This window comes from Eretmochelys imbricata, chromosome 8, assembly GCF_965152235.1.
Source record: "Eretmochelys imbricata isolate rEreImb1 chromosome 8, rEreImb1.hap1, whole genome shotgun sequence".
NCBI lineage: Eukaryota > Metazoa > Chordata > Testudines > Cheloniidae > Eretmochelys > Eretmochelys imbricata.
The window spans coordinates 76669844-76814022 of NC_135579.1; the positions used below are offsets into that span (position 1 = coordinate 76669844).

A 144179-nucleotide genomic window follows, 5' to 3' on the forward strand; every position below is an offset into this window, starting at 1 on the left:
TCTCTAATATTGCCTTCCTTTTGGAATGCAAGCTTGTAGAAAACTCTCTGGAGATAGCCACGTTGCGGCTACAGTGAAGATTAGGATTTTCCAGTGATGTGCTCAATATGATTGTATTACCATTTGAGGATGTAACTAGACGCTGCTGTAATTTAGATACCTGGAGCTGGATCTTCAGGGAAATTGGTCTCAGTTGTTAGTTTTGGAGATTCCCACCTCTTTGTGCTTCATTCCCTTCTCTTTTCTGGGCAATGCCTTCCCTCCTCCACCCTTTGCAAAAAGTCTGTTAAAACTCTCCAAGATAGACAAAGAAAAACATACCCATGGAAGAGCAAAATAAGATGGTCATCCAAGTTACACAGAAGATTTGCAAAATTCATCTTTGCAAAAGTCTGGGGTATCCAATTGTCAAGAGCAGAAATCCCAATGCGTCTATATAGCCAATCATTATAAACAACAGAAAACTAAATGCTATGAAATGTGGTCTTGGCTGGCTCAGAGGATTGGTTAGTAGTAGGACTTGGAGTTTTTGGACCAGATCTTCAGGTTTGGTCAAACTATATTTGATACAAAATTTCAGGGGGAACAGGGAAAAAGTGACTTAAAGCCATCTTTGAGAAGCTCTGATCCTGGGGAAGCTGGGGACTAGTTTGGCTTCCAGCATTAATTAAAGAAACTTCAAGGCTGTTCTATCCTAAACTTGCTGTAACACTGCCTCAGGGACCATTCCACAAGCCCATGATCATCCTTGGCACACTCGTACGTCAGAGGGCTGAACGGGAGTGGCATAGAGCCAGCATATTTATTATTATTAATTAGTAGTATTTATTACTGTAGCACCTGGAGTCACAATCATGGACCAGAACTCCATTGTACCAGGTGCTGTACAAACAAAGAATAAATATCTCTACATCAACTTGAGATTTCCCTACATAAGGGGAATCACTAGCTACCCATTTAAGGCAGTTTTCTAGACTCTGTGGCTTAAGGGTAGTAAAAAATGGCTAGATGAGGGATCAAGCCCTTTCACATCTAAGTCAGTAATGCAGATCGTATCACCAGCTATCACATACTCTTACCATCTAGAAGCTGTTCAATGGACTGCTGGATGTGAAATAAATCGATGGTGTCAGAGCAGTTCCCAACAGGCTGGGGTCACATCACAAAACCTTCGTCACGGATGGCACTAGCTGGTACCCTTCTTGGCATCTGCAGCAAAGAGGAGTCCATAGGTAGAGGGAATAAACTGTTCTAGGTATGGTCTCTCTGCAGTTCAGAGGTGAGGCCCAATGATGGCACAGCATAAATAGGCTCCCACCATGCCGCACTTGATTTATGAATAAAAGGGACAATGTTAAATTCATATGTTGTAAACACATTTCTTAGTCTATGTTACTAATTGCACCTTTGGCTTTTTAGAACAGAATAATTTAAAACCCAGATTACAATCAACACTGGGCTTTTTTATTTGCTCTTTGAGTTTCTTGGACAATAAGACTCAGTGAAGTCAGTTTCATTTAGAAAGATGCTGTGCTTGACCAGGAAAGACTGTAGGCAAATGTTTATTTGTTTCACAAACAACAGTCTCCAGTGAAATAAAAAGACAATGGAGACATTTCTATTGATTTTAGGCTTTGTAAAATTTGTTTTTACAGAAGCTATGTGGTAGATTGTACAACTCTTACTCACAATGGTGAACACCTACTCGGGCAAATAATTCCATTGAAGCCAATTTGATGGCTTCCTATTCCCCAGAAAAGTAGACGATAATTAAATCATGGGAATTTTGCCACTTTACCTCAAATTCTAGAACTATGAGATTCCTGAAGCTTCTGATGTAGTCATCTTAGATGTGTGGCAAACTAATTTAGAAAGAAAACTGACATTTTTCCTAGAATCAATATTCACAGAGAGAATTGGAATGATCTCACTGAAGTCAATGGAAATTTAGACTTAGACTGTAGTAGGAGCAGGATCAGACCAAATATTTCCTCCTTGTACAGCTCCAAACCAGCAGCAAAGGAGGAAAAGTGTTTTCCCAAGTGATTTATTTGAGCAACCCCAAGATAGCATGTTGTTTCTCACGGAGGAGATAATTGGAATTCAGAAGTATATAAAGGGCCCCTCTAAATGCTTTCTCTTCTTTTGTCTAACAAAAGGTCTCAGAGGCTGGAGTTAACCTGATGTAACGAAGAAATCTTTGCAAGAAAAAACAAAATCACAGTGGGGAAAAATAAAGAGACTTCAGAGAGAGTATTTCAAGTGCTGTCAAACTTTTAGCAGGTTAAAATAGGAACTGCTCTGCACAATGGTTCAAGTGTGCAAATTTCTAAAGAGGCATCTGGAAAAAGACTGGAACCATTTCTTAGGGACTGTAAAGCCACAGGAGCTAGTCTTGGAAACAGGGGAAAAAAAGAAAAGAAAAAAAAGATTAAAAGGGGAAGGGCTGAAATACTTCACCACTGTATCTCAGCTATTGATCAAGTTCTAAGAAACAGCCCAGGTTTCTTAAAAGACTCAGACAATGGTGCTCATTTAACTATATGCCTCATAGGCTAGAGTTGCAACACACTGTGTCAGAGAGAACAGTTAGCACTTTGAATGCCCATGTATTGCAGGACATTTACATTCCTTTGCTTTTCATGATATGTTAGGACTGGTTTCAAGTTCATTGAAAGGTTGGCATCCATGTAAAAAGCCTTAAAAAGAGAAAAAAAAATTTTTATTAGAAACAGTAACTTCTTATAATGAGTATTTATCCACCATATTTTGTGGGTACACTTTGTGTAGTTGGGTAACACAAGAATAGCTTCCCAGACAATAGGGTGCATGTACTTCACCGCCCTCCTCAGTAATCAAGCCAGCTTCCCTGGGTGGCAGTGATGCAGAGAGCACCGTAGTACTCAGGGTTCAAGGCATTTTTACCAGCATGTCCCATACACCTGCTCAGAGCAGCTCTAGACAGCGTGATGGCAAAAAAAGTCTAAGCCGACTACACTCGTGCTTCCAGCATCATGCTATGGTAGGAAATTTCCACAGCAATGACAGTGTAGGCATCTTAGAGACTAACCAATTTATTTGAGCATAAACTTTCGTGAGCTACAGCTCACTTCATCGGATGCATCCGATGAAGTGAGCTGTAGCTCACGAAAACGTATGCTCAAATAAGTTGGTTAGTCTCTAAGGTGCCACAACTACTCCTTTTCTTTTTGCGAATACAGACTAACACGGCTGCTACTCTGAAACCAGTGTAGGCATCATATGGTATCTAATTCTCCAGCTCTTGCACTGAGCACCATTACTCTCACAAGGAATTCCATTAACTGCTCACATGAGTAAGTGCTACTCAATGTGAGTAAAAGTTAGAGAATTGGGCCACAAGTTAGCACCACCTGCAGGGCCATCTAGACCTGCTCCAGGTTCTCCAATGCATCTGAGCCTGATCCTTCTCTATATATTCAGACTCTAAGTTGCAACAGGGACTTGAGTCTCATACAGTGCTAATCACACTGTCAACATGATAGCAGCAATTTAGGGTCTTAGAATGACTACTCTACAAGCTGAGAAAACTACAACAATTTCTGAATCTCTTAATTCTCTTAATGCTGAATTCTGCAAAAGGTAAAATAGCAGGTTGTTTTATCCTTACACAAGCTTTCAACTATATTGATTCTCCTGCGTGGACTGTCCAATACATTCACAATTGTTCCGTGCTTTACACCTCCTGCTATTGTATCCCACTGAATGAATCAGTAATTAGTAGCCCTTTAGAATGACAGTGAATGTTAAAAACATTCAATTAAACAAATTATTCGTAGGTAAACAAACAGCTAAAGCAAGCCAACAGGAATAGGAAGATAAAGAAAGCCACCACAACACTGAGGCCTTGCTTGTGGCATGGCTACACTGGAAACTTCAAAGCACTCTCCCGGGGGCGCTCCCACGGCAGCTCTTTGAAGTGTGAATGTGGTCGCACGTGAGTGCACAGCTCCCAGCGCTCAGAACCTGTTTACACTAACGCTTTATAGCGCTCTGACTTGCTGCGCTCAGGGGGGTGATTTTTCACACCCCTGAGCCAGCAAGTTAGAGCGCTATAAAATGGAAGTGTAGCCACGCCCTTATTAGAAGGGTGCATTGCATTGGTATAGTCCTGGCTACATGAGAAAATGGTACCAATTTAACTAAATTGGTTTAGGGTATGTCTACACTTTAAACACTGCAGCGGCGCCGCTATAGCGCTTCAGTATAGACACGACCTATGCCGACAGGAAGGCTTCTCCCATCGCTATAGTAAATCCACCTCCCTGAGCTAGGTTGATGGAAGAATCTTCCTTTGACTTAACGCTCTCTACACTGGGGGTTAGGTCAGTATAGCCACACCTTTGAGGGGTGTGGATATTTTACATCTCTGACAGACTAGCTATACTGGTGTAAATTCCTTGTGTAGGCCAGACCTCAGAAACTGATCTAATTATATCAGTGCAATTCCCTTTCATGGGCACTTATGTCTGGTCCACACTAGAAAATTGGGTCGATTTAATTGTGTCACTCAGGGGTGTGAAAAATCCATACCCCTGAGCAGCATTATTAAGCCAACCTAAGGATATGTCTACACTATGAAATTATGTCGATTTTATAGAAGTCAATTTTTAGAAATCGATTTTATACAGTTGATTGCATGTCCCCACTAAGCGCATTAAGTCGGCAGTGTGTCCCCTCAATACTGTGGCTAGCATCGACTTATGGAGCGGCACACTGTGAGTAACTATCCCACAGTTCCCACAGTCTCTTCTGCCCATTGGAATTCTGGTTTAAGCTCCCAGTGCCTGATGGGGCAAAAACATTGTCGCAGGTGGTTTTGGGTACATGTCGTCAGTCTCCCTTCCCTCCCTCCATGAAAGCAACTGCAGGCAATCATTTTCACCTTTTTTCCTTGGTTACCCGTGCAGATGCCATAGCACAGCAAGCATGGAGCCCATTCAGCTCACCGCTGCTGTTGCAAGCATTGTAAACACCTTGCGCATTATACTGCAGTATGTGCAGAACCTGGCTAAGAGACGCCAGCACGAGGACGATTGTGATGAGGACATGGACACAGACATTCCTGAAAGCACGGGCTGTGGCAATTGGGACATCATGGTGGCAGCAGGGCTGGTTGATACAGTGGAATGCCGATTCTGGGCCCGGCAAACAAGCACAGACTGGTGGGACCACATAGTGCTGCAAGTATGGGATGATACACAGTGGCTGCAAAACTTTCACATGCATAAGGCCACTTTCCTTGGACTTTGTTGCTTTCCCCTGCCCTGGAGCACTGGAATACCAAGATGAGAGCTGCCCTGGCAGTTGAGAAGCAAGTGGCAATAGCCCTGTGGAAACTTGCACCGCCTGACTGCTACCAGTCAGTCGGGGATCAATTTGGAGTGGGCAAGTCTACTGTGAGGACTGCTGTGATCCAAGTAGCCAGTACAATCACTGATGTTCTGCTATCAAGAGTAGTGACACTGGGAAAAGTGCAGGTCATACTGGATGGCTTTGCTGCAATGGGGTTCCCTAACTGTAGTGGGGCAATAGACAGAACACATATCCCTATCTTGGCACCGGACCACCTTGCCAACCAGAATATAATCCGCAAGGGGTACTTCTCAATGGTGCTGCAAGCATTGGTGGATCACAAGGGACGTTCACCGACATCAACGTGGGATGGCCGGGAAAGGTGCATGACGCTCGCATCTTTAGGAACTCAGGGCTGTTTGAGCAGTTGCAAGAAGGGACTTACTTCCCCAACGGTAATTTTCTGGTCTGGGATGTTGAAATGCCAATAGTTATCCTTGGGGACCCAGCCTACCCCTTTTTCCCATGACTCATGAAGCCATACACAGGCAGCCTGGACAGTAGTAAGGAACAGTTCAACTATAGGCTGAGCAAGTGCAGAATGGTGGCAGAATGTGCCTTTGGACATTTAAAAGCTCACTGGCGCTGTCTGCTGACTAGGTTAGGCCTCAGCGCAACCAACATTTCCATTGTTATTACTGCTTGCTGTGTGCTCCATAATATCTGTGAGAGTAAGGAGGAAGACATTTATGGGAGGGTGGGAGGTTGAGGCAAATCCCCTGGAGGCCGATTTTGAGCAGCCAGACACCAGGGCAATTAGAAGAGCACAGGTAAGCATGCTGCGCATCCGAGGGACTTTGAAAACCAGTTTCATGACTGGCCAGGCTACGGTGTGACAGCTGTGTGTGTTTCTCCTTGATGCAAACCTGCCCCCTTTGTTGATTTTAATGCCCTGTAATCCAACCACCCTCCCCCCTTCGATCACAGCTGGCAAAGGAAATAAAGTAACTATTGTTTTGAAACCATGCATTCTTTCTTTATTAATTAAAAAAAAAAGTGAGACAACTGACAAGGTAGTCCGGGTGGGGTGGGGTGCGAGAGGAGGGAAGGATAAGGCCACATTGCTTATTGTAGCCACATTACAAATTAAAACTGTTTGAATGACAGCCTTCTGTTGCTTGGGCCATCCTCTGGCTAGGAGTGGCTAGATGCCCGGAGCCTCCCACCCCGCGTTCTTGGGTGTCTGGGTGAGGAGGATATGGAACTTGGGGAGGAGGGCAGGCGGTTATACAATGGATTCAGCGGGGGATCTGTGGTCTTGTTGGCTTTCCTGCAGCTACAACAGATGCTTCATCATGTCCGTTTGCTCCCCCATTAGCCTCAGCATTGCCTCCTTCCTCTGCTCTTTGCGCTCACTTAATGCTTTCCTGGCCTCTGCCACTGAATGTCTCCTTGCATTAAGCTATCAGTGTGGGAGGACTGCATGAGGTCGGAAAACATGTCATCGTGAGTGCGTTTTTTTTGCCTTCTAATCTGCGATAACCTCAGGGATGGAGATGATAGGGGGAGCAAAGAAACATTTGCACTTGGGGGGAGATAAAAAGGGAGAGTAAAATTTAAGATGATACATTTCTGAGAACAAAAGGGAGACTCTTTCAATCAAGTGAATCAAGCAATTCACAGCAGACAGCACATGTGCTTTAGGTACAAGGTCGCATTTTGCCTTTTATATTGAGCGCCTGCCAGTATGGTGACACATCACACACAGCTGGGCAACAGAATTCAGTTTCCAGGCAGGCACGGTAAGCCTTTTGGTATGTGGGGGTGGCTTCTTCCTCTTTCATAACATGTGGGAATGGTTTCAAACTGCAGCGCCATCCTTTCCCACAGCACGCAATGCCAGTTGGGTTTCACATTTAAAAGGAGGGGCTGTGTTTTTTGGGTGGATGTGCAGCACACACCTCCCCCCACCCCACTGCATGGCTATTCTCTGGGATGATCCCTTCACCCCTCCCCCCGCTGCGTGGCTATTCTTTGGGATGATCCCTTTTAGCCAAGCACAAACAACCCAGCATGAACGGGGTCCTTTTACTATTCCTGTACAAAAATTCCCCTATTTCAACCAGGTGACCATGAATGATATCACTCTCCTGAGGCTAACACAGAAAGATGAAGACCAAATGTTGCTTGAATGCAAACAAAACCCAGGACCATTCGCTGCCATGCTTTGTGCTGCAGTGATTCCAGACTACTTGCTACTGGCTTGGTGTGGTAAAGTGTCCTACCGCGGAGGATGAAATAAGGCAGCCCTCCCCAGAAACCTTCTGCAAAGGCTTTCAGAGTACCTCCAGGAGAGCTTCATGGAGATGTCCCTGGAGGATTCCCACTCCATCCCCAGACACGTTAACAGACTTTTCCAGTAGCTGTAGTGGCCGTGAATGCATCCCAAGTCTTCAGGGCAAATCAAACATTAAACACTATGGCTTTTAAACCCTGTACTGTAGTTACAAATGTGCACTCACCAGAGGTGCCTTCTCCATCTTCAGGGTCGGGGATCCCACCTTGGGAGGGTATTGGCTCCAGGGCGATGAAAAGGTCATGACTGCTGGGGAGAGCGGATTCACCCCTTGCCTGCTGTGCATTCTCCTCCTCCTCTTCCTCATCCACAAAATCCTCCTCCCTGTTGCATGAGATTCCCCCCTTGCAGGTGTCCACAGACAGTGGTGGGGTAGTGATAGGGTCCGCCCCTAGAATGGCATGCAGATGATCACAGAAGCAGCATGTATGGGGCTCTGACCCAGAGCAATTGTTTGCCTCCTTTGTCTTTTGGTAGGCTTGCCTGAGCTCCTTACCTTTCATGTGGCACTGCTGTGTATCCCTGTGTGACTCTCTCCACCATGCCCTGTGTGATTTTGGCATACATATTAGCATTTCTTCATTTTGATCAGAGTTCGACCCGCACAGATTCTTCTCCCCTACAGCAATCAGATCCAGTGTCTCCCTTTCAGTCCATGCTGGAGTTCGTTTGCAATTCTGGGGGGACTGCATGGTCACCTGTGCTGCTGAGTTCACCACGCTGACCAAAGAGGAAATTAAATTCAAAATTTCCCAGGGCTTTTACTGTGTACCTGGCTAGTGCATTGGAGTTGAAAGTGCTGTCCAGAGCACTCACATTGGAGCACCCTGGGACAGCTCCTGGAAGCCAATACCGTTGAATTGTGTCTGCACTACCCCAAATTCGACCCAGCAAGGTCAATTTTAGCGCTACTCCCCTTGCTGGGGAAGAGTACAGAAGTTGATTTTAAGAGCCCTTTAGGTAGACGGAACAGGGTTGGTTGTGTAGACGCATTCATTTTAAAATTGACCCAACACGGCTAAGCTCGACCTAACCCCGTGGTGCAGACCAGGGCTCAGTCTCCACATAGGGCTGGTCTACACTGCAAAGTTGTTGACAAAACTTTTGTCTTTCACAGGCACTTAAAAAAGCCCCCCTCCGCCCCGCAAAAGACAAAAGTTTTGCCGACGCAAGTGGCAGTGTGAACGTAGCTTTGTCGACAGGAGCACTCTCCTGCTGACAAAGCTAATGCCGCTCGCAGGGCTGGAAGTATTTTGTTGGCAAAAGTGCCGAGAAAGTACCGAAAAAAAGCGTTTACACACACTGACTTTTGTTTTCACACTTGCTATCTGGTCACCAGGTCAACATTTAGAGGTGTAAGTCACTACACAAAGTGAAAGGCAGTGGGGAGTCAGACCCCCCCCCCCGGCTTTTACTCATGCCTTACTCTGGAAAACTCCAATCAACCTTAAAGAAAGTTTGCCAGAGTGACGACTGAGCAGAAACAGGGGGAGCACTTGACAGTTCAGCCTTTGGGCTTGTGTGGAGCTGCAGCACAAGTCAAGAATGTGTTTGTGATAAATCAGTTGAACATTAATTGGCCAGCAGAGTAGTGTGATGAATCTGCTGCTCTCGCCTCTCTCCTGCCCTAGAGATTCACAGATCAGGAGGGGGAAGGCTCCAGGCAGCTGGAGAGGAGAGTTGGCAAGGAGTGAGTCAGGAAGGCAAAAGATACATTAGTAGCAGAGTCACTTTTTTCTGAGCAAACATCCTGCTTAAAATAAAGCCCCAATAGCAGGTAACATCCTTTTGTCATTCCCTTTTCAGTCACTCTGTAATCATAAAAGAAATTTTGGATTCTGCTAACTGGGGGATGAGGTCGACAAAGATATGGGCTTCTGCAGGGGCACATGGCTCAAGTCCCAAGGACTTTCAGCCATTTTTCACAATGGTTTCAACACAGGAAGCTGGGTTTTAAGAGGGATGTACTTATCCTGGTATTAAAATGTTGTGCATCACCTTGTGTGTAGCCTGCCAATCAAAGGGTAACAACCATTATGAAACAGAGCTTCCCAAGCTTGGACTTTTTGGCTCCAATGTGGGAAATTGGCACAAGAAATTGCAAGCCCATTAGCAAGAATTTTTAATGAATCTGTAAACTCAGGGGTTGTACCGTATGATTGGAGGATTGCTAACATAGTTCCTATTTTTAAGAAAGGGAAAAAAAGTGATCCAAGTAATTATAGGCCTGTTAGTTTGACATCTGTAGTATGCAAGGTCTTGGAAAAAATTTTGAAGGAGAAGGTAGTTAAGGACATTGAAGTCAATGGTAATTGGGACAAAATACAACATGGTTTTACAAAAGGTAGATCGTGCCAAACCAACCTGATCTCCTTCTTTGAGAAAGTAACAGATTTTTTAGATAAAGGAAACGCAGTGGATCTAATTTACTTAGATTTTAGTAAGGCGTTTGATACGGTGCCACATGGGGAATTATTAGTTAAATTGGACAAGATGGGCATCAATAGGAATATTGAAAGGTGGATAGGGAATTGGTTAAAGGGGAGACTACAACGGGTCCTACTGAAAGGTGAACTGTCAAGTTGGAGGGAGGTTACCAGTGGAGTTCCTCAGGGATCGGTTTTGGGACCAATCTTATTTAATCTTTTTATTACTGACCTGGGCACAAAAAGTGGGAGTGTGCTAATAAAGTTTGCAGATGATACAAAGCTGGGAGGTATTGCTAATTTAGAGAAGGACAGGGATACCCTACAGGAGGATCTGGATGACCTTGTAAACTGGAGTAATAGGAATAGGATGAAATTTAATAGTGAGAAGTGTAAGGTCATGCATTTAGGGATTAATAACAAGAATTTTAGTTATAAGCTAGGGACGCATCAACTAGAAGTAACGGAGGAGGAAAAGGACCTTGGAGTATTGGTTGATCATAGGATGACTATGAGCTGCCAATGTGATATGGCTGTGAAAAAAGCTAATGTCGTCTTGGGATGCATCAGGAGAGGTATTTCCAGTAGGGATAAGGAGGTTTTAGTACCGTTATATAAGGCACTGGTGAGACCTCACCTGGAGTACTGTGTGCAGTTCTGGTCTCCCATGTTTAAGAAGGATGAATTCAAACTGGAACAGGTACAGAGAAGGGCTACTAGGATGATCCGAGGAATGGAAAACTTGTCTTATGAAAGGAGACTCAGGGAGCTTGGCTTGTTTAGCCTAACTAAAAGAAGGCTGAGGGGAGATATGATTGCTCTCTATAAATATATCAGAGGGATAAATACCAGAGAGGGAGAGGAATTATTTAAACTCAGTACCAATGTGGACACAAGAACAAATGGATATAAACTGGCCACTAGGAAATTTAGATTAGAAATTAGACGAAGGTTTCTAACCATCAGAGGAGTGAAGTTTTGGAATAGCCTTCCGAGGGAAGTAGTGGGGGCAAAAGATCTATCTTGCTTTAAGATTAAACTCGATAAGTTTATGGAGGAGATGGTATGATGGGATAACATGGTTTTGGTAATTAAATATTCATGGTAAATAGGCCCAATGGCCTGTGATGGGTTTTAGATGGGGTAAGATCCAAGTTACCTGGGAAAGAATTTTCTGTAGTATCTGGCTGATGAATCTTGCCCATATGCTCAGGGTTTAGCTGATCGCCATATTTGGGGTCGGGAAGGAATTTTCCTCCAGGGCAGATTGGAAGAGGCCCTGGAGGTTTTTCGCCTTCCTCTGTAGCATGGGGCACGGGTCACTTGCTGGAGGATTCTCTGCTCCTTGAGGTCTTTAAACTACAATTTGAGGACTTCAATAGCACAGATATAGGTGTGAGGTTTTTTTGTAGGAGTGGTGGGTGAAATTCTGTGGCTTGCGTTGTGCAGGAGGTCAGACTAGATGATCATAATGGTCCCTTCTGACCTAAATATCTATGAAATTTCCCCTTGACTTAAGTTGCCTAAGCACGTGGCAAGGGTGGTAACAATACGTGCACTTATTTGTACGATCTCATTGTGTCAATCATTTTAACTGGACCTATTGGGGTGACCATTTAAAAGCACAGATATCTTTACTGAATATGGTGCTCAGATGGGATTCTGGTAGGGAGCCATATAAATGCCTAGGTAGACAGATACTTTCAGATCTCCAACTGAGAGAAAGAAAGATAAGACTGAAGTAGAAAGTTGTTTCCATAGAATCCAATATGCCTGGGATTGAGGTCAGGCTCAGGCCTCTCGAAATGGGGTTTTATAATTTACATGCAACTTTATGTTCTTCATGAAACTTCAAAACTTGCCAACAGCACGACCATCCTTTAGGTAGGAAACAGTAAAGTGGCAACTGTATAATCCCTTTCCTATTGTATATTTTCTGTGCCTTATGGTGATTTCTTCTTTGCAAATATACTAGAGTGGCAACAAGTATAAATGAAATTATCTTTACATTATATGTATGGGTGCAGCTTCTCAGGACAGCTCTCAGATACAGTACACTCAGGGCATTAGACAAATATGTCAACCACTACGAGGGGCGATCTAGTAGTGATTGAAATAAGAGCTAAAACACAGTGAAACTCTTCCCCATTCTAAGATCTGCTGGGGAAACTACCCTAAGGGCGATCCTGGGTGTTCTTATCATTTCAAGTTGCACCATACAGATGTTCACTGAACAGACATTGCATTAAAGTGGCGGGAAGAGATGCTTGTAGAAACGTCTACAATTTTTAAGACCTTAAGAGCAGAGACAAGATAGGTTAGGTAATATCTTTTATTGAACCAACTTCTGTTGGTGAGAGAGACAAGCTTTCGAGCTTACACAGAGCTCTTCTTCGAGTCTGGGAAACTTAGAATGTCACAGCTAAATATAAGATGGAACAGATAGTTTAGCAGGAGCAGATAACACACAAACACACAGAATTGGTTGTTGACAGATGACTCACCTGTGCACATTTATTTGCAATACAAATTCAGGTAGAAAAAAATCTCAACTAAAGCTTTTTTGTTTGTGTGTACAACTTGTTGCATCGATTTCAAGTTAAGCAGAACCAGACTTGATCTGTGCTTGAATGAGACCTGCTGCAGAACATTGTGGAGGTGATTTAGCTGGTGGCATTCTTCCCAATCAGTCATTACTAAACCAATCACCCAGCATTACCCAAGGTATCAAGGGGCAATGTGACGTTGGAGACAGCCACTTTACATAAGACAGAAAACTGGGGTCCTGACCCTTTGTAGTTATTAAAGATCTTCAGCCCTAAGGGGAATGGATGCAGCCTGGCTGAATTCCAGTTTGCTTAATTATATTCTCACTGCCTAAGATTCCACCTGTGGTTATAAACAGATATTGGCTCTTCAACTCCTGTCCTAATGAACTGTGTAGTGATGGTGTACTGCACATGGTCAATTGCCAAATTACATCCCAGAGTTGGTTGCATTTCATTAACAAGAAGGCAAGGGGGTATTCCTTTAGATGTGTTGTATATCCACCCTTTTCCCTGGAATATATACATGGCTGTAAATTGTCTTTTTGCAAATCTATTTGTGAGTTTAGTTCTAAAGCCCCACCTATGCTACAAAGACAGCCATTACAGGGAATGTCGTTAAACCATAGGGATCCCTCAACATGGTTAAAGGGAGGCTGACTAGCTATGCAAATGCCAGTTTGCAATTCCAGCCTGCTCATATGTCACATTAATGTACATACTCAGTTTCAGCAGAATTCAGAAATGTTTTGTTCCCTTAGTTTAAGAACTCAAGAGAGATCTGTATAACTACATTTATCCAGTATCAACTGGTCACTGTTCTGTAGCATTAAAATACCTAATGGGTTGCAAAGAATTTCCTAAGCTGAATGTTAACTGTGCCATTTACATTGGCTACCATTGTGGACTAAAAAAAAAACAAACTAGGAAAAATTTGAGTTCATGCCCCCCTTAATCTTTCAATTCTGGTAATCTTAAGGATTACTCGTAACAAAAGTTTGCACAACATTTTTAATTAGACAACGTCTATTTAAATAAAAGGACCTAGACTGACTTTTTGTTGGGCAAGTGCCAGTTTTGCAGTTTAAACCTGCCTGTAGGCTGTAGTAATCTGTGCACCCAGTTTGAGCAAGATCTGTAAACATGCCGCTCCCTTGAAGTACTCAAAACAGAACTGTGTAACTGCTTTCATGCAGTATCAACTGGGAAATCTTCTGTCCTTCTATTGCACCAAGATTCTAATTGCTTGGAATGGGATGGCCCAAGCCAAATGTTAGGAAGACAGCAATCTATTATGAGCTATGACTATGCTACTTTATTATCTAAATCAAATAGTTTCTTTACTTGCGCACAAGAATAGGACTTGGCATCGCCTACACTGCAAATACAACTATGTCAATGGACTCTGTTGTCTATCTGCAGCTAGCAAGAAAACTCTTGCATTTCTATTTATACAGGTACTTATATGGCCTCACTGCCATAGTATCGGAACATGTCACATTCATTAATAGATTTTACCTTTACGGCAGACTGGTGTGTTAGGGAAGTACTATCTCCATTTTATAGATGGGGAACTCAGGCAGAGGAAAACATACATGATTTTCTCAAGGTCAGACAAAGTCTGTGCCTAAACTAGGAAATGAACCCAGATCTCCTAAGTGCTACATCCAATGCTTTATCCACTAAGCCATCCTTCTTACCTGGTTCTAGACTTCCCCATAATGATCCACATATGAATGCCCCTCACCCCCAGGTTAATTATTGTATTTCTTTGTACTTAGGCAACCTGATATAGTTGGTTCAGAACAGCAACCCATAAGTTCAGCAACATAGGGGTGCTATGGGATGCCCCATAGCTCTACATTTTGCACTGGATTACCAGGTCAAATTCAAGATTTCAGTCCTCCTCTTCAAAACCCTCCATGGGATTGTCCCAAGTGACCTGAGGGACTGTTGCATTCTGCACAATCCTGGCTTCCTGCAACAGCTACATTCCACCAGACCCATGGAATAGCTATCCTCAAATATTAAACTCTGGCACATGAGTGCTATTTTCCTGGTGATTGAGGATTGAAATCTGGAACTCACTCCTACAAGAGATTCGGATGACTACTAACCCCAGAATTTTCAGAAGTAAATACAAATGCCATTGCTTTGACCCACTATTCTGGCAGTAATACCGCATTAAAAATAAAACTCAGAAAATGAGAAAACTAACAAAAACACACATAAAACCCCCCAAAACCCCAACACCAAGTAAACAAAGCCCAGTTGCTCTCTGTATACGTATGCTATATAATTTTGGCAGGTGCTCAGCTACCAGTGATGGAGGCCCTACTGAAACCTATCCAGACAGTGACTGACCATTGCTAGGTGTAGCCCAGGCTAGGGCTCTTAAGGTTCCCTGAGATTTTTGTGACCAACTGAACAAAAAAACCACTCGACATTGTTGCATGGATCAGAGCCTCCCCTCTCAACACAGGAGCAGATCACATGAGACTGGAAAACCAGCTGGTTGTAATTAATACAGCAGCCAAACACCATTTTCATGATTACTACGATTTTAAATTTTGAAATGCTCAATTTTTGACATTAATAAATGAAAAGAGGAAAAGGTTAATTAGATTAAATCTTGTGATGTATTTCTGGCAGGGTATTCCACTTGGAAAATAAAATTGTTTTAACATGAACATATTATAGTGACTTAGTGAACACAATGGGTAATATTTCCCTCTTCAAACAAAGATACACATGACTGATGATGAAGATAATTCAAGAAGTGGAATATGATCTGATTTCCTTGTCTGACACAAAGTCATATACATTTAACAAAATACTGGATATCCTTTCTAGACCAGGGCCAGAACCTTCAGACATGGGGAGTACTGGATCACCAGGGGGCACCATACCCAAGGGCAGGTTGAAACATTAGTGAAATAAGTGGGGCCACCTTTCGTAGAATATGACCTGCTTTGTGCTGATTACCTTGTGATGATAACTTGATCATCAAGATGTTTCCTGATTTTTCATGGTGCTGGGAGGGGTACATTACAGTTCCCCACTTCCTCTTATTTCCTTCCTTCCCCAACAGCAAATGTCTATCTGGCCTTCTCCTGAGTCCCCTTGCAAAGACCTTGTCATGGTTCCCGCTCCGCTCTGAACTCTAGGGTACAGATGTGGGGACCCCCATGAAAGACCTCCTAAGCTTATTTCTATCAGCTTAGGTTAAAACTCCCCCAAGGCACAAATTATTTGCCCTTGGACGGTACGCTGCCACCACCAAGTGATTTAACAAAGAATCAGGACCACTTGGAGTTCCTATTCCCCCAAAATATCACCCCAAGCCCTTACACCCCCCTTCCTGAGGAGGCTTGAGAATAATATCCTAACCAATTGTTTACAAAGTGATCACAGACCCAAACCCCTGGGTCTCAGGACAATAGAGAAATCAGTCAGGTTCTTAAAAGAAGGATTTTATTTTTAAAAAAGATAAAAATCACCTTTGTAAAATCAGGATGGAAAATAACTTTACAGGGTAACAAAAGATTCAAAAACACAACAGAACTTCCTCTAGGCTTAGTTTCAAAGTTACAAAAAACAGGAATAAACCTCCCTCCAGCAAAGTAAAAATTCACAAGCAGAACAAAAGATAATCGAACACGCCTTGCCTGGCTTTTATGTACAATTTTTGTAATATGAGAGACTTTTAGGATGGTTTATAGGAGAAGGAGTTTTCTGACCCGATGCTTCTCTGCTTCCCAAGAGAACACACAAAACAAAGCCTTCTCCACCCCCAAGATTGGAAAGTATCTTCTTTCCCCATTGGTCCTTTTGGTCATGTGCCAACCAGGTTATTTGAGCTTCTTAACCCTTTACAGGTAAGGAGGAATTCTAAGCTACCCTACGCTGTATGGTGATGACAGACCTACACTAGCTCTGGATATTGTCCCTTTTCCCCCTGAAGAGCCCACCGCTCCAAAGGAGTGGCAGAGCAATTTGGGCAGGGGGAAACTTAGGTGGAGTAGTGGTTTGGAAGTATACATCCTGAACCTCTGGCTTTACTGCAAGGGAGACAGTCAACTAGTTTGTAAAGAGCATGACCTCTGCTTGAACTGACCTCTCTCTAGGCAACCTGTTACATTTGTAGTGGGATGTTTGCATGTCCAGCAAAGAAGTTGGAAACAGAGTAAAAATTCCAGACAAGTTACATTTATAGATCTTTAAAGAATTTTGTAAATCCTTTAGGTGATGAGCACTGTCTTAATTTTATAGCATTAAGATGCTCATTTTAGAAGACCTGGTGAATTGACTGCCAAACTCTATAAAAGGCAAACATATCCTAGAGAATCTCCCTCTGGAATGCACAGGATTTGACGAAGAAAATAATTCCTCTAGCCAAATGAAAGGGGCTCCCAGTGACAAAAATTTGTATATGGCAATGGGAAAGTTATCATCAAAAAGTATTCCTGTATACGCTAGTTTTCCCCCCACCTAATCCTTAGAGGACTACACAGCCTCATTTACAATTGTACAGCAAGAGGCCATGTTCAAGTCTACCCTACCCTAGTAAAGAACTCTCCACACCTGTTTATTTTTAGAAACACCAAAACATTCTCTAGGGTTGGAATTCCTGAAACTGGGGATTTGACTGCGTAATAGAACAGACAGGGAGAGGGTTTGTAATATTTTCTCCTAAAAAAAAAAAAAAAAAGTATGTGCCTTTTGAAGTCTTATTTTGGAAGAGGGATGGCTTCAAGGCTTTAAACAGGACATAGTCAGATTAGAAAAGGGAAAATAATGGGGAAAACTAACCACTTCATGTATGATGAGGAAGACTACCTTTTCCTCCCCTTCTGAAAAGGTTCTCCTTGAATTAAGAACTGCTGCTATGCTAAGTAAAGGTCAGGATTGAAATCACCTCCTCACTAAAGAAAAAATTTGAGTGTTTCAGAGGAAGCTGAGTGACAAGGCTCAGTTGGCTGAAAGAATTAGCCCTCAAGGTCAAGGCAATGGTCTAGTTCTATAGAACCAAGTTATGGGGGTTTTTAACTGTAAGCTGGAGCAGTGGGAATATGGACTACTTGCAACTGGCAGTGGTGAACTTCCAGAAGGTGATTGATGGCCACGTGCTTTGCTATGCTGAGGGAAGCTCTCATGTAGGAGGTCTGCTGCTCCAGGGTGAGCTCTGCTCAGGTTTTTAGGAAAGTGGCATTTTCCTCCTTAAGTTCTGCTGCCACTACTGGTCATCCCAAGCCTGTAGCACTGTCCTGTCCCATCGGTCCATGCCTGTTGGTCAAGCCCAGAAAAAGCAGCAGTCCACTGAACGAAGCATTCCATGTAAAGGTCTAGGAGAAGTGTCTGCTCAATGTGAGCCTCATCCCTTGGTGCCTTACTGCCTGGTTGTGAGGTCATTGCACAACTGTACACAGACCTGTAGTGGCCTGTTTATAGTCATTACCATGATTGCAGAGCTCACCAGTGCTTCATGCTGCCTCACAGAGCTTTAAAGAAGGCATTGGCTTGCAAAGCCCAATGTATGATGGGGTGAAAGGAGAGGAATCATGGCAAATACATAGTTTGAACCAAGCCTCAGAATTCTAATGCCTTTCCGTAGGTATCCCCATGACGATCAGGGTACAGATACCCCCAGGGATATGACCCCAAAGAATAAATAATTGAATCAACTGGCTGTATATAATGTTATTATGTATAAAAATATGTTGAGTAAGGTCTTTTATGGAAGCTTGTAATGTTCTGAGCTTGATGGTCATCACAAGATATGTATAGACATAGTGGTTATGAATTTATGTATATAGAGAACTGGGTTCTTAAAGCTTTACCTCCATCTCACAGCAGGGCAGTGGTCAGCCAAGCAAGAAAGGGCTGCTTCCTGACCCAATGAGATTAGCCCCAAATACTTAGCATTGTTCAACCCAGAAAAAGACAAATGATGGGCCGCAAAGTTAATGGGAGAACACAGACACCCCGGCTAGAATTTCCCCACCCACATAACCATGGTCACCATGCCAGGAGGAAAAAAAGGAAAAAAGTCTTTTTGAAAAGGAGGCTTGAAACTGAGCTCTTGATCCAGAACTGGAGGAACAGTCTTGAAGGTTGGGAGGAGATAGTGGCTGCCTGTCAATGCTGGATCCCCTGTATGGAGGTGGTCATGCTGGGAAATTGTTCAATGGCACTAGGTAACTTGTGTTAGAAAAGGAAATGTATATAATATAGAAGTGCAAAGCTTGAAGTTGTGTCTTTATGTTTATTTTCTCTGTAACTGGTGTTTGCTTTTCCTTATTATTTCATCTTTGAATCAGTGATTTTTCTATTAAATAAACTTCTTTATTTTTACCCCAAGGCAGTCTCTGGTGTACTAACTGTGTGGAGTGTGTGTGCCCAAATAAGCTGGTGTTGGGGGTCAGGTTTCATACCTTTGGAGTGATGAACCAGAGGGGGAAGTCTGAGTGTCTGGTAGACAAGAACTCAGGGTGGACGGATTTGGGAACTCTTAGGTTTGGAAGGGCCATCAGGTGACAAGGGCCATCAGGTGACACCAGCCTGCAAGTGACAACGAGGCTGGTACAGGCCAGGTTGAGACCTTTATGCTTGGGGGTGGGCTACTGGTGCCAGGGTTCTGAGCCATAGCAGCACAGCATTATGGCACCCGAAGTTCCAAGATGGGCACTGACAGAGCACCTTACTGGCCTGAGCGATCCTCAAAATGTCACAGTCCCATAATGCAAACCCTCCCAGAAAGCACTGAGCACAGAAGCAGAGCAATGCACCATGGGATGCCTGACCAGAATGCTGAATGCTTGTTTCAAAACATTGCTGTGCTCTATGGTAGAACTGATATAAGGCAAAACCTACCTTAATCACGAGGTAATAATGTCATGCGTCTGAACTGCTCATGCAACACTTGTTGCAGATCACTTAACACAGATACACAAAACCGGAAGCAAGTTTCAAATGCAGACATGCCCTTATTTACAGTGACATGAATCGGGAGTAGCTCTACAGAAGTCAGTGGAGTTCCACCACAGCAGCACTGGTGCATGAGGAGAATCAGGCCCTTGGATTTTAGTAAGGCTGTAGCACAGTTCAGTACCCAACCGCTCTCCAGTAGAGAACTGTTTTAGCCATTACAGGAGTCTAACTTGTAATCAGATCTCCCAGCACAGTAATTATTTCCATGTAGATGGCACTTAAGTGGACAAGCTTTGCAGCAGGTGATTTTGCAGATTAACAGTTTACACTTCTGCATTTACTTCTGTAGTGATTCAGGCAATGCTAAGTCAATTGAAAAACAATACACTCTGCTGGCTGCTTTTTCTCAATTTATTTCATGCCTCATCTGGCAAGTGTTTATAGATTCCTGTGCTAACATTTTCAATGCTTAAATGACCCCAAAATTGGATTTGTTTGGAGGAAGGATTATCTTGCGGTTAAAAGCACAGACTGTCAGGCCTCCTGTGTGCACCTGGGCAAGTCATAGCCTCTTTGTGTCTCACATTCCACAATCGAGAAATAGGGCTGATTCCCACCTCCTTTGCGCAGGTGTTGTAAGACAAAACATTCATTAGTACTTCTAGAGCATGGTGAGATTTCTGGATGGAAGGCTCTGCAGAGGAGTAAAGCAGCAGTAGTAAAACCACTGTATCTTTATCTAAAGACCTTCCACCATCACCTTGCAAAACAATTCAAAATGATGAAGTTCAGTACCTGTCCTAGGGCCAATCCAACAGTTTAGTTGTAGAGATCTACATTTGACCATCTATCACCACTCCAGTTAGCAGTATCTGGGAGCATAGTGGGGCAACACAAATCAGTTCTGAAATGGGGAAAGGCCTTCACTGCTTAGCAGAAATTGCACTGTGTGCAAAGGACGAGGGCTCTAGTACTGGTGGATTATGATGGGAATCCCATCCAAAAAATCAGGCCTTGTTGGTGAGGGATGTGGAGAGCTTTGGTCCCACAAGCAAATCACATACCCCTTTGTAAAACAATTGGAAGTTTTGCAGCAGTTCACAACATCAAATGCAGACATATGTCCTCAGTTAGTGAGGCAGCAGCTACAAAGATTAGTTTCCTTAAAAATGTATGAGAATTAACACTACATTACACACCAATGTGCATTGCAAGTGCTTTTAGGATAATACTGTAGTAGAAACCACTTACTTTTGTGCATTATTGGGGGGGAGGGGGAAATAAAGTCCAGACATTAAAGAATAACTTATATAGTAAGAAAAAGGTCATCAATTTAATCCATCATTTACTTTAAGCAGGCAAGCAATTTGTAAACATTCAAAAGCGGCAGCATCCAAGTTACAAACAATTTAAAAGAAAAAGAATTGAGATTAAGGGTTTTTTCTTTCAAAAAAATTGGAAATGATCATTTAAAATGCTACAAACACTGAACACTCAGTTACATCACCTATCATCCTGCTAATAGTTCTTTCTTATAAAGATTCCAGTATTTCTAAAATTCATGATCTTGTAATAACTTGTACATTAGCATTTGCTGCTTGGAAGTCAGTTGCTTGAGGATTACACCTGTTTTTAAATTCCATTAGCAAAGGTGATGCTTGTGTCTTGATTCAATACTTCTTTAACTTCTGAAGGCAAAGTGTCAAAGAGGTGATCTTCCACAACAAGCCCGCTTTTCCTGAGAAGCCGACATTGTCCTAGCATAGCTGGTAGCCGATCTAAGCAGTTTCCCTTCAGTTCCAGGTGAGTTAGCTGCACGAGCTGACCAATTTTATCTGGGATCGAGGTAATACAGTTTTGCCCCAGACTCAAAGTCCTTAATTTCACACATTTAAACAACTGTTTTGGCAAAATATCCACTTTGTTTCCTGTGATATGCAAATGCTGCAGATTTTGAAGCAATCCAATTTCCATTGGAATTGCTGCAATTGAGTTGTAGCTTACATCTAAGCATCTGAGTTTCTGTAAACTGAACACTGCAACTGGCAAGGATTCGAGTTTGTTATTGGAGAGATAAAGTGACTCCAAGTTCTTTACATGGGTAATGGAGGAAGGAATGTTGACTATTTTATTGTGCCACAACTTTAAGCAAGTAAGTCTTTTTAAGTGCTGGAAGCTGATGACTTCTTCAATTGTGCGTATGCTATTTGATTTTAAATCCAGATCCTGTAAATTAGACAGACTGAAAATGGCATGTGGAATTCTCTCCAGTTCACAGTTCTGTAGTTCTAACTCAGCTACATTCATCATTTTCTTAAGGCTATTCAGTACCACAAGCTTGGTGCCATCATTGTGAATTACTAGTTTTGTTAGATGCGGTGCCACATCTGTGATATTGGTGGGGACTTTGGTCAAATTGCTCTTCACATGGAGAATTTTAAGGTGTCTTAACTCTCTGAGAGATTCAAGCCCTATCATCTTATTGTTTTCAGAATTCAAGTTGCCTATCAAGTATAACTCACGGAGATTTTTGAGCAAATACACCCAAGCAGGAATTTCTGCAACATCTGTGAATTTCACGTGAAGGCATCTCAAGTTGTCACGGAGGAAGCTGAAAGCAGTCTGCTCAACCTTTGCAGGGCAGTGACAGAGATGAAGCTCTTGAAGGTTGGTCATCTGGGAGATTTTAGCTGGGATTTTTGCTTCAGGAATCAGCTCAAGTTTCAGCACATCCAGGTCTGTCAGATCAAACACTGCATCAGGGACCCCTGATAGCATGAAGAGATGCAGCTCTTGCTTATCCTGTGCATTGCGGGAGACATGCTGCCGAAGTTTTTCAAATGTCCACTCGTGGTTTAAACTAATTTCACGCAGCTTGTTTTCACTTACCTCTGACAAGAAGACACCAAATCTCTTGGAGTACAACTGGTCATACTGATCTACCATGTGCAAAAGAAATGCAAAATCGTTTTTGACATCAGGAATATCACTGAAGCTGCTCTCTTCTCTGACCTTCTCAAAGGAATATTCTTTTAAGGGTATTCTAAACAACCAGAAGAGTGTGTACAGACAGACAAAACCATACACACAAATGAGAGAAATGTAGCTGATAAGCAGCTTTTTCAACATGTAAGCCATATTGTGTGTACACTCAAATTCCTTATAGCCAGTCAAATGCTCCACTTTTGGCTTGCAGTTGTGCTCAAAACTAATCTCGTTTACAAAGTTAGCTGTGTAGCAAAGAATAAATATGAACTTGACTGTCTTGATGACTGTCTGGACAACATAGAGTTTATAAATCAAGTCACTGTCCTCCACATGGGCCCGGAATTTTCGAACTTTTTCAAACAGGGCTTTGGCTTGTTCTCCATCTTTTTTATCTAAAATAGTCATGCTGGGAACCTCAATAACTGGCTTTTCAGCTGAAAACTTGAAGCCAGTCTTGGTTATCATGGGCGTACTAGCACTTGGACTTCCTTCATCACTGCTAGTGGAAACGTGCTTTGGCAGGGATTGGGCACCCGTTAGTCTCTGTTTGTTCTCCTCAGAGTCCTCACATGCTGTTTCAGATAATGCTTTTGTAGTCCAAGGGGATTCAAAACACTTTCCTAATATAGACACAAAATGTTCAATTTTTGAGCATGTTTTGGGATATTTAAACCAAAAATTGCTACTGACCATTAAAATAATAGTATGTATGAGAGCAAGATAGGGAAAATACTTTGAATACCAAGGAAGAGCCAAATGATAGCACATCTGGTTAATAAATATATATTGCTGATAATCCAAATTGGTTTTTCGGCCTGAAGAATCCTGTTTCTCATTCTTCGGCTCCTGATTTGATACAGTAGATTGCAACTGAGAATAGGTCGTTCTGCTTAGTGGTATGTCTGGTGTTATGGTAGGTGCACTTTCAAAGGAAACTGTTCTCATTGCCATTCCTTTATCTTGATCAGTGGTTGTTTCAAATCCTGGTGTAACATCAGCATTCCCTGATATGCTGGGTTGTGCTTTTGAATTTACAGCAGACTGCAATACTGGCAAGCAGACCACCTGATCTTTGGTCAGCTGCATGGTTCCAGCAAAGATGGCAACCATTAGCATAACAACAGCAAGATAATCCATAAATACATCCCACCATGGTTTCAGGATGCGATAAGTTGGCTGAATGTCATTAAGTGATGCAACTTCTGCAAGGGTAAACATTCCTGAAACAAAACAAAACATACGTTACTATCATTTGTTGTTGACAGACTGGTATAATTTTTTTTCTGTTGAACAGCATAACATCACAAGATATGTAGAATCTGAAAAAGTTTTCCACTGCTCTTTGTATTTTGTTGAATTGTACGCTATTGTCCACCACCCCATAAAATGGAAGCAAGCCAGGCAGGATCCTTTCAAGGGTGTACGGTGTCTCTAGAATAATAAAAACAACAACAAAATCTCTCTCTTTACTTACTGTCAAATTATACTTAGAGAGAGCCACCACTTAATATTACAAGAGCGAAAGGTTTGCACTGTATGATATAACTATCTGGACTGTTAAGAGCTGTCATTGATATATTTTAAAAACGTGACTAGCAAATAGAATATACCTTGTGAAAATCAGTTTCTGTAAAAGTGATTGGACTGTGTACTTTGAATATGCACTATATTAGTGTTAATTAAAAATATTTTAAATAATAAAAAATAGAAAACGTTTTGCAAAACATTCTGCACTCTCTTATAACAATATGACAAAACCTCTCATTTCCAATTCATTCAAATAAGCTAAAAAAAAAAAAAATCAATAAATTTCATTCCTTTGCTATCCGATCCTTTTCCTTAGGTACCACCACTCATGTCTTAGCAATGTTAATGTTTCAACTATTATATAAAAATACTACACTAAAAGAGCTGCTTTCAATATTTTTATTTATTTTATAGCAAGATATTCAAACTATTTAAAATAGTCTGGAAAATGGATATTTCTCAGTTAATGAAAATTAAAAAAAAGACAATTATCTGGAAATCAGTTTAGATAGCAAACTAGTTGCAAGACTTATTTTTCCAATTAAATTTTATCCATTGCTACCTGGAACTGTAAATCTGATTTGGATTCCCACCCAGTCCTTGTTGTAGCATAGTTTACTGCCCATCAAATAGGCTGTTTCCTTTTATTATTATGCAGTCTGGAGGGTTGAACTTATCTGTGCAAAGAATAAACTTCCCTTGCAACCAGGATGTGGTTTAACTGTTTTATTCATGACTAAAATTTGTAATTTCTACTGTAATTGTGTAGTGCATGTGTCACATGCATCACATAGACCCACACAAGCGGCGGGGTGGGGGGGGGGGGAAGAGGAGAGGAAGGGAAATCTGTATCACATAGTCAGTTTAACATCGTAGGAGTAGCTAATGGTGAGAATGGCCAGTCAGGATACTAGGAGAATCCAAAGCAGACAGGCCTAGGATGGACCAGCTGGGTTAATTATTTTAACAGTGTGGCAGTTCAGATCTATGCAGAAGTACACCTCAGTTTGCTGTTTGTTACTTAGGGGGTACAGTCACAAGTGTACATGCACAGCATGTGATCACTTGGTTATTTCTAATCCATATTTCTTCATACTTGTCAAGTAAGCTTGGACGGAGTTTATAGCAGGACTGTATTTTAAGACACTGAATATTTGCAAGCCAAATAGTGTAATTAATAGTTGCCTCTTGCTCACATCAGTGTGCAGAACTCAAACTGGCCACATTCCATTTGGCCAACTTCTTACAAAAAGAGTTCACCTTTAGGCTGAGAATGAGCAGGTGACATTTCAGCCAAAGCCAAATTTTAGTCAGAAAGTTATAGGCACCTGAAAATAGGGGCCCAGAATGGAAGAGTCAGAGGCATCATGCTGCTACAACTACCTACACTGTAGCCAGAACACGAAAGCCAGGGCCCACATCATCACCTCCTGTGGGGAAACTCTCAGGAAGCAGCTTTGTGGGAGGCAGTCTTCCATGAGGATCTGTACGAGGGGATGAGGACAGCATGTTCCTTTCTCCTTCCCTCTTTCTGTCAAAACAAGGTGTGGGGGCCACCCACAAACCTGGTGGATCTAGTCATCTGCTTAGCGACCCAGTACCTCCAGACTGATGCTGGCCTTCACTGACACCATCCACTCAACGTGGCTCCACTGGAGCCATTTTACCAAGGATTCCTGCACCCATGAATGCTTTGGGGGAATCCCAAAGCAAACAGCCTCCACAGTAAAGAGAATACATCCCCAGGCTGGAAAGGCCCACTACTGCTCCAGCTGAAGTCAATGACAAAACTCCTACTGACTTCAATGGGACCAGAACCAGGCACTGTATGTTAGTCATTTGTAATTTATATAGATAGGTAAACATATAATGATCCTCCCCATCCCTCACGGCTGAGGTCACAGGTGGCACAATGGCCATCCCACCCAGCACGGGAAAGGAAAAGAATATTAATAATGTTTTTTCCTGTACAGATCTTTCAAAGGGGCTTTGAAATGAGGCTTCTGATGGTCTCAGATACTTTCTGCAAGGTCTGGTCTACACTAGAATTTTTATAAAATTTCTCCACCATGAACGGTAGCAGTGGTGAGACAGCTAGCAAAGACAGGCCACCAACAGCTACTGGTGCTTTGCCCATTGTCAGCTAGACCTACACTGAGCGTGGTCAGCCAATGCAGAAGGCAGAGAACTAGCTGCCAGTCTATTCTACCATTCCCACCATTGTACTACTGCTACTGGGGTAGTACAATAGCAGCATTTTTCTCAAAACCTTCCTTTTGTGACACAGGCTAACTATGCTGAAAATGGTTTCATTCAGTCTATACTAGCAGAAGCCATTTTCAGGTTAGGGGAACCTATTCCTAAAACCACTGCCACCAAGGGCTTAATTTCACAGTGTAGAAAGGATGCCACGAGAACATTTGTATAACACGGAAAACTGGCCACCATCAGCAAGTTAAGAGTCATCCAGGGAGCTGGGGGAGAAATGAGTAAAACAGAGACAGAGCACAAGAGTTCAAGTTGTTTGTTTTTTTTTTAAATAATTATAGACTTTGTCCTATGCACAAAATTATTTCAAAAATTTCAGTCAACTTGATAGTTGCTGTAATCCTCTTACTGTAGGCTGCAGCCAGTGTGATGTAACAAGAGCTTTACACAAGAACAGCATTCAGCTCTCTGAACAGCTCTCTTTTCTTTCAAGTTACTGAAACCCACAGAAGAACTGCTAAAAGTGGCAATACTTCAACAACAAAACTTCAAAAACAGACTCCAAGGAGAGACTGCTGAATTGGAATTAATTTGCAAACTGGATACAATTAACTTAGGCTTGAATAGAGACTGGGAGTGGATGGGTCATTACACAAAGTAAAACTATTTCCCCATGTTTATCCCACCCCCCACTGTTCCTCAGACGTTCTTGTCAACTGCTGGAAATGGCCCACCTTGATTATCACTACAAAAGGTCCTCCTCCCCCGGCTCTCATGCTGGTAATAGCTCACCTTAAGTGACGACTCTGGTTACAGTGTGTATGGTAACACCCATTGTTTCATGTTCTCTATGTACATAAATCTCCCCACTGTATTTTCCACTGAATGCATCCGATGAAGTGAGCTGTAGCTCACGGAATCTTATGCTCAAATAAATTTGTTGGTCTCTAAGGTGCCACAAGTACTCCTTTTCTTCTTGCGAATACACACTAACACGGCTGCTAATCTGAAAGAAGAGCTGCTGTTTCAACAGAGATTAGCAGTTATGAAACATGGAAAATGATGTTATTTTACAATCTAAAATTCAGAATGTCATAAAAAGAGAGGCAGACAGTTTCTACCAGTATCGTTGCGTCTATGAACTGAAAACCAGCTCTCCTTTCCCCACCTCTAAAATATACACCTGAAAGGCACCCTGAGTTAAAAACAAAAACAAAATAAAAAACCCACACAGTTCATAAGTCACATTCTGACAAGCCGCAAGTGAAGTTGATATATTCCACAACAAGTCTTCACTCTCCTCTTTCAGTTTCACTGAACCAAAACCATAAAAGTTGAACTCATACTTCAATGCTAATTTTTTACATTCCATCTATTGCAGATTTGGAGGATTTGAAACTTAAATTGAAGTCAGGACAGTAAGTTTGCCAAATACAACCCACTGTTTTTATGATTATTTTACTAAAAAGGCCAGCTTTAAGTACTTGCACAGTTTTAACATGTTTTTGTTCTATAGTTTGTGAATACCCTTTCATAAGCTGGAAAGCAATTTCTTTCACAACCATTTTTCATCTTCATTTTGGGGATAGGGATTAGGTTTGATGTTAATCTAAAGTAGGAATATCAGACTCATTCTGCATTGGGGGACAAACTATAGTATAAATTTGGATCTGAGGCCTGGAGTTAGAAAACCAGGGGCATAAACAACACTTTGGCTATAGTAGGCTTCCTGTTGAAGTCAATGGGTGTTCTGTGCAAAGATCCAGGGCAGCCTATTCTGTAGGTTGGCATCTTAGAACATTGGAGAACACATACCATTTCATTGGAAAGCCAAGAACCAGATTTCTTGTGGTTAAATAAACCATCTACTTCTAGCCCTTGTGGTTCATCAGACACTGAATGGTAAACAGGCCTCCAGTCTCCCAGTCGAAGCACTGCTTTTTTGACACCATAGTCCAGGACTGAACTAGAAAGTCCTGGTTCCCGAAGATGTTTTTCAGTGATTTTCAATCCCTAGCACAGAGTTTAGAGGGCAGACACTTACTTTAAGCGTGTGTGGTTAAGTTCAGTTTTGATGTAAAACTAGTCATTTCAATTATTGCTATTACAACATGACAGCTTAATGCTACATACATAACTGGAATATACAAGAAAGCTATCTACAGGAAATCTTTGTATTTTGATGAATAACCTCCTCTCCTTACCTAAACCTTCCAACAAAATACTCATTGACTTGGCCAATCTAAATAGTCAAGATGATAGAATTTTATCTTAGCCCTGGCCTACACTATGAGTTTAGGTCAAATTAGCAGCATTAGATCGATTTAACCCTGCACCCGTCCACACAATGAAGCCATTTACTTCGACTTAAAGGGCTCTTAAAGTCGATTTCTGTACTCCTCCCCCGATGAGGGGAGTAGCGCTGAAATTGACCTTGCCAGGCCAAATTTGGGGTAGTGTGGTTGCAATTTGACGGTATTGGCCTCTGGGAGCTAACCCAGAGTGCTCCATTGTGACCGCTCTGGCCATGCTCTCAACTCAGATGCACTGGCCAAGTAGACAGGAAAAGGCCCGCAAACTTTTGAATCTCATTTCCTGTTTGGCCAGTGTGGCAAGCTGCAGGTGAGTGCAGATCTCATCAGCAGAGGTGACCATCATGGAGTCCCAGAATTGCAAAAGAGCTCCAGCATGGACCAAACAGGAGGTACGGGATCTGATCGCTGTATGGGGAGATGCATATGTGCTATCAGAACTCCGTTCCAAAAGATGAAATGCCCAAACATTTGAAAAAAAATCTCCAAGGGCATGAAGGACAGAGGCTATAACAGGGACCCACAGCAGTGCTGCGTGAAACTTAAGGAGCTCAGGAAAGCCTACCAAAAAACCAGAGAGGCAAATGGCCGCTCGGGGTCAGAGCCCCAGACGTTGCCACTTCTATGATGAGCTGCATGCCATTCTAAGGGGTGCAGCCACCACTACCCCACCCCTGTGCTTTGACTCCATCAATGGACTGTGCATTTTGGGGATGAGGAAGATGAGGAGGAGGTTGAAGATAGCGCACAGCAAGTAAGCGGAGAAACCGTTTTCCCTGAGAGCCAGGAACTGTTTCTCAGCCTGGATCTGGAGCCAGTACCCCCCGAACCCACCCAAGGCGGGCTCCCAGACCCGCCAGGTGGAGAAGGGACCTCTGGTGAGTGTACCTTTGTAAATATAATACAAAAGCAGGCATGTTTAAAAGCAAGCATGTTTAATGATTGATTTGCGGCCAGTACAGCTACTGGAAAAGTCTGTTAACACGTCTGGGGATGGAGCGGAAATCCTCCAGGGACATCTCCATAAAGCTCTCCTGGATGTACTCCCAAAGCCTTTGCAAAAGGTTTCTGGAGAGGGCAGCCTTATTTCGTCCTCCATGGTAGGACACTTTACCATGCCAGGCCAGTAGCACGTAGTCTGGTATCATTGCATGACAAAGCATGGTAGCGCATGGTCCCAGTGTTTGCTGGCATTCAAGCAACATCCGTTCTTTATCTCTCTGTGTTATCCTCAGGACAGTGATATCATTCATGGTCACCTGGTTGAAATAGGGTAATTTTATTAAGGGGACATTCAGAGGTGGCCGTTCCTGCTGGGCTGTTTGCCTGTGACTGAACAGAAATCTTCCCCGCTGTTAGCCACGCAGTGGGGGAAGGGGTGAAGCGATCATCCCAGAGAATTGGGTGGTGAGGTTTAGTTGGGTTTGTGCTGCATGTTAACCTGAAAACCACAGCCCCTCCTTTTAAATTGCCAACCCATTTTAAATGGCCAACCCAATGGCTGTTTGGTATGGGAAATGAGGGCGCTGCTGTTTGAAACCATTCCCACATGTTATGAAGGTTAAAGACGCCAAAAGATTGTGGCTTATCATGGCTGCCTGCAAGCCGAATTCTTTTGCCCGCCCGCCCTGCATGTGTGATCTCTCACACCAAACTGGCAGGCCCTCAATATAAGAGGCAAAATGCGACCTTGTACCGAATGCACATGTGCTATGTAATGTTAACAGCAAGGTTCACCCTGAAAGAGTGTACCCATTGTTCTATAAAATGTGTCTTTTTAACTACTACTCTCCCTTTTTTTTTCCTCCCGCAGCTGCAAATGTTTCAATGCTCACACTATCATCTCATTCCCAGAGGCTAGCGAAGATCAGAAGGTGAAAAAAAAGCAGTCGCGATGAAATGTTCTCTGAGCTCATGCAGCCCTCCCACACTGAAAGAGCCCAGCAGAATGCGTGGAGGCAGACAACGTTAGAGTCCAGGAAAGCACAATATGAACGCGAGGACAGGTGGCTGGTGGAAGATAATAAGTGGCTGGCTGAAGATGATAAGTGGCATCAGCTTGCTGACAGAAGGCAGGAGTCAATGCTGAGGCTACTGGAGGATCAAACGGATATGCTCCGGCTATGGTTGAGATGCAGGAAAGGCAGCATGAGCACAGACCGCCGCTACAGCTCCTGTGTAACCAACCGCCCTCCTCCCCAAGTTCCATAGCCTCCTCACCCATACTCCCAAGAACGCAGTGGGGGGCCTCCGGGCACCCAACCACTCCACCCCAGAGGACTGCCCAAGCAACAGAAAGCTGGCATTCAATAAGTTTTAAAGTGCAGTGTGGCCTTGTCCTTCCCTCCTCCACCACCCCTCCCGGGCTACCTTGGCAGTTATCCCCCCTATTTGTGTGATGAATTAATAAAGAATGCATGAATTTGAAGCAACAATGACTTTATTGCCTCTGCAAGCAGTGATCAAAGGGGGAGGGGAGGGAAGGGTGGTTAGCCTACAGGGAAGTAGAGTGAACCAAGGAGTGGGGGTTTTCATCAAGGAGAAACAAACAGAACTTTCACACCATAGCCTGGCCAGTCATGAAACTGGTTTTCAAAGCTTCTCTGATGTGCACTGCGCCCTCCTGTATTCTTCTAACTGCCCTGGTTTCTGGCTGCGCGTAAACAGTGGCCAGGCGATTTGCCTCAACCTCCCAGCCCACCATAAATATCTCCTCCTTACTCTCACAGATATTGTGGAGCACACAGCAAGCAGTAATAACAGTGGAAATATTGGTTTCGCTGAGGTCTAACCGAGTCAGTAAACTGTGCCAGCATGCTTTTAAAGGTCCAAATGCTCATTCTACCACCATTCTGCACTTGCTCAGCCTATAATTGAACAGCTCCTTACTACCGTCCAGGCTGCCTGTGTATGGCTTCATGAGCCATGGCATTAAGGGGTAGGCTGGGTCCCCAAGGATAACTATAGGCATTTCAATATCCCCAACCGTTATTTTCTGGTCTAGGAAGAAAGTCCCTTGCTGCAACTAGTTCCTGAAGATGCGAGCGTCATGTACCTTTCCCTGCCATCCCACGTTGATGTTGATGAAACGTCCCTTGTGATCCACCAGTGCTTGCAACGCCATTGAAAAGTACCCCTTTTGGTTTATGTACTCAATGCCTTCGTGCTCCGGTGCCAAGATAGGGATATGGGTTCCGTCTATCACCCAACACAGTTAGGGAATCCCATTGAAGCAAAGCCATCCACTATGACCTGCACATTTCCCAGAGTCACTACCCTTGGTAGCAGTAGCTCAGTGATTGCACTGGCTACTTGGATCACAGCAGCCCCCACAGTAGATTTGCCCACTCCAAATTGATTCCCGACTGACCAGTAGCTGTCTGGCATTGCAAGCTTCCACAGTGCTATTGCCACTCGCTTGTGAACTGTGAGGGCTGCTCTCATCTTGGTATTCTGGCACTTCAGAGCAGGGGAAAGCAAGTCACAAAGTTCCATGAAAGTGCCCTTATGCATGCGAAAGTTTCGCAGCCATTGGGAATCGTCCCAGACTTGCAGCACTATGCGGTCCCACCAGTCTGTGCTTGTTTCCCAGGCCAAGAATCAGCGTTCCACAGCATGAACCTGCCCCATTACCACCATGATGTCCACATTGCCAGGGCCCATACTTTGAGAGAAGTCTGTGTCCATATCCTCATCACTCTCCTCATCACGCTGCTGTCACCTACTTGCCTGCTTTTGCAGGTTCTGGTTCTGGTTTTGCATATGCTGCTGGACAACGCGCATGGTATTTAGAACGGTCATAACTGCTGCAGTGATCTGAGTGGGCTCCATGCTTGCCGTGGTATGGCGTCTGCAGGAGAGCAGAGTGGCAGCAGAAGCGGAGAGAGGATGTCGATGCTGACAGCAATATGGCGCCTGCACGGAAAAAGGCGCGAAACGATTGTCAGCCGTTGCTTTCACGGAGGGAGGAAGGGGTAGGCTGGCAGCAGACGGTGCAGTACGACTGTTAGCCGTTGTTGTCTCCTGGGTGCTTGCCAGCAGACAGTGCAGTACAACTGCTAGCTGTCATCGTCTCCTGGGTGCTCGCGATGCAACCCTGGGTTTAGCAGGCCAAGGCTCAAACCACTGAGCTATCCCTCTGCCAATATTCCAGGCAGGACTGAATCTCCATTAGACAAAACTTAAAGAAGAGAATGACCTTAGACACTCCCATTTATGTCCAGGCGCCCCTGACAGACCTCATCGAGATCTGCCCGGAGCACCCATGTCTGCCCAGGAGCCCCTGACAGACTTCACTGAGGTCGGCCAAGAGCACCCAGGAGATGACAAGGACGGCTACCAGTCCTAATGCACCACCTGCTGCCACAAGGCAATGAGCTGCTGCTGTGTAGCAATGCAGTCCCACATCTGCCAGCACCCAGGAGACGTACGGTGATGGTGAGCTGAGGGGGCTCCATGCTTGCCGTGGTATGGCATCTGCAGGGGTAACCCAGGAAAAAAGGAGTGAAACGATTGTCTGCCGTTGCTTTCACCGGGGGGGGAGGGGGGCGGGGGGGGCCTAATAACATGTACCCAGAACCACCCGCGACAATGTTTTTTGCTTCATCAGGCATTGGGATCTCAACCCAGAATTCCAATGGGTGGCGGAGACTGCGGGAAGTGTGCTCCGGAAGTCGATGCTAGCCTTGTTACTGTGGACGCACTCTGCCGACTTAATGGTCTTAAGTGGGGACACACATAATTAACTGTATAAAATCAATTTCTAAAAAATCGACTTCTATAAATTCAACCTAATTTCGTAGTGTAGACAGAGCCTGAATCTCTCTTTGAATCATTATTTATCAGCAATGACACGTCCCAATTTAGAAAGCCATTTTCTGTGAGAATTCTCTCTTCTTCTGATAAATTATGGTTAGCTAGGTTAGGAACCTCAGTTTTGCTCTCATCTCCTCCTAAAATCTTAGGAAGAACCTTCAAAGTCCTGGTAGCATGAGTGCACCAACTCCCCTTTCATTGTGAAGGTGACTTGGGAGGTCTAGAATTGAAAATATTCTAATTTATTCTATTATATAGGTAGATATCAGGGCAATTTAATGATTCCTAAAAGCTCCAACCTAATCTGAGTATAATGTACCTGTACTTTTATTGAAAAAGAAAATATTCTCCATAAAGTCGTACTTTCTCTTAGATGTGATTGTAAAAAACCAAATAAATTACTTGCAGTTAAAACAATCAGAGCAGAATGAGAACTGCTGGCAATTACATATGCACAGATAGAAAGATAATACTACTACTGATCTAAATTACAGGCTTCAGATAAATCAACAACTGTAACCATTATTACATAAATTGTGTTGCCTATCCAATTAAATTCCCTTTAATTAGTTTTTGAAAAGTAAGTATTAGCACAGCCCCTAAGAGATGTGATTAACAGCTCAGGAGTTTTGTTGGCAGACCTCAGAAAGCAACTACTCAAACAGTGAGTGGACATGTTGGGATATTTCTTACTGGGGTCACAAATTAAATTATTCTACTTGTAAATAAGATCAGTTTAAAATCTAAAGGAATCATTGGAATAGAAAGCAGCATCTTGGTTTGCATTCTTTATGTTTATTTACATCTCACTGCTTCCTGTATTCATTGATCAAAAATTCATCTGGCTGTCTCTGTACAGGCCCTATTTGATAAATCATTTCATATTTTCAATAATTTCACAGGAGGCAGGGGGGAAAACAAACAAACAAAACAACCCTACCCATTTTACTTTCAGGTTCCCAACAACTAAAATGAGCCCACCTGTCTTTGTACCCCTCTGAAAATGGAAAGATGACTTAATCAATGTCGTTCACTGGAGTTGGTCAAATATTTCTGCCAAAACTTTTCCAACAAAAAAATCCTTGTTTGAACTAAATGAGTATTTTCCCCCAAGGCTCACTCACTCTCTCACTTATTCACACACACTTTATTCTCCCCTTGTCACCCACACCTTTTTTGGACCAGCCCTACCCATTAGTCATCACCTTCAGAAAGGTAAGATAGTCCCAATATATTTATTCTTTGCTCATATGGAAGTCTTTCCATGCCTCTCTGATCATTGCCACTGCTGTTCTCTAGAGCTTTTCTGTTTGTGCTATACCCTATAGAAGATGGGGTGACTAGAAGTGAACTTAATATAGCGGATGATGAGATTGATACTTGCAGTGTCTTACTGGTGTACGAGGTATTACAGTTGTTCCACACTTCCGCAGAGAGATCTCAGAGAAGGGTATTGAGAGCACCTTCTCTTCTTCCCAAGGAACCTAATGCAAGGGGCCAGAGGATTTGATCTTTTCTTCCCTCTTGGATAATGTGTATACAGAGAATCTGGGAGAGATTACGAGGCAGTATGGGACCCAGTGGCACCATCATACAGATGACTTTTACCTCTATGCCTCATTTTCACCAAACTTGGATTACAGGGTTACCGAACCTAGTGGAAGTTCAAATCTGGATGGGAGCAAACTTCCTGAAGTTTAACCTAGACAAGGCATAATCAATGCCAGAAGACAGATTCATTTTAGAGGAGACTGCGCTTGGAACTTTACTTGGGTGTGTAGCATCACCCTTTCCTAGCATGGTTTAAAGTCTCTTGTCACATTGGATCACTCGCTGCTTCTAGTTTTTCACAGAAGCAGTGTCAACCTACCAATATCGTCTCCCATTGAAGAGAAATAGGATGGATAAATAGTTATAAGCACATGACAATTGTGCTTTGGTACCTATTCCATTCCAGTACAATTCGAAGTGCTGGAGACGATTATCTTTGTAAGTGACCTACAAATCAAAACTGATAATTCATCAAAGTGCAGATTTCTATGCTGAGTGCTCTTACTCATCAGGCCTGGGCGAGAATTCAGCACAGAAATATATATGTATATACACATTTTAAAGAACTATTTTAAATGTTTCTCAGTTCTGCTTTTTGATACTTTTTGGGTGACAGAATATATCATCATCTCACAACAAAGCCGTGAGTGAAAGAGCTGCAACGAGATTTCTGCTACTTGTGATGTCACTCACAATTCCTGCCTTTGAAACTATCTTCCTTAAGAGCCATTAGAACTTAAATTTCACAAGGTTTGGGTTTGATTGTTTTTTAAATTTTTTTAATTCAGTCTTTTAACTTAGCATATGTTATCATTTTCATTTATTAGATATTTTAGGCTAGGCAATCTTATGAAGGATGGAATTTTGTTCTTCATTTGATTTCAGTATATTTAAAGTAATTTATTCTACAGTACTAAAATTACTGTACAGCAGGGTAGGCACTTCTCTGAGACCTGCTATATTGTAAAGCATGAGATATTAATTCAGAAAAACAACTGGGGCCAAATGGACAAGGAAAATATTGGTTAAGGAAAGTTGAAGGAGAAATTCCAAACAAAGAGAAATAAAAAAATTAGGAATGAGAGTTTCACTCTAGCCTTAAAAAAGGAAAGAAATTACACTATTGCCCTATGCCATATTTACAACTTGTACCTGAAGATTAAAGAAGAGAAAAGGAATCATGTTAATTAATCATAACCCATTAAGTGAATCAAAAGATAACTGCACAGCTATAGGGCTGGATCTTCTCACAGCATATCACTGGGTCTGAAAAATATCCTCTGTCTGGATTAGACTATACATAAATGCCTCAAAGCCATTATCTTCCTCTTTCCATACAGCACTGAGCATGCTGATAGTGTGCAATAAATGACTACCAACTAACCCACCCTCGTCTACTATTCCTTATATATGTTGGGTATGTAAACTTTGTGCTTCATTAGCTTTGTGTCAAAAATGGGATTGCTGTTTTTATAAACAAACAATGTCAGACTATTGCTCAATATTTTTCTTAAAAAAATCCTATAAAACCCCTCTCTTCTCCCCCTCAAAAGTTTTTGGTACTTCACAACTAGACTTTTTCTGGTTATGTAACACTTTGTAACTTAACTTTCAATCCTGCTGTTTTACTGTTTACCTTCTATAATCCCTGCATACCACCCATTTACTTAATAATTGCTTTAATGTACTGAGATATAAATCGACCATACACAGATGTGTGGTCTAATCAGTGTTGCTTATGCTTCGAGCAGTAAAATTATCTCTCACACCAGAGGGGAATGTTACAGGGCCAAAAAAAAAAAAAGTTTCCGAACATTTCTATTCATCCTGGTCCAAAACAGGCTTCAAGGGGAGCTGCAGGTGCTCAGCACCTCTCAGGTTTTGGCCCATTAGGGTTAAACTATTTAACAGTTTTCTTTTGATTTATGAACAACAATTCAGAGAACGCCTATGAGCCTGATTCTCAGTTATACTAAAGGTCCCTTTCTGCTGGTCTAACTGTCACTGTCTCTGCCTTCTCCCCAGTCGCAGCAGCAAATCAATGGAATGTCAGGCCAGATGGGCAGCATACATCTGAAAGAGTGACCCCTTCACATGGGGAGAGCTGTACAACCAGAGGAACATGAGGCAGGGTTTCAAATAGTATTCCAATTGCAATTGTCATGTGCACACATGCCTCTGTATCTTTGGCCCCCTCCTATCCCCAGTTGGGTCATAAAAGGTGCCAAGGCAGTGGTGGGTGGGGAATAGGAATCTCAGAGTAGGAAGAAAGCACAAGCTTTGAAGAACAGGAGTATAAGGGAGCGGAAAGCCTGAGCAGAGGTCACAATGGTAGAGCTGCAGGAAGCCAATAAATGAGGTCATGAAGAACAAAGGAAAAGGTAGAGATTCAGGTTCATTAACAGGACTCTCAATAGTAGTTTCATACTAGTCAGTGTTCACTGTTCCCATTCATGCACAACCCCAAAAGCTAATCAAGAGAGGGTAATAAAGAATAGAGAGGGGAGGGAGCAGAAAGCATTTCCTGTTGCAGTTGTTATAATGCCTGTGGTATATATCCACAGCATTAGCACTGTCTTTACTGCAGACTCCCATTGCTTTGCTAAATGTTATTAACTATGATAGCACCTAGAACTCCAGTCACAGGCCCCTATTGTGCTGTACAAGCAAAGAACAAAAGCTGGTCCCTGCCCCCAAAAGCTTACAATCTAAGTAGGAGCTTAGAGTCAGTGTTTTAAAAGCCATACATGCCTCACCACCTAGGAAAGGAGGACACACAAAATTAAGAGATATTGTTAATGGAACTAAGCCACACAATGATCTTGTGTACTGACCTTTCACCGCTGCATATCTGGAATTAAATGCTAGCTTCAGTCACCAGGAAACAAATTTGATGGATTGATTCTAATTCCTGCTCATGCACAACATGAAACATTCACAATGATCAAACTGGCACAGTTTTTCGTGTCTACCAAATAAGTATCCTAGAATAGTGTTTTCTCAACCTTTTTGATACCAGGGACTGGCTTGCTACCTTCCTAAACTGTGTCAGGGAGATCTCAGGGACCATCGCCCAACCTACACAAGAACAATACTTGGTGCTGCAGGTCAAGACTGACAGTGCACCAGAGCTATGCACAAACAGCTTCAGACTAGTGCTAACATGTCCCTCATTTACATGAGTACCAGATTAACTCACATTTTACAAGAGAAAAAGATCTGAGCAGAGACAATAGAAGTAGCATTGATTTCAGGTAAAATGACAGCATCACAAGTGACCGTGTGTTTCTTATGCAGTAATTAGTAGCTTGACATTATCTATAATTAGACTACATTGAGACTGTGGATAGACAGAGTATGTCTACACTGCACAGCACTGACAGTGGGATGTAGGGTATGTATAGCCACAGTGAAAAGCAGGCTGCATCCACACTACATTGTGTAGCTACACGCGGCAGTGAAAAGCTCTTGTGGGGGAACCAGTGGGACACCACATTGCTAAAAATAGCAGTGTAGACGGAGAAGACCTGCTTGGGTGTGTAGAGAGCTGTGAAGAGTCCATAAAGATTCAGGTGCATGTTTACCTCTGGTAAGACCATTTACATTACTATTTATGCCTGTGCTAGGGGGACGTGCAGGGTATGTATGCGACAGGCCACCATAAGGAGTGTGCAGTGTAGATATACCCAAAGTTCACATCCCATTCCAGAGAATTTTTAAGATATGCCAGCACAGGCGCCAACTCTTCCTGGCGCCGGTAGGTGCTCGACACCCCGCAGCCCCGCCTCACCCCCACCCCTGCCCCGCCCCCATTCCAACCCCTTCCCCAAAGTCCCCACCCCAACTCCGCCCCCTCCCTGACCCTATTGGACTCCTTCCCCAAATCTCTGGCCCTGCCTCTTCCCTGAGCGCACCGCGTCCCTGTTTCTCCTCCTCCCTCCCCGCGCTTGCCGCCACAAAACAGCAGTTTTGCGGCAGCAAGCGCTTGGAGTGAGTAGGAGAAGCGGGGACGTGGCATGCTCAGGGGAGGAGGCAGAGGCGGAGGCAAGCTGGGGCGGGGAGCTGCCATTGAGTGCAGAGCACCCACCAATATTTCCCTGTGGGTGCTCCAGCCCCGGAGCACCCACGGAGTCGACACCTATGTATGCCACAACCAGCAATACTGATAAAGATACAGAATGGATTTGTGTACACAAGACCGACAGAAAATATGGCAAAACAACTTCTTGTTAATTACCCAAGTAAAGGCACCACTAAATACAACTGCTCTTCGTTTAACCTGGACTGACTGGGCATATTATATGATCACGTACGGTTATGGCAGTCTATAATCCATGTATGTGGGTTGAGAGGCAGGCAATATTTAAATATTTCATCCATTTTCAAAATGCACTATTTCTCTTTCTCTTTTTGACAGTGAAATTTCTGCAGGGTGTGTCCCCCGTCTGTCCAGAGCAACAGATTGTAAACATCATACATACAGCCTGCTGCCTCGCCAAGAACCGCTGTGTCTTTGGTTTCCAGTGAAGTGCCTGTGGTTCTACATATGCACCATTTTCCTTCATTTGTTTCTCCACCATTAAAACAGAGGTTCATTTAAAGAAGCTGTAGGATAAAGAAACTCCTCCCCCCCCTTGTAATCACTTTAGACATCTAAAAAACACGGAAGCCCCTAGGATATTTAGGACCTTAATCCCTGATGTGTTTGCTGAATTTACTTTTATTTTCAGCCCATGTGGTCATGACAGCCCAACAGCTGGAAGTCTTTGTGACCTCTCTCCTCTATTCAAAACGTGTGTGTGTGTGTGAATGCAGAGACTGGAAGATCCAGTCAGTAGCAGATACCTCTGATCTCATCCGTGCCTGCCCTTATCATACAAGGAAGCTATCCAGATCATGGCCTATGTCAAATAGTGGGTGCAGATCACTGTTGCCCCTCCCCACACACTCTGCTGAACACCACTGGTTTTATTGCCAGAGGACCCTCTGAATCCGGACTTCTTTGGGGGGGGGGGGAAGAAGGGGGAAGCTGTTTTTGTATTTAAACTTAGTAGATTTATTCTCTTACAAATATAACATGTTCTTTCTATCAGACATTGACCCAGCACAATAACTGTTGGGTGCACTAGGTGTGCTTTATTCGCAGTACTCATGAATAAATAAAATACACTCACACTATACATATGCCTAGAGACTGTATTTTTATCTTGGGATTCTGCTGACATGCACAGACCATTAACTGTATTTTATGATATACTTCTTCAAAAACCTGCACAAAATGATGAAGTAAAACAACACGAAGAAAACTGCTCTGACAGACTTGTTCTCTTCTAGGTCTGCAGCCTCCTTGCTCACTAAACCCTGCTTTAAAAAGCAACATCCTTATCCCCGCCAATAAGTTTCACAAGGGCCCATGACACCACAACTGGTGCTGGCAAATGAACCAATCAGAACACAGGTATTGGTGATCTTATGCTACAGAAGTAACATTAGCATTCAGAGTATTTTCCTCAGTGATTTTCCAACTTTCTGATTCAGTGGGATCCCAAGTTAAAGTCAGTAGTGGCAGCAGTAAATCTTTATATTATGGTTTTGCTCAAAGGCCCTAATTGGGATTATGGCTTTATTGTGATGGGTGTGGCACAAACCAGACAATTCCTGCTCTAGAGCTCTAACAATCTAAAAATGATCATTTATTAGGCACTGCTGCTGTTGGCTGCTGTTCAAGACAAAAAGACAGACAGGATTTATCACAGACTACAACAGAAAAAAAGCTCTGGGATAACATATTGTATGCTTAATCACTCTAATTCATCCTTCCTCTAGGCAGTCATCTTTGAAAAGGGTTAGCAAAGTGTCTTTGTAAATCCCTTTACAGTACAACATTCCTATATGCTTAGCCACATTCTTTCCACTGCTTTTAGAATGATACTATCTCAAAAATAAGGCACATGGAAACAAACAAGCTCTACCTTCTTTAAAACTACCTTTTCTAGTCAAGTTTGTTTTAACAGAGTTAATGAAGCATTCTAAATATTTGCGTTAGTTCAGACCATGAAGAAATAAGACACATGGATGCAGGGAGAAAAAGTCTTATTTAATCTCACTTCCAGACAGACTCTCATTCCCCCTAGCATTAAACCCAGTTTGATGCTCTACTCAGCAGTGACTGAAAAATAGGAAACTCATGCCTGTAGAATTTCCCCATTGGCACTGCTAGACTTGTTCCAGATTTTTATTGCTAGAGTCATGATTATCAGAGCCCTAACCTGATGCACTAAAAATACCTTTCCAACAGGCATTGTCAGAGGTACCCACTATTGCTCCATTTCATTGTCTGGATTTTACAACCAATATGGAGACTATTTAGTTAGCCAGGCAAAGAATCAACTCAGAGACAGAACATTTACTTTTTCCCCAGGCACTTCCACGCCCCACTCATCCAATAACATGTTTTCCATTTGAATTTGTTCCCGCAAGTCCTTTCCACACCATTTAAGACAGCAGAATAATAGTTTCCTAACTTCTCCAGCAACATAAAGAAGATCTGTCCCTCTCTTTGGAGGAAAACAAATTAAATCAATTTTTTGTTTCAACATGTAACCAAAAGAAATTTAATCTTCATACATAAAAACAAGCTAAAGTAAGACTACCAAAAATGTTTCTACTTTCTTTATAATCTCCAAGTTAAAAAAAAAATAATAGACATGAGATGATAATGCAGCAATATCTGAACAACTGGGACAAGAAAGATCACTTTCTTTAGAACCTATTTTCTAGCTTTGTCTCCCATGGAGCATCATTTTGCCAACATGCTCAAATTTTTAAAGGGAAATAAGATACATAAACATATAAGTCTTGACAAAGTACATTGATAAAATGCCACAAATTTCACTGCCACAGCTCTTATTCTGCCCTCAACTATAGGTATTGAGAAGGGCTTCAGAAAGAGATGAGATCTTATGCTCAAATGTATTTGTGGGCTAACACAACAGGACAATGTTAAGATCTGAGACTTAGCCTTCAACTGAATTTTCCTTTTTTTCTTTAATGTTATTTTAGTTATGTTTCTGTATCTGAATTTATTTTGGGCCAAATTATTGCCTGTCTCAGACGTGAATGCAGGTGAATAAGGGGCATAAAGTTAATAGATTATAAGGCCAGATCATCTAGGCTAATCTTCTGCATAACACAGGCTATAGGACTTCACTGAATTAGCTCCTCTTTGAACAAGAGCATCTCTTTTAGAAAAAAGAAAAGGAGTACTTACGGCACCTTAGAGACTAACCAATTTATTTGAGCATAAGCTTTCGTGAGCTACAGCTCACTTCGTCGGATGCATACTGTGGAAAGTGTAGAAGATCTTTTTATACACACAACGCATGAAAAAATACCTGCCCCCACCCCACTCTCCTGCTGGTAATAGCTTATCTAAAGTAATCTCACTTTAGATAAGCTATTACCAGCAGGAGAGTGGGGTGGGGGCAGGTATTTTTTCATGCTTTGTGTGTATAAAAAGATCTTCTACACTTTCCACAGTATACATCCGACGAAGTGAGCTATAGCTCACGAAAGCTTATGCTCAAATAAATTGGTTAGTCTCTAAGGTGCTACAAGTACTCCTTTTCTTTTTGCGAATACAGACTAACACGGTTGTTACTCTGAAACCTGTCTTTTAGAAAAACATCCCATCTTTCCTTTAAAATTTCTAGTGATGGAGAATCCACTACAACACTTGGTAAATTGTTCCAATTGTTAATTGCCCTCACTGTTAAAGACTTGCACCTTATTTCTGGTCAGAATTAGTTTAGCTTCAATTTCCAGCTGGATCTTTTTATACCTTTGTAAGACTGAAGAGTCCCTATTATCAAACTCTTGCTCCCCAAGTAGGTATCATTACAGACAGTGATCAAGTCATACCTTCACTTTTTCTTTGTTAAACTAAACAGATTTTGCTCCTGGAGATTATCATTATACGGCATGTTTTCCCAAATCTTAAATCATTCTTGTGGCTTTTCTCTGACCCCTTAACTTGCTTGCACCAGCTACCTACATCCTAGGTAACAATGTAGGGAAGAGAGAAACCTCTTCTGGGCTGCTATGTTCCCCCCCCTCTACAAGTGGGAAGAGCCTTACTCCAACCCCCCAATGCACCGGCTAGTGTAGCTGTACCAGGTATAGTCCTGACAGGGGTACTCTTCCTCCCTTCCCACCCTCACCCCCCCTTGGAACAAGATGGACTATCAAAGGCACGCTGTGATTCTAAGAGTAGCAACCCTGAAAGCTATTGCAAAATTAATTTGAAAGTTATGCCAAGCTCTTGACACCTCCCCCTCCCTCTGTGCCAAAAAAAATAAAGGGGGGATGGATACAAAGTATCAACCTATGTCACAATATAACATCCTATTTCAATCTAGGATACATCGATTTACTTATAAATTAGACTGTCACCTTTTTCATATGGAGCTAATCTAGAATTCATATTAAGACAGCTAACCAATACATCAATTACTTTCTTATATTACTGTTAGCACAGATGCATAATTTGAACTAGTGCTTGCAAATGTGGGTACACAAAGCTTTTATATATGATTAAATTCCTATAGACCTTCATTTTAAAAGTTTGTCATGATCTAGCAAGACAAACCAAAACAATGACAAAATAGTCTGATTAACTAAAATTTTGCAACAGCTCCTCTCTCTGTGGCTGAGAACTTGCACACCAAATTATGACTCAAGCAAATTTTTATAGCAGCAGATTTATCTAACCCCAGAAAGCAATACCTGATATAATCTCTAGACTCAGGAGAGCAAGACAGCAACACTGACCTAATTCTACACTACCCAATACCTAGTTACATCACCACTGTCTTATTTACTCGAAAATAAAGTCACCAAACTGTTTTGTATGATCAAGATCTGGTGAGATTATTTATCCAAGTCTTTATCTGGGTAATGATTTAAGTGGTGTTTCTTACTGTGAAGTTCTACTCACAACATAACTTGGTAAAAGTAACAGTGGAATTTCCCATTTTATTGTGTTTCATTATTTCCATATACATGCATAGTTTATAAGTAAAAATTTTTTTTCTAACTGCCAGCCCTTTAAACTCTCCCTGGGATCTGAAAGTCAAGCTGGGTGCTTTCCTTATGCATCTTCACCAATAATAAAGGGTCATTGGCTAAATCAGACCCTCAACTGACACCAGTGCAATTTCATCTTGATTGGAACTTAACAAACAGATTTGCTGGCAATGCAAGAAAACTAACGGAATCCAGCTCTTAACTGTGTTGGCTCTGCGGAGGCAACAGTAAAGACTCATTTTGATCACTAAAGTGAGAAGATGGGAATGTTTACATACAAAGAGCAAATATGAGTAATCGAGTGGCTTTAAAAAAATCACAACACTTTAATGAAGGTAAAGTCCACATTCATACAAATAAAAGCAAATAATGCAATTTTTGTTTAACTAATAAAAACTCTTTACTGCCTACAGTGAATAAACTAACTCACTTGATGATCAGGCTCTCATGATGAAAGCCAGTTTCCAGTCACACAAAACTAAGTCTTCCTAATGATTCGCTGGTTACACCTGATTGTGATTTGAAAAGAGAACCAGGATTAATATTTTTTCAATATAATTTATTATAAATCAAAATTAAAGCGATGTAGTGTTCCAAAAGCTTATCAGGGACAGGTAAACAAACTAATATGGATAATGGAAGAAGCTTCAACTGTAACAATCAGATTAAGAAAAAAATGTCTGTTTATTTTTTTATTTTTTAATTCTAGGAAGGGATATAACCTCTTCCCACACACTTCAGGACATATGACAACCACTAATTGACAGCAGTGAATTAGGAATTTCCCCTTCTGGCCAGGTTATTCTGTAACTGTCCACTGCAGGGTTTCTTTAACCTTCCTCTGAAATAGGACAATGGCCAAGGTGGATCACTGGTCTGATCCAGTTCAGCAACAGCAATGTTGAGTTCCCACCCTGCTCCAAACACTCTAGATACCTTCCAAATTACTCCCGTTCTTTAGTTTGAGTTTACTGTTAAGCTACACAACAACAGGACATAAACCCAAGTCTAAGCCTTCTCTAAAACTTGGCAGTGCTTAAGGTTGTTTCTACAGTGCCCCTCTGTTCCAGACCCTATTTCCTCTTCTTCACAGGAGGTAGGATTCTCTTACTGCCCCATCCCTGCCAGCAAGTGTTGGAATGCTGCAGATTAATTACTGCTTATTCACTAGGGCAGGCATGACTCCTTAAACTCCACCCTGCATAGAAAAGAGGTGGAAATACCCTTCAGAAAGGGAACGTGATTCTGGGACAAGCTGGTCCGCAGAGTACGAACCCTAGGCAGAGCTAAGCCTGGGGAAAAGGCTTTAGGCTGCAGTTATCCAATATTACCTTTAGAATTACCTTTGTTAATAAAATCAGGCCACAAGAAGGGTGACTTTTGGACTCTACAACTAGTATGTATTTTGTGTCTGTGACCTGGCGGGAGTCCCTGTCCAGCTCCAGAGACATTTAAACACTTTTATACTCCTAGGTTCAAGCTGGACTGGCTTCCAGGAGGAGTCAGCAGGAAAAAACAAAGCAAAAATCTGACACTTTATATAGGGTCTCAGCATCTGATCCCCCTTCAGAAAAGGTTCAGCCATAAGAACCTGAACACCCTTTTACTCTGGCATAGACCTCTGTGATGGGGTTTGGGGTGCAATCCACACCAGGAGGGGTTGAGTCACCATATGCCCTGTAACCCTGGGTCCCTCACACTTTTTTGCCACTCTACTTCCCAACCTGGGATGCTCACAACCAGGGTACAAGTATGCAAGTCACTCTCTCTATATACACTTTTATAATACAGTACTATTGTATTCAATCAGTTGATTCAGTTGCGTATCACTTGACGTTCAGTCACTTGTCTTTACAGACCAGTAAACCCTCGATATACGTTCTTCTGAGGGTTACCCCTCAAATTAAAGTTTATTCAAGCAGTGAGAAAGGGCACACAGAGTCTGGTGGTGATGGAAGCTTCATGCTCTTTCCTCCCTCAAGTTAGCTTACATACAGATTGTTGTTTCCTGCCCTCTCCTCCCACTGCTGTCTTGATGGTCTTGCTGTTTGCTGCTTATATGTAAATAGGGTCCGATAGGTGTCGGAACTAGCAGTGCTGGGGGTGTGGCCGCACCTCCTGGCTTGAAATGGTTTCCATCATATACAGTAGGGGCAGGCAAACTTTTTGGCCTGAGGCCACATCGGGTTTCAGAAATTGTATGGAGGGCCAGTTAGGGGAGGCTGTGCTAGGCTGTGCCCCTGCCCCCATCCGCCCCCCCCTTTGCTTCTCACCCCCTGACAGCCACCCCCTGGGACTCCTGCCCCATTCAACCCCCCCGTTCCCTGACGGCCCCCCCAGGACCCCATCCCATCCACCGCCCTCCCCCCCCCCCCGGCTCCCTGTCCCCTGACTGCCCCCGGAACCCTTGCCCCTGACTGCCCCCCACTGCCCCATCCAACCTCCCCTCCTTCCTGAATGCCCCCCCGGGAACCCCTGCCCCATTCAACCCCTCCCCCCCGTTCCCCACCCTCTGATAGCCCCGACCCCATCCACACCCCTGCCCCCTGCCCACCACCCTGAACTCCCCTGCCCTCTGTCCAACCTCCCCTGCTCCCTGCCCCCGTACCGCGCAGCACAGAGCACCGGTGGCTGGCGGCACTACAGCCTCGCCGCCCAGAGCGTTGTGCCGGTGTAGTGTAGTAAACTGCTCCCCAGAACTGCTACCAGTGGCATATTCCAACGCGGAGCGGTTTAATACATGACACTGGCAGCATGGCGCGCTGAGGCTGCAGGGGAGGGGGAACAGTGGAGGAGGGGTCGGGGGTGAGCCTCACAGGCCAGGAGCTCAGGGGCCAGGCGGGAGAGGCCTGCGGGCCGGATGTGGCCAGCGGGCTGTAGTTTGCCCACCTCTGATATACAGGGTTTACAGTTTGGTTCAATGGCTCTCAGCACCCCCACTATACAAATTGTTCCAGCACTCCTGTATGGACTTTCATTGACTTTGCCTGAAGATCAGGCTGGTCAGAGAATCAAATCCACATTCCTTTGTCAAAGGCAGTTATGTTTACTAACTTCCCCTGACATGCCTGGTTTAAACATACTTTAGTCAGAATTCTAGCATATATGCATAACTCTTAATACCTAGAGCCCTGCAAATCTGTAGATATCCCTGCTTTATATCCACGGACCATGTTTGAGGACTACAGAGGGATGCGGATCCAAAATTTATATCTAGAGCCCTGCAAATCTGCAGATATCCGCTTTATATCTGTGGACCATGTTTGCGGATCACAGATCAGATGAGGATACAAATGTTGTATCCACGCAGGGCTCTAGAAATACCCATTACATACATACATCACACAAGAATATTAATGATCAGTGAGCATTAGTTTTCATATGCCATCCCAGAAGATACATTTTGTACAAAAATGATTACAACAGTCTGAAGGGTGTGAATACAGGGGTGTTTAGTGTCACAGTGATACATCACTATTGCCCAGACACTATTGAAATTAGTCCCACAGTTCGAACACCTTTTCCAAGAGCAGTAAAACAGGGCTTTACATACACTCTGCTTTGCCATTCCACAGGAATCAGGACAGGTAATAAACCCTTTGGAACAAGGCACTCAGCATTTTTAAATACTGACACAATAGAGCAGTAACTGTCAACATTGTTAAAAAAAAAATCATTGAAACATTCAATTTAACTGAGAGACAAAGCTCAAGCAAGAGCTAACTGGGGGCTAACATTTCCATAATCTGTAACTATAGCTCACAGTATGCTACAAGTGAAATTAACATAGGAGTTTAGTATATTAAGATTTTACAGAATTATAGGATAGAAAATTATTAAATTATTGCACTATCACAACCATATAATGCCAATTTAAGGTAACAAACTGACTTTAATAATTTGTATAGAAAAAAACTGCAATGGGTCTATGCTTTTCTTTTTTGGTTAGTTTTTATTGCATGGATTGCGTTAAAGCACAAATTCAAAATCCCAGCAATGTGCTCCTTGGTAGAAGCACACAGATCACTTCTACATCTCAGCAGTCATGCTGTCTTCTAATGCATGCGTGTCATTACTTAGTTCATTGTACTTTCCCCAAATGAAGAATGAAAGCAGCAACACTTTCCCCTGTATTGTTCTATGATCTCTTTCAGTTCCTGGGACTCCTGTGGGCAGACAAGAATACCAAGAACTATGAATGCAGTTTATATTTGGGATTGGTCAATTAACTAAATGTCCTTAACTTGTGACTTACTCTTTAATTATTTTTTCTTTTAAAAGCCTCTACTAAACAAAACATATTACCACTGTTTAACAAGTGAACTAATTAATTAAGTACACATGCACTCTCACAGTCCAGGTCACATGCACTGCAAACCATCATGCAAGCAGCAGTATATTTGGATGTATCGATGAACTGAGAAACTCATTTAACAAATACAATTTCTCTTGCACCTAGTGTTGTAGGAACCTTTTTGCCTCGTATATTCTTCATGTCTCAAAATCAACACTCCTCCCTTTTCAGAACTGCGACTTGCGCCACTGTGACTGAACACACTGCAAATTACAAAGGTGCAGCATACATACTATACACTAGCTAACCTATTCCAGGTGCTCTGCCTCCACACACAACAATTCTGGCAAATGTTACTAGGCCAGTGTGTTGTTGCACCTCTCCCACAATCCCTAGCACAGCTCCTTGGAGCAGATGCATAGGGTCTATGGCATTGGTCCCCAAACTGGGGTGAGGGGGGCACTGCCCGGCCCTTGAGCTCCCAGCCGGGGAGGCTAGCCCCCACCCCGCCCCTCCCCTCCTGTCCACCCTCCCCTGAAGCCACGCCGCCGTGCTGGCAGCGCGGCTTGCACCCGCCCACCTCTCAGGCTTTCCAATAAGCCAGTCCTGCCGTGGTAAGGGGGTGGCGAGCAGGGGGGCGGGGTTGGATAAGGGCAGGAGGTCCCGGGGGGGCAGTCAGGAGACAGGGAGCGGTTGGATGGGGCACAGGTTCTTTGGGGGGAGCGGTCAGGAAACAGGGAGGATTGGATAGGCATGGGAGTCCCGGGGGGCCTGTCAGGGGGCAGAGGTGTGGATAGGGGGCAGAGGTGTGGATAGGGGGCAGGGCTGTCAGGAGACAGGAAGCAGGGGGGGTTGGATAGGGGGTGGGGTCCCGGGAGGGGGTAGTCAGGGGACAAGGAGCAGGGGGGATTGAATAGGGAGTGGGGTCCCGGGGGGAGCATTAGGGGTGGGGGTGACGGGAGCGGGGGTCAGGGGACAAGAATCAGGGGGCGTGATGCCGACAAGTTTGGGAACCACTGGTCTACGGTTTTAGTGTGACATTTGCACCTGTTCAGAGTTTTCGGCATGTCCTGTTGGATTCTTTGGCTGGTTCTGTGAGGCATGTAGATAGGCACCTGAGTCACGAAAGGGTAGGTACTATGCCCTGCTACAGCTACACTCTCAGACTTGCAGATGTCAGGGCAGAGAGCCACCAGTCTCTCCTCAAACTCTGCTGAATCAATTGTGGGCCTGGAGTCACAGACTCTGATAACCCTGACACCTATGGGTGGTGGGCCTGAGAAACTAAGGAGCTTGAGTTTATGCTTAGTTTTCATTAATTCAATACTTATGAATTTAGTTTTGTTGCATTATTTTATGTTCTTGTTTGGGTAAAATTTGGGGTGTCAAGGAAGATTGGGGTGTCAAGGAAGAGTTGGAGAAGTAGGGAACCAACCAGCATGTACATCTACCAAGAACCAGGCCAGCTGCTCTCACGCCACCATACCGTAGGCTTGACAGGTGTTGCAACTTTGAAATACCACTGAAGGGCAAGCAGAAGGACTGTAGAGTTGCAATGCTGCAATGAGTCCCAGCGCTACCAGAGAGCTTGCATTTCACATCCATACAGGCAAATCAAATGTGCAGGAAGCCCCAGGGTGGGATGCAATAGGGCTTAGCTTTGCTTATTGCAATGGCAGCATGATTGCTTTTACACCACTGCAAGTAAATGTTATGCAATGTTGCTATGGTAATGCCAAATGCTCTAGGGTAGACAGGGCCTTTCAGGGTGCATCTACAAAGGAAAATTAGGGTTTCTGCACCAGTGTTACCAATGTTGTAAACTGTAGGAAAACATGGTGCAGGCACTGTTACCACCATGTTCTCTAATCCAGTTCAGAAAGCCATAAAGCCCCTATCATGTATACATTAAGATTCTATCCCTCACTCTACAGCTGTCTGTTGTGGAGTAGAGAAGACACACTCACACACAACACCTGGGTTATTTAGCAAAATGCAGCACACATAGCAATGCCTATTAATAAGGTTACCTAACAACTTCCATAGCAACCTTCTGTTTTTAGTAGGTTCTAATGTTGTCAAACAGTAACTTTTGGATCTGAAATTTTCCTTCCTCATCTGTGCCTCAGGTTGAATTTTTTGAAAGTTTGATTAAATATAGTTTAGCAATTTTGGAGAACTGAGTCAGAAAAGGAAAACAAAGCCAGTCTTGTTAGTGTTCCAAGGGGATGGGGAACAGGGGGCTGTTGGATAGGGCAGAGGTTCGGGGGGGGGCAGTTAGGGGGTGGGAGGGTGTTAGATAGGGGGTGGGATCCCGGGCGGTGGTTAGGGGTGGGGGTCCCAGGAAGGGGCGGTCAGGGGATAGGGAGCAGGGGAGATTGGATGGGTCGGAGGTTCTGAGGGGGACAGTCAGGGGGCGGGAAGTGGGAAGGGGCGGATAGGGGGTAGGGGCCAGGCTGTTTGGGGAGGCACAGCCTTCCTTACCCACCCTCCATATAGTTTTGCATCCTGAAGTGGCCCTCGGACCAAAAAGTTTGCCAACCCTTGCTCTAACAAATCAAGCTAGCCAAGAAGAAAAAGAAAACTTCTACAAACGACTCCAGAACACAGTAAACAAGGTCCTGAATAAGGATGTCCCCCTAGCAACTGGACACATGAATACTGAAGTGGGGAGCAATAATATTGACAGGGAAGTAATTAGGGGGAAGGCCTCAGTGAAATAAAAGGAAATGGTGAAATCTTTGCTGATTTTTGTAGAATGAATGATCCGGTCATTAGAGGTACTATTTTCCATCACCAGACTATTCACAAGGCAACTTGGAGGTCACCAAATGAATCATATTACAATTTGGCACAAATGGAGAACAGTTTTAGAGGATGCACTGTTGTGATAATTGGGCCTACAAATTTACCACACTTGTGAGCTGGACTGTAAGAAGTAAGTGTAAGTTTGTAAAATGTCACAATAACCTATAACAATAAATGCTGACAGGAAAAGGTGCAAAGAGAGACAAAAACTGAATTAGTCCAAACAAAAATGCCTACTGATTCAACTCAATATAACTGTGTTAATAGAGCCCTGTGTGGATACAAAATTTGTATCCGTATCCGATCTGCAAAAATGGTTTGTGGATATCTGTGGATTTGCAGGGCTTTATGTCTTAAGATCATGCTTGGTAAATAAGAGAATTGTAGAACTGGAAGTCAATGAAACAAAATTGGTGTGATGAAAATTTGGCCTCATTGGTGGACAAAATGATGAAGGGATGCACTGTTCCACCCACCACTCTTTAAAAAAAAAAAAAAAAAGATTTTGGAGGGGAAAGCTGGCTATGCTACATTGACTGACTGAAAGGGGAAGGAGCAAGCTTCACTCTCAGGGCTTCCACCCCCACCATGTCCTGGAACCCCAGACCTTCTTCATCCTAATCTTGAAAGACATCCTGACCAGACTATGTCAGAGAGATGGAGCCAGATGACATCACCACCTCCAGCGGCTTCGACTAAATCCCAAACACTACCTAGGATGTGAGACTTCATCCCACTCCCCCAACCTTGTGTCCTTTCCCTTCCCCACCCTATTTCTTTTCTTTCCTATCTCTCTCCTTTAGCCTTCTGTTTAATAAGAGTCTGGCTTAGCCATCCAAGTGTTACACATTTTGTAACACTGCTGTGAACCTGTGACCAGAGAGGAAACTAAAAGCAATGACCTAAACAGCTGGTTGCTTCTACAAGTTTGACAGGTCTCAAGAGTGACTGATAAGACCATGCACCATACTTGTTCTTTTCTATCAGTGAGATTGCAGAGACAGAAGCTGCATTTTCTATCTTTACTATTCTTTTCTCTCCTCTTTTGTGTTTGTCTTGTTTTGTCTTCTTCGGAAATGGGATAAGACATTCACAACCGCAACAATAACAATTCCAGCCCATCTCAGCTAACTTCTTCTCTTTTCCCCAAAAAGGACAGTTATTGCCATCTCTGATATGGTCTAAAAGACGTCAAACAAGGGAGTTTTTTTCCTTCTAAAAACTCTCCTGCTAAAGGGAACAAGGGATGTTGCTAAAATGAAAGTCTTACTTAATATTTTACATTTCAAATGCTCTGTTTTTTCTTCTTTTGTGTATCTTTACTAAAAGGTGAGATGTTTAATGATTTGTTTGCCATGGTACTAAGCAGGCTGAGGAACCTGTATACCAAACCCTGAACCTTGTTTAAAACTGATGGACAGATAGTGACTGGGTCATGTTAACACCTTAGACTCGTTAGGCCCATATAGTCTATCTATATTAATACAACAGTGCGTAGCAGGAATGGGGTTGACATGGGAATGGACCATACATTAGTGGTAGCTGAATTGAGAATAAAAATAAGAACAAAGTAAAGAGAGAACTGGACAGAGACATCTGCACATTATAACATTGCCAGGCTAGAACAAACACCACTAGTGTTTAGAATTGAACTAGAAAATAGATACCAGGCACTTGAAATGAAGACAACAGAACAGCAGAAGGCAAATGGAAACATGTAAAGGAAACTTTCACCAAAACCTGCAAAGAAGTGCAGCGCTTCATGAAGAAACACCACAATGAATGGTTGTCTGAGGATACATGGCAGAAGATAGAAGATGTAAAATTAAACTGAAATTAATTTAAGCAAGAACAAGAACACAAACAGTGACTCCAGGAGGAATATGCCACAAAGAACAAAGAGATCAAAAAGAGTGCCAGGAAACAGAAATAAATTTTATAGGCAAAATGGCAACAGATGCACAGGTTGCCACAGCATAAATGATATGAAGACCCTGTATAACATCACTAGACAGCTGTCAGGGAGAACAAACACCAAGCATCCAAGGCAGTGAAGGTAATGTAACAATAAAAATAACAAAAACTTAAATATATGGAGGCAGGACTTTAGTCAACCCCCTAGACACAGAGGATGGAGAAGCTCTATATGCTGAACTAGTACTGACCACTAGAAGTGGACGTAGAAGTAGAGAGGGAAGTTAATTGGTTAAAAAATGGAAAGGCACCAGATTTGGACAACATCCCAATGGAGATCCTTAATGACTTGAAGAACAAAGTAGAGATTTTGACAGGCCTCTCACAAAAGATATGGGAAGAAGAAAAAATACTGAATGAGTAGAAAAAGGTCATATAATGAAGGCACCAAAGAAAGGAGAACTCAGACAGTGCAAAAAACTGGAGAGGCATCCAACTTTAATATATTCACATGCATTATCTTAGGCAGACTAAGGAACGCAGTAGATTCAAGGCTATGGCAAAACAGGCAGGGTTCAGGCAGGAGAAATCATGCACAGATCAAATTATAACCCTGTGTATCATCACAGTACCATCAATCCAATGGCAGTCCCTGATATACATGAATTTCATAGATTTCCAAAAGCCTTTGACACAGCCGATAGAATAGCCTTTATGAAATGCTGCAGAAATTTGTGAATATTATCCAGAACTTCTATGAAAATATGACATGTCAACTAATACATAGCAACAAATTGACCACATAGCAACAAATTGACCAAGCCATTCGACATAATTACCTGTATCAGACAAGGATGCATGTCGCCCATGACCTTCCTGTTGACTGATTATTTAGAAAGACCACAGAACAACGAAGGGGTATAACTAAGGCTGCAAGTCTGTCACGGAGGTCACAGATTCCATGACTTTCCGTGACCTTCATGACTTCTGCAGTGGCTGGTGCTGGCACAGGGGCTGCCCAAGCTGGGCAGCCCATGGGCCAGCAGCAGCAGTTTGGGTGTGTGGGAGGGGGCTCACGGTGAGGGAGTTGCGGGGGGGGGCACTTACCTTGGGGTGGGGAGCTCCCCAGTTCCCACCGGCATGGCCCTGCACCTCCTGGCCAATGGGAGCCGCGCAGCCAGGGCTTGTGGTGGGAGCAGCGCACTGAGCCCCGACCCTCCGCCGCCTAGGAGCTGCAGGGACACATGGAACCAAGTAGGGAGCCCCTGCCAGCCCCGCCAATGCCTCCCCCGCTCAGCACCAGCGGGGTTCCGAGCCACCTCCCGCAGCATCTGCAACACTCCCAGACCACACCCACCCCGAGCACCCAGGTCCTCCCACCCAAGTTTTAGTTAGGGTAAGGCAGTAAACAAAAATTCATGGCTTGTGACCTGTCCATGACTTTTACTAAAAATACCCATGACTAAAACATAGCCTTAGGAATAACTTTTACACAGAAGCTACAAGACCTCAACTTTGCAGATGCCATCAACCTGCTGTCCTATACCCACAGAGATATGCAAGCTAAAACAAATCATCTCCAGATGTATGCACAGTTAGTAGGGCTGAAAGTCAACACCAAGAAAACTAAACCCATACAACAAGAAAGCCAATCACACTTTCTGGGATAGACATTAAAGAGGTCCTACACGTCACATCTTGGCAGCATCATAAGCAAAATAGGTGGAAGAGATGAAGGCATTAAAGCCAGAACAACAAAAACCAGACATGCCTTTGCAACCCTAACACCAATATAGAGAAACAGAAACCTTGTCCTCTGAACTAAACTTCAAATATTTAATGCCTTGTAAAGTTTACCTTATTATATGGCACGGAAACATGGAGACTTATCAATACCTTACCATTTAAGCTCCAAGTTTTATAAACAGCTGCTTTAGACAAATCCTCAATGTCAGATGGACAGAAAAAAAATCCAGAGATGAAGAACTCTGCAAGAGGATGAAACAGAAACTGACAGTACAGGACATTATGGAACAAATAAAATAACATAAGACAGGTGTTGGACTGGAATCCCTAGGGCAAGAGGCAATGGGGTAGACCAAGGACAATTTGGAAACTGCAGCAAGAGACCCACCAAAGATGGAAGGCAGTAGTGAAGGCCATACGTTCCACATGGAACAGAGGCATAAGACCAGTAAGTTGTCCTTGGATGAATGGAGGTCAAGTGTGAGATTTCCTCAGCCTTCAGTTTAAGGGAGGGTGCAGTTTAATCTTAACAAAGGGACCTTTTCTCCCAAATATTTCTGAGAAGTTAAGTAAAACAGGTGGGCATGAGAGGACTAGTTGAACCATTTCAGTTTGTTTGCAGCCACACTGCTCCGAAGCCAACTCAGACTGAACCAGTCGTTTAACCAGTTATTACACTCACTGACAAGAGAGCTGTTCTGATGATTAAAACACTGCATAGGCTGTTTGAAGTGTTTGTGCTGATTCTAAGTGTTCTATAAATGTACAGGCGGCTTTAACTGGTATAATATCTCTAGTATTAACCAAGTTGTAATGGTATAAGCTCACTAGTTCTCCAGTCCTCCAAGGATTCCTACAGCAAGAAGGAAGATAAGAACATCTACATTAGATAAAACAAGTAGAACCTTTCCCCGCCTCACATCTCCCTCCTCCTGCCACCCCTCCCACCGAAAAGACCCTTTTTTATATATCATGAAGCCACCAAATAAAACCACAGGTTTTTCCCTTTGCAAGTGTGATGGGGTTCCCGGGGTACAACCTGGAACTGGGATACCTCTGTGCCCCCTTAACTCTCCAGCCTGGGCTGTCTCTCACAATGCTTTACAAGTGACAAGCAGCAAACTCCTTCAGGTGCTGTTATCACTAAGTACAACAGCATGTGGAGCCCCACACCCAGTTAGGTTGCATAAATGCTCCCAGAGCCAAATCACAAAGAGTAAGGCACCAGCAAATCTCCCAAGCCCACAGCCTTGACCCCAGAACTCTACCATCTTGCCCTGGTCAGAAGCCTGACCAGTGTAAGCTTATTACCCAGTCCGCCCCCCCTCAATGTAGAGAGGACCCACCCTAGCCTTTGTAAAGTGAGCTGAGATACTTCAAGCAAAACACACTATTTTAAGTAAAATATAAAGCAGATGTATTAACTAAAAAAGATAGATTTTGAGTGATTATAAGTGATTGGTAACTATCTCTGACCTTTTATGCCTAAGAAAATGTTAGTGCACAGGCTAAATCTGAAACCATATTAGACTAGGCAGTATTTGGATCAAGCAGTTTTTCTCACCCCACTGGATGTTGCAGGTAAGTTACAGTTCTTAACACACAGGCTTCCCGTTTAAGCCTGGGACCAGTTTCCTCAGTTCAAGTCTTTGTCTTCCCTGCATTCCTGGTGCTTCCAGCATAGGTGGGGGAGGAGAAAGGCCAAAACATAATACCACTGTCCCCTATTTTATATCCTCAGTCCATGTGCCTGGAAGACACTAGCCCAGATATATCCTGGTGGGCTTTGCTGAGACACAGAGTTGAGCAATCCCAGATGTGTGATGCTTGCCCAGCGTGTGATTTTGCCCAGCTCTCTTACAGCATTGTAAATCCCCTATTTACAACTCCCCTGCCAATTAATGGTCATTTACAACCCTCGTGGGTGTGGATCACCTCCTTTGTTGTTAGTTTGTTGAGAAAATTGAGTAATTTTATTATGACAAACTTACAGCATATTTCAGCAACAACCATATAGCAAAATATCATAATTTGATGCACACTAACGATATACATATTTTGACAGAACAATGGGTTTCAACAGATCATGACCTTTCATATGATATCTTACATGGAATGCTTTGTATGAAATATATCCTAATTATATGATGGGTGAATACGGGAGTTCCAGGATGCTGTTTTGAGGTACAGAGTGCCACAGCGAGTTACTCTTGGTGTAAAACTTTCCCTATTACTTTTATTCAGGGTCTTTCAAACTGTTGTCCTACACCAAACACATCACATTGTCATCTGAGGTAAACGATCTTGCAACTGGAGGGAGAGGACAAATAATCTTAGCTATCACCAAATTTTTATTATTCATTTCCATATTGTTAAAATGATGCAAAAGGTTACTATGACTTGCACAGACAAAACCAAAAAGTAATAAGTAGTAGATATTCTCCGTGACGTTACTACAGAGATGCTAAAAGTTAATTTACACTATATAAAAGTATAGACTCTCCCTGCAGCAGAAGGTTGATATATGCAAAGCAACATATAGTTATTCTTCAGTTACTGCCCCAACTGACTGACCCTCCACCCCCTCCTCCTCTGGGCTTTGTCCCTTTCCCGGACCAGGAGGTCACCTGATTCCTTTGTTCTCCAACCCTTTAGCTATCACCTTGCAGGGGGGAAGGGCCCAGGCCATTAGCTGCCAGGAGACAAAGAGTGTCAGCCATTTATGTACACTGGCCCTTTGCTCTGCAACAATTACACCCCTTATCCCACCACTACCACCACGTCAAGCTTCTGAACTCTGAACTCTAGGGTACAGATGTGGGGACCTGCATGAAAGACCCCCTAAGCTTATTTTTATCAGCTTAGGTTAAAAACTTCCCCAAGGTACAAACTTTGCCTTGTCTTGAACAGTATGCTGCCACCACCAAGCGATTTAAACAAAGAACAGGGAAAGAGACCACTTGGAGACATCTTCCCCCGAAATATCCCCCCAAGCCCTACACCCCCTTTACTGGGGAAGGCTTGATAATAATATCCTCACCAATTGGTACAGGTGAACACAGACCCAAACCCTTGGATCTTAAGAACAATGAAAAAGCAATCAGGTTCTTAAAAGAATTTTATTTAAAGAAAAGGTAAAAGAATCACCTCTATTAAATCAGAATGGTAAATACCTTACAGGGTAACCAGATTCAAAACATAGAGAATCCCTCTAGGCAAAACCTTAAGTTACAAAAAGACACAAAAACAGGAATACACATTCCCTCCAGCACAGCGAATTTTACAAGCCAAAAAACAAAAGAAAATCTAAAGCATTTTCTAGCTAGATTACTTACTAACTTTACAGGAGTTGGAAGGTTTGCATCCTTGATCTGTTCCCGGCAAAGGTATCACACAGACAGCCAAAACCCTTTGTCCCCCCTTCCAGATTTGAAAGAATCTTGTCCCCTCATTGGCCATTTTGGGTAAGGTGCCAGAGGGGTTACCTTAGCTTCTTAACAGGTGAAAGGATTTTGCCTCTGGTCAGGAGGGATTTCATAGCACTGTATACAGAAAGGTGGTTACCCACATTAAAGCGCTGCTGTGGCAGTGCTTCAACATCGGCTGTGTAGACGTACCCTAAGAATGAAATACATTATATTGAAGATCTTGTTTGTTTTGTCATAGTGTTCAAATTAAGAGAAAAATTACAAGGAGAAAATTGAGTAGTTTTATTATGACAAGTAAATACCAAGAACAGAGCTTCCACAGTATTACATTTCTAAAGTTAGTTTATACTGGCTCAGACCCATAAACCATCTGTTCCTATATCCTCTCTTTAACATTAGCCTGTACCAGATGTTTCAGAGGAATGTGCAAGAAGTTCTGTAATAGACAATTATGGAAAAACCTTCCCAACAGGGTCAGTTTCTTCCTGACCCTACAAGTGATTTTAAACCCTGAAGCACAAAGGTTAAATATCCTTTTTATTGCTATCTAACAGAACTGTAGAATTTCTCATCCATTCAAATGTCTAATCCTTTTCTGAATCCTACTAAGCTCTTGACCTCATTGTTAATCTTGTGGTAGTGAACTCCCAAGGTTAATTTTGCATTATGTAGAAAAAATATATATAATTTTTTTCAATTTTACGTTGGTTGCTTTTCAGGGTATGTCTATACTGCATAGCAAACCCAGGCTCAGACTCAGATTTAAGCCAAAGTACCTCTACATCAACACACACATCTAATTTGGGCCCACAGACCCGCCCAGGGGTATGGGTCCAAGTCCTGCTATGCTGCAGGTTCAAGCCCAGGCATTTGCAGTGTGGATGGAGCTCAAGCCTGGGTTACCAGACTCATGTCCGAACAGTCCATTAATGCAAACCAACAATCCTTTGAGCCTGTGTTTCCCAGCCCATCCATCCCAAAGCTTCATACTCAATTCCCAGCAACCTAAAGCAACTTCCTGTTTCATACACAGCTGCTCAGCATTTAACCCTTCATTTCCACAGACTGATCAACACAGTTAATCCTCATGTGTGTTAGCTATGGCCAGCACTAATAAGAAATCCTGCATCAAAAGTGCTACTGGCTGGCCACAGGAACAGATTCTGGTTAATCTCTGGTGCATGCCAAGCAAGACATTTGACTTCAACAAGAGCACAAGAAATGATCATGTCTACAAATCTATATCAAGCAGCTGGTGGCATCAGGAATTAACCACACTGGAGTTCAATGCAAAGAGTGAATTAAACGGCTCAAGACAGACTACAACAAAGTCAAAGATGCTAACAGCACCTCTGAAAGCTCCCCATCTGTTTATCTCTTTTGCAAGAAATTCAACTGGGTGCTAAGGACTTCAGCAAGCACTGAGCCCACCATGGCACAGGACAATCTGCAGAGTAGGGATGGTACCCTGATAACCCCACAGTCACAGGCTCCACTGGAGAAGAGCCAGCAATTGCTGGATGAAGTTAATGAAGTGACTCTGGTGCTAATGCCAGTCCCTGAAAAGGCTATCCTGCCAGAGAAGCAAAAACACATCCCGGGTCCATATTCGAAGGAGGACCTGTTTGGAAATAGCCCTGGAGAGCAGCCCACCGCACAACCCAGAGCAGAAGAAATCTGGAGCCGTAGCCTGGCATGTTTCTGCCATCATGTTTGTTATTAATACATGAATGGGAGGGGTTTCTAGCTTCTGGCCCTCAGAAATGGTTAATACAAGCCAGGAGTTGTAGCGTACTTCCATTCAGGGCAGAACCCATGCCAGTTCCCTAGCACCTCCCCTCCCTTCCCCCGACACCACGTGGGATACAAAATGAACACTGGGAGCCGAGGGGAAAAAGTTAAACAAGCAATTATGAAATTTTTACTAGATACTCACTGATTGTTACAAAGGTGGGTTGGGGCACTAAAATTATGAGCCTCACATACCCAACCTTGCTAATACAGTGTACCTGATAAGTCAGACACACTGCTCTGTCCCAGTGTTGGTGTATTTGGTCCGCAGCTTATTGCACCACTCCCAAGGGGCCGGATCGATTCCCGGCCCTGGGACCAGCCCTGGCTGCACTGGCGGCTCAGCCTGGCAGACACAGTTGACTCCCAGCAGGGCCGGGAGGCAGGGGGTGGGGGAGTGGGTCTGTGGGGAGTATGGGGGGGAGGTGCTGGGCTGTGAAGGGGTGGGGAGGATGTGTGTGTGTTGGGACACTAGGGAGTGGGGGTTCTGTGGGGGGTGCTGGGCAGCTGTGGTGGGGCTGTGGCAGGGGTGGTGTTGTGCAAGGTGCTGTGCATTTGTGGATGGGTCTGGGGGGGCACTGGGCATAGTAGGTGCTGGGGGGCTCTGGCCATAGGGAGTCGGGGGGTGTTGGGCAGGGGGGCTATGTGGCTTGGTTTGGGCTTGCCCCTGAGGGACCACTGTGCGTCTGGCAACTGCTGGTTTGTAAATAGTGCCCTCACATTGGGCAGAGTGGGGCTTCCTCTGCCATGCCCCATTGCCTCTGGCTGGCCCCTCAGACTGAATTCCCCGCACCATGCTCCATTGCCTCCATGGGGGCCCACAAATATGTTTGGCGCTGGGCCCACAAAAGGTTAATCTGGCCCTGGAAAGGACTGTAAAACCATAGCTAGTAACAGACCCTCTCATATGAACCCCCTTCCCTCTCCACTCTGGGAAAAATGGTGGGGGAATATAGATAACTTTAATTGAATTTGTATATGTATCTTCCTATGATGTGTGATGGTTCTCAGTACTACTCCAAAGGATGTCTGAACTGGCCAGTGGTTTTTGTATGAATATAATAAGACCCAGTGATTAGAAATATCATCTTTTGACCTTGAATTGATGCAGGCCCTTTGAAAGAGCAGAAATGTAATTTTTTTATCATGGCCAGATAATAACATGCTCTTTCATGTTCCTTTCCAAGCTTCCACTTCTGCATGGCACACACAAGGATCCAGAAGCCTGCGGGAAGGAGACTCTTCAATTACAGGCAAGGAGGGGGAAAAAAAAGTTAGAGATAAGTCCATGGGGGATACTTCTGAGAAAGCCAATGAGCAGATGAAGTACCAGAGTGATCAGGATGCAAGAAAGGTGGAAAGAGAAAAAGTGCTCAGAGATTGGCAGCTCAGTTCTTGCAAAGCATGACCGCAGGTCAAGGGAGAAAGACAGAGTGCTACAGAAGCAACTGTTTGAGTGGTTGCTTTTGCTTATGGTCACCAGACTGCAGGCTCCAGCACCACTTCCACAGACACCTTCAGCTCCTGCTCCGGCCCCAATCCCTAAGGCCCCCCCCCCCCCCCACCACCCTATTATGTACTGCATACTACACACCCTTTGGACAATTCAGGGGTAAGCTGGATCATATCACAGGCAATGAACACTAGTACATGGTCAAATGTACCCTGTGCATTTCTCTACTCCAGTCTAGCTGCAAAATGCACCAGACAGGCCATTACAAACAAAAGGGAATAGATAAACTGCTTCAGTGGCTATATACATAGTTGGAGTGATTTGCACTGTTGTCCGTTTCATATTTTAACATGCACTGTTCACTGATTTTGCACTGATTTTGATTATTGTGTAGTACATGGTTTTTACATTGCCACTTTGTATTTAAATAAATGTTTAAAATAAAAATGATGAATTTGCACAACAGGCTTCATTAAAAAATTTTATTACATTTAATGAAGTTGGAACTTCATCACAGCAATCTGTAAACTTTGGGTTGAAGTACATGGCCAGTCTCAGTACAAATAATAAAAAATTTCAAAACATTTCATCATAATAATCCATTCGCTGTGGGTTGAAGTACATGGCCAGTTTTTATAAAATGCATAAAAAGTTCCATACATTTCAGCATAGTCAGCATGGAGGAACATTAGCATTGTCCACAAAATTCAAAATACAAATTCATAAAAATGATCTCCCAGAGCTGCCTCATAGCTGGAAACAGCACAATTACAAATTCTATTTAATTCCCTCCATGCCTGAGACTGTGCAAACCTATTATGTAGGCAAACAAAAGCATCCCTGTTTTCCGTTGCACATGTGGATCCAGCCCCAGACTTGCTAACTCCAAACTGGCTAGCTGTGGACCTGTAGCAATCCAGGGTAGCTTCCAGCTGGTTATAAGCAACCAGTTTCTGGGCCAGCACAACTGCCCTCAGGTATGTGTCCTAATGCTGGAGCATCAGAACAAGCTGATCACAAGCGTCTGGGAACATCTGTTTCTTCTTGCAAAAGTTCTGGAACCATTGCTGGTCATCCCAAGGTCCACATGAATATGTGGTCCCACCAGCTTGTGATTGTGGCCCTGCTGCAGAAGTGCTGCTGTACATATGGGGAATGTGCGATTTTGGCAACAGCCATAAGCCGCATTAGCTGGGTTGCAGCTACTATGTCAGTAACACCCTCCAAGAGGCGCTTTTGGTAGGACAAATACCACCACCAAAATGTCCACCAGGCTCCCACGGATGCTCTGCCTGATTCTCAAAATAGGAGCAAAAGAGTGAGCTGGAGAAGTTCTTCCTGGGTTGGGATCCATATTGATAACTCTGGTGCTGGGGACATGCAGACTCAAAAACGGCTCGGCTGAATGCACTGGCAGGCTCAAACCACTTCTGGTCAAGTCCCACAGGATGGATGGACGGACAGACAAGTTACCCACAATACACAATGAATCAAGTCCTAGAGTGGCCACAATACCAAAGATATTAAGAATCCTGGGACATGCCCCAGAAACAATGAAGTCTGACTCAGATGTGCATAGAGTAGAGTGGATGTGCTGGCATGGGTGAGAGACTCAAATAACAATGTAGTGTGGATGCTCAAGCATGAGCTTCAAAAGAACAGGTCTGAAGGTGCAGTTCACATAGACTTGGGTTTACTATGCAGTGTAGACATACGCTCAGTTTCATCAACATATCTTTATTCCTGTTTTTAAAAAAAGTGATAAATGGGAACACCCGATTCACCGTCTCTTTACCACAGTTCAGAGCAGGGCTTCCAGCTCCCCAGCAGTCACCTCTCTCGGGCAGAGACCTGCATCTCTCTCCCTTCTGACCAGGGTATTTCCAGACTGCACAGCTCCCTGCCTTCTCTGTGTATTTCTCAGCACTGACAGGTTGCCCCAGGACACCTGGTGCTTTCTCTTCAGAGACAGTTAACAGGTGTAATTGCTACAACTATAAGGTACCACACAGTACTTCCTAGGCAAGCCTGCTTTATTCTTAAGGTACAAAAGCATTACAGAGAAAACTTACTCAAAGCAATAGAAGAACCTAACATACACACACTAATAAACTTTCCAAAATTAATCCCAACCCTAACATGGACTCTGGCAGGAGCAGTCCTTTAAACCCCCACCCAAGGGGATTCTTGTGGTTACCAGTTCGTCACAGCTTCAGCTCAGAACAAGCACTCACAGTCCTTCGATCCCTACCCTAAGGATTGGGGCCCTCCATGGACCAGGGGTCTGGTCCGTTTGCTGAATCAGGAAAAAGACCCTGAGCCAGTTTAAAACCTAAAACCCTTTCTTTTTCTGTTGATCCTTGGAGAATCCAATCTGAACTAGTATATGTGTACCTGTCCAGCAGAGTGGATTCAAAGGGTGGTAACAGAAGAAATACATTCGCATCCCCGCTCCCTAGTAGAGAAGGTACATTCAATGCCACAGTAACACATACACAATTGCATGTTTAATACAATGAACTGCAAAGATATTAACCCTAATTCAATAATGTGTTTTAACTTAGTTCAATAAAGTTTATCTTAATCCCATGAGGTTTGTTCAGGATATTTTCAGTCTGTCATACATGCCTCTTTCATATCCACTCTTAGCTGTCCTGGTTTACACTCAGGCCCGGTGTAACCACTAGGCCAACTAGGTGGCCACCTAGGGTGCCAAGATTTGAGGGCGCCAAAAAGCGTTGTCCAAAATGTCTGGGGTGCTCGTCTGGCGCCGGCTAACGTGTAACCCTCTTCCCGCTGCTGTGTGAGGTGTCGCTGTGGCTTTGATGGACTTTGATGGGAAGTGATGTCATTCCTTCTCCGGCCACCGGGGGCGCTGTACTGCGGGAGCCATGTGGGCCACCGCCTGGCCCGGGGCCTGGGCCCTCTTGTGCTCGTCCCCCTGGCCTTGGGGCTCCTGCTGCTGCTGCTGCCCCCCGGTGGGTCCCCAGCTGCTCTGCTGGGCCTTGGCTGAGTCCTACTGCTCAGGCTGCTCCATATACTGCTGCCCCGAGATGCTCTCCCCATGAGTAGCCGCCCCCTGCCCACAGCCAGCCCTTGCCGCACCCCCTGCCCTGCCCGCACCCAACCCCTGCCGCACCCCCTGCCCAAAGCCAGCCTGTCTCCATCCAGCCCCTTCTTCACCCCCCTGCCCTGCCCGCACCCAACCCCTGCCGCACCCCCTGCCCAAAGCCAGCCTGTCTCCATCCAGCCCCTTCTGCACCCCCTGCCCTGTCTGCACCCAACCCCTGCCGCACCCCATGCCCAAAGCCAGCCTGTCTCCATCCAGCCCTTTCTGCACCCCTCTGCCCTGCCCGCACCAGCCCTGCACCCCCTGCCCTGCCTGCAGCCATCCCCTGCCCAAAGCCAGCCCCTGTCTCCAGCCAGTCCCTGCCGCACCCCCCTGCCCAAAGCCAGACAGCCCCACACCCCCCGTCTCCAGCCAACCTCGCACCCCCTGCCCTGCCCGAAGACAGCCAGCCCCACACCCTGTCAGGTTATTCATTTATTTTCATTAAATATGTAGACTAAATAATGAAATTAATAAATTTTCAAGCCGAATGTGTATTAATTCTAATGAACAATGCCACAGTATGCAGTATTCATTTTTGAAAGTTTATAATAAGCGATGCTCCGGGGGGAGGGGAGGCACAAGGTGGAAGTTTCGCCTAGGGTGGAAAATATCCTTGCACCAGCCCTGTTTACACTAAACCATCCCAGTCTTTAAAATTGATCAGATGAGATGTATTGTACCTGTGCTGTAACTGTTCTGTACATAAAAATGGAGATAGCAGCCTTCAGTGTCTATGAGTGTATCTTTCAAAGAGCAATAAACTCACTACACATAATTCTACACAGCAATTAAGAAAAATGTAACAGCCTTGCAGAAGTGGGGGGCCCTGTCAGTAATTTAATGTCAAGTGTAAGTGAACAAGGTAGCTATAATGTGTAAGAGCTACTAACAGTGTTCTATATGAACTCAGAGATACAAACTTGTACACACAAACACACACAGTCACACACACCCCCTACTACAGAATCTATACAGGTTGGCCCTTCCACCTATGCACAGCCCTAAGTCAGTGGCACCTCAGAAGGCACCCAGTTGCAGGATCAAGACCAGAAGTATGTTGTACAAGTTAGTCCCTTTTGGTGAACTTCAGTGAACTAAAAAAAACGCATTGGCTCAACACAGTCTGGTACTTGCTGTTCATCAGGAACTCTGCAACTTTTGTGGGGCGGGGAGGGGAGCACAGTCTTAGAGGATTAAGTGAAATGAACAAAGAAAATCAATATACAATATTTTAGCCATTCAGTTCTTACTTTTAAAAACATTTGTTGGGGATGGGGAGGACAGGCTAGGATTTTTGTTAATAGATTAAGAGTGAATTTACAGTCATATCCCTGTGTCTCATACGGCACATTACACCTAAATTATGAGACAGGGATCCAGAATTACTAATCTGTTTGCCTACATCTAGTCCAAGGTATACAGTGCTCCTTGCCTAATTTTACACTGTCCCTGCTTTTCAGGTTTTAAAGTGCCACAGATTGTGTTATGTGCTTGAAAAAAAAAAATTGTAGAAGTTGTCAGGGGAAAGCTGGGTAGCTAAGGCCCTTAGGACCTAGGAACCATGGGAGGTGTTGTTTGACTTGTTAATTTTTTTCAACATATCCAGAAGGCTGTGGGTCCTATCGGGGACGATCCACTGAGCCCTAATTACGGGGGACAACAGAAAAAAAACAAGGACAGGACAGGTGTGAAAGCCAAAGGCTCAAAAATACAGGATGGGAAGAATCTGCTTTAGGAGAAGAGATTATGAAGGGTCTGAATTCCTTGTTCGTAGCCCAGCAAACCTTGAAAGCAATGGATTGCTTGCTCTGCTGCACTCCATCCTAATATTTGCCCTATATCCAACTATGAAAGATTAAGCATATTAACCTGATGTTTGTGCTACAATGATCAATAGTGACATAGTTAATGTTGACATTTATAGTTCAGAGTCAACTCACTGGGACAAATAGATCAGTTCACACCCTTCTCAGTGCTATCCTTTCAAGGCAGTTTGATGCTGTAGGCAGATATCAACACATAGGTCCATCAGCACAGACTATTCCAAAAGGTTTTCTTCACAAACATAACAGGTTAGAAATTAAAAAAATAAAATAAAAAATAAACTAAGTGAAAGCCTAAATTCTGGTGAGTACTTGGGAAACTTAATAATGTACAATTTATGTGATCACAAGTGCACATTGTACACTGATCCCAGTTTACAGCTGCAGCAAAAAAATAATTTGAACAGTTGAGATGTTTTAGCAACACCAGGAATGATACAAGAGAGGAGATGGAAACAAGAATTTTATATTGGATTCCACAAAGCAATTGGACTTAATTAAATATTTAATGTCTCCTTGAAATCTAAAGTAGTGATCAACAGAACACGTCCCGGAGGGCAGAAGTGAGCAGGCTACTTATATGGTGCAGGCTCCTCCATGTTGTTTCATTGCAAAAGAAAGCCTGGAGGCTTGTAAAAGCAGCTGGAACCAAGGAGCAGCAGCCTGTGTCTCTGCCTCTGCTACAGACCACTGCCACACAAGAGACACTGTGGTTAACGTTTTTCCAGAGAGAATCACAGACTTCTGACTTAAAGTCCTTTGGGAAATGCATGACTCTCCTCTTACTTTTCCATGTATGCAACTGCTGTAGCATCCACAGGAACACAGACTGACAGAGAATGGGGACCAGGGTGGGGGGCGGGGGTGTGTGAAAAGAATTCCATGAGACAATTAAAATGCGGTCTATATTATGAAGAAGTTCACTACAGCAACTAGCTGCCCCAAATTGAAGATGCTCTTTCACTTTCCCTTGCCTCAAGCATATTCTGAACACGTAAACAACTCCAGTGTATGCACAAATCAAGTCTAGGCTAATCAGTGAAAACTGCATCACAAAGGGAACTATAGAAACTAATACACCTGTTATCTTAATAATTCCTCTGAGAGGGATATTAACTAATCAACTGCAAGTCAACTGATATTAACAGAGAAGCAAGCAGTTTTTTACAAAAAGTGAACTCAAAAATGCTGAAGGGAAATAGTTATAAAAATAACATTCTGAACTAATTTTCCATTTGGCTTTACCACCATGATAATGGAAACACTGTGCAACTGCGTTAGTTTTTACAGGAGTGGGAGGGAAGAAAGTAAGTATTTGAAAATTAGGTCAGGCTCAACGGAATCTCAGCACTTCTTGGTTCATGGAGCCACCACCATGGGAGCAACATGCTCATGCCAACATTGGGAGGCCCATGTGAACAGTTTTCAGTTCCAATTACATTTTTAACAAGTGAGACCTAAGCAGTTGTCACCTATTCAGAGATGTGAATGGTGGTCCAGACTCCACAGAAAGCTTCCCCTTTACTTCCTTCCAAACAGACCAGGGGCCAAGTAAATTATCCCACTGAGATCTGCTCACAAAAGAGATATTCTACGTGCAGATCTACCCATTTTATCATGGAAGGGGGAATCCAGCCACCTCCACAGCACCATTGTGGGATCCACAAAGAGCTCTCCACAGGACCAGGAATCTATGCATAGGGAGAATAAAGGGCTGGTGGGAAGGCAGGGACAGGAGAAGACATAAATCATCCCTCTCTGTACCCACCAGGAATCCAACGATGATCCCATAGGACAAAAGATAAATACAGCCTTGAGATGCATTTACTTTTGCTCAGAGCCCTCTGCACAATGGATCCCCTTTTTAGGGCAGTTCCAGGGGCACAAGGAGGCAAAAGGGAAACCCTGAAATAGCGACTACAGTCGAGGCGCACTGTCAGGCATGAGTAGCCAAGAGCTAGCATGACACAGGGCTTCCTAGTGGCATTTCCACCTGCACAGCACACCCACACGGATTTTCACAACTGGGGTGCAATGCAAGGGCATCTGAGCCTTCCCAAAAGTAGGAGACATGGGGCCAGAAGCCCCCACTCGAGGCCCCTCCTCATCCCCTGAAGGCCCCGCCCTGACCAAGCCCTGTTCCCCCACTCAGGGTGGGAGTGAGCCCGAAATCAGCCCCCTGCCTGTGTCCCCGCCCCAGGGCTCACCACCCAGGGCAGGTGGAGGGACCCAGGCTCCCCACAGCTGCCCATGCAGCTCCAGCCAGGGGACAGGGCCTCAGAGCCACAGCCTGGCCATGATAAGGGCCACGGTGGACCTGCCACCTGCCTGCAGTTCGGGGGGCCCGCGAGAGAAGTCCCTGGCCCACGTCCCCACCCCGAGTCCCCGACCCAGGGCAGGTGGCGGGTACACGGCCCCCCACAGCTGCCCATGCCTGATTCTTACCATGGCCGGCCTGCGGCTCCTGGTACAGCCAGGTTGGGGAGAGCCGCGTGGGCAGCTGTGGCGAGCTGCCACAGAGTCATGGACCCTCCACCTGACCTGGGCCGGGCAGGGAGCCCAGGGAGCGGGGACACAGGCCGTGTCTGCTCTCAGCTCCCCAGCACAGCAGGCAGGTGGAGGGTCTGCACAGCTCCCACGACTACCTGGGCTCCCCGTCCGGGTTCCCCACTGGCCTGGCCAGGGGGTGGGACCTCATGGGGAAGAGGAGGGGAAGGGGGCAGGGTCCACCCTGGCGAAAAGTGGATGGATCAAGCCCATCCACTTTCAAGAAGTGGGAAGGCCCTTGCCCCCTCCTGATCTGGCACCACTGGTGCAATTCAGCCCCTTTCTTCTGTCCACACCTACACAGATCAAGTGGAGTGGGGGGAAATCAACATCACACATCAACCTGACTCACCCGAGCACCCTGCTTTGGCTTATGTTATGTACTCTGATTCACCAGTCTCCCCCTGCAGACCCAATTCCCTTTTTCCACCAGGGGAAATCACACTGCCCCAGTCATAAACCTGCCCCTCCCAAGCTGACTTCCACAGACGAATATCCCATGGTCTGATCTTCCAACGAGGAAAGTTTGGTTTCTTGGGGTGACAGGCTGGCCATCTCTTCCACCAAATGAGTTTCTTTCTCCATCTCCCAACAAAGGCTTTGAAAGAGGTTTCATTCCTTTCCCTGCAGACTCTACTTATTGAGCCCCCAGCACGTGCTGTTTACCTGATGGAGTTGTGATGGAGCGGAGCTAAAATGCATGATCCACAAGTGCTGGGTTCAAGTAGGAAACTTCAGTTTCCCTACAGCTAAAATTTGCTTGTACAAAAAGTGGGAAAGACGTTTGCTGTCCTCAGTTTCATTTCATACAAGTGCCAAAAAAAAGGGCACAGAATTAAAAAGGAACAGCCAAGATTAATTTATATTTTATTAAAGGAGCGATATTATAGCTTTTACACAGCCATCCTGATTTTGACTGTTTTTAGGTTTACAATGATCCTGCATGCTCTCCCCGCTTCTGTTAACACTATCCATAACTGTAGTTCAGCACAACAGCTAAAGAATTCATGCTACACAGCAGCTAAATCTAAAATTGTGATCTAAGGTAAACTAAAGGTTAAAGTATGCCAGAATGCACCTCTGTCCCTGAACCAGAAGATTTAGATAACTTCTTACAAGTTTTGGCCTCAAGGAGTACAAGGCTCTGCTGATGCCCCCCTGCACAAACAGCAAAATGGGATGCCATAAATACAAACATCACAAGGCCATAACTACATCACAGTGCCAAATACCTGAGAGCCACCTCCTCTTATCATGAAACTAGCCCAGCCATAATTTAATTTGTGAGTTTGTGTCTCAGGGGCAATTTAAGTAGAAAATATAAACTTCATGTTTAATTACAGAATTTCCCTTTACAATGTCAGGATGACGAGCAACCCCATATTAAAACGGTTACAAATGTTCACTCCCCTTTTACCTCCAGGCTTAAAAACGCAAGAAATGCAAAACATTGGCGTTTTCCAGATTGTCAGCCAAATGAACGTTTGAGAGAAAAAGTGCTTGAGTTTATGTGCGTGATATACCCTACCCACCCACAGAGTTAATGGTTTAAACAGCTTGTCCATATTCCAGCTACAGCCAGAAAGTAATGAGGGGTTAAAGACTGAAGTATAATGAACCATCTAAATCAGTGCTTCTCAAGCTATCTGATGTCGGGGACCAGCAATTTTTTTTTTCCAATGTGTGTGCAGACCAGAAGCCGATGGCTTGCAGACCACCACCACTTTGAGTAGCACTGATCTAAATCACATGAAAACAACAGTCTCAGACTTTAAGGCCAGAAGGGACCATCTAGTCTGACCTCCTGCACATTGCAGGCCACAGAACCTCACCCACCCACCCACTCCTGTAATAGCTCCCTAACCTTTGATTGAGTTACTGAAGTCCTCAAATCATGATTTAAAATTTCCACGTTACAGAGAATCCACCTTTTACTCTAACCAGCAAGTGATCCGTGCCCCAAGCTGCAGAGGATGGTGAAAACCTCTCAGGGTCTCTGCCAATCTGATCTGGGGAAAATTCCTTCCCAACCACAGATATGGTGATTAGTTAGACCCTGAGCATGTCAGCGAGACCCATCAGCCAGACACTTGAGAAAGAATTCACTGTAGTAACTCAGAGCCCTCCCTATCTATTGTCCCATCTTCAGCCACACTGGAGATATTTGCTACTAGCAGTCGCAGGTGGGCCACATGTCCTTGTAGAGCAATCTCATCATACCATCTCCTCCATAAACTTATCAAGCTCAGTGTTGAAACAAGTTAGATTTTTTGCCCCCACTGATCTCCTTGGAAGGCTGTTCTAGAACTTCACTCCTCTGATGGTTAGAAACCTTAATCTAATTTCAAGCCTAAAATAAAATGAAAATAATGGCAATACTCAGCTATTTAAGAGTGCTGTAATGTCTTCAAAGCACTGTAAACATTGTGCCCAACATTTATGTCCCTATAAATAACACTTAAACAAATGCAGAGAGGAAGCAGTGTTTGCGGTTTAGGGAGAGACATCAAAATAAACATGTCAGTGCAACTCAAAGAGTAAACTATATGTGAGGACCTGAGGATAATTTGAATGCTTAAATTTGGGACACATCATAAGGGAAGGATTTTTTTTTTTTTACACATTAATTATTAATTAATCTTTTTGTCCATCTTACCTCCTGTGATGAGTCACTCACTCTCATTGCTAAAGTTAAAGTTGTATAAAAGGGTTATAGTTCAACTAGCATACGACCATGTAACCTGTAATATTTAACCCAGGATGACAAAGGCATCTTAAATGTTTTTCTTAATAAAATTCTGTTTTACCAGTGAACTCTAAGAGAAATTATAATTAGCTATATATCAAAGCATCACTTGGGATCTATATATTTTTAATAGCAGCAAGAGGAGATAAAACTTTCATCTCTAACAGTCATTCATAATAAAACCACCCATAAGGTAGACAGTTCTGATGATGCTACAGGCCTCGAACAAAGAATATTTTTTGTTCATGTCACCAGATCTTCTTAATTACAGCCTCCGTTTACATGCAATGAAAAGGCCTGATCCTGTTATCCTCACACAGACAATTCCTATTAACGTCAAAGGATTTAACTTTAAGCATGCACTCCTTGTAGGTGTTGATTTATAGAGACTGAAAAACTAACAGTCTGATCCTGCAGCCCATACGTACGTGAACGGGGCTTTCAGAGTCTACAGCACTATTTGCATGAATTAAGCTGCAGAATTGGAGCCTAATTTTGGATTCCTACGAAAGCAGTTTGCTCCTTTCCTGCACTAAAATTATTTCAGAATGATGGAACACATTTGCATATCTCCCACCCACACTCTTTTCTTATTTTGTCAACAGTGACAGAAAACCATACAAGACACCTACAAGCCAGGAGTAGACACAAAAGAGGAGGATGGAGGGCTTCACCAACAAGCTCCAGAGGAAACACCCAGATTGAAGTCCACCTACTGCTGCCAACAGCTGCTAGCAGGGATCTGCAATTTCTACCTGGACACAGTCATCCTTCCTAGCCTCCAGCTTTTAAGTGTCAAATATGAAATTCATCAGAGAGCTATCACTGCATTATCTTTCACGTCGGTGGACATTTGGAAAGTTACGTTCACAACCACACATGCGAGGATTTTTATTTAAATGAAAGCTTAACTTCTGCCAGAAGTGACTGTAGGTCCCCTCCCTCACTTGCCATGACAAACTTCCCACTTGGCCCAAGAGAAAGAGACAGGAAATGGAGTGGTCAAGCTTTGTATTGAAGTTTAAAAGACTAAAATTATAGGTTTTGATATCAGAAGGTTACTGCCAATCACAGGTATTTACATTTCACTCAGGGGATCAGGTGTTATCAAACTGTAATTGTTTGATAACATCTGATTAGGTGTTATCAAACCATGAAAGTACATTTAAGTGATTTTAAAACCCAGTATTGGAATACTAGTTAAATAATTTAAGATGTGCTATATTAAGAATGGGCACATAGGCACAAGGGGGGTAAAAAAAGGATCAAAGCCATACAAAGCTGAAGCCCTGCTCTTATTTTTCTTTCCCAGCCCTCCTCTTGAAGCTCTCTCCCAACAGTCCAAGCTCCACCACCACGCTACAGCCTCCCCTAAATCACTGCAGCTCAGACATACAGATGCAACTTGATACGGTCAATTAACCAGTGACTCAAGTGATTATCAAATATTTTGCAAATTTGTGCAAGACAATGCACCGGAGAGGCTGAAAACAAGCCCAGAAGAGTCAAACTTTCAAAAAATAAATAAATATGAAAACCATCAATACCAACAAAATAAAACCCCAACATGATATACTTTTCAGAATAAATAGCTGTACAAAAGTGTCCCTGCACCATGGTTCACGTTATAAACAGTGGCACAATTAGAAAGGAACAAAGCAACCAAAAATTAACACGCTTGAGAATATATCAAATGAATCTGAGTATAAAAAAAGATTAGATACTACCCAAACAAGCCTGTTTTGACACCAAAGCACTATACAACACAAAGAAAATCTAAGTTAACACGGCCAAAGAAAGGAAAAACAGAACCACATGAAAGAAAAGGCAAGTCTTACAAAACAGCAGTGAGTCAGCTACTGCAGACTGTTTGACTGCTCTGAAAACAAGATGTGCACTTCTTATGTGCCTTACACAATGCTAAAAAATGAAGTAAGACCCTCTGCATATGTTCTGATACAATAGATAAACAGATCAAAAGAGACACAAACAATGGTAACAAATGTTATTAAGTCATTCCAATTTTGAGCAACATTTTCAACCAGAATATATGCGCACACAATATTTTAACCCTAGGTACATCAATTCAGCTACATTCCTCCCATCTAATAATCGGTCTTTTTGGCAGCAGATCACTCGGAATGGCTTATCTGAAGGACACCTCCAACTGAAAAGGGTCATCTAGATTATATCTAATAGGTTCCTTTTTTAAAATGCCATGACCTCATACCCTACCTCAGTTCCATCAATGTATTAGAATACTCAAAAAGCCAAGAATAAGCCCCAAGGCATCTTCCTGTGAAGAATCATGTTAAATTCAACTATTCAAAGAAAAGATGGGAGATGTTTTGTTACACAGCACCATCCACATTTATAATATCAGTCTAAAGATTAAAGTTACTGTCAAATTAGTTTTCATAACCTTTCTTCCCTCAGACCATTTATAACAAGTCCTTGGTTACTAGCAACTCTCTCTCCTTGACCACACTATAGCCTGGGGATTTGTGGTTTTGTTTTCAGTCATTGCTCTAAGTTTGCTAAAAGCAGTGTGGCTGATTTTTGTAATAGAACATTGACATAATATATGAAAAACAGACAAAACGATTACTGCAAGATTGTTACTATAGAGAAAAAAGTAGGTCAGATGAGACAAACCAACCCTAATATGCTTCTTTTCTTTCCACTGAATAATTAATAGCAGCTGTGGGGTCTTTAGCAACACATATATTACCATAAAATGGTATTTTGCTGACAAGCACATTTTGAATAGGGAACCTCTTGTCTCAAATTCAAAGGGACCCTATCACCTTGAAATCTAATCAATTTCAAAAGTGAATGAAGTTGTTCAAGCGGCACACTTGCCCACTGAGTCCCTCAGCCAGTTATAGTGGTTTATTATTATTATTAAACATTCATATTGAAGGAGTACCGAGAGGCTTCAACTAGGTCAGGACTCCATTGTGCCAGGCACTGAATAAACACATCATAAATGACAGTCCATGCCTTATCATATTTCCCTATTTGAATGGGTTCTTTCTCCTCTTACCCATGCTGCTGAGTGTAAAAGCTACGTAAGAAGAGAAACTAAACAACCATGCAGAGACAATTCAACCATACTCAAAGTGTTGCCAAATGCATCAGGGAAACAGGAGTATTCTTTCTCCCATCTCATTCAGTTGTATAAGATTTAGGTGTTACTTGTAACAAGATTAGGTAAAAAAATTCAGGCAGGACGATATTTTTTAAGATGACAGTGTCCCTTTGATAGAAAACAGCAGAAATAGCAGCTGAAGTCAGCTTTGAAATGTTTAATAATAAGAGCTCTCCTTTCCCTGCCTTTCCACCTATATATATTATGCCTGTTTTAACAAAGTTCCCTTCAGTTTGAGCTAGAGGAGACATACCGAAACAAAGTACTCATCAGAGCTGTAGGCAGGGAGCACACAGAAAGAAAGAGTGTGAAAGGCGATGACTGCACAAGAGGACAGAATGCTACATAAATAATGAAGGATGCCCATCAAAAAAAGCAGTGCTCAGCTAAGCATTTCAATTATTGCTGCGAGATGCAGAATCATTCCAAAGCTACAGTGGATTCTCCCCCTTTAAACATGTAGATGATTTCTAGGAGTCTAAAAAACCCTTACATTAGCAAAATAAGTGTTTCAGAAAGCAAACTTTTGTTATAAAATTCTCAACAACATGGGAGCAGGGGGAGGAGTCAGTAAAGAGGTACTGAGCCTCCAGGTCTGCAATGAGCTCTGTGTGGGCAGATCCCAGGGCTCATACAGAGCCCCACAGACCTCTACGTGACTGCAGAAAACAGGTTGCATAGAAATCGTTGAAGAGTATTAGCCTTAGGTTGCAGTGCAACAAGCAATACTTTAAAACAGTATTTACATGCTTTTATTAAAAAAAAATATTTCCCGTTCATGTTTAGTATTACATTTAATTTGAAAAAATCTTCTCTTCCCTATTTATTCCTACACACACACACAGCGCCAGGGATCTGATCCTCCTTATCATTACAGCTATCATTTACATTGCAGTATACATACAAAACAAAATATTACGATCCTGTCCTGGAAAGAAGGACAACAAATGTTCTGAGTTTTCCTCACTAACTAGTATTTCTGTTTTAAAATAAAATGTATCATACTATTATCTTTAGGCAAGGGCACTGGAAATCTATTTCAGCATTCACCACCAATTGCTGAAGGGGACACTGACTCTAGTTATTCTTTCCATCACCGCCCTATTCTCTGCATAATTCAGATTCTGCACAAAATCTGGAGGCGAAATCCTGGCCCCACTGAAGTCAACTGCAAAACTCCCAATGAGGTCATTAGAGTTTTGCCATTGACTTCAATGGGGCCAGGATTTCAGCCTACATCTTTTAGAGGTTGCCTAATTCACGTAAAACAAGCTGAATTAATCCCTCACTGCAGCTCAGAGCTGGTCTACGCTACAAAGTTAGATCACCTTAACTATGAAAAATTTCACACACTGTGAGATGTAGTTAAGCTGACCGAATGCCCAGTGTAGACACTGTTAGGTCAACAGTAGAATTCTTCCATTGAGCTAGCCACCATCTCTCGGGGAGGTGGATTACCTATGCCAAACAGGAGAAGCGCCTCCTAGCCAGCATACTTAGTGTCTACACTGAAGCACGACAGCAGCACAGCTGTGTCACTGTAGCGTTTTAAGGGCATGGCTACACTTGCAGATGTAGAGCACTGTGAGTTAAACCAGCCCTCGGAGACCGCAGCAGGGAAAGCACTGCCGTGTGTTCACACTGTCACCTGCAAGCACAGTGGCGTGACCACATTTGCTGCACTTGCAGCAGCATTGGGAGCAGTGACTTACGGGCAGCTATCCCACAGAGCACCTCTTCCCATTCTGGTGCTGTGGCTGGTGGGAAGGGAGAAGGGGGGCACGGGACATCCTGGGTCCTGTCCCAATATCCCATGATGCATCGCGTCGCATCCCAGCACTTCCTGTGCTTCTGCCACATTTGGCACCATCTTCCAATGGTTTTTGTACTGCACGCTCTGTCTTCCCTTTCAGTCTGCGGGAATGGATCCCAAACTTGTGAAGAATATGCTGATGAGTCTCGCCAGCACGTCACGAATTGCAGTTGAGTTACTCCTTAAGCTACAAAGTGACAGTGAGGAGTCCGACGATGATGTCGACACGCATAACGCATATGACATGAGTTTGCTTGTGGCATTCACGGACATGCTCACCACAATGGAACGCTGCTTTTGGGCTCGGGAAACAAGCACTGAGTGGTGGGATCACATCGTCATGCAAGTCTGAGATGACTAGCAGTGGCTGCAGAACTTTCAGATGAGGAAAGCCACTTTCATGGGATTGTGTGCTGAGCTTGCCCCCACCCTGCGGAGCAAGGACACAAGACTGAGAGCCACCCTCATGGTGCAGAAGCGTGTGGCTATTGCCATGTGGAAGCTGGCAACTCCAGACAGCTACCAATTGGTCGCTAACCAGTTCACAGTGGGAAAGTAGACCGCTGGAATCGTGTTGATGCAAGTGTACAGGGCCATTAATCGCATCCTGCTCAGAAGAATTGTGACTCTGGGCAATGTGCATGACATTGCGGCTGGCTTTGCACAAATGGGTTTCCCTAACTGCAGAGGGGCGATAGATGGCACACATATTCCAATTCTGGCACCAGACCACCTACCCACCGAGTACATAAATCAGAAGAGGTATTTCTTAATGGTTCTCCAGGCACTTGTGGATCACCATGGGCATTTCATGAACATTAACGCAGGCTGGTCAGGAAAGGTGCATGATGCACGCATCCTTCAGAACACAAGCCTGTTTAGGAAGCTGCAAGCTGAGACTTTCTTCCCAGTCCAGAAGATCACCGTAGGGGAAGTGGAAATGCCCATTCTGATCCTTGGAGACCCCGCTTACCCTTTAATGCCATGGCTCATGAAACCATATACAGGGAGCCTTGACAGCAGCAAGGAGTGGTTCAACAACAGTGCAGAATGACCGTGGAGTGTGCTTTTGGCCATTTAAAGGGCTGCTGGCATTGTCTGTATGGGAAGCTGGACCTGGCCAATGATAACATCCCCACGGTTAGAGCCGCGTGCTGTACCCTCCATAACATTTGTGAAGGGAAGGGTAAAAGCTTCACTCAGGCATGGACCATGGAGGTTCAACACCTGGAGGCTGAATTTGAAGAGCCAGAGAGCAGGGCTATTAGAGGGGCGCAGCATGGCGCTGTGGATTAGGGATGCCTTGAGGGAGAAATCTGATGCTGAAAGCCACCAGTAATGTTTGGTGCCCTGCACAGGAGTGAAGAGCAGTGGTTCCCATACTAGTAGGCATCTGTGTTTGCTACATATGATGCACTGACTTGCAGTGCCTGTTGCTTTCCTGGGCTACGCTATCTTTTACTTAATGCAATAGAGAATGTTTGTAAAGCCAAAAAATTCATTTACTGAAAAGAAACAGAACTGCTGGGGAAACACACATGGCTTGACACATCTGTGCTGTGTGGGAGGAGGGGGTGGGGCCGGGACAATCACAGATTTACGTATGTCCTGTTATCATATTCAGCCCTCCTGTCTGGAGTGCCGTGCAATGAGTGCTGCCTAAAATTCAGGCTGCCTAAAATTCATGGTGATGGGGAGTTGAGTTCCGTGGGTAAGTGTCGTAGTTTGCAGAGCTGGGTGCTGAAGCTACAGGTGTTGGAGGCAGCTGGTGGCAATAAGAAACTGGATGCTGGGAAAAGTGAGTTGACGGTGACATGGGGGCACAAGGGAAAGAGTTTGGGACAAGGGCTGCGGGGGGAAGAGGGCTCGCGGATCTGCTCCGTCTGCAGTGCTAGGAGTGCCTGCATTGCATCCGCCTGGCGCTCCGTACTGTTTCGGGGTCACGCCGTGTTTTGTTGCTGGTGATGCGCACTCTCCTAGCGGAGCCTCCTTTCCGTCTCCCGCCACTCCTGTACTTTTTGATTTTCAATAAGGGACTGCTGCATGACTTCATGCAGAAAGTCCTCCTTGCTTCTTCGCGGACACTTCCTGATTCTTTGCAGCCTTTCGGACATGGAGAACAAGGACGGCTGGGATCTCAAGGTTGCATCTGTAAAGCCAATATGCAACGCTTAACAGAGGCAGCACTGCTCACACGAGACAGAGCAATGATTCAGCCAAACTTAAAGACAAGCGCAATGCACACAATAGCGGAAAGTGCCCATCCCAAAGCGAATGCGCATAACCCACAAGAGCCCCAAAATGGTGAGTAACCACAGGGGCAAGGGGCATTGATTGTTTCAGGGTGGTACTGTCCCCTGGGGTGCTGTGCCTTGGGGAGAGCCAACAGATGCAGGGGGCCCTTATACTGAACACTCTTCCCACATTTTCCACAGGATGAGTTCATCCTGGAAGATATCTCGCTGCTGAGGGTGACCTGGGAAGCAAGGGAGGGTCTTCTACTGCAGTGCAGTTTCCACCCTGGCCGTTATGCAGCTTTCCTGTGTGCAGCAATGGTCCCCCCTGCCCCACACGGCACACTGGCGCGGACATATTAGCCTTACTGGGACATTTTTTCATGGTTTGTGTGTATAAAAAGATCTTCTGTACTTTCCACAGTATGCATCCGATGAAGTGAGCTGTAGCTCACGAAAGCTTATGCGCAAATAAATTGGTTAGTCTCTAAGGTGCCACAAGTACTCCTTTTCTTTTTGTTGGGACAAGGATCACAGTAGCTCTGCCAAGGAACCTGCGCAAGCGGATTGCCCAGCTTCTGCATGAGACCTTTGATGAAATCACTGAGGCTGATTACCGCAATGTGAGAGAGCACATCAACACCCTATTCCACATCTAGGCATGCACGCGGCCCTAACCCTTCTCTCTGCAGCCCTCCTTGCCCCAACAGCCCGCACCGAACAACTTCCTTCCCAAAATAAAAGCCGCTTACCGGGCTCTGCTGTTTGTTCTTCCACAAGCACTGTCCGCTGCGACTAGCTACCTTCCTCCTGGCTTGAAAACAGCTCCTGGCTGCATGCATCAAGGGATGCCAAGCCGTCCTCTGGCTCTGGGCCCCCCTCCTCCTCAGCACCCTCGCTCCCACTTTCCTCCTCCTGCCTTGTTGCACCCTGGGCTGCCACAGCCTCTGAAGTGTCCATGGTGCTCTTCGGAGTGGAGGTGGGGTTGCCCCCAAGTCTCGTCCAGCTCTCTGTAGAAACGGCAGGTCGCGGGGACAGCACCGGAGTGGCGGTTTGCCTCCCACACTTTGTGGTAGGCATTCCGCAGTTCTTTCACTTTAACCCTGCGCTGCACTGCATCCCGGTTATGGCCCCTTTCTATCATGGCCCTTGATATCTGCCCGAAGGTATCATAATTCCTATGGCTGGAGCACAGCTGGGACTGGACAGCTTCCTCCCCCCAAACACTGATGAGGTCCAGCACCTCGCCACTGCTCCATACTGGGGATCGCCTGGCGATTGGAGGCATGGTCACCTGGAAAGATGCTCTGAGAGCACTCTACGCCGGCCTGAGCAAACAGGAAGGGGAATTTCAAAATTCCCAGAGAATTTAAAGGGTAGGTCTGACGGTTGGTCACTTGAGGGCAGGGCAGTAGAGTTCAAAGTGATGACCAGAGTGGCTAGAACAGGCATTGTGGGACACTTCATGAAGGCTGATCAGAGCGCATTAACAGACCAGGGCGTCCACACTGGCATCACAGCGCAGCAAGCCTTATACTTCTCACGGAGGTGGATTACCAGGAGCGCTTCAGTGACGGAGTCTGGGTGCTCTACGTGCCTTGCCAGTGTGGACACCTCAGGAGTTAGAGCGCCCGGGGCTGATTTAATGTGCTCCAACTCGCAAGTGTAGCCAAGCCCTTTGTGAAGACAGGCCCCTAGCTAACATCTCTCAGAGTGGTGGATTTACTACAGCAAAGGAAGAAACCCTTCCGCCACTAGAGTAAGTGCCTACACTGCAGCAGTGCAGCTAGTGTAGACATACCCTCAGGAATCACATATGACCTTTAGTTACTGATCATGTGATGGAGAAAAAACACACCAGCCTCTTGTCTTGTTTGCTGACGAAAAGGCATCCGACTAGATGACCTGTGCACGTATGCATCTGAGCTAGTTTTAAGCTCACTGTGTTCAAACCTGCATTGCTGTTTGTTGACTATTTGATAATATTTAAATGCAACCATAAAGATAACCATTGGCATTGGGCATTCTCCTTTGCTACCTAAATGGCCAATTTATTTTTACATTTCACACACTGGCCTAGTGATTTAATATATATTCTGCCTAAAGGGCCAATTTATTTATCTTCATATATAGGCACTTAAAAACCTAAACTCCTTCTGCAAAATGAGATTTAGGTTCCTAAATCAATTAGGTGTTGCAATGCTGGGTGCAGTAATGCCTAAATACCTTTGAAATCTGGTGACTTAACAGATCATTAATATTGCTACAATACCCCAGCAGTATTAAAATGATCCTTCAAAAAGAACTCTGCCAGCCTGCCACTGCCACAAAATCTCTTTTCTACCCCTTCACTGTTTGGGGTTCAGTATTACTGTAGTGTCAATATGTAACCTTTTTGTTAGGAGCATGTGCAAACTTAGCATTCCTAAAGAGCACATATACGGGATGCGCATAAATACATAAGAGTACTGAAGCCTTGGTGAGGCCCCTGTCCTTATTTTGCCCTCAGTTTCAGCAAGGGTTTCACTTTCCCAAGTACACTGAATCTGACCCTAAGGAAGACACACAAGCAGCTGTGGCAGCCCATCAAAACATGCCTCATCCTCCAGTTTTTACTTCTGGCAGGACATTTTTTGATGGGTGGCCCATACTTGATAAAGTGTGCCCTCCTTAGGACCAGGGTGAAAACTGGTGTAAGACCCTATTTTGACAGTCTCCCCACACCCATAAAAATCTGTCCCCTCCGGGCAAAGGATGAAAATGGAGCAGGTGTAGCCCGATTTTGATGGGCTTCCCATACATTACACAGTTAGGAATTAAGATGGTGAACTGCAACATTTTGATGCAAGGCACATTTTGAGAGGACATCATCAATTTGCTAATGACACTTAGTTTTGTACCAGTCTCATCTCACCCAGATGTTGTACCAAACACTTCCCAGTGACTAACCCAAAACTTGACTTGAAGAGCTAACTGGCTGGCTGAAGCTCAACCCAGATAAAACTGGTTCTGCTGATAGCCTGGGTAAATCACCAGAGGAAGTGGTGGCAGTTAATCTAGCTCCTTTAGGAGAGAGCATCGCTATCTTTGTTATTAACAACCAATGAACTCTTGGCTATGCAGGGAATGATCAAAACAACGACAATGAACAGTAGGCAAATAAGGCCATTATCCATCTTCATTACACAAAACCAGCACAGATCAGTGAAATCTCTTACTATTACCTAAAAAGTGGCTATGACTGCAATGCATAAATGGAGTGTTTTTATCCTGATAGCTACCCTGATGTAAAATCCTAGAGAAGACAAGGCACAGGTAGTTTTTACCTTGACATGGCTTTGTGAAGTAAACTCCAGGTAAGGAGTATTGGGTTGACCTTTACTAGCTACAATGAGGTTAAATCTATCTGCCTTGTCTCCATTAAGATTTTACATGGAGGCAGATATCTCAATATAAATACGCACCTTTTTTACAATGAAAACAAAGCCATGTGTTGTTTAAAGCAACATATACTTTCTACTAGGGCTGTCAATTAATAGCAGTTAATGCATGCAATTACCTCAAAAAATTAACACTTCTTTTTAAAACAAGCGTTAATCGCCCACCTCTGAAGACCGGACTGGCAGCAGCCGGGAAAAGAGGGAGGCACTGGCTGAAGCGATTTGGGAGAGCCAGTTAAACACTTTTCATGGGGGAGGGAGGAGCCCAGGCCCTTACCGCCTGCACCATCACCTCCTCACTGGATAGGGACAGCCTTGGGGTGAGCGAGGGAGGCCACCACCCAGGGTGTCATGTTCAGGGGGGCGCTGCTGCATGCCAACAGGGCAGGGGCGCCCCTTTTCCCACCGCCATGCTCCACTGCTACTTCCACCTTCCCTCCCGCATGGAGCCTACCCTGGCCAAGCTGCTCTGGACTGGGAGCCTGCCAGAACGGGTGATGTAAGGGTGTTCCCATTCCCACTCCTGTGTACATGGTCGCCGCTGAGCTGGGGTTAGGGAACAGGGGGAGCCTGTCTGCTGCTGCTGGTGGCTCAGGAGTGAGTGTTGCTGATAACAGCTGCTACTGGCTGAAAAAGTGTTCAGGCTCATGAGTGTTTTGCTTAAAGAGACAGCGCTCCACCAACATGCTCACCTGCATGCGCGCACACACACACTTCCTCCCCAATACACACACACCCCCCAAACGAAAATCTGATATGGCGCCCCTGGTGAGCCAGGAATGGCCAGAGGGCTGAGGGATGGCTGTGGGTTCTGGCAAGATGCAGCCCCCAAGCAACATGGTAAATAAGAAGCAGGCAGTATTATCTCCTGTAAATGTAAACAAACTTGTCTGTCTTAGTGATTTGCTGAACAAGAAGTATGTCTGAGTGGACTTATAGGCTCTAAGTTTTACACTGTTTTGTTCATGAGTGCAGTTATGTAAAAAAATAATTCTACATTTGTAAATTGCACTTTCACAATAAAGATATTGCACTACTGTACTTGTATGAGGCGAACTGAAAAATACTGTCTTTTGTTTATCTTTCTACGTGCAAATATTTGTAATAAAAATTATATAAAGTGAGCACTGTACACTTTGTATTGTGTTGTAATTGAAATCAATATATTTGAAAATGTAGAAAAATCCAAAAATAATTATATTGTATTCTATTATTGTTTAACAGTGTGATTAAAATTGCGATTAATTGACACTATTTTCTTAATCTTGCAATTAATCACAATAAGTTTTTAAATTGTTTGACAGCCCTATTAAATACATACATCTTTACCACTTCCACCACTTTTCCTTCCCCTGGCAGCTGGTGTTAACAGCACTAATGACTGTAGCTGTTGTTTTAGCAGACTACAGTTTCCTTCCATTCTCACTCTCTCCTGCAGCCAAAGACTCACATGGCTTAGACACATGAAATAAAATAGCCCATCAGCACAGACTAAAACTGGTGTTACATAAACAAATTACAATAGGCTGACTCAGGACACCACAGTTACTCTGAGTTTGTTATTGATAAGTTTTCATAACTGTGGATGTCACTGATGCACTGAACAACCAATCCATTAGATTTATTTTTCTCTCTCGCTGGAATACTGATATTCTGTAATGTGAAGTTCCAGCTACACAAGGTACCGAAAACTTGCATCAGGCCTGGTGACAGGAGAGAGACACAAAATCCTCAGACAAGTTACTTCTTATCCACAGGCCTTTTTGTGTTTGTTTGTTGCCTTCCTCAATCCACCTCCACCAAGTTTTCAGCACCTTGTACAGATAGGGTACGTCTACACAGCAAAGTAAAACCTGCAGCTGATCCATGAAGTTATAATAGGAACAGTGAAGAAGGTAGGAAATAGATATAAATAATGCCTTAGCTGGATCTGATTTTTCCCCCCACACCACACACACAAACCCACATAAATTATATTACAAAAAAAAGATTTGGTCAGTGAAATGTGGTAACTACATTTTTTATTTAATTTTGAAGATAATTGCTAATGCCTACATATTCCACCGTTCTGCAGTCACAGAAGCTATTTTTATAATTTTTAAAATATACATTTCTAGCTATAATATAGTTGCAAAGAAAATCGTCCAAAGCCTCATCTTCATAAACAAGTCCTACTGCTTTAAATATACCAGTATAGTCATAACCAGTACAACCTCCTATTGTGGATGTATTTGTACCAGTACAGAAGTGCTTATATTGGTATGGCGTATTTTGATACAGGAAGGGAAATATGGTATACTGGTATAACTGCATCTACACTAGGACTGCACAAGAGTCACATCCCTAACTGAAAATTTGTATACAGACCAGACCCAGCAGTGAGCAGAGTATAAACTGACACCGCTTTTTGGTTTCTATTTGGATTCTTTTATCACATTAAGCACTGTGGCTATGGCCACACTTAGGCTGTGTACATTTAAAATACTACATTGGCACTGCTGCAGCACTGAATTGCGCCGTTGTTGTGCTTCAGTGAAGACACCACTTACGCCAACAGGAAAGGAGGGGTTCTCCTGTCAATGTAGGCAATCCACTTCCCTGAGAGGCGGTAGCTAGGTTGATGAAAGAATTCTTCCGTCAACCTAGCACCGTCTACACTGGGGGTTAGGCTGGCATAGCTACGGCTCTCAGGAGGGTGGATTTTTCACAACCCTGAGAGATGTCGCTATGCTGATGTACGTTCCCAGTGTAGACCTGCCATGTGTAGTCAACCCACGCCTGCAGATAGCTTGAAAAAGCCTCACGAGTATGACTGTTCCACGTATCTCAATGGGGTGTTAATCTTGAAGCCTAACAATGATGATTTAAATATCAGTGTTTATTTCACTGCTGATCATTTTTAGCAAACAAAATGTGCTTATGTAGTTATCCCCCAAATTACCTCTCAAGCCTTATCAGGTGCAAGATGAACATGTTCTACCCAGCACCAAAAAAATCCCACTTCCCCAGTGACAACTTCTATAACACAGAATTGACTTGCCAATTTTCAATATAGATTGTGTAAGGGCAGAATAACGTTAACTTTCATATTAAAATACAAACAAACTCACTCAAGGTATAACACACTAGCTGCATTATTTTCTTATTTAAATCAAAATCTCCAATTTTTATCCAAATCTGCTGCTACATCAAACTGATGCAGAAACTAGGGAGCCCCGTTGCAGGATTTAGGTCAGCTGCATGTGGAATACATGAGGCCTTGCATATAGACATATAGTTTCTAGTAACGATTCAATAATCCCCTCATCCTTTTATGCAGCTATTTCACTTGTAGATTCAGCTTCTAGCTTTCCTCAAACTCTTTAACAAAGACACTCTAGTTTATCACTTCATTTGGAGAGATGTTTCCAAGTGAATAAGCCACCACCTCTTCCCTGTGGGGCAGGAAGCCAGTCACTGAATCAAAAGAATGCTGGTTTATATTCCCCCAATTACACTAACAGAGCATTCTCCATTTCCTTCAATTATCAAGCCTTCTCAGTGCATACCAGAAAGGAGCTTGCCTTTCCTTAACCATACTGGAGTTATGTACCTAGACTGAGACCACGTCTACACCCGCGAGTTTTCACCAGCACAGCTGTACCTACGCAGCTGTAGCGCTGTAAGATCTCTCGTGTAGCTGCTCTAAGCCAACGGGAGAGAGCTCTCCCACCAACATAGCGCTGTGCACACTACCACGTGTCCTGGCTAAACTGATGTCAGTTAGGGAGGGTGGCTTATTCCTTACACCTTGAGCAACATACGTTTTGCTGACATAAGAGGTACCGCAGACATAGCCTTAATTGTAAATTTCACTGAAAATGCAAAAGGCACAGGCTTGTACACACTAACACTTTTGTTGGTTAAACTTGTGTCGCTCAGAGGTGTGAATAAGCCACCCCCTGAGCAACATAAGTTACATCGACCTAAGCGCCAGTGTGGACAGCGCTATGTCATCAGGAGAGCTTCTCCCGCTGACACAGCTACCACCTCTGGCGGAGGTGGCAGAACTCTCTTCCATCAGCATAGAGAGCCTTCACCAGACATGCCATAGCAGTGCAGCTGCACTGTTATAGAGCTTCTAGTGTAGACTAGCCCTCAGTTTCACAATGGACCATTTAAATGAACCATCTCTGTAGACAAATAAAGTAGGATCCAAATTAGTTTGAAATAAATTCAAATCAGGTAAACAGATAAAGTGCTGTGGGACATCTGGCCAGAAAATGTGATTGAGAACTGGACCCACAGTATATACACAGTAAACAATTTGTCTTAAAAATCTGCAGTCCTAGATGTAAACTAAGGCCCTGATCCTGCAAAGACATATTTAACTTTAAATATGTTAGTAGCTTCATTGATGCCCATGGGACTCTTCGTGGGCATAAAATTAAATACATGGCTCAGCCTTTGCAGGACTGGGACCTAAGCATACTAGTCCCTACTAAACCAAAGCACCAGTAGCCCTGACACCATTCTAACTGCTTTTTAAAATTAAAGAGACAACAATTGTCAAAAATAATTAAGAACATCCAGCTATTTTATGGGTTTTTTCAGAAGTTGGATCATTCTGCCAGTTTGTCATTTTTGCACAGCTACGTAGATAAACCTAACAATGCTTTCTGGCAATGTGGAACTTTTGTTTGCAAGTACAAATCCTCAGTTTACAAAAACAGTCACAGCAAATTCTTTCCTGTTCTAAATCATTTTAATTAAAACTAGAAAATCTGTAACTGCCAGGCACCACTCTAGCTAATACATTCAATTTTCCTTAGCTCCCCAGTAACACGGTCCTGGAAGGTTGGGCTATATATTTTCCCTGTTAGCATAAAGAATAAAATAATTCTGACAAAACATAAAATCACTCTTCAAAATGTAAACAGTTTTCAAATGAAAGTGTACTAAGAGTTATAATTTGTACTTACAATTTGACAACAGAGCCTTGATTCAGATTTTGGCATCCAAACTGCCAGTGAACTGCACTATCATCATCCATGTGTCAATTAGACATGCATGAAGGTGCCAAGTATAAGTCCCATTCTCTGATGCTTAAGTGCAGAATTTGTGTATGCTGTGAGTTGGAGGCAGGGTCCTATTGACATAACACACACCAATGACAGCAGCAAAAAGGACTTTCTGCAACTAAAGGATACATGACCAGGTCACTAATCACTACCATGAACAGCCTACACACCCAGGGAGTCATAGCTGGGTCTGCTATAGGTATATGAAGCATGTAGCCCACTTGCTTAAAAAAAAAAAAATAATCAGATACCATGGACCGCATTTTCAGGAGTGCCGAGCACTTAAAACTCCACCTAAAATCAACAGGAACTAAAGGTTTTCAGTAGTTCTGAAAGTCAGGCTGGTATCACATTCTTTTGTTTTAAAAGTTACTGAGACAAGTGTTCAAACAAACTCAGGCACACCTGGGTGTCTAAGCTGTGCTGCAACCCTGGGTGTCTAAGATGCTGTAAACAGTGCATATTACCTGGAAAGCAACTTTATGGCAGAATTAAGTTGGGGGCATGAAAGGGAGGACATACCTCTATTTATTTTAATAATGCTCTTTAATACTCTAGGCTCCTTCTATATTCAAACATTTGAGATCCTACAATATTACGGAATTGCCCTTATGTCACTACCACAAGCCTGCGATGTAATCTTGAATACACATGCCCTACATACTCAATGCATATTACCTGTCTCCTTTTATATGCCAACTCACTCATCCACACCTACCCCAAGTGCCCCTCTTTTCCTGCACTAGGGCATTCCACTTGTATCTCAGCTGTAGATTATGGTTACACCAGCAACAAATTGCATCTTCATGCAAATCACATTCTCATCTCACTTACATGCCCCACGAGTATTTAGATCATATCTAAATCATTGCACAACACTTTACACAGCTGACACATTCATGAGGTTCCCTCATAGAACATTTAGTGCTTGGACACCCAGGAGTCAAGGAGTCAGTTTAGTGAAAAGGCGACAACTCCTATCAAACAAAAGTATGAAAGAAGATAAAAAGGTACTATGGGCTTGTCTACACTTACAGTGATGCTGTAATGCTTAGTGAAGATGCTACCTATGCCGTTGGCATAGGTACTCTGCCTCCCCAAGAGGCAGTAAACTTTGTTGATGGGAGCCACAGCGCTGCCTATACCAGGAGTTAGGTTGGTATAACTATATCGCTCAAAGGTGTGGATTTTCCACATTCCCGAGCAATGTAGTTATACCAGCATAAATTGGTAGTGTACACCAAACCTATGTCCATCAAAGCTACTTCCTAGCGCAGCCACTAGCCATGCCCCTGGCTAGTTACATTTCCTTCAGTATCATTCAGAAGATAGAGCAGGCAGTATTACGGAAGAGTGATGGGTCAGCAAAAAGAATACATAACACAGATATGTGACTTCCCTTGTACTTGTATTTGTTTGCTCTATTAAATGTATAAATGTATTAAACATATTTCATTATAAATCAAGCATCTTTACTGCAACAGCCTCCAACAAACACATGGCAAGGTGCCATGTATATTTACATGGCTGTATAACAATCAAACGCCAAATAGTGCTTTCCAAAAAGAAAGAATGATCCCATACATTTGACATGCCCTTTTATTGGCTATTCTGTGCAATAACAGTCTTGTTTATACTCTAAGCAGTGTTTGTTATATAGAGAGATTAAGTACAGTTGTACTGATGTATTCCCACCACTCAGAATAACTCTCTTCCAAAAAAAGAAATTATTCACACTCATTATCATCATTATTCTGATGCTGAATTTTAAACCTCAAAATGGAAAGCAAAGATCTGCACAACAAACTCGTCAAATACCATTATTTCCAATTTATTTCTAGAGAAAAAGGTGCTCGCTTTTGCCTTTGGCAAGATGTAGATGGGGAAGCAGGGCCCCATCTCTTGCAGCTGAAGAAATCTGAAGTCTGTTTGGGAGTCTGTAGGTGGAAGGGAGATGACAGCAAAGCCTGAAGGCCCGTGCTGCTTGCCCATGCATCTTGCCCATCACAAGAACAGGGCATGTTCAAGGAGCATCAAGGAGCATCAATCACCTAGTGACTTAATCCAGAGAAGTCTGGATCAGTAGCTTTGACTCCCAGGTAATTCCGATTGTCATCCGATAAAGGCAATTACACTCAGGTCTGGCTGAGTAAGACTAAAGGTAACTTACTGCTTCCACACAGGCAGCTGAGGTCAGCTAGCTCTTCCCTATCTCAGATCGCTGCCTGAGAAAAATGACAGCCCCGTGCTCACTCCGTGCTTATTCATCTGAAAACCGAACAAAGTAACATTTAAGTATCTCTCCCCCCGGAGCAGAGCGGCTCTCTCACGCTCCGGTAACTCGCCGACACCACCATTGTCTTGAAGGCTCCCTAGCCGCTTCCCCGGCCGTGATAAGATCATTTAGGGAGGCTGCAGGAACAAAGGGCTTGAAGCCGCAGCAGCAGCCGGCGATCACAGGCTGGAACAAGCCGGCCACAGGGAAGAAGCATGCTCAGTGCGAAGTCCTGAGCCAGGAAAACAAGGTGCCCATTTCCAACGCAGCCCCCCGTGCGCCGCGCGCCGGAGGAGCTGTACAAGGCAGACGCTATGGTCCAGGTTAGGGACCCCCCCCACCCCGTTGCCTAGCAAAGGGGGCTGCCGGGGGGCGCGGGGGCAGCGGCTGCTTCTCCCTCCCTCTCCCCCAACCCCGTCTCTGTACCTGATCCGGCTGCGCTCCTCCTTCCTCCTCCTGCCTGCTTCAGCTGGACCCAGCTCGGGCTTCACCGGGCTCCGGGCGCGGGGGGCCGGGAATCCAGCAGCCGAGAGTCACGCCCTCATGTCTGCCAGCCTCGCGCACCACCGGGCACTTCCTGCGCGACAAGAGAGCGAGAGAAAGCCCGCGGCTGGCGGCGTGCGGCGAGGAGGTTCCGCCGGCGGCCCGGGCGCCCCTGCCATTGTCAGCCGCTGCCCGCAGACCCGCCTCCGCCGCCCGCCCCAGCCGCCGGCAGCCCGCGCGCGCGCCTCTCTCCGCGCAGCGCCGCGCGCGCTCGCCTCTCCGCGAGCGGCCGGGGTCCCGCACCCCCCGCCCCGCAGACTGTGCCTCGCGCGCCGTCCGTAAAGTTTGCAGCCGCCTCGTCTGCAAAGCCGCCCAGACGGAGCGGGAGGGTAGGAAATTGTTTACGTCTGCCCCTCGCCGGCTGGCTGGAGAGACAGGCTGATCCCCGCGCTGGGAGGGGAGCTCAAAGCGAACCGCTGCCGGTGGCCTCTGGCTGCTGGTGTCACGGCCTGGAGGCGCTGACAGTGGGAGGGGGTTGCAGGTAATTGCGTTACTGAAACAAAGGTAGGTTATAAAATGCGAACTTTCGCTGCTGCCCGAAAGATGCACTAGACAGCAATGCATATTTACTGCATGCTGGCTGGGAACGGCTCCTGCTCACTGGCATGCCCCTTCCCATCAGTCATGCTCACTCACACATAACAAGCACATATACCCATCGCCATAGCTCTTAAAAAAATATTACAGGACTAGCCGAAGCATGCGCGGTAGCGGCGTTTGCGGGACAGCAGGTGGAGTGGGGCATATCGCAGCGTATGGCCAAGATTAAGGCGTGTGTACATGTTAGATACTTAATGCCGGGGTCTAGCATGTCCAGAGGGATAGGCAAGCTAGACTGACCCATAGGTTAACTCCTTTCTGAAATCAGCGAAATCTGAAGAATAAAAAAAATCAGTAACTAAGAGTCCCTGAGGATGCAAGATGATGTATGTTTATGACCTGCCCAGATCTTTTGCGAATGCTGTGACAAGGCCCGTTAATCTTTCCTGATAATTAACCTTTATATCCTATTATGCTGCATCAACTGCTCAATGCTGGAAGCAGACTCAGTTCAGAAGTAGATAAGGTATCCTATGGTCTCCCACCTTGGTGAGATTGCAGCTGTGGTGAAAAAGGCAACCTCACTGCCTGTGTACCCTAGTGCCTTGCTTCCCCTTCTGCATAAATCCTCCTTTGTGCTTTCATCAGCAGCACTCCCCTTGAGGATTTGTCTACACTTGGAAATGTCCCAAAAATAGCTATTCCAGAGTAAGTGTCCATACTGAGCCATTAAATATACATTCTGGAATAGCTACTTTGATACCTTTCCAAGTGTAGAAACATCCTCACCCATGCTGCTTCAAGTGTACAGCAAGGACATCACCATCTGCAAATAATCCCATGAATCTTGGGTGCCAGTTCAAAAGTGCCCTCCTTATTTTTATTTTAAAAAAAAAATGATGAACTTGCTCCAGTCTTAATCCTAGCCTTCTCTAGAACCTCTCCCAGTATTGCTAATCCCAAGCATTCAAAAACCATGGGAGACAGGCCCTCAAAATATCATGAGTTTTTGTTCCCCTCTAGCCTTACAAGGTATGCAATTAAACACCCACAGCTGACCCATGTCAGCTGACTCAGGCTCTTGGGGTTATAGAACTGTGGTATAGAGATTTTCCAGACCGAGTCCAAATGTCTACACCACAATTTTACAACCCTAGCCTGAGTCACCTGACCTGGGCCAGCCATGAGTGTTTAATTGCAGTGTAGACATACGCTGAGTGGAAAGAACCTTAGGTGTTACTTGTAACAATAGAGGGTCACAGTTTGTCTCTTCTGGTGGCCAAACTCACTGCACCCAACAGGGGTTCCTTGTAGTCTTCCATTCCCCCTCAAGCTTGCTGCCACCTTCCCATCCCACTCTATTTCAGGGACTCCCTGTAAACCTGCCTCCATGCCAGGAGTTCTGCATTCCCCCCCTTTCCTCTGACACCAAGGACTCAGGGTGCTCATGTCTCCTTCCCCCCAGGCCAGAGTCCCTATGGTCCATCATTCTTATTTATTCTTTCTCTCTCTGGGAGAGAAGTCATTCAGAGTGTCACCAACCATTTTAAATTGCATTGGGAGGATTGTTTAGAAGGCTTTAATGGCTGTCATCAGCCAGTTCTTTAAACTATCGGCAATTTTGGAAGCTGCTAACCAGATGCCAGTGGTTCCATGTCCCCTGCCCCCTTTTTGTTTAGCATCATGTTACACCCCAAACTGAGAAGTTCAGTGCAAGACTATGCAAACTTGGTCAACTGGCAGGTAAAAATATTTTCAGACAAATGTAATTGCCTTTGAAGAAGCCCTTAAAAGGGGGGTGGGAGGGAAATGAATGGAATGCTGGGGAGAAGTGGACATAAGTTCTGAAGCCTGTAGTCCTCTCTTTATCCACAGAAGAAATCCAGAGGGGTAATAGCCCTGAATACTGCCCCAGCAGTGTTTCAACTCTGGCCTGGTAACTGAACAGGCAATTTTAAACTGATGTAATTAAATGGTGCAAAACTCTGTGGGGACACTGCATTTGATTTAAACCTGGTTTATATTGATTTAGCTTGCATCAGGAAATTTACAGGCATATGCTATATCAATATAATTAGTCTGAAACTGATGTGTGCACATCTACGCCATGCATTTGCACCAGTTTAATTACATCAGTTTTTAAATGGATTTTAGTTAAATTGGTGCAACTTGCATATTTGGATAGTGCCTTGGGCACAAAGACCTTATTTCCAATTATAAGATTAGGTTCAGTCTAAAAAACAGAATCCCCCCACCTTTCACTTGCAGAATGGTATGATCTAGGCCTTTTCAATTTACTCGTGTTTATCTTGTCAGATTGCTGCCCTTTATCTCCTCTACCTGCCATACTTGATCCTGTTTCCAATCTTTTTTGTCTTCATTTACTAACAATTCTTGTTTTCCTGTAACTCAAGGCTAGTATACTGACAGAATTTTCACTGATTTCAGTCTTACTTTAAAATAGATTTTGTTACACTGGTGTAAATGTCTGTTGCGGACAATCTTAAATTGGTTTGAGTGCCTTGGATTGATCTATCTCAATTCAGCAACACTTAATCCCTTACTAAATTAACAACAAAATTTACATGTCCACAACTTTTTAAATAATATAGATTTAAAACTCTGTTGTTAGAGAAGGCCAGTTTCAGATCTCCATGACCCATTCTACCAAAGATGTGCCAGTCCAACAGACTTCTAATGCTTTTTACATCCATTCCCCCATTTCAGGTGTTACTTTTTTCTGTTCTTGTATTGTACAACCCATCCTTACTCCCTTTTCACTGTGCATTTTAGGTAAATGACTAGAATCACAACTTTTGAAGCAGAGAAAGAAGTATGAGACATGAAGATGTGTTTGTACTACAAGAGATTTGGGTATTTTTGAAGGAACAGGATTATTTTCCATCTTCCACTACCATAGATGCAGGCAAGATAAAATATTGAATAGGCCTGGTATAGATTATAGAACAAGTACCTAAAATAAAACTTTTAAAGAGAAAAAAAAATGCCTCAAAGGTTTCATGTTTCTTTCTTTGGCTGTCTTCCTGTTTGAGAAGGCTTAGGATTTATTATATATATTTTAAAAATGGAAAAGGAGCATGCATATGCAAGTTTCTGGATAGCAGTCATTGTGAGGAACTCTGCATGTAGGCTTCTGCTTTGTATTTTTAAACCTCGGATAGATTAAGCGTGAAGTCTGGTTCCTCTCTGAATCTTTGATTAAGGCAATTGCTAATTTATGTGGAAAGTGTAGCCATAGTGGTGCTTGTGGGGGCGAGAGGGGGAGTAGATAGGTGAGAGAATGTAATACCTTTCACTGGTCTGGACCAACAAGTTAACTTTTAATATACAAACTGTCAGACTAAAAGGGTTTTTGACTTCCTTTTGGGAATTTGTGCAAAAAAGCATTATCTGTCTATACTTTGTAAGTTGGTAGACAGGTTTGAATCATTAGTCGATGTTTGCATTAGTACACTACAGAAAGGTTTATTAATGAATAATAGTGTCAAAAGTTGCATCAGTGCAAGGCACTGTAATCAGAACCAGATAAGTATTGTATAAACAATATCTTTGCACATAACACTGATACCCACAGATGAAACCTTTGACCTGAAAGTTTAATTTACAATCCATTTATGCATTATTTGCTGATCAGAGTACTGGATGTAGACAGAAACAAACAGGCTATGGACAGAGTTTATTAGCAATAACAAACATTTAAGAATACAACTTGAAATATACACACAAAAGTTACATAAAGATCTCCATTCATTTATCAGCCCTCTTCTAACTTTAAACATCGCATTCTCTTTCACACCTCACTTCAGTAATTCTGCACAAGAGATCATCCAATTATTCATGTGCTTTAACTTTCATCAATTGCTACTAGTGTAAAAGTTCCCCTTCATCCCCATCTTGAGGTCTGTGTTTACAGCTGGCCTTAGAACACGCACACAAAAAAAAAAAGGCATGTGGTGTATTGGATTAATTTTCTACTTAGAACCATGGCTTTACACGTGTGACCCAGAGGCCCACGGGTGGTTCACTACTCTGTGTCAGCAACTTGTCAGACCTGACATACTCAATACATCTAACAGTTGTTGTGTAATGTACCATTAGAAAACCACACAACTCTCTGACCATTAATATTATTGTGTGGTGTATGAATAGGTAACATAGGCAAAACATGCTGACATGTTTTTAAAAGGCACCCCACCCCACCCAGAATGTGGTTCTGCCTGCTTGCATGTGTCTTCAAGGTAAATCGAGAGTCATTGGAAATGCATTCACATAAAAAGGTAAACAAAGCCATCAACTTAACACGGGAAGGAACCAACATTAAGTCTTCGCAAGACCACATGGTGTCTCTTCCCAGCAGGAGAAAAGGAACTTTATCTGAATATACATTTCAAAGGTTTACTGGTCTATAAAGAGGGGATCTGTACCTTAAATGATAAGCAACTGAATTAACCGATTGTATACAACAGTACTGTATTGTAAAAGCATATAGAGTAAGGTCTTTTCTGACAGCCTATGACACACTGGTGATCAATGTCATTGTGAAATGTATGTATTAATACAATGTGAGGAATTATGGATACTCCATGATCTTATGCTTTAAAGTCTGTGACTAAACACTGGGAGAAAATAATTTTCTCCCAGACAGGAGGGAAGGTAACTATCTACATTTCTCTAGTGTAAGTTAAGCAATGTGGAATAAAACTAGTGGGAGCCCTATACATAGAAATCAGCAGAGGGAAGGGAAGTCCACAAGAAGGGAAGAACAGCAGGAAGCGTTCCAGGCTTTTGAAACAGACAATGAATTTTGGGTGATACAAGTGGGGCAAAAAGACCTTTGAGTTATCACTTGAGGGATTCAAGGGGCTAGAGCTCTTGAAATCACAGGACACTGGGTTCTTCAACCAAGGGGGCTGAAGTTTCTGGGAACTAAGTTTAGATAATAAACCTACTTTGGCAAAGACTGTAACTTGCTGAAATTAAGTTTTAGTCTTAGAAGCATATTTTCACTTTTATTTGCTTGTATCTCTTTCCTTATACTTGGTATCGCTTAAACCTATGTGACTTTTTGTTTAATAAACTGGTTTCACTTTTACTATAAACCACTTCAGTTGTGTGATTGAAATAAGACTGCTTGTCAAACACCAGTTAAATTAATGAGCTGCAGCATATTGACTAACAACTTCTGTGAGCAGTCCAGGAGAGGGCTGGACACTACAGAGGTAGGCAGTTTTGGGGAAATTCAGGACTGGGGGGGATCTTGGGGTCACTCTGCAAAAAGTAACTGATTGGTGAAGCCAGGGTGGGACCTGCATGCTTGTAATGCTGGCAGTTGGTGTCAGGGCTGTTAGCCACAGCAGTATAGCACAGAAAGCACCCAGATTTACAGGACAGGCAGCGACAACCCCTTGCTGGTCTGCTGTGAACCCCAAAACGTCACAATACTGTGTAACTTTGCTATGACTGCATAGATCATCTTGCAGCAAGATAAGTTCTTAAAACAACACTGATTCAGTACTGCCTCCAGTAAATGTGAAATCTGGCCTAGCACCATTCAGGTTTTACAATGCTAGAGGACGTTCTAAGCCAAGGTTCCTGTAGAAAACAAAAGCCTTATGGAGAAACCCATTCAGAGTATGTCTTTACTTCAGAGTTAACCCAGGCTCTTGCCTGCATTTTAGCCCAAACTCTCCCCCATCCTACCACACAGAAAAACCTCTGAAACTGGATTTGGAGGTGCTTTAAGCCTGGGCTAATTTTCGTGGCTGACGGGGTGGGTCAGAGCTCCAGCTCCACTTCAACAAGGGCATGTTCCAATCCTAGTTAAAGTGGGGATACAAGCAAAAGCCACTCAAATGCTGAAAAGTGTCTTCCCACAATTAGTTGTGGAAGCCCCAGCACAAGGAACAACAGGATATGCCCCATGGATATGCAGAAAACAGGGATCCAGTAACATGGGTAGGGCTTTGCTGTGAGAATGCTCCCACCTGGGCTAAGTTAACCTGAGTGCTAAGCATCCAGTTAACTGTGCAGTGAAGATATATCCTTAATGGCCACCTGAAAAAGACAAAAAATCAGACTGTGTTCTCTTTTTGTTTGTTTACTTTTCTTTCTTTCTAGTGCCTAAAGGAGGCCTAAGGTTTTAACTTTGCTTCTTTCTTTACATCAGACATCTAGATGAGAACTAGTAGGAAGACAACATGAAGACAGCCAAACCTGAGCAATTGAGATGGAAACAGATTTTTATTCAGATTGTTTCAAACTCTTGTTTATTGGGGTTTTGTTTACCGCTTTTTAATTCAAGCGTCAGAAAAAAAAAAAAAACATTGGAAGAGAAGCTCTTGTTAAAGTGTGAAACATCTCCTCCCCCTTAATTGAGGGCTGAGAAAGCTCCCACTTCACTTCTCTGGTCCTCCAAAAAGTCCCCCAGCAAAACTAGGAGTGACCAGGCCTGATATTTCTAAGATTTGGGGGGGGGGGGGGACGAGAGAGAGGAGGAACAGACTTACACTTTTCAAGCAGTAAAAGAGGTCACAGGCTCAATTGTCTCACTCTTCTGTAGGTCACCTTTAATATAAAATCCTGGACAACACAGAACGATGTGTCTGCTCTGCTCATCTTTTCTTTTGCTAGTTGCCCTATGCATTCAGCCTGCTAATTTCCTCATTCCCCTCTCTAATATTGTTTCTAAAAAGAGCATTTTGTCCAAGAAGAGGGTGGCAAATTTTTGCCAGCCTCCTCTAGGGTGGTAGTGCATTGTACCACAGTTGTTCCTTAAAGGTGGAGTAGTGCAAATTGTCCCCTTCACCCTTACATGGAACATCACTTTGGTGGCTTAGAGGGGGGCACAAGCAGAAAGAGAAAGTTGTAGACAGTAACAGCGTTAAAGAATGCATCAGCACAATATTTTCATAGCCTCATTCACACGGATAAGATGAAAAGGACAGAAAGGGAAACAATCTCTCTTTGTACAGTTTTCAGAGTAGCAGCCGTGTTAGTCTGTATTTGCAAAAAGAAAAGGAGTACTTGTGGCACCTTGAGACTAACCAATTTATTTGAGCATAAGTTTTCGTGAGCTACAGCTCACTTGAAGTGAGCTGTAGCTCACGAAAGCTTATTCTCAAATAAATTTGATGAAGTGAGCTGTAGCTCACGAAAGCTTATGCTCAAATAAATTGGTTAGTCTCTAAGGTGCCACAAGTCCTCCTTTTCTTTTTGCGAATACAGACTAGCACAGCTGCTACTCTGAAACCTGTCAAATAAATTTGTTAGTCTCAAGGTGCCACAAGTCCTCCTTTTCTCTTTGTACAGTGGCAACAAGCAGGTGCTTGAGGCACTGACACCACTTTAATACCACTGCTTTTCTTCCTTAAAGATGAATGAAACAGATACTTTGCTTGCTAGATTCCAAGAGACAAATCTACTCCCACAGAGGAATACATTTTTAGGCCCCAGGGCATTTCTGGAGGTGCTAAATCAGGGTCCTATAAGACATTCTTCTCTGTTTGTTCCACGAAGGATATGGGAAGCCAGTCTGCAAGACTGGAAGAATACAAAGAATACAGAGATATTGAAAAAGAGCTTTGATTCCTTTCATGAAAGAAAGTTTCGGCAACAGATAGTTAAAATTAACAATGTGGAAATGAGCGTTACTGACTGGTGTTAGAAAGTGCCAACCTCACTTGTGACGCACTTTGCTTTTTAACAGGTCAAAAAAACAACAAGATGATTCTCAGCTAGTTGAAAGTTGAGAATGCTGGCTTTGTTCTTTAGTAAATTTGTATGGGGACTCTGAAAAAGTTTTGTTTGGCAATCAGTGCCTATTCTTGCTAAGTGGATAAGAGAAAACTGCACCCATTTTACTCAGCCCAAGAGATTTTGAGCCAAATCTATCCCTGGTGTAATTCTGATAAAGTCAAAGGAGTTGCACCATTGGAAAATGGGACCCAAGATGTTCTCAAGGTAGAGGTTGGTCCAAAAATAGGTGTTACCTCACTCACCCATCGCTCTCAAGGTAAGAAGCACTTGTCACCATGAATAAACTGTGATATTTATTTAAAACAACGAATTACAATGGGCTTTTCTGAGCCTAGTGCTGGAGGCAGATATCATACTGGAAAATGTCAGTCCGGTGTTCAAACATGATTTAAGGGCCCACTCCTGCAAACACTTAGGGCTTGTCTACACTTACATTTTATAGCGCTCTAACTTGCTGGCTCAGGAGGGTGAAAAATCACCACCGAGCACAGCAAGTTTGAGCACTTTAAAGGGCTAGCATGGACAGACTCCCAGCACTCGGAGCCACGCTCCCAGCACTCAGAGCTATTCCCCTCGTGGAGGTGGATTACCAGGAGTGCTGGGAGAGCTCTCTCCCAGCCCTCGCACGTGACCACACTCACACTTCAAAGCGTTGCAGTGGGAGCGCTCCCAAGGTGGCGCTTTGAAGTTTCTAGTGTAAACGTAGCCTCACTAAAAACATGAGCCTGTGGAAGCCAACCAGTATGGCCAACAGTAAATTTTTGCAGATCCATTCCTAAGACTGGTGCCAAAGACTTTTACAGGGAAGCAGACCCACGAGACTACACATGTGGAAAATTACATACCTCCATATGTTTTTGCAGGATTGGGTTCAAAGCATGTAACCCAGTTTTTAGTCTGCTTTGCCAAACAAACACTTTCACAGAGTTTCAAATTTATAAAAGAGTTTACAAGTCTTAACAGAAACCAAGAGTTTGGAGGGGGGGGGGAGAAGAGGGTTTTTTTTTTTTAATTTTCTAAACACTTCAGTGGGGGAAAAAATTGTTTTGATGTTAGCCTCCCCCTGCAATGTTTGGCATTGTGATAATATAGAAGAACCAGGGAAATGGAACTGAACAGAAACAAAAACATAACTGAGTAATCTAGTTTCACTGTTGAAAGAAATACAAAAATAGAAACAGCTTAAAATGTGAAAAGCTCATTTTTAAAAAAAAAATATTACTACTCAAGTGCATTATTAATAATACTACAAATTATTTATAAAACTACGTGAAAACAAGAAGCAACTGCATGAAGACAAGGAACTTAATCATTTTTAATTGTAAATTGTCTCTTTAACAGGCAGAAGAAAACCTTATATTCTTTGTATTTTACAAAAGAAACATTTTGATTGAATAATCAGGTGTTCGTTAGTACGTATCTTAGAAACTGGTTTAGAGTCTATTTCTCTGGGCTCCCACACTGCTTGCATCACAAAGTATGCCACATTTCAGCAAGATGTCTGTCTCCAGCACTAGGCTCTAATTCAGAATTTTAATCCTCAAAACGTTGTCTAATCCTTAGAGATTACCCAGGGTCCCTTGGATTAAGACTAGCCAATTCCACTGTGGTTGAGAGAGGTGCAGTAACAGGGACCATTTGCAGCCACTGCGATGAGGCACTGACTCAGGATTCTTGGTCATCCACCCACCAACTGCCAGACTGCAAGAGGAGGAAATGACACAGCAACAGATGGGATCAGGAGAGAGGGAAGAACCAGCTAGTGACACAGGGCCTGATCCAAGGCCCTCTGAAGTCAACTCCCACTAAATTCAGAGTAGGCTTTGAATCAGCACCATAATACAGAGCAGGGAACCAATGAGGAATGGGGGTAAAGAGAGAATAAACTTCAGCTGACAATTTTCAGGACAATCACACTATTGGATTAAAGCAACACCTATCACATTTATTTCACAGTTACAAGTGCTTCTGACCACAGAACATATGTCTAGTTTCAGAGCCAGTGCTGGCCCAGTGGAGGCCCTAATCAGGAATCCCCCCACCCCAACACATACTAATAATGGAGTGGGGGCCCTTGAGCTGCTTGGGGCCCTAAGCAATTGCTTAGTCTGTTTATGCCTAGCGCCAGCTCTGGCTAGTTTTCTCTGACTGCTGCCATGCATTTCATTTCTTATTCTCCTGCATTTGGAAGCACTTCCCGCAACAGCATTAGTTTATGACTCACCAGAAATGGAATTAGGAAAGATGCCCTGAAAGAAGATGTACAATTGGCGTATCTCCTGGTTGTTACCTACTTCTAGTGGAAAGAAACACACTTGTCTGAAGTCAGAGGAAAGTGACCTAAACGTGCTCTCAGTAAAAAGCTGGTGCATCCAGCAAAGCTGCACGCGTCACACAGAAGTAAAATGCTTAGCAAGGCTAAACAATGGAATACCATGGAAGAACCAGATTTTGCATGTTCCAATGAGTTATAGTAGTGCTATGTTTGATATTTAATTTTTGTGTGTGCGTGTCTGACTGCTTTAACTTACCCAGTTCTTAACATGGTCATGACAGGAACAGGCTTGTTCTTATCAATATTACCTTTGATGGTTATAACCTATGTGGTAGCAGCATGGAAAGTTTCTCTATTTTAGAATTAGTGTTGTTGCTTTATTAATCTCCCCTGGGTTTGTAAACGTTACACAGACAGTGGTCCCACTTCTAAATGGATTTTAGAACTCCCATCATATACACAGCATCATGTTCTGGAGATTATGATTTTTTTTTTTAATATACTTTGCCATCCTCCATCCCACCTTGCACAGTCAATGTAATCTTTGTCTCCTTATCAAAGCAATCTTGACAGCAGATAAGAGTATCTGTTTAGACATTCCTTGTTTGTTTCATGCCATGTGGAAAATGGCTACAAGTAATATGTCCAAGATCTAGGACAAAAACTGTTTTAATATTAACACTTTAATTTTCTGTACAGTGGCCTCTGCTGAAGAATTGGTAGACATCACAAAGGCACATAAAATATCATCAGAATAATTTACTCTCAGGCCAAGACCGTGTAAGTTAAGTTTAATCAGACAATACAAGATTTACAGCCAAGTTATAAATCCCTGAGAATGGATTTAATTCACAGCATTTCACTTGGTGTATTGATCCAAGATCAATGGTGAATAAATAATGTAACATTAATTGCTGTTCACTGTTGAAGCCCTTAATTTAGTCATGAAGAAAATGTGTGTAGACCCACTGGAAAAGCAGATCTACAGTTAACAGATTTTAAACTAGGGCACCTTTAGCTTGTGAAGTAAAGAGGGCTAAAATGTATTTGATAGGTTACAATGGGGGACCAGGACCTTGGTAGGTTTCAGAGTAGCAGCCGTGTTAGTCTGTATCCGCAAAAAGAACAGGAGTACTTGTGGCACCTTAGAGACTAACAAATTTATTTGAGCATAAGCTTTCGTGGGCTACAGTCCACTTCATCGAATGCATAGAATGGAACATATAGTAAGAAGAGAGATATATACATACAGAGAACATGAAAAAGTGGAGTAAGAGGCTAATTAATTACAATGAGCTATTATCAGCAGGAGAAAAAAAAAACTTTAGTGATAATCAAGATGGCCTGAGTTGACAAGAAGGTGTGAGGACCTTGGTAGCATCCCATCAGATTTTACTTTTTAGAAGCTCAATAGCCCCTGTCCACTTAGCAGTTGCTTATCGTTTGGCTTCATAGGTAATTTCTTTTCTATCTTTAATGCTACCAGAGCTGATGGACATAACCCTGTTTGTATGGCACAGAAATTAAGCCTTCCCTAGATATATTTTGAAAGAGAGAGAACACCATCATTGACAACAATGGTCGGCAACATATACCACAAACTGGTGCTGAAGCTGATTTAGCTGCTGCTATAGACAGGAAAAACACATTTTCAGCACCATTACAAAAAGCATTCCTGAGACTTGGTTTTATCAAACAATAGGTCAATCACCTAGAGACTAGACTTAAGAGTCAAATACTGGCTCTGTCATAGACTTTCTGTGTGACCTTGGACTTCAGGTCACACATTGTTAGGACAGGGATAATAAAACTTCAACTTGGAGAGGGGTTGCAAGGATTAATAGACAATGCTCTGAAATTCCCATACAACAGACACTATAGACGTGTTATTGTACTGCCATTTAATGGCAAGGATACCTAAAAAGCAGGGAAATAAAGATGGTTCATTGACCAGAAGACTGTCTGTGCTGATGTAGTAAATGTTAATATTACATAGGTTAAGGCCCTTTATTTGTGCCTAGTGCAACATCAAGAAAATATCTGACCCCATTAGAAAAACCACAAATAATCCGTGGTTGCACACTGATTTCATAATGCAATATGGGGAAAGAGGGTCCAGAAAGAGACTGATTTTTTTAACTGGATGTATCCCCAGTGGGATAAAATCAAGTACACTTCCATACCCAAGGCTTGCTCCAGTATCATACTCTGGCATGCAATGCTCCACACACACACACAGTAAAAGTATTAAACAGAGATTTTAAAAAGGAAAATCTCTCTGGATGAACTACAGTATTCTTCCTGTCAACTGCAAAACTAGTTACCCTTTCAGTTTCCACTAGCTGGTATTCCAAGTGTTTATGGATGCCCCTGATGCCAGGGGAAGGCAGAGCTACTTTTATGACGGTGGGTATGTATAACTATCAGTCTGGGGACACTAGTCCTGCTCCTGCCTGCTTCAGTTCACTTTGCTAGTACTGGGTGAATTCTAACCTCTCTTCTAACAGGGTCTCCCGGCCAATACAAATATGGACTTTGTGCAATTATCTGAGAACACCAGGGGTGGCAAGAGATGTTCAGTTTTCCTGCAGCGGTATTGATCTGGCAATCGGACACGGGCTCTGTCCTTAACAGTCCTGGGCCAGCCTCTGGGGCTGCCCGGTCAGTCAGCGCAGACATGATCCGTCACTGGCAGCCAGCGACATCACTTTTATTCTTAGCATTTCCTGTAAGCGGCTGTTTGTTGCATAAGGAAGAGCCACTGGAGCCACAGCCGCCGGGTAAGCCCCACGCACGTGCAGACAGAGCGGGAGGGGCGAAGCAGAGGGAAGGAGGGAGGCGAGGGGCAGCGCCGCTGTCCGGGAACCTTGACGCTCCCCCAGGCGGCCGGATTCTCAGGGCCGGGGGGGGGGGGGATCCCTGCTGGCACCGCTCCCCCGCGGCTGCTGCACCCGCACCAGCAGCCGCCTCCCTGCCCGGGGGCCCGCACCACCCCGGCTGCAGCTCCCTGCCCCCGGCGCCCCGGGGCTGCAGCAACAAACCTTGGCGGAGGGCGCGGCAGGCAGGTAGGGGCGGCCGCAGGGCGAATCACTCCGGCGGGGCGGCCACGGGGGCTCCCGGCGGCTAGCAGCACCCTGCAGCCCGCGCCGCGCAGCCACACGCCACGCGGCTCCGCTGGGAGACCGGCTGAGACCGGCCCGGCAGCTGGGGCGCCAGCCCTAGCCCGGGGCCCGCCAACCACGGCGCAGGGCGCAGCCAATGGCCCCCGCGGCAGCGCCCATGTGATCGTCAGGCCCCTCCCAGCTGCGCGGCGCGGCACCCCTGCGCTGCCAGGGATCAGGTGCTCGGGGCCGCTCGCCGCAGGTGTGTGGGAGGAGAGAGCGGTCGCTTGGCCCCCCGGTGTTGTCCGCCTGCTTGCCAGGTCTGCTGCTTGCAGGATCGCCCCAGCTGCTGCCGCTCCAGCTTCACCGCGCCCCGAGAGCCCAGCCCAAGTTCCGGAGCCCCCTCCCGAGCCCAGCTTCCCCACGGTGCGGGGCACTGGGACCATGGGCAAGCTACCTAATGGCGCTGTGTCTAGGTGGCTGTCTGTGACATGGGGAGAAGAGCGACGCAGGGACTGTGAGGGGTACCCGTTGAGCGCCCCAAAGGGAAGGGAAAAGTCTTAGTGGTCAACAAATCCATGGCCATTTAGGACTTAGTAAATGTCCCTGTGCTAAACACCTTGGCCCTGTGGGGCTGTCTGGCAACACCGGGGATGGATTCAGATCCTCTATTCCAAAACCAGAGGCACAGCTTTCACTACAGGAGGATGATAGGTTTCAGAGTAGCAGCCATGTTAGTCTGTATCTGCAAAAAAAAAAAAAAAAGAAAAAAAAAGGAGTACTTGTGGCACCTTAGAGACTAACAAATTTATTTGAACATAAGCTTTCATGATGTGAAGTGAGCTGTAGCTCAGGAAAGCTTATGCTCAAATAAATGTTAGTCTCTAAGGTGCCACAAGTCCTCCTTTTGTTAGTACAGGAGAATGGTTTTTAGCAGTCTGAGGCATAGGACGTGTAGCCAAGCACTTTGGATTCTACAAAGGCATTGGTATATGTGTACCCTCCCTTCCCTCCCCCCATTCATTATTGTTTTATTATAAGAATATGGCAAGAATCTCAGTGTTCTTAAGAACTCTGTCTGGAGTCCTGCAGGTTTCTAACTCTAGGCACATGAATAGTCCCATTGAAAACAATATCATTGACTCACATGCCTACAATTAAATATGTTCATAAATGTTTGCTGAATGGAGGCCTATAATTCTTATTAAGCTCTTTTAATGTTCTTTCTATACGTCAGTCATATCTTTATCTTTAAAACATTTAGAACTTTAAGGGCCGTTTATTATAAAGAGACAGCTGAAGGCAATTTAAGCTCACTATTCAGACTGTGGAGAGACAAGGTGAGGTAATATCTTTTAGTGGATCAATTTACATTGTGGGAGTGAGACAAGTGTTTGAACTTCATGAAGCTCTTCCTCAGGTCTGGGAAAGATACTCAGAGGGTTACAGCTAAATACAAGGTCAAACAGAGTTTAGCATAAGCAATTAGCAAATATCTAAGGGACTATTCAAGGTGAAGTGGCCCATTAACTCCCCTGTAGTCATAGGGTATAAAGAGGGGTTAATGAGTTACAGATAGTTGTAATAAGCCATAAATCTAGTGTCTTTATTAGGACCATGATTTTTAGTATCTAGGAAGGTTATGAATTAAGATCCGAGGCTCATCTTTTGAAAGTGTGGTGTGGGTTTCCTGAAAGGATGAGGACTTATAGGTCAGAGATAGAGGGATAGCTTGTGAAAAGTGTTCACCCATAAGGGATGTTGTGTACATTATCCAGTGCCCTAAATGCCCCCAACACCCTATTTCCCTTTGTTTTTTCCTATCCTCCCCCCACCCCCCGACATTCTTGTTAAACCCTGGATTTGTGTTGGAAATGGCCCACCTTGATTATCATACACATTGTAAGGAGAGTGATCACTTTAGATAAGCTATTACCAGCAGGAGAGTGGGGTGGGGGGAGAGAAAACCTTTTGTAGTGGTAAACACCCATTTTTTCATGCTTTGTGTGTATAAAAAGATCTTCTGTACTTTCCACAGTATGCATCCGATGAAGTGAGCTATAGCTCACAAAAGCTTATGCTCAAATAAATTGGTTAGTCTCTAAGGTGCCACAAGTACTCCTTTTCTTTAAAATAAGATAACCTTTAAAACAGGGGCGGGCAAAATTTTTGGCCCAAGGGCTACATCTGGGTAAGGAAATTGCATGGCGGGTCATGAATGCTCACGAAATTGCAGGTTGGGGTGTGGGAGGGGGTGAGGGCTCTGGGGTGGGGCCAGAAATGAGTTCAAGGTGTGGGAGGGGGCTCTAGACTGGGGCAGGGGGACAGTGAGGGCTCCAGCTGGCGCTGCAGGTTCTAGGGTGGGGCTGGTGATGAGGGGTTGGGGGTGCAGGAGGGTGCTCTGGGCTTGGACCAAGGGGCTCCTAGGGCAGGAGGGGGATCAGGGCTAAGGCAGGGGGTTGGGGTGCAGGCTCCAGGCGGTACTTACCTCAAGCAGCTCCCGGAAGCAGCATGTCCCCACTCGGGATCCTACGTGGAGGCACGGTCAGGTGGCTCTGTGCACTGCTCCATCCACAGGCACTGCCTCTGAGTTCCCATTGGCCATGGTTCTCGGCCAATGGGAGCTGTGGGGGCAGTGCTTTGGGGCGAGGGCAGTGTTTGGAGGCCCCTGGTTGCCTCTATGCGTAGGAACTGGAGCGGGGACATACCGCTGCTTTGAGGAGCCGTGCGGAGCCACTGCACATGCGGAGTGGGGCAAGCCCCGGACCCCGCTCTGCAGTGGGAACTCAAGGGCCGGATTAAAATGTCTGAAGGGCCAGATGTGGCCCCCCGGGTCATAGTTTGCCCACCCCTGCTTTAAAAACAACTAATTGCAGTGAAAACATAACTTGGTTTGGAGTTAAATGTTTCCTGCAGTGTCTGCAACCTAAACATTATCGTATTGTGCTACTGCTTGAGTACCAGAAACAGCAGCAAAACACCTATAAACAAAATAAAGCCAAACAGTTTGCATCATTGTCCAAGATAAGTGAAATGCAATAGGAAACTAAATCTTTGCTGACATGGCCCCACCCGACCAGTCACACATTGTAGCCCTAAATGCTCACAGCTTCCTGAAGAACGGAGGGCACTTCGTCATATCCATCAAGGCCAACTGCATCGACTCCACAGCGGCGCCTGAGGCCGTCTTCACCTTCGAGGCGAAGAAGATGCAGCAGGAGAACATGAAACCCCAGGAGCAGCTGAAGCTGGAGCCCTACAAGCGAGACCAAGCTTGGTGGTGGGGATTTACAGACCTGCTCCCGAACAGAAGAAGTAGCATCTCCTTGGAGCTCCTTGTCACTGGGCCCCCAGGCTGGATCCCTTCGTCTGCTGGCATTGGGCCTGGGTGTGGGGTTGTCTTGCTGCCCACCCTTCCTCTCCCCCGGGACTCATTTCTATTCGGCTTTGTAGATTTTTTTTTCCAGATGTATTTTTATTAAAATATGGTAAAATGGAAACAAAAAAAAACCCCACCACAAATGGCAGAAAGTACACTTGAATTTCAAAATCCTTTCAGTTTTAATTATCTAAAGGATTATTTGCAGAGAGGATCCTTTGGTAACTCTCCTTTGGTTCATCCACGTGGGGCTTATTACAGGCCCTGGAGAGCCGGGGGAGGGATCAAAAGGTAGGTTTATACGACCTTTGCCCTCTCTCCATCCACGGGACTCCAGGGTTTGCAGTAATCTACATTCATTTGTGACAGCCCTTTAGAAGAAGGTACACTCATGGGGGTTCCCAGACATGTACACTGCTCTCCAGCAATACCTCTTCATGGGAGAAGTTGGAATGGGGTGTTATCCAGTTTGGGATCTTCAGCTGCCTCGTTTAAGGCTGCTTTAACCCAGTTGGGCTTGACGACTTAGTCCTTTGCTTTTTTAAAATTTGATTATTTTTAACCTGCTCTTCTCCATTTAAAGCTCTTTAAAATTACAGAGGAAGGACCTCTTCAGCAACATCAGCTTCAGAGACCAAAGGAAAATTAGGTCAACTCTATTCAGCTTTCATCTTTGAGCACTGTTCTCATCAATTTATTTTAATTTACTTCAGTTCTGTTTTTAGCTCAGCTCCTGTTTCGAATAATTAGTTGTAATTTATTTTCAACTGTTTTTAGGAAGTTCAGTCTGGCTTTTGGTTATTTTTCTCTCTTAGATCATCACTTATATTATTTTTGGCCAGCTTTGAAAAGTCTCACAAGTGTAACCTTGGTAGAGTAATTTGTTTTGTTTTAACTGACATAGAGGCCATGCTTATGTAGGGTCTCTGCTTCTGGGGCTCCATGCACTGAAGGATTAACAGAGATAAAAGCAGGCCATGCTGGTAAACATCAAGAGAGGTGAAGACAGATAATAAAAAGCGTCAGTGATTGGGAAATCCTGAATTTTTCTGCCAGCTGTCTACAATCAAGCATAAAAAGATTTTTTACCAACTCAGAACTTGCCAAAAGTAGCTGGATCCACATATAAGTTTAGTGTCAAATCAAAGGAGTCTTGCTAAGTCCAGACATACTAGCAAGAAAAAAAATGAATCCAGGAGCAATAAGTGAGAACACAGTTAGAACCAGAGAGATCTAGATACAATTAGAGCCCAGTTCTGACACAAACATGTAGTAGGTGCTGTAATGGAGTGTAAAAGGCTCACCTCCTACAGAACATATGGTTTTTATCTCTTTTAGTTGCGTGTCTCAAAAGGTAATTATAACTTTTTAAGCTCTATGCCTCCCTTATTTTAAAACTTTCCTGTCACACAAACTCTTAACCTTTCCCCAGTTTTGAGTGTGATGTTTGCCTTCTTCAGAACAGTCTCCTTTAGGCCCAATTCCTTAGTGCCCTATGGCCCCTTTTGCCAGATAGGAGCCCCTGTGCCTGGCACATGGATGGCTGTGTGTCCTCTACACAGGATGTGAGGCATTCCAAGGTGTGATGGAGGAAGGAGGTGATGGTTCTGGCTCAAGGCAAACCTGACCCCCAGCTTCTCTGCTTTCCTGCAGTGGTCCACAGCTGGCCATTGCTACAGGAGTATGAGTTAGAGTGGCCCTCAAGTTATGCTATCTAAAAAAAGATATACGAGAAACAAAAGTGAGTTCCCTGAATCTGAAAAGCCCATGAACAGGAGAGGCACAAACTGCATCAGCTCAGTACCTAGGCAGGGATGAATCTGACCCTTTATGATTAAGAAAACACGTGAGTGAGCCTTGCTAATTTGCACTAATGGCTGCGGGAGGCATTACAGATTCCTGAATTCTAGGCATTAGTGACTACATTAGCAAGCAAAAATACAATGATAGTGCATCACAGAATGTAATATATTCATTTAATTTTACAACGGCAGTTTAAATTAGGCTAATTTTCTAGTCTTAATTAAACCAAAATCATTTTGTGCCATCCACAAATTTTGCCCCCTCACCAGTCCCTGCTTTCTCAAATCATTACTAAATACATTAGAGAATATCAGCCATACCAGGGAACTCTGTGGTACCTGCTCTGCATTTTGCCAGGTTGAGAAATTGACCGTTATTTCCTAGATAATTTCTAACAGAGGAGAGCATTCTACCTCTCTCCCAAAGACAATATATTTCCTCTTGTGAGAGACACTGCGTGGAGAATGAGGCACATAAACATTTTATTTTTTATAAATATCACGTGCATCTCAGTTTACCTGTGTGATATTGTCCTGCCTGGCTGCATAGAGTTAAATCAATGGAGGCTGCAAGGGGAAAACCAACAAGAAACAGAACAATGGTAAAGATAAGGTAGAGTCCCAGAGAATACCAATGGTCTTTAAGGAAAGAATGGGAAAGCTAATGATTGGGGAATACCCCTGGCTTGCTAAATTTATTCTTCCAAGGCAGAACCTAGGATCAAAGGGGATGTTAAAACCTTGAAGATACTGGCCTAGAGAAGAAGGGGGTGGTGAATGGGCTGTCAGCAGCTGCCCCGGAGGGAAACGCTGCCAGAGACACACCAAAGGAGGGAGAGCGTGCAGTCTGCTTTTATCAGCCTAGAGATGGAAATAACTGGGCTGAATGGAATTTACCAATGCTTGCAAGGAAAGATGAAGGTTTAGGTAAGGGGAAAGATGTCTATAGGCCCTTTGCTTTGTGTGCTATGAACCTTTGGGGGACTAAACAATGCTTTGTTTTGAAGAAGCCCTTTTTACTTTAATCAGCTTGTTGGTCAAAAGTCCCTGGAGGAAAAGGACTTATAAGTGCCAGACACCATGGGCAGCGCGCGAGTCCCAACTCCACCACCTGCCCCAGCCTCCGAGCGCCGAGTGGGTGGGCAGCGTGAGCACGTGCTCCAGCCACCTGGAGTCCCTAGCCACAACCTGGCCCCTACTAGTCCCAGCCCTTGGCCCTGGCTACAGGGAAAGAGCCATAAAACACCTGGGAAGTAAGAGGGGGTCTGGAAGTGGAGCATGGGTAGGGCCGTTTGTGGAGGCTCAGCCTCCCCCAGCTTTTGATACCCGCCACCCATGCCAGACACAGTTGGACCTGTTGTCCTAACAGGGTTGGAAAAAAGGGAGGTTGCAGCCTGGAAAAAGAGTGCTTGGACTGAAGGATTCCACCCTTTGAGAGAAGGGCAGAAAGCCAATGTGTTACCTGAGGTCAAGGTGCACTCAAGAGGGACTGAAGGGAGTCTAAAGTACAGCTGGCCCTGTAACCAGAACACTGGCAAAGCTTTTTGAAAGTCCTATTAAATTATGTCAACCAGCTCTCAACCATGCTCAAAGAATTCTAGTATATTAGAGAAGCACCATTTTGCTCTGCAGAACTATTGCTGGTTTGTTCCTATCATGTTCATCTTGGTGTTTTATAATACTCTTTTTAATCTTTGTTCCAAACAATTTTATTCACACTGAAGTAGGACTCACCGTTCCGAAATTTCCAGGCTCACACTAGCACCTTTTGTAAACATAGGTACCACACTGGGCTACCCTCCAACCCTGGTATAGCAGACAATTTCAATGACAGATTGCATATATTTGTTAGAAGCTCAGGCACACCAAAGTTCCTTCAGAACACTTGCATATATTACTGCACAATCCTGGTGACTTGTGGCTCTTGATTTATTCATTCCAGTGCCTCCTCTTTGAGGGGGGGAAAACATCAACCTGACAGTGTATCTTCTTTGTACTTGAAAAGAGTACAAAGAAGCCTGTGAAGACTGTCAAATAAATCAATTACAATCTCTAATATCTTTACCCTCCTTAATTTCTCCCTTACATCCCTGTTGCACCCACCAATTCTCTCACTACTCAACCTGCTATACAGTATTTTGTAAAAGTAATGGAGTTTTTGCAATGAGACGTCACTGCTATGAGCATTCAGCTTTTAAATCTTTGCTGAAATAAGAAACTTATATTTTATCTGTCAATAACTTGTGTGGATTAGCAAATAGCAGTTCAGTGAATTTCTTCAAGTGAAGGTAAAGATGCCAGAAGTAGTTTGTGTCTGCTGTTCTTGGTTACATTGATTACTTAGTTTTTCCTGATATTTCTTTTTTTAAATGAATTTCTATGGAAGATAAAACCAATTGGTCAGTCTCCTTTAAAAAGTGTGAACTGAGTACATTTGAAAGCTAGGTAATGTTAGCAAGCAACTACAAGCTATGAAATAACAGCTCCAAAGTTCCAAATTTATACCTTACAAAGCACATTTAAGCAGCAGAACACAGAACACTAAAGAAATTACAATGGATTAGTGATTAACTGGCTACTTAATAAGACACCAGGAGCTTTTGTACAGCCATCTTACTGTACTGTACTATTGGGTGCAGAGAAAATGCAAAGTGAAAGTAAAAGAAAACAAACATGATGTGAAAAATACCAAATCCAGAACATAATTTATACTGACAGAAGGTCAAAGGGATACGTAGGCCCTCATCCTGAACTTTGTAAAAAAAAGAAAATCCTGCTGACAGTAAAAGTTCTACCTTGCTTCCAAGATGTAACAAATCGCCAGTTACTCCTGAGAGTCTGAGTGTGGGATGAGTGCAGGCAGGCAATAGGTAGGGTTATAAAACATTCCTCCCGCATGTAGTGAATTTTATACCAGTAACCTACCCCACACATGACTTTCAGTTTACCATGAGTTCCTGGCAGACCCATCTCGCTGTACATTGAAGGTGATGATGGTGATTAGTTATTATTTGTACAAAAGGCCTCAGGAAGGGATCAGCAGCTCACTGTGCAAGGTGCTGTACGTACACCTAGCAAACAGGCTGACCCCTGCCCCAGCTTGCTTACCATCTATAGCTAATACTCATTGATTAAAAGGTTTTAAACCCCACAAAATCCACAATAAGGTTGGTGTGGCAGAGGAGCAAGAGCTATGCTTGTGAAAATGTAGTTTCCTGTCTATATATCCCATTCACCACTGCTGGGCCTGTTATTTGCAGCACTGTGGACTCAGCAGGGGCATAACTCCTACTCAGAAGGAGGGCTAAGGTTTTGGGTTGGTTTCGGACATCCAAAATGGCAGCTGCTCCTCTGTTTGTGTAGGATCTGGTATATGTCCATGTCCCCCAAAGCATACTCACTCTACTTCCCATGTGCCTGGTTTAGTGGTGTGCAAAGTACCCACAACTCCCTGAAGTCAAAGGGAGATGAGGGCGCTCAGCACCTCACAGGAACAGGCCTGAATTAGGCCCTGTTTCAGTCATGGCTTTCACTCACTCATAGCTGGCCCATCTTAAATTTTGCATTGCACTGAACTTAGAAAGGCCCATATCCTTCCTCCTTCCTCACCTGCTACACGATTTAAAATGGCTGAATAGAAAATGAAAGTTAAAGACTGTCTGACCACAATAAGTGGGGACTGCAAGAGGCTTTTGGCTGTCAGAACATACGCTGCCCAGCTAGCTGGAGCTGTCTCCCTGCCTCCCTCTGGGACATTTGGGTCATTGTTCCCTACTTCAATTCTTGCCTGATACCCTCTCATTCCCCTTCAGTTTGTGACGGAGTTTCTCTGCAAAGGGTCTGTGGCACCGTGCAGAATGTGCATGACACAAAAATAAATTGCATTGCATGGTTAAGGGGGAGATGGTAGTTTTTTTAAAAATGGCCAGTCAGCTGTAGCTTTCCAAAGCACTTAACTAGCGTCATGCTAGCTTTGAACCTTTACTGCCTGCCCCCCCCCACTCCTGTTTTAAGTACAGTACCTAAATTATAATCATTAAAGTCTCTTGAGTTAATATTTTTAAAGAGGAAGAAAGTTTAAAAATAGCCAAGTCACACATATGTAACAAGAGGCACAGCTGGGCAGCACTTCCAGAGCAGGAGGAGAAGAGGTGGGGGAGGAGGGCGAGCCGGAAAGGGTGGATGTGGGAGCAAAATACCACAGCCCTGAACCTGCAAGATGATGAGTGCATCTCCCACCTGAAGTGAATGAGGACACAATACCTTGTCATTTTAGGCTTGCAAGGCAAGGTCCTGCAAGGTCTGGGAGTAGGCAGAGCATCAGAAAAAGGATTTCATTTATTTTTTTATATGCAGCAGCTCCTGACTCTCTTGCTGTTTGGCCTTGCATAAACTGTGTAGGTGAGACCAAAAGGACCACAAGTTATTCTGTGAACAGAGAGGAAAGAAATCTCATTAAAACACAGAGGGTTAGCTAGGGAGTTTGGGAAACTACAATTACAGCATCCTCCTTACCTTGATAATTGATACTGGGCCCATTGATCAGTGGCATTGGAACAATTTTTATAATAGGGGTGTTGAACGCCATTGAACAAAACTGTAAACCCTATATATGACGGAAACCACTTCAAGCCTGGGCGTGCTGCTACACGCCCCAGTACCAGCACATCTGCCATTGACTCTATACTTGTGAGTCTGCAGATTCTGAATCCTGCCATTTCTGAGCTAAAATCTGTGATGCAGAGATGAGCCAATTTCATCTGGAACCGCTAGACTAATATTTCACTTTCGTTTCATTCTCCTATTTATGTGTACACAGAATATATATCAAACAAAATCACCGACTTGACTCTAGAGTCTCTACTCAAGGCAAAATGAAGCCACAAGATGAAATTACTCTAGTGAAATCATCTTCCTGGTATCTGTTCAAAAACCATTTCAACAAATCAAAGTACTCAAATTCTTCAAGCCACTCTGATTAGATACCCACTGGTAAATTAGTGTACACAACTCAGTCTTCTCTAATGCTACATACTGTAAAGACCCCAGGTAATTCCTGATTCCCTTATCTAGTTTGCCAAGCCACCACCGTCTCTCCATTCAAAATACTCTAACAAGCCACCTTCTTAGTGATGCTGACAAGAAGTGAGTTTGTAATAGGATGTATATATAATATTTGTGGGAACTGGGAATTAAACTAATTCCATCTCTGGGTTTCTCAGTGTCTCTTGTTTTCTGTGTGTCCTTTAGAATGACAAGGTGGGTGAGGTAATCTCTTTTATTGGATCAGCTTCTGTTGGTGAGAGAAACAAGAAGTTGGTCCAATAAAAGATATAACCACACCCGCCTTGTCTTTCTAACATCCTGGGACTGACATGGCTACAACACTGCATACTTGTCGTTTAGAATATAAGCTATTTAGGGAAAGTACTATCCTTATTTTTGTGCATTCCGTAGCACTTACAGCCTGCTCAGTGCTAAGCAGCAAGAAAGAAAACAAACACATCACTAAGTCTCCTTATTTATTTTATCATTATAGAAAAAATGTAATACGAAAAAGAAAGTTTGATCACAACTCAACCAAAAATAACATTCGGTCGTTCAGGCTAACCATGATCTTTGACATCGTAAGTGGAAAGGACCACATAGCTCATTTCAATGAGCCATAACAAATCATCGCCATTTCAGACTTCATGATTGTCACAGTGCTTTACCCATGGCCATTTGGAACTTTATGGTGTTGGTAAGGGTAGAATTTAGATCTTCCTGCTTTAAATGGATGGATCCCTATTACTTGAGCTAAAGGAGAATCTTCATCTGGTGCTGGCAGTATAGAGACCATGACACAGTGAGCTATGTTGATTTTATTCAATATGGGGCAGAACTAGCCATTACATTACAATATTTATTGCCCCATAATTGTGTGTGCGCGTGTATATATACACACAGTGCTTGTGATCTCCGATTTGTCTTGAATATATGTTTATGGCATTTGATCATTGTAAAATGTCAGATTTACACTGAAAATCCTGCATACATGAATGGGCTGTAAGTACTTTAGGAGAGTGACAAAATGCATTTTTAAAGCATTTTTAAAACATTTTATAACCTTTATAAATTGTGTACACAATTCAGATTTCCCTAATGCTACATACTGTAAAGACCCCAGGTAATTCCTGATTCCCTTGCCTAGTTTGCCAAGCCACCACAATCTCTCCATTCAAAACACTCTAACAAGCCACCTTCTTAGTGATGCTGAGAAGAAATGAATGTGTAACTATATAGCAGTATTTTTTCTCAATAAAATGGACAAAAAGCGATGGAACAGCTTCTCTGAACCAGAAAATCTCTCTCTCTCTGAACTAGTTACTCTCAGACATCTCCTCTACCACATTAGACTGATAATGTCCCAGCACTTTTATCCCCAGCCTCTTTCTTGTCTTTGTCTTGTCTTTATAAAGTGCCTCTTTGGCATCTAGGTTATATGTTGGCTGTTTCCCTTTCATTTCCTGGTCCCCTCCCAAACCCCTTTCTCCTTGTCTGTTCAAGGTTTCAAAAACTCCTTTAGGTGCATCTTTGTTGCTTTTCATACTCACCCTCACTAACCCGTTTCCCTGGGCTCTCTTCATCTGCCAGGCCTGGTCCCTGCCATTTCCCTGGTCCCGCCCCCCACGGCAATAAACCTTTGCCAGACTGTCAGCTTTTCTTTCCTTCTTCCTCTCAGAGAGCTCCCTCTGCTGTTGGATGCTGCTAACCTTCAAATAGCAAAACCATTTCATTTGAGGGCTGCTACATCATGCATGGAAATAACAGTTTATATGGTGAAAAATATTGTCACAAGCACATTCATTCTCACAGTTCCAGTAGTGATGTTGACGTCAAGCACTACAGATACATTAGCTGTTTAAACGCCTGTGAGGTGTTTGAAGTCAACAAGAGCAGAGGGAACTTGGCACCTCACAAGGAGTGCTCAGCACCTTGCAGAAGAGGCCTTAAAACTCCCTACTCTTTGAATTGGTTAAGAATTACCCTGGAAACAGCAGCACTTAGTGCAATGCAGCTTTATTCCCATTTCTTTGGCAAAAACATCTCTGTCTTCTGGTTTTAATAGTAGGATGTTAAAACAATGCTACATAGTACTTACATATTCAAAGCGCTGATTAATTTGCTCAGAAATCATTAAGAGAAAGGGACGGTAATTTTGGACCAGCACACTTGGGTGGGTATGGAGGGTGGCAAGTCCCAATCCCATGAAAAGGGTCATGAATTCTCTGTCCATGATGAACAAACAGGACCAATATTCATGTAGCCTCATTTCAAGACACCCTGTAACAATGCAGCCTCTGGTGGGACACAACTGAGAGTATCCATTCAGGCCAAATTGCTTAGAGCAGGGCAGTCACAGCCCAAGGCTGGGGTTCCTCCACTTTTAAGGCACACCAAACCAGACAGATGGAGGGGACTTCGGTTTCACCCCACTGGCTAACCAGAAGTCATACAAGCAATTCCCTCTGACACTCCAGTTTCCCAGTATCACCACCAGCAGCCACTTCTTATGGGGATGAATGGTTATGAAAATAAATACCCCAGTAAAAGAAAAACGGTTCTCCTGAACCTAAAGGACCAAGCCCCAAACCCAGGTCAATATACCAGTCAGATCTTACCCACAAATCACACTGTTGCCAATCCTGTAGAATCTAAAATCTAAAGGTTTATTCATAAAGAGAAATAAATATAGATGACAGCTAAAACTGGTTAAATGGAATCGATTACATACAGTAATGGCAAAGTTCTTGGTTCAGGCTTGTAGCAGTGATGGAATAAACTGCAGGTTCAAATCAAGTCTCTGGAGTACATCCACAGCTTGGATGGGTCATTCAATCCTTTGTTCAGAGCTTCAGTTTGTAGCAAAGTTCCTCCAGAGGTAAGAAGCAGGACTTAAGACCAGATGGAGGAGATGCAGCTGCCTTTTATAGTCTCTTGCCATGTGGCCTGTGCTTCCTTTGTTCCAGAAACAAGCTACCCAGCACATGGTATGGAAAAACCTTAGAGTTTTGTCCATAGGCATGTCCCTGCATGCCTTGCTGAGTTACAAGGTGTATCTGCCTTCTCTCAATGGGTCAATTGTATAGCTGATGGTCCTTAATGGGCCATCAAGCAGGCTAGGCAGTGCTGATCCAAATTGTCTGGGGTGTCACCCAGAAGCATAGCACAAGTTTAAAATACAGACAGTATAGAGTCAATACTTATAACTTTAAATACAAAAATGAGACATGCATACAGATAACAATCATAACCAGCAAATCATAACCTTGTCATAGACCTTACTTAACCTCCTTTGTACAAGATTTGGTGCCACTATATGACCTTAGTTGCAACAGTGATCTATACGGTCACAGTTTATATCAATAACATCACATGCTCACACAGTGTCAACTGGCCAAAACTCAGTGTGTCGGTCTCTGAAGGATGAAGGGCTGAGTCAATGCTGCTGAGATTTAAACTACAGTTCCCAGGGAGCATAAGTATTTCAAACCTGAAAATTAGACCACTAAGCCATTGCATCCAGATGCGATAAATCATAAATCTGTCTATACACTGAGCAGCACCCAAAGGCCTTACTTCTGTTGATCGCTCCACTGTATTTCATTGTACTGGGACTTTTATTATATAAAACACTGCAGAAGATTATTTTTTTTAAATCAAACTCTTTACACTAAATTTCCTTTATCCACAAAAGTAACTTGTATTAGTTTTAATGAGGAGGATTAGACCATAGCAGGGTAGTTCAGGAATCATGTGGGTGCTCCGATATCATGGTGATGAAAACCTGCAAGGATATCCCCTTGGATACCATTGCCACCTCAGACACTTGTTGATTGGCTCTGCTTACATTGCCATAGTAACCACAGCCTCAGCATCTGCTGACCACCTGCTCCCATGCAACTCTGATGCTCCAGCCAAGTTGGCTCTGAGGCCCACCTGCTCCCTTCGGGCTCTTGCTGACACTGCTTGACCAAGCCAAGTCGTCCCAACAACCTATGACTTGCTCACTAACTCCCTATTGGCTGATTATCTAATTATTGCTTTAACTGATCATTTAATGCAGAGTGATCACTTGCTAATTAATTTCTCAGGTAGTGTACCACACACTCAGTCTTCTTTCTCCACCATACCCACCAGACTCCATTTCCTCTCTTTCTACCTCCCTTCCTTGCAAGATTTCCATCTCCAACCCCTTCTATTTTCCCCACAACTTCTGCTCCTGACAACTCTACCTCTTTCTCTCTCTCCCCACCATTATCAGATGAACATGTGCTCCCAGTGTGATGCTGTGGCCAAAATGCAATCCTGAGACACATATCCAAGGGAATCTTGAGTAGGAGCAGGTAGGTTACTTTACCTCTGTAGTTGGCATTGGTGCAACCACTGCTGGAAAACTGTGTCCAGTTCTGTTCAAGAAGAATGTTGATAATTGGAAGGGGTTCAGAGAAGAGCCATGAGAATAATTAAAAGATTAGAAAACATGCTTGATTGTGATAGACTCAAAGAGCTATTTAGCTTAACAAAGAGAAGATTAAGGGGTGACTTGATTACAGTTTATAAGCATCTACATGGGAATGAATATTTAATAATGGGCTCTTCAATCTAGCAGAGAAAGACAGAACACAATCCGATGGCTGGAAGCTAAAGCTACACAAATTTAGACTGGAAATAACGTGTAATTTTTAAACGGTGAAAGTAATTAGCTACTGGAACAATTTCCCCCATCATCTTCTCTCCATCCCCAACCTTTCCACCTGCTGCATCCTTCCCGATCACCATCTGTGTCCCTTCCCTCTCCATCCTCACTCCCAGTCATCCCCATCCCTTTTCTCTCCTCGTTCTCCTCCCCCACACCTTACACTCCCTCTTACTCCATCTCCATGCAAAATATTGCCAGATTCTTCATGGAAACTGAGAAGACTAGACGTAAGGTTGCCTTCCCTGTACTCTTCCCCACTCCTCCTTTGCTGAGAAGGTTTCTCACCTGCTTGTCTCCTCTTACCTTTCCAACTGGCCCAGTAACTCCAACTCTTCCTGCCTCATGAGGTCCCTTTCTCCCAGCCCCACTCCCTCCATCACCATCTTCCTAACCTCTCACTCTCATCAGGTTTCTTCCCTTCACAGTATATCACACTGTAGTCTCTCTCCACCCTAAAAAAACCCAACAATTCATCTTGACACCAATCTCCTCTTTCCCCTTTCCCTCCTGGGCCATCTACAACACACATCCAGTCGATGTCCAAATCTTGTCACTTCTTCCTCCAGCACATCTCCGGGGTCTGGCATCTCCTCCCTATCCACACTACTAAAATTTTAGATTACAACAGGAACCCACTGAAAGGGGGTCTCTGTGTGAGTTTTGCACACCAACCTAGTGTGTGTGTGTACGCATGCATACGGGCACACAGCCAGGTTGTAATGGGAATAGGGTGTTGTAGCCAGACAGCCAGCCCCCCCCCCTCAGACCAGCATTGCTGGAAACACAGGAGGAAGCCGGAACAGGGCACTTAACATATATTCCAGCACAGCCTTTGAAGCTGTGAAAGCACAGGTGTGCCTCTGGGGGCAGATACAACGATTAAGCTCACAGCAGGCAGAGGCCCTGTGACAGACATGGCTCTTAGCCCCTACTAACTAGCGTGATGCACACACACCAACATCCTAGTTGGGAAAATATTTACCCTGATAAAAGAAATGTCCAGTAGTCAACACTTATTGTTTCTCTCCCTTGCAAGTGTAAACTACTCTTGCGAAAGCTGGCGTCACCCAGACAGACCAGCCTCAATTTGGCATAAGAAAGGAGAAAGAGAATAAAGGAGTACAGAGGTATAAGTAGGGGACCTACAGCACCATGATTTTTGAGTGCTTTTCACTATCTATCTGCTGGTCAGATAAGTGACAGCCTCCCAAGGCTTCTGCAGCTAAGAGGGTCCCTACGCCTTGTCCCTTATTCGTCTTTCCGCGGAATTGAGTGACCGATCCTGGCTTGGCACCGCTGGAATCGAGAGATGCAAGGAGGGTAAGAAGCACCCACACCTGATCTCCTATCTTTAGTGTACACATATTTTGAAATAGAGCTCTATACTTTGTTTTCTTTCTTTGGGATTGTGGCTTCAGTTTTGTAACTTGTTTGTGTGTGTAACATCTCTACATTTAAATAAGTAGGCACTAGCAATTTTGTAACCACATGATTAGAATCTAGCTTAATAAATTTTGGTAACCATTTATGCATAAGCCTGACTTGTTTTCTCTGGTTTACTGTAAAGCAGCCGACACAATTAAAGAACCTCAGCCGTTTTGGCTCTAAAGCCTGGCCATTAGGTGAGAGTACTAAGAGCCTAGCGTTGAGTTGTGCCGCCTCCACGGGGCAAACTCTTGGGGCACCTGTCAGTCAATCCTGGCTGCCCGCTGCGAAGGAGCTCTGAGCTCTAGCAGTTAAAGTCACGGGTGTGGAGAGGCTCTTAGTGCTGCCATTGGGGCACCTGTCAGTCAGTACTGACTGCCCGCTGCGAAGGAGCTCTGAGCTCTAGCAGTTAAAATCACGGGTGGTTAGGACCTTGGGGCATCCGTCAGCCTAGCCCGGGCTGCCCGCCGCGAAGGGACAGTGCGTCCTAGCGGTTAAAGTCACGGATGGTATAAACGGGCATAGCTGGCACCTCACCAAACATCCTTGGCCGTCGGCTAACAGGTGTAGACTCTACCAATTCAAGGATACATTCAGTGATTTCAGGTTTCAGACTGCATGGTGAGAACCATCATCGGAAAAGCAAAGTGTTAGATAGAAACATTATAAAATCTGTTATTTTACTTAATGAGTCAGTTTTGCAGTAGTTTTACTGTTTTTGGTTTCTTGCATACATCAGTTTCTGAATGAAATGAAAAGATATTACGGCCTATTGTGCAATCAAGTACTCTTTGGGTGTCTCTTTCTCCTATGAGTTGCTATCTCACATTTCACAACTACTAATTTAGCATATGTTGCCCTAAAAATCCCTTCCACTGGTAATAACTTCTCCCTGCAATAGCCTTTATTTTGACTGGATCACCTCAAAATTGTTGTAGGCAGGTGCCAGCTCTAGATGGGACCCTTTTTTAAATACAGATCTGGGGGATTCTCATGTACTTTCTTGAATCAGCAAGAGTAAAATTTCACTAGATTATCTTGTAATGATATCTTGTGAGCCCAGTGCAAGTGAAGGACTGTGCTATTCTGTCCTAAATCTAACTGCAATGTTCATTTGTGAAATTTTTGCCCACTAAGTCATCCCACCACCCTATATTTGGGTTTTAAATTTCCACCCCACTCCCCCCTTCGCCCCATACTCCATGTACAGCAGTATCCCATACATGTTTGAAATTAGCCTCCTGGATCAGACCACCTCCTCTTATTCCTCATTGTTTAGTAACTTTTGACACCACCCACATACCAAATGCCTTTTTTGTGTAGACACCATACAGGGGAGACTCAAAGCTACATTTTTTCTTGATTTCTTCCACATAGTTTCCCAGTCTCAGCTGCAAAGCTCTGAACAACTGTGCCTCACTTGAACCTCAGCTCTCATTCCCTTCATCTCATCTCCTACAGGGGGAAGGTTACCCCACATCTGCCCAGTGAGGGCTTTTACACCTTTCTCTGGAGCATCTGGTGCTGGTCACTGTCAGAGTCAAGACACTGGACTAGATGGTCTAATCCACTACAGCAAGTCTTCCGTGCCTGCCCACACTCATTCTTAATTCCCCTTATGTATTCTTCTCCAACTACAGTCTTTATCCTCTCAGCCCTGTATCTCCACCATTGCTCTTGTAATTCCGTTCCTCTCCTTGTGCATTAAACAGCCACCCTCTCTTCATTCAAATCCTTCTTCAAAATGTGCTTCTTCCACAAAGCCAAGTAAAACTAATGCATCAGAGAGAGCAGCGCATGCCATACAATACATACCAATGTTCTGTGCTGCTCTGAGACAAGCCCTGCTGGTATCTGAGGGCATCACGTTTCTGATATGCATCTTCTTTCTGACGGCATGAAAGCTTCTTGGGTCAGATACTGGGCTGTTGTAAATTGATATAGTTCTACTAAAATCACCAGAAAAAGATCTGACCCTACAACTTTTTCTATGTTTTATATTTTGGCAGTGGTCCATAAAGAACCTTCCAAAGACAAACTTTAAGATATACTTTCTCCATCCCACTGCCTAATCACACAAGGTGCTGATCACCTCCTGCAGCTTGCGGAGCACCGTCCACTGCCCAAAGCAGGGGATCAGCACTTCACAAGCCAAAAGAGAGCTTCCTAGAGCTATGGCAGCCAGCTCTCTCCCATGCCCCCGAGCCCTGTTCCCAGAGCCCAGCTGGGAACTACTACATTTGTAGAATTGTTTTTAAAGTAGGTTTCCTTTCATGCATAGGAGCAATTTCTTTCTTTTTTAAAGTTTCCACCAACAGGACAACAAACAGCACTAGAAACAACAGGCCTCTCGGACAAGAGAAAGACAACAAGCTTTGGTTTGGTTTATTTTGGCAGTAGGATTTGGGGCTCAGTTCCTCAAAAGTATTTAGACATTTAACTTTCACTGATTTAAATGGGAGTTAGGCACCTAAATATCTTTGAAGATCTGGGCCTTGACCCTACATTGCTCTTGCCCTCTAAGCCAATGAGTAAAGGGGAGCAGAAACCCATGTGTCAGGGCTTGGGGAGGTTTGAAAGGGGGAAAAGCCAGCTCCAGAGCATGTTGTCCTTTAATCCCAGTCCCAGAAAAAAAATTTCCATGAGGATTACTCATGGTAGGAAGCACTATATCCAGCAGTAACTGTTAGCAGGATCAGGCCCAAACCTGTGCACATAAAGAGCATTGACTGACTACTCGCAAAATTATTGTCCTCTGCATGTTTATTTCAGGTTCATTTGTTTACTGAATAAAATGCATTTATAAAATAAAAATTGTACCTGCATATTTTGCATGGGTGCCCAATGTGCCCATGAATCTTGCACTTATTTATATAAACAGGGTACATAAACAGAGTAACTGTTATGTGTTCCCATGCTCAACTCCATAGTTCATACACACAAGTTCAGGATATGCAGTAGGTGCTGTTGCAGAGCAGGTATACCCCATCAGGGGGACTGTCCTTGGATGTAGGGCCGCCCTTCAGCACAGGGCAGCATGGCCCAGAGGCCAGAGCCAATGGGGCTGCCCTTTGACACAGGGCAGGGCAGTATGGCCTCGGGGCTGAAGTCAATAGGACTGCCTTTCTAAGTGGAGCATTATGGCCTGGTGGCCAGGCAGGGGTTGTCACCCAGGAGTGGGTTGATGGCCAGAGTAGGGGGACCCAGGTCCCCTCTACTCCACCAGGTGCCATTCCAGGGCTCTATCAGCAGTGAGTGTATCCACCACTTGGTCAGTAGGGATCCTTCTGAAACACACTGACGCTGTTCTCAGTTCCACAACTGGATCAATGTCTAGTTCCCCTGGGCTACTTCCTACCCATTCTTCCTGTGCTGTAGTCCACAGGTCCTCGGGATCCCTGGGATCATTGACTGGCAAAGTTCCCAACAACTCCTTTCCCTTGTGGGCTTCTACGGGCAGCCGGGTATTCACCTGGATCTCGGCACACCTGGCCTCCATGGTCTCAGGCTCTGACAACTCTCAGGTGGGAGCCTGCAACACATGTCCTCTCTCCTCGGCAATTGAGCTGGGCTGCTTAGTTGGAGCATGCCCAGCAGGGGTGAGGGGGTGTGACTTCCTCAGTCCACAGTATGGGCTTAAACCCCTTCCTGTCCAATGCAGGGCAGGTATACCCCATCACAGTGCCTATACAAAACTTGCAGGGCCAACAGGCACATTTATTTGCAAATTTGGCCCTGGTGCTTCTGATTAATCTTAAAGCAGCATCTAAAAGGATAACAGTTCCGACATTAAAATATTGGTATTCCCAGAAGTCATGAATTTACCCTTTTCTTAAATCAGGTATTAAGGTATTCGATACAGACTCACATACTATAGATTTATAGAATGATTACAACATAGCTGGATGCTTTTTTTAACACCTGCCAGAGGGATTCTGCAAATCTGTTGTGCTGACGTATTTTTTGCCCAGCACATCTTAGATTACTGAGAGTAATTTTACCGCTTTTAGATTGTTTACTTGAGAGAAAACTGCTGAAACATAATTCTGGAACTTCCTGCTTGCCCAGTTGTGTGATCTTGGTCTATTTTACTGTGGCAGCTGTACAGATTTTTCTGTGCAGTGACACATATTCCACGCTGAGGTTATCATTTTAGACACTGCTTTAAGGTTAATCAGAAGCATCAAAGCCCCCTGTATTCTATCAATGTCGCGTCTCAGAATGCAGTTGCTGCTATTGCCAGGATGAGCATATTTCTGTTGGGACAAGAAAGAACCAGAAGGCAATGAGGAAGGATGGGATGCTGATAAAATTAGGTACCTTTTAAATGAAACTCACTCTGCCCTACAGTATTTTGGATTTAAATTTTACTAAACAGTGGGGCTGGCTATGAGGGAATAGCTCCCCCTTTCTGAGGTCTAGATTAAGACCTGGGGAGCGTAGGAATTAAAATCAGACGATGTTAAAAAAAAAATCTACATATTGAGGGAAATGAAGTAATAATTTCTCTCTCTGAATCCTCTATCTATTAATATTTTGACTGTGGGAAAATCTGCTGAGAAAAATGTACAATACACCGATAGAATGAAATCATGTATAAGAAAAATGGGGTTAACCGAAGAAGGCAATTACTCCTGCAGGGATACGCCTTTCATGTAGTTTTCCATCACAAGTACAATATTCCCGAATACACCGTTCAGGCCTCTGGAGTATTCATGTTGCATCAGTCATTAGCCAAGGATTTCATTCTTCTCTCTTCACCCATTTCATAAAGGCCTTCGATTACACATCTTGCTCCAGAATTAAAAAGTGGCTCAAGTAGTTGACATGGTGATCTATTGACAACAGTAAAAGTAAGAAAATGACTGTGATGCTGGTTGCTGTTTACTATGATATATGGAGCACTGCCCGTTTAGAAAGGGCAATCTGCAGGCCTTGCTGTTACACCAGTTTAAACACATATTACCCTGGGGAGAGTTCCAGTTGCCACTCAGTGTAGATACTGGGGGAGGAGGGAGTTAAGACTCTCAGTAACTCAGCCATGCTGTTCTTATGCTGTATTTATTACACAAATTAACAGCAGCCTGTATAGAATCTACTAGATCCAAATTGTCCCTAAGTAACTGGGCACATAGAGGGGCAGGGGAAGGGGGTGGGGAAGCAAGGCTCACAGCAGACTCAGCAGAATTCCTCCAGGACTTTTGGGGAGTGGGAGCTGTGCAACCCTTATGCAGCTTGTCGTGTGCTTTCTTCCCCTTCATCCCTGTGACAGCTCAGCTTCTCTGTCTGATGTGAGGAAAAGGGGCTGGGCTGTGGTTCTGCCTTCACTTCACTCACCCCATCCCCTAGAGCCTGAAGAGACAGAGCCTGGAGCACTCCTTGTGCTCAGTGAGAATAAAGAGTGATTATAGCTAGTCCTGTGCAGGAATGCAAAGGAGAAAGGGGTTGCAGGTTCTTTTCCCCCTGCACAACCTGGATGGAATTTATTGCTAAGGCAGACAATAAAATATACAGAATTTGCAGCATCACCAAGGTAATGAATGAGACCCTTTAACGTCATTTTCTGACCTCTGAGCATTGTGTGTGTATAAAGGTTACAAATCAACATATAGTTTTAAAGATAAATGTAGGCTGTACTGTAGTTTGCTTGGCAGCTAATCCAAGATCCGCCACTGAAGGGCAGCATGCATTAAAGCCTGCAATAAGTGGAACAGCTACAACTTATTTCTGGTATTATGCACGCTAGTGATTAAAGATAAACTGGTTTTGATACCATATCTGTGCCTCTGCTCAAAGTGGGGGAATGCTTTAGAACTGCTCCGAGCTGGCAGCAGTACAGAGGGGCTAATCTGAGTGGGAGTGCAAGAAGGAGCACAGCAGAAGAGGCAGTCTACATCAGACACACAGTTTAGCTGTTTCTTCTCTTCTGCCCAGTTCTATTTCCTTTTATTTTCCCTTTTCGTTCCTTTCAATTTTGCATCATCATCTTCTTGATGGAGTGAAAGAGCATTAAGCTTTTTTTAAAAAAAAACATGCCATTTCAGGAGTTTTGGAGCCTGAATTCTGCTGAGGTAGAATGCTAACCGCTCTGGGCCTGGTGTTTAAAGGTCATTAGGTACTTAAAGATGCAACTGGGATTTTTAAAAGTGCCTAGGTCCCAGCTCCTATTGAAATCAATGGGAGTTAGATGCCTAGGCACTTCTGAAAATCCCACTAGGCCCCTAGCTCCAGCTTTAGGCACTTAAATACCGTTAAACATATGCCGCTCTGAGCCCTGCCAGACAGGTTTGTGTATTGACATTTGCGCAGCTGCAGCCTATAAACTCCATCTCCATCTTATGGGACTTTTATATAAATTGAAAACTTTTGATGATCTGCTGAAGCTGCAAGAGGGATACACTAATGCTTAATACATCTTTGGGCATGGCACACACATGAAATGGTCATAAAAACTCTCCAAAAAACGGTCAAAAACCAAGCACTAGCAAATGCTCTGTTGAATTCTTAAATGCCACCTTTCATAATACAAATATTGTAATGTACACTCAATACATAGTATCTTTTACAGTCTTTCAAGCAGAAACAGACCCTTAGCTATTTATAGCGTGCCCATAACACTTGTAACTAGGCACTTACAGTTGCCGAGGATCCATTTTTAAGCAGACTGTACATTAGGAATTTTTCACTATAAAATCCGTACTTCATAAGAATGGATCTTCTGTTTAGTTACAGAAAGCAAATATATTTTTACTTAACACAGTGGCTACCTGTGCATGCTGCATAAAACCATGTAGATTATCGAGGGAATTAAATATGGGACATCTAAAGAAATTGTAGGTGTTTTCCCCATCATCATACTTGGAATCAGTTTTCAAATGCACTAGGTTCAAAACTGTCCTAGAAGTTCATTTGTGATTGTGCATTTAAAATATCTTAGGCCAGGTTACCAGGCAGGGTATGCTTCGCCCACAATATGAGGAAGACATTCAGGAAATACTGAACTACTAAGATAAATTAAAGGAATAAGACACAAAGGAGTTAATACATCAGGACGTTTGGAAAACCTGTAATTTGCCCTGAGTGAGACTGTCTTGTCCAAGGCACTGTGCGGTAATAAAGTTAAGGAATGCTGGCAAGAAACTGAAACTATATTTCGCAGCAGCCAAACATCATAGAAGATGCCTTCGAACTGGACCGAGAATGCAGCGTATGTCTGTTTCCCCTTTTAACCAACAGATTAACAGACAAAGAGGGAGTTTCTTGTCAAACTAAGCAAGATGACACTGAATCATCTGGAGATGGCTTTTTTTTTTCCTTCTTCTTTTTGCACCATACATCAAAGACAGTCTTTGCCCCTTCAACTATACTCAATGCAATTATTCTTACTGTTTGGGTGATTTGGGGCTTTCAGATGAAGGGCTAGCTTCTGCCAGGCCCTGTGCATTTGTATGGTAGAGCAGGGCAAGAGGAGCCTCTCCCCTCCCCTCTTACATCCCTGCACAGTGTCTGTCCAGAATCCCAGGGAGGGGCATAGTATCTGCTCCCTCACTGGCCCACAAAGCAGGGAGCATACTGAGGCCCCATCCTTACTCCTGCCAGTGTGTCTGAGTGGCAGGGACAAGATCTGGCCCAAAATGTTCCCATGCTCTCAGTAATGTTCTGCTATTTAATGTTAACAAATAATTTTTAAAAACTGTGTGATTGACCAAATGTATTATGTCAGCAGTGTACTAGGTGCTTATGGACAGATAACCCTGTTGAACAAGATCCTGGTTCAAAAGGCCTTATGGACAGTGGGGATTTGCTCCCATTTCAGCCATCAGTGGTCACCACCAATGAATCTGCACATGTTCAATCCCCAAGGCGGAGTTCCCCCTGATTTCAAGCAGGGCTAAGGTACAAACAGAGCTGTCTACACTAGGGGTGAATCCTGGCCTCATTGAAGTCAATGGCAAAACTCCCATAGGCTTCAATGGGGCCAGGCTTTCACCCTAAGGGTTTGCAACTGTGCAACTATATTGGTGGTGACCACTGATGGCTGAAATCAGGACAAATCCCCAATGTGGACAAAAGCTAAGTACAGTACAAAAAAGGGATGGGGGAGACGGTGTAATGAAAAGCAGTGAGAGTGAGTAGCGAAAATGAACATGCATCTCTCTGCTCCTCCAGGTTTGTCTGAACTGCCTTCCAGTTTGCTCCGTTTAGTGTTCCCAGGTCTCAGTCTGATCAGTTGGCACTGATTTGCAGGGAGGTCCAGGATTAACCGGCCTTTTGACATAGGTATAAAATGAAATGGCCGAATGGAGGAAAGCAGCCATTGCAGAAAGGGATGTGGTTATCATGACATGGCAACATAGCGATCTGGTGCTGGCCACTGTCAGAAACAGGGTACCGGACTGGATGGACCATAGGTCTGGTCCTGTATGGCAGGTCCCATGTGCCTGTGTCACATGCTTGTTCCTTGCACTCTCTCAGATACCAGCGTTTATCTAAGCCTCTGAAGTAAAGCTCAGATGATTTCTGCAGCTCACTGTTGTTAACTCCTAATAGTTATTTTAAAGTAATTGTTTTACTTATAAACATTAAAGAACATTTAATTAAATATTCTTCACTGCAGGAGGTGACACAGTATAATTGGCATATGTAAAAAATTGCTTTTGAATGGATTACAGAAAAAGACACTTTTAGCACTTGTTACCATAAATGTGGATTTTAAATGGGTTAGACTTGAAAATAAGCCTATCATCTCAAACTGTGATAATTGTTCTCTGTAATTTGGGTTAGGTTTCTACATGCCAGTAGATTAGCCTGATGGTTTTTTGGATAATGGCCAATCCAGTGGATTAGGCACTAGTGCATTAGACATTTGAGTCTAATTACATCTACAATTAATGGCTCAGGTTCTGCAGTTCAGATAAATCAGACTCCCACTGAAATTAACAAATACAGGATCAGGTCCAGAACCTGGCCTGTAATCTCCATCCTTAAATTAAACAATTGTTGGTTTTAGTGATAAATAAACTGCATCTGAATTAGCAGAATAAAGAGAGAAAAATCTTTGTTTAGGAGTTTGTCTAGGAGTTTGCACGGATACATTTTGATGAAGCAGTGTCAAATTCCAATTTGCTGCTACATTTTTGCCCTTTGAAGTGCAGCATGTAGATCCAAGTAGCTTATATCCGATTTTTGATGAGCTCTGAAATCCATCATTAAACTATGTACTTTGACATTTCTAGAGAAGGTAAACAAGTGCTGTACCCCAGTGTAATGGTACAAAGTTCAAAAGGATAAGTGTGTATGAAGCTAACAGACACTAGAGGGCTTTACTGGAAAGGGCTGGCTGTTGCATTCAGAGTATTGCTGATCATATCAGGTATTACAATTGCAAATACTAAGTCACTATTGTACTCAATGGGAAGATTGATATTTAGAACAAAGGGTTCTCTGAGAAAGGGAAAGCCTGTAAATGACACCAGCAGTGGACAATGGCTGGATGAGGACCAGAAGGTGCAGTGATGGCATTGCCAGACATAGGCAGGAGCACAACTCTGGATCCTGGCAATGGAATAAGCAGAGAGGGGTGGGGAGAGCTCGCTGTGTGCCGGAACACAGACCCTGTTATAACATCCAAACCAAAGCAATCAAAAAGGCAGATGGACTTAAGCAACAGTCTGGATTCTCTTATTACTTACAAGAGTGCAAATCAGGAGTAACACCCTTGAAGTTAATGGCATTACAGCGATATTTAAGTGGAACAAAATCAGTGTCATTGTTTCCTGTGGTTGTCCAGTGCCTTGGTAAAGGACCAGATCCTGGTCCCTGTGCAGAACTTGAATAAACAAGCTTGGTCAGGGAGGAATGGGATCCACCTCCCCAGATACTCGTTTGCTGCTATGCATGTTTAGAGAGATGGCTACCTTTGAATCTTTGTAACTCCCACTTGGTGAGAGGGTGGGGTTTAGCTGGTAAAGACAGGAAGGTTTTGTCTCATGAGTCCCATTGATTTAACCACGAGTTCAGTTCCTAGTTTTACCCTGTGTTTCCTGTGTGACCTTGAGTGTGCCACAAGATCTCTCTGTATCTCAGTTCCTATCTGTAAAATGGGGATAATAGTAATGATCTGCGTTGGAGGGGTCCTATTGGGTTCCGGGAAGTGGGCGGGCACAAGCACACCCACTGCTAAAGGGGTTGGAGGGACGTAGCAAGAATAATTTCATTAGTGTAGAGGAGGTGCTCAGATACTACCTGTGACAAGTGCCATAGAAAAATCTATAGCAGAGCTGGGGAAATTCTAATATTGTAACATTTATTTTAATCCCAAATCAGGGTGAAAAGCTGAAATATTTAATTTTTATTTTTCCTGATGGAAAATTTTGGTTTGGCAGAAACTGCATTTTCTGTCAGAAAATCATTCTAACTGAAAATTCCCAACCACCTCGCATCCGTAGCCAGGGAGCCATCAATCCAGCCCCATCCTCCATCGTGGATTAAATAGGGACCCATTAACCTTTGCCTATTGCAAGCTTTTTTTCTTGAACATTTTGCACAATGGGTAGAAATGGTAGGAGTGCTCATGTAGACAGGGTGCTGGGGCCTTTAACCGCCAAGTCTTTTCAGTCTTGTGCCCGTGGCTGGTGTGTTGCTATCTCTGGTGGAGCTGCACTGGTGGCAGTAACAGTGGCTGAGGGGCAGGGGGAAAGGCTCGCGCAGGCACAATTCAACGGGGAGCAGGGCATGCAGTCCCTGCCTCCTGCCCCCACGCCAGCTACAAATGCTTAGCTCTGCTGCTGTGTTCAAGGCCTTCCCTGCACCTACTTTTGGAGTGTACAGGTTTTGCCCTGAAGGCTTGGCCTAGGGTAGGCTCTGCAGGCACGATGTTAGGACATGTTAGCTAGTCGGACCTTACAGTGCTAAAACTCTAGTCAAGACAAGACATGTTGTACAATAGCATGTGCCTAGGCTCCTGTCTTAGCACGTGCTGTATTCTACACTAGACTGTTCAAACGAACATGTTAGCTAGCACAATCTAGCACCCCTTTTATCTTTATCTAGACATGGCCTTTGACTATGAAAGGTCACTCTGTAACATTCACAAACAGGTCTGCCAAAGCGATTCCAAAAGTATATGACAACCCACTGACCATCTGGCAGGGAAAGAGCATCATTTTCCTCTTATTTCATTCACCCCATTGATAAGAGATGCAGTTGTGGAAGAAAATCTGATTATTGTTCACAATTTGGGTCTAAAGCAGAGTGCTCTAATAACAACGTCCAGAGTGACCTCATCGTGGCAATGCGCTTTTATTTCATTTTCTTGTCTTTGATAAATAGGAAGGACATGTAATAAATGTAAAGGAATAAAGGAGAAGAAACTAATATGGGAGCTGAGGGAGAAGGAAAAGAAGAAACGGAAACATTCATACAGTTAATGGGTGACTTAACCCTAGAAACAGAGATGAAGGGATCAAAGAGGACTTCTCATGTTAACTCAAGTGAGACCCTCCTCTACACTAATCCCCTTTAGATTATTTATTATTACAGTCCTTACTCTGCTAAAACACACACAGAAGTTGGTGAAGCCAATACAGGGTGCCAGATTAGGCCTTATTTCAGAACTCAGCAAGGGTGGAGGGTCCCAGAGCCCAGGCTTCAGCCTGAGCCCAAACATCTGCACTGCAATTTTATAGCCCCACAGCCTGAGCCCTGCAAGCCTGAGACCACTCACCCAGCCAATGGCTGGGATTTTATTGCAGTGTAGACATAGCCCAAGTTCCAGGATTTCCTGCTAATGCGTTAGAGTTCCTAGCTCCCCTGTTATTTTATTTTTCCTTTTTAGGGTCTCTAAATATTGGTTTTTTAAAACTGCAGACAGTCAAATGCAATTCTGGCATGACTGAATAAAGTAGCTTTGTCATATGAGGGATTCTATATCCCCAGGGATAGCATTTGCCTGTTTAGCAGCAGTATAACATTATGAACTGGTTCCCACTGTGACCTCAGCAGTAATGTGGTACTAGTTTTCAGTAATACTGAAAGCCTGCCCTTGGTATTCCTGCTGGTTAATTCTCCCAAAGTTTATTATGTCATGTTTGTTTATACAAAGTCTCACCTCAGTTATATCCACCCACTTCTAGATAGTTGGTGAGTCATTCTGTAGCTCTGAGCAATCTTCTCTGGAGTTTCCCATCAATCCCAGAGTGGTATTTTCTGAGGTCCTGCTATACACATAAAGTTGCACTAGTTTAACTGAAGGCATAATTTTGAACCAGTTTAGTTAAGTCAGAGCAACATGGGTACTCTTAAATCAGTTTAAACCTGTGAATTTACATGGTCAAGCTAAACTGATAAAATTAGTTTTCAACTGATATGTATGTCCCCACAGGGGTTTGCACCAGTTTAACTAAAGGCAGGACTATGTGATGGGGTCCTGGCCTTTAAGGGCCAGAGGCCTGGAGCCCATCACTCCTGGGATGGGGCGTGGGGTTTACTTAATAGAACCAGCTGGGTACAGAGGAACTGATTCCCCTATAAAGAGCTACAGAAAGCTATAGACTGAGGGGGATGTGTGGGGAGAGAAAGGGTATAGCAATAAAAGATGGCTAGTCTGCCCAGGTTAATTGAATGGGGCTTTAGGGCAATTCAATTACAGTGTAGATGTTTTAGTTCAGGCTAGAGCTTGTGCTCCAAGACCCCATGAAGTAGGAGGGTCTCAGACCCCAGGCTGCAGCCTGAGCCTGAATGGCTACAGTGCATTTTTATAGCCTGTGAGCCTGAATTTGCTGACCCAGGCTCTGAGGCCTGGTGGTAGGGATTTTTCATTGCAGTCTAGATGTACCCAGAGACAACCGGAGTGAAGCTGGATTGAGAGACTTTAACAGAGGCTTGCCAAAGCATGGAATGGCTACTAGGAGCCTTTTCTTTAAGGAAAACACTCCAGGAAGAGGAAGGCCTGGGAGACCCTCAGCAGGAAAGATGTGGCGGATGGACTTAATGGAAATTTGAGAACTCTATTATGGGAATGATTTGGTTATCTGAATAAAACCAGCCCCAAGGAGGGGTGTTGATGAACCAGAGAAGAGCTGCTTGGTAGTTTTATTGAGGAAGACCCTGAGATGTGGGGAAATGGAGGCAGGGCTCTTGCAGCTGTCTTGGGAAGTTACCAGCCCATTTACAGAGGGCAAGATTGTGTATAGCCATGCCCTCTGAATGCAGCTGGTGTGCATTTAAGGGGGGGTCCTCCAGATTACCACTAATCATTGATTTTAAGGACTGAAGGGACCATTCTGATCACTTAGTCTAACCTCCTGCAATGTATCTATTGAAGAATGCAAGCCCAATCCCTGTAGGAGACCACTAGAGAGCTCCACCCGGTTGGAGGTTACATCATTAATAATTATTCACAACCTGTCAGCTATTTTTTTACCCACAGGATATTTATTTTGCCAACTTCTGATTTTAATGTGGCAACGTATAAAAGCTTTACTGAAAAAAGCTGAATCACATCTACCAAGCTCACAGTTACATAGAAGTCACTGACAGGATCTATATTTTATGGCTCCATGACATTTATCCCTCAGCAGGATGTTCTCCTAAATGCTTACATATATACATGCACATTCTTCTTCTCTTGGTTTAAAGATTTTACCTGCTATTGAAACAGTAGCTGGACAGTGGATCAATTTTTTTAAAATTGAAACTACATTAGCATTTCCTCTTGCATTGGGTGCCTTGGCTGTTTCCAAGTTATATTCAGCAAGACTGAGCTATTCTTCAGTTTTTTCTCTCCGTTCTTTCTCTCCGTTCTTTAGAGACACTTAGGTTCATCTCCTCTGGCCCTACTGATCTTACAAGGTGTTCCTTCGCCACCTCTTTATGGATACGGGGGTCTGGTTCTCCCTTGACCTCAGATAGTCATTTACATCTAAGCAACGTCAGTGTAACAGCATGCTCAGAATTCTACCCTCACGTGTGCTGCTGCAGCTTTCCTCCTACCAGGAGGTGAGCTAGCTGCACTAAATCTAGCTCAAGTATGGCTACTCAAGCTGCAGTCATACTCCATGATTGCAGTGTAGGCATACCCAGAGAATAGAGGTCCCCAAACTGTGGGCATGCCCCTCTAGGGGGGAATGGAGGAACATTCAGGGGGGCAGAGTGGGCCCAGATCAGCCTCCACAGGGGGCAGGGAGGGAGTGCTACCCGGTCCTGCACCTGGTCCCATCCCCAGCCTCAGCACTTGGCCAGGGGTTCAGCTGCTGGCCACCATTGTGGCCTGGTTGCTGCTCCACCTCCGCCCCCAGCCAACGCCCTGCTTCCTGCCTCAGACCCACCCCCCCACTGCAGTCCCATCCTCAGCCCCCTTACCCCATCCACATCCCTCCCAACCTGAGCCGCGGCCCTGCTCCCGGCCCTGGCTCGGCGGGGGAGGGGGAGAGAGGGTGTGCGTGGACAGGGGTAAGAGGGGTCACAGCCCTCAAAAGTTTGGGGACCACTGCCATAGAATGTAATCCCCCAACAGATGCAGCCTCCTATTTGCAGTCCCACCAGTCCATATCTCATCTTTCAGTGTTGCCATTCCAAATATGACAATAATCCAATGATATTGGCCCTGATGCTGAGCTCTATGCAGCTGAGGAGTGTGTATGTGAGGAGTAAGGGGGGGCAGCGTAGCTTTATGGCATTTTGGTGTCCTCCCAGTTGCTGGATTATTCTGATGCCCAGCAGAAGTTAGATCATCCCTAGGGGCTGCTGTGATGTATAGCTCTCTGCCTCAGTCAACTAAGAAGAGTTAAAAGTGCACTTTGCTCCAGTCATATCCCTCCCATCTCCCTCCCCATGGATTTGTCAGGCCCTCTAAACTGGGAGATGAGAGGCACCGTAAGGCTGTTCTGCCCGCCCTGCACTGTAAGGGGAATCCTGCTTACATTGGGAATATTCCCCTGTGGGGCAATCTGCTGGCTTTATGGCTCCTGTACATCAGCCCCAGGGAATCCTGGAATCAGGAACGAAGAGATTTCACATGGTAAAACTGATATTTCAACAAGTGGTCCTGAGTGTTTGCAGATATGCTCAGGGTTGAAATCTCCCCATTTCCATCTTCCAGCATGGCTTTTAGCATCAAACCCTTCCCTCCTCCTCCCCAGCAAACTCCACGATGTTAGTGCCACAAAATGCAGAGATTCAGGGGCTGAGCTATGTAGCCCTTCAGAGTCTTTACCAAAAATGCAGGCAATTTCAATTTGGTGGAAGAGAGCTGTCCACTCATCACTACTGCAATTGGAAATGAATGTTCCTCCATTTTCAAAGTATTTTTAAAAATCAGTCAGATACCAATTATTAGGAACAGCTCTACCATGCAGAACCACCATCGGACTCTCCTGCCAGCCTAGTGGTTTAAAGAGTCTTCACTTCTTCTCAGGGCTTGTCTACACAGGGAAATAGCCTGCAATAGCATCCCATGTGGACATTCATATCCTACACGAGGAGTGCCTTAGTGTAGTGGTGAATTATGATAAGCTGCTAAAAAGCACATTCAGTGCAAAATAAGAGCATCCACATGGGGAGTTAGTGTGGAATAGCTACTGCGCTTTAAATTCACACCCTAGTTTATTTTGCAATAGCATCTGCATGTAGACAAGCTCTTAGCAACTTTATTTGAAGAATCTTTTCTCTATATACATTTCACTTCAGGCTCCCTTGGAAAGCAATCATCATCTCTTTGTTTTGTTTGACTCCAAGTTGCAACGTAACCATATTTAATTAGCTTGGTGAAATAATTTGTTACATTTTGGCTAAAGTGCAGGCTAGGGATGTAAATAATGGTTAAAAAAAGTTAATTGGTTAAACTATTAAAATTATAGCATTTAACCAGTTAACCAATAACGGAGGTTGCTCCAGCTGGCCTGGCACGGCCGGGGCTGGAGCTAGGGTCTTGCTGGCCCGGCCCAGGTTAGGGTCCCACCTGGGCTGCGGGTCCACCAGGGCTGGTGTCCTGCCCTCCCGTTTAACCTTTTACATCCCTAGTGCAGGCCTAAATAGGCATTGGGGGAAAAAAATCAAAGTGCCCTGGGGTTAAAGTGCTGACTCCATTTTGTGCAGAACTGGCAGGCTTTGTAACCACTTCTGTGAAGAAACCATAGCCTTGTGCAACTGGATAAAACCACCTGATCTTTTGTGGCATTTCCCTTTTCTGGGAGGGCCTTGACATGGTGTCTCACATCTTGACACATGGGATAGGGAAAGTACATACTATACCGAAGGAGCCATTCCATGGCTGTACAACTGTAGAAATCAGATGTTGCTGGAACTAACCAGTACAGGACACCCTGTGTCTGTGGAGTTGTAACCGTGCCGCAAAAAATGCACTAAACATTTAGTCCAGAAATCTCTCACCTGGACAAGATGTGGCTCTCAAATGCCATAGAACTCTAAGAAGATTCTTGTGCCAGTGGTGAATGGAAATAAATAATTAATGAGGTGCTTAGTGACATGTCGCTCATTAAATTATCACAATCCCAATAGAGCTGGTATAGTCAAGAAGTTATCAGGTTCATCCCCGTGTGCTAAGGCAAGATCAAATCAACATAGGCCAATCTTCACAGGTGTTTGTCCACTCTGGTCTCAAAAACCTCCAGTGAAGGAATTCTACAACCTCCCTTGGAAGTCTAATCCAGAGCTTAACTACCCAGAAAGTTTTTCTTAATATTTAACCTAAATCTCCCTTGCAGCAGATTAAGGCCATTGCTTCTTGTCATATCTTCAATGGACATAAAGAGGACTGATCAATTGTTCTCCATAACAGCCCTTAACATATTTAAAGACCATTATCCGGTCTCCCCCCAGTCTTCTTTTCTCATATATAATCATGCTCAATTTTAACCTTTCCTCATATATCAGGTTTTCTAAATTTTTTATCATTTTTGTTGCTCTCCTCTGGACTCTTTCCTAAAGAGTGGCACCCAGACCTAGACACAATACGCCAGCTGAGACCTCACCAGTACCAAGTAGAGTGGGACAATTACCTCCTGTGTCTAAGGCTATGTCTACAGTACAGCCAGGATCAACGCTCTGAGATCGATCCAAGGGCGGTTGATTTAGCGGGTCTAGTGAAGACCCGCCACATCAACAGCAGATCACTCTCTAGTCGACCCCTGCACTCTACCCCCCCCCCCGACAAGAAGAGTAAGGTAATCAACCCCCCGTGGGCTCGACCCCATGGTAACTCGACCTAAGGTACATCGACTCCAGCTATGTTATTCACTTAGCTGGAGTTGTGTAGCGTAGGTTGACTTACCACAGTAGAGTAGACATAGCCTTATATATGATACTCCAGCTAATACACCCCAGAATAACATTAGTCTTTTTTGCAACTGCATCACATTGTTGACTCCTATTCAGTTTGTGATCCACTATAACCCCCAGATCCTTTTCAGCAACAGTGCCACCTAACCAGTTATTCCCCATTTTGTCGTTGTGCATTTGATTTTTCTTTCCTAAGTGAAGTACTGTGCACTTGTCTTCATTGAATTTCATCTTGTTGATTTCAGACCAATTCTCCAATTTGTCAAGGTTGTTTTGAATTCTAATCCAGTCCTCCAAAGTGTTTGCAACCTCTCCTAGCTTGGCATTCTTTGCCAATTTAATAAGCATACTCTCTTCTCCATTATCCAAGCCATTAATGAAAATATTGAACAATGCCAGACCCAGACTGACCCCTGCAGGACTCCACTAGATATGCCTTCCCAGTTTGACAGCAAGCCACTGATAACTATTCTTTGAGTATGATCTTCCAATCAGTTGTGAATCCACTTTATATAATTTCATCTAAACCACATTTCCCTAGTTTGTTTATGAGAATACCAGGTGGGACTCTGTCAAGAGAGTCTTACTAAAATCATCTATCTACTGCTTCCCTTCTATCCACTAGGCAAATAACCCATCAAAGAAGGAAATTATGTTGGATTGGCATGATTTGTTCTTGACAAATCCATGTTGGCTATTACTTATAACCCTATTATTAGATCCCTGCATGGATACAAAATTTGTGCCTGCATCCGATCCGTGACCCACAAACATAGTTCGTGGATATAAACTGGATAGCCGCAGATTTGCAGGGCTCTACCTATTATCCTCTAGATGCTTACAGATTGATAATTTAATTATTTGGTCCAGTATTTTCCAGGTATAAAAGTCAGGATGACTGGGCTATAATTTCTCAGATCCTCTTGGTTTCCCTTTTTAAAGATAGGTATTTATTTGCCCTTCTCCAGTCCTCTGGAACCTCACATGTGCTTCATGATTTCTTAAAAGTAATTGCTAATGGTTCCAAGATCGCTTCACTGAGTTCCTTAAATACCCTAAGAGGACTTTTATTGGGCGCTGCTGACCTGAATAATCTAACTTATCTAAATATTCGTTAACCTGTTCTTTCCCTATTGTGGCTTGTGTTCCTTCTCCCTTGTTAATATTAATTGTGTTAAGTATCTGGTCACCATTAACCTTTTTTAGTGAAGACTGAAGCCAAACAGATATTGAACACCTCAGCTGTCTTGATGTCACCAGTTATTAGCTCTACTTCCCTACTAAGTAGAGGGCCTATACTTTTCTTCATCTTTCTCTTACTCCTAATATATTTAAAGAACCTCTTTTTATTGCATTCTATGTACCTTAAATGTAACTCATTTAGTATCTTAGCCTTTCTGATTTTGTCCCTACATTCTTGTGCTATTCTTTTGCAATTCATCCATGTTTCCACTTTTTGTAGGATTTCTTTTTGATTTTCATGTCATTAAAGACCTGCTGGTGAGCCCTATTGGCCCCTTTCTATTCTTCTTACCTTTCCTTCAGACTGGGATCATTTGCAGTTGTGCCTTTAATAATGTTTCCTTGAGAAAGTGCCAGCTCTCCTGGACTCTTTCCCCTTAGATTTTCTCCCCATAGGACCTTACCTACCACTTCTCTGAGTTTGCTACAGTCTGCTTTTTTTGAAGTCCATTGTCCTTATTCTGTTGCTCTCACTCCTTTTTTTCTTAGAATTATGAAATTTATTGTTATGTTACTTTTACCCAAATTGCCTTCCACCTTCAGATTCACAACCAATCCCTCCCTGTCCATCAAATCAAGTCTAAAATGGCTATACATTACTGTGTGTTCAATCTTCATATGTGAACCAAAATACGTATTTAACCAGGCAAACAGTATCCATTTAGAACTGCTTACACATGTACTTAAGCAGCTTTAAATGTGTAATTATATGAAGCTGACTACTTCACTGGGGCAGAGCTAAGTGAGCCAGTAGTGTGCTATACATCAGCCACTCAGCTGGCATGGGCAGACCACACCAGGTGACAGCATAGAACCCTCCTGTGAAGCAGATAAGGGACCAGCTGCTGCCCCGGCCTCATATGAATCCCATGTAGTTACCAAAGAACAACGTAACAGTGACTTGGGACTTCTTTTCACTTCCTTTCAGTGCTGACAGACTAATTTAAAGATGCTTCTGCTTTAAGTCTACCAGACCTGGCTACAGAGATAACATCTTATGTTTGGGTCAATTAATAATAATATGTAGGGCAAACTCATGCCTCTAGGAGCATGTGGTGTGATGGGGAAAAATAGTGAATGGGCAGAAGGCCTAGGAGACATTCTGCCTGGGCAGGTCAGGACAGTTTAGGGAGCTGGGAAAGCAATGTACTCTTCATTGTTACTCCAAAAAAGTAGTAGTATAGACCTGCTGCCATCATCTAATGCTGATTATAGCCCCTGGGGTATACAAAGGTCTGAATTGGTCCCATACTGGCTGCTTTGGGATTACTGAGAGTTGCCAGGGGATTATCAATATACTCCCTGACTAAGACTTAAGGGAGCACTAGGCCTGTTTCCTGCTTTGCTCCTGCTTGCCTCTCATAGGATATTCTCACACGACAGGATAGGATTTTGGCATTTAGGGCCTGATGTAAAGCCCACTGAGGTCAATGGAAAGACTCTCACTCCCTTCAACAGGCTTTGGATCAGTGAACATTGCACTTCAAAGCCAATGCAAGCTATTGTCCACTTAGCAAAATGTAAGTCATAGAACTCTACAAAAATACATGGGATGAACCAAAAACCAAAACATTTAATTTTGGGTTGATTCAAAATGAATTGTTTTTGCTGAAAACAAATAGTTGGGGTGCGGAGAGAGACAACACACATTTTGTTCAACCCGCAATAAAATGTTTTGTTTAATTTTTGAGTTTTTAACCTTTTTAAAAAACAAAGTTGAGGTAAAATTCAAACAAAATTTTGAATAAAATACATCAACATGTTCCTTTCAAAAATGTCAAAATTAAGTTTTGATTTTTTTAAATTTGAGGTTTTTTGTTTGTTCTTTTTTTGACTAAACCAATTCAGCAAATTTTACACAAATTCATGCAGTGTTTCAGTTGACATGAATCTGCATTTTTCAATGAAAAAACTTGTGGATGAAAAATGTGACCCAGTTTTTTAGGTCACTCTTCACACCCCACTGGTCTGTCTTTTCTGTCTTGCATATTTTTACAGTAGGGGACATGTGATACTGAAAGTTGATTTTCTGTGAGCACTTTGCTGGTCTCCAAATGCAAAGTGATCGTCCAGGGAGCTTTGGTCTAGCAATACAGAAGGAGATCCCTAACCATGAAGAGCAAATATTAGACATATTGAAAATTGTAAGATCTTCATGGCAGGGATGGTGTCTTGCTATATGTTCTGTAAGGTACCTACCACAACTTTGGACCTGATTGAATAACAAGGGAGGGGTCAGGAAGACTGTCTCACTGCAGTTAAATCTTTTCATATAATTTCTCTGGGTCCCCCTCTCTTGTTCCAGAGTTGCATGTTTGCTGAGGTAATTTGCAAGCTTTGCCAATGACTCCATCAGCTTACTGAGTCTTCAGTTCTTTTCCTTTGGAGTTTTCATAGCAAAGCTTATTACTGCTGCTGTCCTGCCAATTAATTTCTCATATATTTCCTTTCAAATCTGAATTGAATTACTGAGCATATGAAATGAGTATGGCTTTAAAAAAAAAAGGCAGATGTAAAAGCGGACACAGAGCAGATCACTCTTGCTGCTGCTGCAAAGCCAATAAATGTATTGTTAAAATGTCAGGTAAATGTAGAAACCAAAGACAGATCCTGGAAACTGCTCATAGGCCATTTACTTCTGGGTTTTTAAAATATCCCACCCTGTTGACACCAACATCTTCCCTGGGCTTGTCCATTATGGTGTGGATACAGCAGCTCCAGAGAAGGCATCAAGAGTGAACTCATTTACTCTTCAAAAGTGCTGAGTAATGCACAGACCACCAGCCCAGCAAAAGCAGCTGAAAAGCCCATGGTAACTGAAGGCCTGGCCATGAATAACATCGCCTACCATCTCCTGCTGGCTAGAAGACTCCTTCCCATCCTCGAGAAAAATGCTGACCCTCAATCATACACACCTTTGTCACCTCCTATCAGTGCTACATCACTGCCATATACATGGGCATGAAGCCATCAACACTTGGGAAACTCCAACTAGCACAGAATACAGCAACACATTATCACAAGGTTATCCTAAACCTGTCCTCTGCACTGTACACTGGCTTCCCATAGAAGAGAGTCAAATTCAAGGTCTCATCCCTTATCTTCAAGATGCTCAATGGCCTGGACCTATGCCAATTACAGCTTTGCTTCTCAGGGACAATGGAGCTGTTCAGCATAAAGGTAAAGCATATCTGTGCAAAAAGAAAAGGAGTAGTTGTGGCATCTTAGAGACTAACCAATTTATTTGAGCATAAGCTTTCGTGAGCTACAGCTCACTTCATCGGATGCACTTCATTGGATGCATGAAAGCTTATGCTCAAATAAATTGGTTAGTCTCTAAGGTGCCACAAGTACTCCTTTTCTTTTTGCGAATACAGACTAACACGGCTGTTACTCTGAAACATATCTGTGCAGGAGACTGTGCTTCCTGAGGGGGCTGGTCCAAGACCATGGAACTCACTCACAGAGGATCTAAGACCCTCACCACCTTTTGTTCCAAGTGCAAGGCACATCTCTTGGAACTGGCTTTCAATAATAAATACACAACATCATGTATATATAATGTATTAAAAACTAAATCCAAAAAGCTCGCATCAAAACAAAACAGTATCCTGCTCTGCTCTATAGGGACAGAATGAACCAAACTTGACAGATGCTACTCACATTAATTAATTCCCTATTGGAAAGGACTCAGATACCACAGTGATGAAGATGATACTTCCCCATCTGTCTGTATGCAGCTGTTGTCTCTTGTCTTATACCTAGATTGTAAGCCCCTTGGGGCAGGGAGTGTCTTTTTGGCCTGTATTTGTAGCACAATGGGATCTTGGTCTATAGCTAGGGGCCCTAGCCACTACAGCAGGGGTGAGTAAACTACGGCCCGGGGGCTGCATCCGGCCCTCCAGATGTTTTAATCCAGCCCTTGAGCTCCTGCCGGGGAGCGGGGCCTGTGGCGTGCCCCATTCCATGTGGCTCCCAGAAGCAGCATGTCCCCCATCCTGCTCCACACGCTGACCCCACCTCAAGCACCACCCTGCAGCTCCCATTGGTCAGGAACCACGGCCAATGGGAGCTGAAGGGGTGGTGCCTGTGGACACAGAGCTGCTTGAGGTAAGCGCCCCCCAGATCCTCTCCTAGCCCCAACCCCCTGTACCACCCCTGATCCCCCTCCCACCCTCCAAACCCCTCGGTCCCAGCCTGGAGGGCCCTCCTGCCCCCCAACCCTTCATCTTCAGCCCCAGCCCAGAGCCCACACCCCCAGCAGGAGCCCTCAGCCCAACCCCTTGCCCCAGCCCAGAGCCACCTCCTGCATCCTGAACTCATTTCTGGCCCACCCCCAGCCAGAGCCCTCATAGCCTCATGCACCCTAACCCCCAATTTTGTGAGCATTCATGGCCCACCATACAATTTCCATACCCAGATGTGGCCCTTGGGCCAAAAAGTTTGCCCACCCCTGCTTTAACTGGAGAGATGGGAATACTGAATCTTTAACACAAGTGCTTTTCTTCCATCAGTTCGTCAGGCATCTGAGTTAATTATTAGCAAAAAACAAAGAGCCCTATGGTATCTGGACTGAAATCCACAGAAAAACTAACATTGGCTTGAATGGGAGTTGGATTGAGTCCTACTAGCTCTCCAGTCAGTCATAGTCTGTTTCAGGAAAACCAAGATAGACATCAATTCTAGTGCAGCCTTCTTCTTCCATTACAAAGAAGGGGATAAGGGGGACAACCCTCTTTTTCCTATTTTTAGCTCACTTTCAAGTCCCACTCTCTGCCTTCTGGGTGAGCCACTTTTAGCTGTTTGATGAGGATTTTCTCTTTCCAAGCAAGGGAGGGCAGGGAGGATAGTCACACGAAAGACTTCTAATATTTGCTGGAAGAGAGTCTGTTTTCCTTGGACTCAGAGACGGATTATGGATTTGTAGGGCCAGAACAAGTGGGGGCCCCTCCCTACCCCTTCTGCCTGCAGTCCCCTTTCCCCCAGTGCTCCTGCCAAGAAATAGGGTCGGGGCACAGGAGCACCAATTTTTCCAGTGCCCCCCGCCCCATGGACCTATTGTCCCACTGGCTAATCCACCACTGCTTGGATTCATTGGTTTTACTCCATCCATCCAGCCTCTCCTCTAAAAGACACCTGAAGATGGTGCAGTTCAGTTGTTCTTCCTAATCATTCTGCAAGCCTATCTGCTAAAACCGATAGCAGCACTGAGGTATCTTTAGCCTCATCTGGGCTCAATTCCCTCAGAGAGTTAAGCCTTGCAAAAATTCTTCCTTTCCAGCTTTAGTTTTGTCTCCTTTCCCCTCAAGCTATTGCTCAGTCCTTCTGGGAGGCAAAAGGA

The 144179-nt window shown here is 43.9% G+C and overlaps 1 protein-coding gene across 2 annotated transcripts; it reads right to left on the reverse strand.

The window, feature by feature from the left end:
• Positions 1–16135: 16135 nt before the first annotated feature.
• LRRC8D (leucine rich repeat containing 8 VRAC subunit D) lies at positions 16136–104063 on the reverse strand. Of its 2 annotated transcripts, XM_077824500.1 has the most exons (4): positions 103888–104063; positions 90139–90289; positions 89608–89705; positions 16136–23800 (listed from the first exon to the last, which is right to left on the reverse strand). In XM_077824500.1, the coding sequence occupies exon 4, from the start codon at positions 23796–23798 to the stop codon at positions 21225–21227; it is 2574 nt and encodes an 857-aa protein (XP_077680626.1). In that variant the 5' UTR covers positions 23799–23800; positions 89608–89705; positions 90139–90289; positions 103888–104063; the 3' UTR covers positions 16136–21224. The 2 variants fall into 2 exon arrangements, with proteins under 2 accessions (XP_077680626.1, XP_077680627.1); XM_077824501.1 differs by lacking the exon at positions 89608–89705.
• Positions 104064–144179: the final 40116 nt, after the last annotated feature.

Excerpts from the sequence above, each read along its gene's own strand:
- LRRC8D (XM_077824501.1), bottom strand. The coding sequence starts at position 23,798 with ATGTTTACCCTTGCAGAAGTTGCATCACTTAATGACATTCAGCCAACT.